This window comes from Haliotis cracherodii, unplaced genomic scaffold (assembly GCF_022045235.1).
Source record: "Haliotis cracherodii isolate W230 unplaced genomic scaffold, xgHalCrac1.p SCAF_15, whole genome shotgun sequence".
Taxonomy (NCBI): Eukaryota; Metazoa; Mollusca; class Gastropoda; order Lepetellida; family Haliotidae; genus Haliotis; species Haliotis cracherodii.
The window spans coordinates 22,685,425-22,829,603 of NW_027266270.1; the positions used below are offsets into that span (position 1 = coordinate 22,685,425).

General features: G+C 41.2%; 7 protein-coding genes across 10 annotated transcripts; 1 reads left to right on the plus strand and 6 right to left on the minus strand.

Moving 5' to 3' along the window:
* Window positions 1-860: 860 nt before the first annotated feature.
* LOC139461594 (putative per-hexamer repeat protein 5) lies at window positions 861-3,017 on the minus strand. Its single transcript, XM_071243069.1, has 2 exons — window positions 3,008-3,017; window positions 861-1,402 (listed from the first exon to the last, which is right to left on the minus strand). Exons 1-2 carry the CDS (start codon window positions 3,015-3,017, stop codon window positions 861-863), a joined length of 552 nt encoding a protein of 183 aa, XP_071099170.1.
* Window positions 3,018-3,368: 351 nt separating this feature from the next.
* LOC139462387 (uncharacterized) lies at window positions 3,369-42,601 on the minus strand. 3 transcript variants are annotated; one of them, XM_071244066.1, is made up of 14 exons: window positions 42,077-42,601; window positions 21,026-21,139; window positions 20,527-20,586; window positions 19,253-19,366; window positions 17,404-17,992; window positions 16,519-16,721; window positions 14,922-15,385; window positions 13,857-14,011; window positions 12,832-13,046; window positions 12,016-12,242; window positions 11,205-11,363; window positions 10,630-10,759; window positions 10,141-10,240; window positions 3,369-7,898 (listed from the first exon to the last, which is right to left on the minus strand). In XM_071244066.1, the coding sequence occupies exons 1-14, from the start codon at window positions 42,221-42,223 to the stop codon at window positions 4,312-4,314; spliced, it is 6,264 nt and encodes a 2,087-aa protein (XP_071100167.1). In that variant the 5' UTR covers window positions 42,224-42,601; the 3' UTR covers window positions 3,369-4,311. The 3 variants fall into 3 exon arrangements, with proteins under 3 accessions (XP_071100167.1, XP_071100165.1, XP_071100168.1); XM_071244064.1 differs by lacking the exon at window positions 42,077-42,601 and adding an exon at window positions 29,058-29,749; XM_071244067.1 differs by lacking the exon at window positions 42,077-42,601 and having other exon boundaries at window positions 21,019-21,095.
* Window positions 42,602-63,621: 21,020 nt separating this feature from the next.
* On the minus strand, window positions 63,622-83,125 carry LOC139462389 (myb-related protein A-like). Its single transcript, XM_071244070.1, has 18 exons — window positions 82,959-83,125; window positions 81,395-81,524; window positions 79,943-80,095; window positions 77,566-77,669; window positions 77,060-77,188; window positions 76,794-76,962; window positions 75,302-75,332; window positions 74,302-74,422; window positions 73,580-73,722; window positions 72,922-73,052; window positions 72,272-72,463; window positions 71,355-71,482; window positions 70,057-70,177; window positions 69,438-69,569; window positions 68,388-68,492; window positions 67,769-67,885; window positions 67,302-67,376; window positions 63,622-66,783 (listed from the first exon to the last, which is right to left on the minus strand). Exons 1-18 carry the CDS (start codon window positions 82,979-82,981, stop codon window positions 66,670-66,672), a joined length of 2,118 nt encoding a protein of 705 aa, XP_071100171.1. The 5' UTR covers window positions 82,982-83,125; the 3' UTR covers window positions 63,622-66,669.
* Window positions 83,126-90,755: 7,630 nt separating this feature from the next.
* LOC139462388 (uncharacterized) lies at window positions 90,756-99,327 on the plus strand. Of its 2 annotated transcripts, none has more exons than XM_071244068.1 (4): window positions 90,756-90,845; window positions 93,634-93,716; window positions 94,509-94,631; window positions 96,154-99,327. In XM_071244068.1, exons 2-4 carry the CDS (start codon window positions 93,683-93,685, stop codon window positions 98,172-98,174), a joined length of 2,178 nt encoding a protein of 725 aa, XP_071100169.1. In that variant the 5' UTR covers window positions 90,756-90,845; window positions 93,634-93,682; the 3' UTR covers window positions 98,175-99,327. The 2 variants fall into 2 exon arrangements, with proteins under 2 accessions (XP_071100169.1, XP_071100170.1); XM_071244069.1 differs by lacking the exon at window positions 90,756-90,845 and adding an exon at window positions 91,189-91,215.
* A 7,190-nt stretch (window positions 99,328-106,517) lies between these two features.
* LOC139461960 (uncharacterized) lies at window positions 106,518-107,498 on the minus strand. Its single transcript, XM_071243448.1, has one exon. The coding sequence runs from the start codon at window positions 107,496-107,498 to the stop codon at window positions 106,518-106,520; it is 981 nt and encodes a 326-aa protein (XP_071099549.1).
* A 2,633-nt stretch (window positions 107,499-110,131) lies between these two features.
* Window positions 110,132-111,025, minus strand: LOC139461961 (uncharacterized). Its single transcript, XM_071243449.1, has one exon. It carries the CDS (start codon window positions 110,993-110,995, stop codon window positions 110,132-110,134), a length of 864 nt encoding a protein of 287 aa, XP_071099550.1. The 5' UTR covers window positions 110,996-111,025.
* A 1,315-nt stretch (window positions 111,026-112,340) lies between these two features.
* Window positions 112,341-136,299, minus strand: LOC139462390 (CD151 antigen-like). Its single transcript, XM_071244071.1, has 8 exons — window positions 136,198-136,299; window positions 132,803-133,012; window positions 128,724-128,798; window positions 126,969-127,058; window positions 124,571-124,645; window positions 123,869-124,009; window positions 121,395-121,478; window positions 112,341-118,646 (listed from the first exon to the last, which is right to left on the minus strand). The coding sequence occupies exons 1-8, from the start codon at window positions 136,261-136,263 to the stop codon at window positions 118,587-118,589; spliced, it is 801 nt and encodes a 266-aa protein (XP_071100172.1). The 5' UTR covers window positions 136,264-136,299; the 3' UTR covers window positions 112,341-118,586.
* Window positions 136,300-144,179: the final 7,880 nt, after the last annotated feature.

Genomic DNA, 144,179 nt, shown 5'->3' on the forward strand with positions numbered 1-144,179 from the left:
CATATTCAACGACGACGTATGTGGGAGAGTAGGGCAAGACACGCGTTGCTCAAAGTGGTTTGCAGACAGTCGCGTATAACACATTCAACGACGACGTATGGGGGGAGAGTAGGGCAAGACACGCATTGCTCAAAGTGGTATGCAGACAGTCGCGTATAACACATTCAACGACGACTTATGTGGGAGAGTAGGGCAAGGCACGCTTTGCTCAAAGTGGTATGCAGACAGTCGCGTATAACATATTCAACGACGACGTATGTGGGAGAGTAGGGCAAGACACGCGTTGCTCAAAGTGGTATGCAGACAGTCGCGTATAACACATTCAACGACGACGTATGGGGGGAGAGTAGGGCAAGACACGCGTTGCTCAAAGTGGTATGCAGACAGTCGCGTATAACACATTCAACGACGACGTATGGGGGAGAGTCGGGCAAGACACGCGTTGCTCAAAGTGGTATGCAGACAGTCGCGTATGACACATTCAACAACGACGTATGGGGGGAGAGTCGGGCAAGACACGCGTTGCTCAAAGTGGTATGCAGACAGTCGCGTATGACACATTCAACAACGACGTATGGGGGAGAGTAGGGCAAGACACACGTTGCTCAAAGTGGTATGCAGACAGTCGCGTATAACACATTCAACGACGACGTATGGGGGGGAGAGTAGGGCAAGACACGCGTTGCTTAAAGTGGTATGCAGACAGTCGCGTATAACATATTCAACGACGACGTATGTGGGACATCTTCCCGAGGCAAGTGAGTTAACTAACTATAAAATCCAGTTTCCACCCTTGCCGAACTAGACTGGTATTATGGAGTTACATTTTGGCTGGACTAACGAGTCTATGCATAGTCCAATCAAAATCGCGAAACGAAAGGGTAATCCGGTTCGTAAACTGTCATTGCAGGATTTGGGGTGATGGGTTGGGCGATAGCCCCAGTCTTAGCCCCAGTCTCAGTTCCAGACATAGTCTTAGCCGCAGTCTTATCCCTAGTCTCAGTTCCAGACGTAGTCTTAGCCCCAATCTTAGCCCCAGTCTCAGTTCCAGACACAGTCTTAGCCCCAATCTTAGCCCCAGTCTCAGTTCCAGACACAGTCTTAGCCCCAATCTTAGCCCCAATCTTAGCCCCAATCTCAGTTCCTGACACAGTCTTAGCCCCAATCTTAGCCCCAGTCTTAGCCCCAGTCTCAGTTCCAGACACAGTCTTAGCCCCAATCTTAGCCCCAGTCTCAGTTCCAGACACAGTCTTAGCCCCAATCTTAGCCCCAGTCTCAGTTCCAGACACAGTCTTAGCCCCAATCTTAGCCCCAGTCTCAGTTCCAGACACAGTCTTAGCCCCAATCTTAGCCCCAGTCTCAGTTCCAGACACAGTCTTAGCCCCAATCTTAGCCCTAGTTTCTAGGAACGTTTGGAACGTTTGTCAGCTCTATTCAGGAAGGCGGTTGATCTTTAAAGGGCCTACTATGTAGTGACCTATTAAGGGTGCTCCCGGTCGAGGAGCGCCGATGTAATCACTCCCCTTTTCATTTAACCAATGCATACAAAGTCAAAAATTCTCGACAATCCGACATTCTGATGATGTCAAGTACGCGTCAAAACAAGGTGGCACTTTTGGTCTCCCCTGCCGTGATATTGCTGGAAAAGCCAGTCCATTCTTCTTCCTATGTATCAACCTATCATTTGTTTGTTTGTTGTTTAACGCCGAACTCAGTAATATTCCAGCTATATAAGGGTGGTCTGTAAAAAGACTTGAACAGACAAGCCAATGATGGACGTAATGAGCATCGATCCACGCCACACACAGCAATTTTCCAGATATTTGACGGCGGTCTGGAAATAATCGGATCTGGACAATCCAGTGACTGACATCATGAGCATCAATCTACGTAAGTGGAATACGATGACATGCATCAACCAATTGACGAGACAAGAACAAATGTTGCTTGTTTGTTTGTTTGTTGTTTAACGCCACACTCAGCAATATTCCAGCTATATGACCGCGGTCTGTAAATAATCGAGTCTGGACCAGACAATCCAGTGATTGATATCATGAGCATCGATCTACTCCATTTTGATACGATAACATGGATCAACCAAGTCAGCGAGCCCGACCACCCGATCCCGTTAGTCGCCTCTTACGACAATCATGGGTTGCTGTAGACCAAATCTAACCCGGATTGTATCCACATATGGTGATCAGAAGCAGTCAACAGTGTGAACTTTATTACAAATGTACAGGAGATAAAATAAAACGCACATACATTCTACAATACTACTACAACATGTCATACAGCTTCAGACATAAATACTTAAAGAAAGGTATATGTCGACAGTGAAAGGGTCTTGTATTTGGAGTTATCAATTACCCTCTCTACTGAAAGGATTTTCTCTACGAGGACGGAAAATGTTCATTTCACAGCTGTTCACAAAAACCGGATATAAGGTCACGGATAGAGGATGCGTATTACATGTCCACCATATCGGAGTGGGTGGATGAGTTGTTATCGCCGCTTTGAACAGCATCCTGCGATATCGCGGTTTGTCCGGCTAGAGCGTGAGAAGGCCATAAGTGATATATTGTTTGATAGTTTGCTATTTCGTAAAAGTTGACGGATAACGTTATATACGTTATATCGTTCTCAAGCAAAGTAGACACACTTTATGGCTAACAGTTGTATTAATTGAGGTTTCGGTGTACCTAAAACTTCGATTTTACATTAAAATAAAGTAGTTGGTATCCATAAATTGTGTCTACTTTGCTTGACAGCGGTAAAAGGATCAATACCGAAACGTCCCTCTTTAATACAGTAAATTAAAAAGTTATTATCCATAAATTGTGTCTACTTTGTCAGGTCACGAGCACGGGTATGGTGCTGACAAACCTAGAAACATAATCGGGGTGGACCGGGATTCAAACCCACAATCATGCGTTTCTGGCGTGCCCAAGGGACGCAACTCTGCACAGCGAATCGCGGCGCCTCAGACGAATGGACCAACCCTAACTTCCAGCCATATCAGAACGATATTTATATTCTTATCGTTATTAATTCATGTTCAATCATTGTCGTGGATATTTGTAATGCTGGGTAGCTATTTCACACGTCTTGGTCTGTGTACGACACTTAGAGGAACGTGTATACGTTGTTTCTGTGCTATTGAAACAAGTAATCCAACATCAATGGTGTTGACACCGCTTTGATGCATTGATCTCAGCACTGGTTCGTGATATGCTAAGTAGGGGTATGGGTGGCCCAGTCGTCTAAGGCGCCGCAATTCGCTGTGCGGAGTTGCGTCCCTTGGGCATGCCAGAAACCTATGGTTGTGGGTTCGAATTTCGGTTCGCCCCGATTATGTTTCTAGGATTGTCAGCACAATACCCGTGCTCGGGGATTTCACCGAAGTGGTAAACGTCTAAGACCCGCATCACTTCAGGATTTCCCTTCCACATTAAGCTGACACACCGTGAAATAAGTGGAATACTGTTAAAAGCGGCGTTAAACACAACTCACTCGCTCACTCACTGATATGTTGAACACTAATGGTTCTATAGAATATCATCAAAACACATATTCCGGGAGAAGATAATCCCTTCTACTTATGTTGTAGGCGAATTATGTGGTCACAAACCTGTGTACATTCACAAACCTGTGTACATTCACAAACCTGTGAAGACTTACTAGTTAATTATTGTTAAGCTTTTCATACAACTGCACAGTACGTCTGGCAAAACCCCTTGTCGGGAAAAGAAATTGACTCTCTATTGTGTCCGTTTTAATACACTTTCAGTTGAAGGTGTTGGTATACATGTATTCTTGAGTCTTATGCATCCTATAATAAAGGCAGATACATATATACCCTCGTTTTGGAACGTTTGAAGATCAAGAAGGAGTTATTTATCAAATCGTTGTCCACATAATTTGTGTTTTCTATTTTTGTTGTGTATGCTTTAAAGGACCACTGCTACACCTCTCCATTTCACCCACATTACTCTTACATCACAGTTATGTTTTCTAAACATTTAATAGGGACGGTCGGGTAGCTTTGTGATTAAAGCGTTCGCTCGTCACGCCGAAGACCCGGCTTCGATTCCCGATATGGGTACAATGTGTGAAGCCCATTTCTGGTGTCCCCCGCCGTGATATTACTGGAATATTGCTAAAAGCGACGTAAAACCGTATCCACTCACTCACTCACTACACATATAATACTTTTGAAACAGTCTGTATCACAGTTCTTATCAAAGTCATGTCTATGTTCATAGTTCACCGTGTGAAACATATGTTGAGGATATCACTGCATAGTTCCACTCAATCCTCTTCGTCTTCATCATCTGACGAGTCTGGTTTCTCCCCAAACATATCTTCGCCTTCCACTTCATCAATCTGAGGCTGGTGGTCCCTCGACATGAGTTTCAGGATTATGACATCACTTTTCTCATAAAGACCAAAGGCAATCAGCTCTCCACCCAGAGCCACATTGCAACACATGATACGGGTATCTGGTGTGAAGACTGCCATGACCGTGGCCTTCTCGATATCCCACACTGAGATGTCTCCTGCAAACACGATAGCCCTCTTCCCATCCCCGCAGGTGAAGATCTTGCTTCCAACACCAAATCTCAAACCAGAGTAGCCTTTTATTTTACGGAGGGAATTAGACTTCATAGGATCCCAAACATGGAGCTCATCTGGGCCTTTACCTATCACCACTCTTTCAGCATCGTCTGTTATACCAAGTGCACATACGTTAGTCTCACGTTTCAGTCTCCGCTTCACCTGTCCGCTTGCACAGTCCCATAGAGTCACATAACTGATCTTGTTCTCCTCATCGTAATTTGCATGGACAAGATGACTGCCGTCAAAAGTCAGTGACGAAACATGAAGAAACATCATCGAGTTCTCATTCTCAAGAGTCTGTGTGTGCGCCTGTTTCGGAATATCAAAGACACACAAGTGGTGAGCAAAGAATGAAGCAACGATGATCTTCTCGTCTCCACTTACAATGAACTGTTCGATGGCATTTTCTTTCTCCTTCTTCAGATCATCTTGTCTCTGACGTTCTTCCTCCAACTCAGCCTCATGACGTCTCTGTTTTGCCGAGTCGGTCTCTGCACGCCTGTCCCATGGACTCATCTTGGCCGTTGTTCCTCTTTTCACTTTTGTGACATCTACCATTGGGATTCCATCCATCAACTTTAATCTTTCTAGCTCTCTAAAGTTGGTTTTGATCCTGTACAGGACATGACCCGTCTTTAGGCTCCAGACCATAAAGTGAGTTCTGCTGTCTGATGGACCCATAAGATGATTTTCATCCAGCAGCATGTATTCATGCGTGGGGGCAGGGACAATGTAGCAACCGGTTAGCTTCTTGTCGTAGCGTTTTGTTTTGAGATTGTACCTCAGCACTGTTTGGAAGACTGGTTTAGCATCATCACTGACATTAGAAAAACCCCTGTCTGTGAGAATAACCAAGAAAGAATTTCTCACAATCACAACATCCGATGTTTCTGAAAGCCCTCTCTCTATCCTAACAGCCGTTTGCAAACACTTTGCCTTGGCAATATTCCAGACACTAATGGGCCCATTGTTGATAGTCCTAGCGACGACATATCTCGGGTTGTCCTGCATTGGAACAATCTCTGCAACACCTAGACTCTTCTTCAGCTTTGGAGCAGGCTGATTGATCTTGCTGGTTAGGTTCCAGATTCTCAGTGTTTTATCTCCCTTTGCTGCTGTAAGGCAAAACCTGAAGTCCAAACATGCTCCAAATGCAGACACACCAGCATGTCGTGCCAGATGTTTGTGGTCCTCAGTTTCCAGATTCCAAAGGGCAATGTCAGACATGTTGTTGTTCTCAGAGGCACAGATGGCAATAGCATGGCTACCCATCATATTGATGTACATATCTCTGACATTGTCATGAACGCATCCACGAACACTGCGCAGATAGTTGCCTTTCTTCAAATCAAAAATCTCAAGTTGGTGAATCTCATGAAGCTCCATATACTGTTGCCTACATGCCAATATGTAATAGTCCCTGGCAAAACCAAGTGAAACCACGGAAGACGATTTTTCAAAGCATTTCAAGTTGTGGTAAATCTTGCCTGTCTTTGCATTTTGTACAGTGGCTCTGTTGGATGATCTGAACGCATGCAGCACTTGATCCCCAACACATGTCTCAGCTACAACCAGAGATCTGTCTTTGTGAATCCCATCATCAGGGATTTGCTTTTCACATATCTGTGTGAACGATTGCAGGTCAAAGGATCTGAACATGTTAGACCCATCGAAGAGAGCAACAAGTACACGCCCATCACTTGCTACAGTGATGTTTGCAGGGTCCACAAATTCATCGAGGACATGGACACAGATTCCAGAATTAAGACTCCAGATTTTGATTACCGTCCCTTCTGTTGTAATGGCGAGGGCATTGTTCATTCCTGTCTTAATTGTTGATACATTAGGACTCATTCCTTCTAATGTTTTAGCAACTCTCCCAGTACGAATGTCCCATAGCTTCATCGTGCAGTCCTCAGAGGTTGTCAAAGCTCGCATACCATCTGATGTTAAAGCTAATGCAGTGATAGGATCAGTATGGCCTGAAAGAAGATCGAACAGGATGCCACCAGGCTCTGTTAAGCAATCAACGGATGGAATGAGACTCGGCAAAGTGGAAGACTGAGCTTGAGCAACAAATGTATGAAGGTATGGATATCGCTTACGATCTGCTGCCGTTCTTGGCAAATCTCGAGCAATGATGCCGTTTAAACGACCAATCATCTGTGAGGCCAACTGACGTGGTTCTTTCTGCAGAGCAACACCCGAAAGGTGCAATGTGTCTGAGAGAATCTTAAGTTCAGTATCATTTGGTTCTTGAAGCAAAACACTGGAGTATTCTTCGAGCACGGCACGGAGAGAGGTTCCACATAGTTTTGCTAACACCCATTCAAAATTGCACAAGGTTTCATTTTTGAGCAATTCCATCTGTTGAGATCTGACAAGGTGGTGTGGGAGTTCATTTATTTTCCGCAGGTTGTACACTCTATCGGACCCATCATGTAATGATTCCTCTGGTTCATAAAACAAAGGCTGATCTGATACAAATCTGAGCACTCCTCGATCACTACCAGAATAAGGTTTGGGTTTACCGACCCATATTCCCATGAAGTACTCAGCAAATGCTTTGTGGTAGGATGGTGCTTTGTCCTTTTGTTGTAGGTACCTGTCATCGGCTGCATCAGCGAACTGGACATGGGACCAACATAGTGTTTTCATGTTGTCTCCTAGGCACTCCATTACATATTCTGACAAGTCCATCTTTAATCTCGCCCAAACCAGAGGAGGCAATCTTCTTCTTGACAAATTGAACTGTCCAGCAACCTCGTCCATGACTGCATCGTCCAAAGACAGAACATCCTCCATCTCATTACTGGTAATTCCATTTCTGGCAGCCGTGATGTAACCCAGAGCCCTTTTCACCAAAGCCTCTCCGTGATCTCTCTCAAGTCTCCCAAACTTGATTGTTGCAATCTTCTTTACAGTTTCCGGTATTTTAACCATCTCGGAAATCATATATGAAGTCCATGTCTGTGATTCTCTGTAAGCCATTTTAAGAAATAGTGGTGTTGGGGCTTTAGCAAAGGCATCCAAGACGACATCCATCTGATGCTGTGTGAGATTCCTGTTGCCTTCATTCAGCCAGTATTCCAGGATAGCGATGGCATCGCCTGTCGGTAGATCACCGATTTCAAGCAAACAGTCCTCTTTACCATTCAGAGATTTCTTGAGAGACTGGAAACATTCGAACTTGTCATCGGGAAGAGTTGAGATGATTACATGGACGTTACTAGGCAACTCCTTCGGCAGCCAGGACATCTTCCTCCCATCATGCTCATCTAAAGGGTAAATAAGGACTTTAAGTACAAGATGATATATAGCAGTATTATTGTGAACATTTTGGCATCATTGCCGGGAACATTGCCAAGCCATATTAAAGGGGCACTGATCTAACGCCATTCCCCGGACTGGTTGTTGCCTTTGTTATTGTTTTTTCCCCCGTGAGTACCCGGATGATATGCAACGCAACTGAGCGTGACCAGAGACTGGGCTACAGTCTGCAAGGACAGCTAAATAAACTTGGAGGCTGGAGGCAATATTTGTTTTACGCATTTTTGCATAAACACTGATTGGTTAACTGTGATCTATAAAGATTCGACAAAGGGCGCATGTTAAATAATTTCTTCAGCCTAAACAAACAGACAAAAAGAACGGCGGAGCTCATCGGAAGTCGTCATTTGGAAATACCCCAGATGGTTATAGTTTAATACTAAAAAAAGTATCCATGCAGTGAAAGCATTTTCGGATTTCGGATTGTGTAATACGATTACTACTCCCTTGTTGTCATTCACGTTTTCTCGTATAACCCTACACTTGTGTATTTGTCGTCATTCACTTGATGCTCAGTTAATGAATTTATTACAGGTACAATTAGTGGTAGCACCACTTAGATTACCTGACAAAGGTTCTCATTTGGCATTTATTGTGTCTGGGGTAATTATTCAATCTAAATCCAGGTTTGAAGTGAGGTTATGTAATATGCACGTGGCAGCCCAGCAAGAGATGAATGATCAGTTGATTTACTTTTTTTTGTAAATCAACGGATCGTTCCTAGTCATCAAAGGATTAACAGAAAATACGTTGATTGATTAATCACTGTTATCTTGCACAGTGGATATGTCAAAAGTGAGTGTTTACATGTCTAGATTTACTAAAACAAAGGGAATACACTCATATCATGGCGTGAAGTGCCGATGTAAAAACAACATACAATTTGTTCAAAGGGTTAACTGATAATACGTTGATTGGTTGCTCATTGTTATCAAACTCAATGGATTTTTTAGGAACCGTCGACGTAATGAAAATAGTTGTCACGTGGCCTTTCTCAGCCGACCCTTGAGACTTGACACCCGAAACGATATATATCTTTTAGAATATTTGATAGTTACAGAGACACGTGACATCGAATAAGTTATTTTGTATAGCTGCAGACAAGTGGGATATTATTCCTTTGTGTGGATATTCACGGATACATTCCTCGAATAAGGAAGCTGCCTATTTATAAACATAAATTTGGTAAGTTGTAATTATGGTATTTGCATTTTGTTTTCCTTCATTTGAACCGATTCGTTCTTGTTTTTCTACGTCTTGGTTGGGAAATTCTTCAATGCGCGATAGACGTTGTTTTCACAGGTCATTTCCTTTGTAAGCGTGTATATATTACCGTCAATTTGTAAAATGTGATTCTCTCAGGCAATTATTAAAATGTGTAAATATTTCAGTCATTTTGACTAAAAAATCTGTCCAGATTGATTAAGACGATCAAAAGGGCCTACAAACATCACAACAGATTATTATGTAGGATTAGAAGCCAAACAACATAGAAATGTACTTTTCAACGTAACATTTTCAGTCTCTTGGTGATGACATTAAACATCAAAATGTTTGGAATTCGTTATCATAATAATACAGATGGAAATGTTTTTCAGTCACTTTGTAAAATAACTGAATATTTAGACGTTTAATAAATATGTTACACATTTTGACAGTAAAAAAATATACACACTATAAAAAAAGCAATGCTCAGGTGAAATATTTACTTTGTGTTGCAAGTCAAAATAGCGTTTAAACGAAAATCGCAAAATTACCAAGCAAGTGACTTATCAAAACTTCGTCACCATTACTGATGCTACCCACAAAGATGCCTACATTTCCTTATTATCTCGAAAACTGTATTTCATTTTGTTGATTAATGTGACCATACGCTCTTATTACTACCGGTATCCATAAAAGTGACTAATGCGCTTACGAATGGCGCAACAGAGGTCGCGAGCTAGTCTAGATTTCTGCTCTACATCCGGGTACTCACTGGGAAAAAACAATAACAAAGGCAACAACCAGTCCCGGGGAATTGCGTTAGATCAGTGCCCCTTTAACTCAAGGTGCAGAAAAAAAAAATAGATTGTAGTTTATAGTCAATAAATGCCAAACAATATGTTCAGCTTAACTAGTAAAACACTTGGGAGAGTATATTCGTCTTCTTTATATTGATTTGTTATAGTTGAGAAACAATTACTCCACCTAAAAGTCTGTCCACAGCATCTAGGAAGATTACAAGCGGTTTCTCTGTTGTGATTTGGCTGATTTTGTAAGCAAAGTCGTTCACAAGACCCTTGTACTCCTGAAACAGAACACAATTGATCAAAAGATGTTATACCTGTCCAAAGTCCAATAGTGAAATTATGTGACAGAAGTGCATATAGTAGCATATAGTAGTGCATATTAAGAAGGGACGTCATAGTCAATTCTATTATCTTTGAATCTTTGAAATAGGAACTCCTATCCAACCTCATCATGAAGGTGGCTACCTTTGAGACACATGACATCTGAACAAGCTGTATCAGTACCCCTTGTTCCCAAGCCGACATAGATGTGTTAGTCTGTGGTCTCAATGGCTTTCATTCATTGGATGAGATCTGCCTAATTTCTAGGCTGTTGACAGTCGATGGCTGCGTTTCAAAGGTACATTTCTTTCTATATGTATGAATGGAAATGAACTTATTTCTCTACCGTTGGCACATCCTTATAGTTGGCCCCTGTGATGTGACACAGCTGTAGACAGATGTCTCTGAGTAGCGTTCGGACATTGGTTGACCTTCGTGTTGCTCCCACCGATCTCACCAATACCCGGGTGTCGAACCTTTAACAAAATATATACGATCAAAATTTCTATTTACCCAGCTAATCACATTACATGCTGTAGCTAGCGCTACATTGTATTCCATCTCTTGAAATAAATATTTCATTAAGAAACTACAATTACAACACGATACTACATCACCACAGAGAGGCCTAGACGCTCCTGAAGATATGTTTATCCATACAACTGTATTTATTTCTAAACGGGGACATGGGTGGCCCGGTTGTCTTAGGTTCCACAATTCACTTTGTAGAGTTGCGTCCCTTGTCCAAGCCAGGAACCTATGACTTTGGGTTCGAAAGCCACTTTGCCCAAATTGTTTCTAGGTTTGTCAGCACCATAACGTGCTTGTGCGTTTCACCAAAGTTAACCAAATCAGCATTAACTCAACTTTAACTCACAAAAACAACCTTATCCTGATGTTATTTTAAATGAAGATTCTTACTCCTTCATCCACTTATGAACATCTTTGGCTGCTTTGGCCAAAATAGCTGACTTGCCAGATCCGGTTTTCCCGAAAATCACCAGGGGCGTATTTGTTTCTGACCGTACGTAGGATTTTATCAACTGGAGTATGTCTTTCCGGCCATGGAATTTTCGAACTCTGCAACATCACAATAATAGATGAGAATGAAAATGAGCTCATAATACTACACAATGACATTCTTCGTTCTCCGGGGGCAGCTGCAAAATAAAATATTTGCTGACGTGGCGTAAAAAGATAATCACTAACTCTATCACCGTGGAACCTAAATAGAAAGCATCATGGAGTATGCTCTTTCTAATAAGAGCGTTATACGATTCTTGCTCAAACGTTGATTGAGCAAGGTTACAACATTCCAGAGCTCAATAAAACATTGAATATGGAGGACATATGGGGACATTTCCACATTTGACACATCAGTGACCAAAATGAGGTCTGATAATAAATCCCTATTTTGACTTGTACCATATGTTCCCGTGGCTTTTCGGGTGAACAAATAACGTTCCATGTGTTTGTGACCGGCCCCAAGGGTGTCATCACTATTTGACAGTGATTCCTAAACAAATCTTTAGGATATGGTCGGAATCATACAACGAACTCTGCTTTAAGCTGAGATTTCTGATGAGAATACAAATGGTTCTGTCGCATTTATTTAAATAAAAAATAGGTGATACTTTAGAGAATGGAATATAATGTAGTATAGGACAGGTGTAAATGGCTTATAATCAAGACATCCAAAGTGTAATATCGGATGGTTGTTTAGATTCCTTGCCTCTTGTGACAGGTCATCACGTGCTGAGAGACTTCTTCAAACAGGTTCCTCAGAGCCTGGTCGGAATGGTCCTCTTCTTCAAATAAGGTGGTCAGTTGGCGCTTCACCATATCATAAGTCACCTTACAAACGCGCTCCAGATAATTCAAATGGTCTCTGTTATGGGTGGTGGCAATTCCTCCTGCTATCCAGTTCAACTCGAAAGAATGAATGCTGCCTTCGTTCACCTGTGCCCAAAAGAATTGATCATTCATTTAATAGGATTTCAAAGCTATTTTCCATTTCTGGTTGAATGATTGTATCATCTTAGGAAAGTAAAAATATCCAGCATTGTCTTTGTTTGTTTGTTTGTTGTTTAACGCCGCACTATGACGGCAGTTTGTAAATAATCGAGTCGGGACCAGGCAATCAAGTGATCAATATTATGATCATCAATCCACGCAATTGGAATACGATGACATGCATCAACCAAGTCAGCGAGCCTGATCGACCGATCCCGTTTAGTCGCCACTCATGACAATCATGGGTTGTTGAGATTTTACTCTATTGGCTTCGTATAACCTGTCCGTATCTATATTCACCTTTATCATTTAGACGTCATTAAATTTTAATCCCAGATTCGCCTTGATACTGTTTCCAGTTTATCAGCACCATACCGCACTCATGGGTTTCGCCTATACGGTAAACGCCTCCAATCTGCATTACCTCGGCTTTCCTCCCACATTAAGCGGACACATCATGATATAAGTGAAACACTGTCCAAAGCTGCCTTAAACCATCACACCTCACTCACGTGACGTTCTGCCCTGAACCTACCCTCTTGCCAACAAACTCCTCTCTTATGTTCAGCATCCTGCTTCTGGCTTTGGTGTCGATGGCGTCATTGTTCTTGGGGCTGACATCGATGTATTCCCCCACTTTAATGTCGGTGAGGTGGTTCTGGAGCCCCAGAAGTGTCCTCTTGTAGCACACGGTGTGTAAGGGGGAGTTGTCAAAGTCGGCGAGAATGTGTTCCAGCTCTTGTTCCAGCACTGAATCAAACAAAGTGTGAATAGAGGTCGCTACACTTACAAACTAACACTAACTTTTATGTGTCCAATGCTACCGGCATGGAAGGACATGCTTACCTTTTTCGCGAACACCTTGTGTCATCCCTGATTTTCAGTGATCCATTCATATAACTTTCACCACTACTTTGCCTTAACCGCCTGAGACTGATAATTCTCTGGGGTTAACGTTTTATTCCTATCATATATTGCGTAAGATTTTGAAGATTCAAGAAATCCATAGGTCCTTATTCTTTTCTGCGTCCAAATACCCCAAACCTATTTCATTATGCCCAATGATATGAACCGAGTAGGAACTGGCAATATACTACCCTTGAAAGCTGTCAATAACGAATGATTTTTAGGCAGATACAGTAAACTACGTTTATGACGAACACGCTTATAACGAACTGGTGGTTTAACGAACTGGTTTACTTTTGGCCCGGACATTTACTGTATATATGCTGTATAATAGTATATGCTTACTACGAACCACGGTTATAACGAACTAAAATTTGTGGTCCCTTTGAGTTCGTTATAACCGTAGTTTACTGTAGTAAGTAATAGTGAATTAAAATTAGTCTCGTTAGGTACGAAACACATTAGCTGAACTAGAACCTGCTTTATGGATCGGGTGGTCGGTGACTTGTGTGACTGCGAGTCATCGTAACGGACAGCATTGATCGTTGTTCATAATATAAATCACCAGGTGACAGGGTTATTTACAGGTGCCGGTCCTATAGCTTTGGATATTACTGAAAGTGGTGTTAAACAACAAACAAAGATTATACCAACATGAGGTAAAGTACTTCTCCCTGGCCTCCTCGCAGACCACGTCCTGTGAGAAGGTCTGCAGGACCTTGCTGAGCTTGTTGGCGGACGTGATCCAGTTGTTCCTCGCGGCCTGGCGCCTTGTTCCGTCTGTCTTTGTGATGTCCTTGTACACAGAGCTACAACACGTCCACCGGGGTTCGTATTAACAACTTGGCACTGAGTGTGTTTGGTCTAAATCACGATGTGTTACCCTTGTGTGATAGGACAGCCCCCAGTTATATAGGTCCTATACATTTACCAGTTTCGTGACACTGGTATGTTGCAAACGCAACGAGAAACAAAAGGAGGGCTTATCTGGGTTTCGAACCCACGATAATAGGATCCTGACACGCCTAAGGGAGGCAACTGTCTGCAGGTCTCGTGAAATGGCTCTGGTATCTCATTTCTGTACATGGTAATCATTTACACATAAATTGCAATCATTATTTGATGTTATTAGTTTTGTATATGTGCGTTAAATATCTTGTTTGTGTAGCAGCCATAAAATTTCCGAGTCCCGTGATGGGATTCGAACCACGGACCTTCTGATCCGAGGTCGGACGCCTTGTCCACATGACCAAAGAGGTTAACCCTGTCAGCAAGCTGACAAGATAAGGATAAGATCTGTAGGATGACTCCACGTCCTGCTACATTTGGTAATAGCAAGTGAGAGTAATACCTACGCCAACGTACATCCCGAGTGGATTCTGATGAGGTAGAATAATCCTCGAGGACCCTGTGCTTATAACATTTAAGATACAGATCGTGTGGAGCCAATATATAGTGCAAGGATCGGTGATCACATATATGGATCATTGCTGATACTGTGCGTGTCTTGTCCCAAAATTGTACCATTGCTTGCATGGTAAACAACTTTTAACAGTTTAGATGTTTAACAGTATCTGTGTCAATACAGATCGGGATTTTCATGCGATAATTTTCTTTTCAGTTTTACATGTCACAACAAAGACACAAAATAATACAACGTGACCACCGGAAAAAGTCAGCTAGAAGCGACGAGAACACACCAATACTCATGTCACCCACCTAATCCTCTGTAAGCGGTACACGGGTGGTTTTGCGTTTTCATCCAGTTTGTACCACTGTGTGAGACAGTCAACATCTTGAAGGTCTTCCTCTTCCTCCCTCAGTGCCTTCATAAGCAGGCCCTCTGCTCGGACGACACTCGCTTTTCTCTCGAATATCAAATCCCCAAATACATCGTCCTCATCCGCATCCATTTTCTTCCCACTCTCGCGCCTGTCAGCAGCATCTCTGCTCAGTGTCGTGTCTGGGCTCTTGACAGATACCCCGCTTGAATTGGCCTCGGCCTCGATCTGACGCTGTTTCTCTCGTTCAACACGCGCCGCTTCCACCTCCGCCATCTTGGCTCTGATAGCGATCACTTGACGGTCCTTGTACTCTGTGGCAGCTTCTAGAATCACCTGGAACTCATCCGCAGGAATCTCTGATGGCACGAGGCTCTGTCCATACTTCTCGCCCAGGAATATCTGTCATGGTAAACACGATTAGGTAAGTCAGTAAATTGTGCCCAACATAGCAACACGTTTTTCATTCTGATATGTTAACACTGTCATTCTGATTACACCACAACAGACCCATGAAGATCCGGGTTAGAATAGGTCTTCAGCAACCCATACTTGCCATAAAAGGTGACCATGCTTGTCGAAAGAGGCGACTAACGGGATCGGGTGGTGAGGCTCGCTGACTTGGTTGATGCATGTCGTCGTATCCCACCGTGGATCGACGCTCATGATGTCAATCACTGGTCCAGACTCGATTACTTACAGACCACCGCCATAAAGCTGGAATATTGCTGGGTGCGGCTTTAAACAACAAACAAACACACAAAATATCACAACACTCTTATTTCAATGTTCTTCCAATACATCTGAATTCAATGGCAGCATACACGAAAAGTACTATCGGAATATATTTCTCCACCCACCATCCCAATGCATGGATGAACTGTTACAAAAACAGCCTAAATATATGAGCTGCAGCTGGCTATATGTGGTGCACACTCAACTTTTTTAAAACAAAACTTTCGTTGACGAGTCGCTTTCGTAACTGTGGCGGTTGGGTAGCCTCGTGTTTAAAGCGTCTGCCCGTTACGCCGAAGGCCCGGGTTCGATTCCCCACAAGGATACAAAGCCCATTACTAGTGTTCCCTGCCCTGATATTGATGGAATATTGCTAAAAGCGGCGTAAAACCATACTCACCAACTCACTCACTAACTAATCACTTGCAATGTACTGCCTCTACAATCAACAAACATCATCACTCGGTCTTTCAACACCATACCCGTGTTCTTGGTTTTCGTGGTAAACACCTGTATCGTTTCAGACTTGCAACTACATGAGTGAGTGAGTATGGTTTTGCGCCGCTTTTAGCAATATTCCAGCAATATCACGGCGGGGGACACCAGAAATGGGCTTCACACATTGTACCCATGTCGGGAATTGAACACGGGTCTTCGGCGTGACGAGCGAACACTTTAACCACTAGGCTACCCGACCGCCCCTGCAACTACATGAAGCTGACACGCTGCGATATAACTGAAATATTGTTAAAAGCGACGTTAAAGCAAACTCACTCACTCACTCACTCACACATCCGTACCAGGAAGTTTATTCCCATTGCATTGTCTTTGCAGTCTTCAATGTAGTGGGAACAGACTCTGGGGATCTGATGGTCGTCTGCCGTGGCGTCTTTCAGGCTCCAATGTAGGTCAAGCACGTGAAGCTCGTGCGCGTGACGCTTGCAAAACTCTCTCAGGTCGGGCCATACCTGTTCCATCAGAACCGTCCGCTCAACCTCGCTGTCTGAAACACGTAAATCGATGTGTCTGATCATCAGCTGAATGTCAGAATAAAGTTCACTAATTCAAATACCTATGCTCCAATAATTCTCATCGTCCCGAGGACACGCCAGAAACCTGAGATCGTGGTTCGAATCCCGGTTGGCCCCGATTATGTTTCTAGGTTTGTCAGCACCATACTCGTGCTCGTGGGTTCACCAAAAGTGGTAAACGTCCGAGACCTGAGCTGCTCGGACTTTCCATCACATCAAGCTGATATGCTGTTCTGATAAATATATATCAAAGGTCATCCCTTGACACCGCCTCCGTGGTCTAGAGGTAGAGCGTCCGCCCGGAGACCGGAAAGTCCGGGGTTCGATCCCCGACCGCGTCATATCAAAAGACGTTAAAAGATGGTAACTTGTTGTAACCCTGTCTAGCGCTCGGCATTAAGGGGCTAAAACAAGGACTGGTCGGCTCGGAGTTAGTATAGTGTGTCTGAGTGGGGTATTCGTATTAAACTGCGGCATGGTATCTCAGTGAGCTAGCACCATTAATCGGCATCAGTCTGGACTAGAACAAGCAGCCACACACACACACACACACACACACACACACACACACGTGTATGCACGTCGCTATATAAGCCCAATAATCTTGGGCGCGACGTTAAACCCAAATTCACCTCACCCCACCTAGACACTAACCAGCGAAGCCTGAGCAGAGGTAAAGCTTCATGATTTTATCGTCTGGAGGACAGTCTCGGTGTACATATCCTTGAAGAATCTGCGTGCGTCTCTCAACAGAACTCAGTCGAGCAGTGTCTCGAGTCTCTGGTCGGTGAACCACAGGAGTCTGGATAGGACTTGTAATCATCCGCCGGAAGCTGATATCACCTTCTTCTCCTGCGTCACTTCCGGTTTGTCGTCCAGTATCTTCCTCAGATGCCTGGCCTTCTTCGTTGTCTGTCTGTCTTTCTGGTTCCTGTAAAGACACTTTCTTCATCTTGGAGGAGGAGGATGTGAGTGGACGGGCACCGTCATCGCTCTGGCCTATGTCCGGTAAGGGGGTTGTGGAGCTGAACTTCCTTGACCCATCACTCTGGCGGCGGGACCTGTCATCAAGGTCACTGGGGTCCGCAGCTGCCACGTGATCGTTTGTCAGAGGGTCAAGCACTTTTTGCGGAGAACCATGTTTGTGTCCATTCATGTGAGGCCGACTTCTGCTGCCAGACTTCCTCAACTTCTCTCCAACCTCAGAGTAGCTGTTGAACAGGCCCTTCCGTGCTTCAGCCGACTATAAAGACAGTTAACTTATTAATGTTATGTCGAATGTCATTTATAATTCCACTGATGCTAGAACAATGTAATAACTTTCCGACTATTGCAAATCACTCACTCACTCACCCCCACCCCACTAACACCACCACCAACCATTCACTCACCGACTTGGGGTCACGAGTGGCCAGTCGTCTAAGACGCCGCGATTCACTGTGCAGAGTCGCGTCCTTTGGGCACGCCAGAAACCTATGATTGTGGGTTCGAATCTCGGTTCGCCCCGATTAGGTTTTCTAGGTTTGTCAGCACCATACCCGTGCTCGTGGGTTTCACCGAAGTGGTAAACGTCGAAGACCCGCATCACTTCAGGCTTTCCTCCCACAATAAGCTGACATGCCGTGATATAACTTGAATACTGTTAAAAGCGGCGTTAAACCAAACTCACTCACTCACACACTCAACCTGCACTTTAGTATTACTCAAATTTGATTGTTCAGTGACAACATATGATATTAACAGTGAGAACAACAGAATAGTGGGAGGGAGGTCGAAAGTCATCTAAGACCAAGCAATTCGCTTGGCAGAGTTGCATCTTTTAAGTGTGCCAGACACCTATAATCCTGGGTTCGAATCCCGGTTGCTTTGCATCTCAGCATCATACCCGTGCTCGGGGCAGATAACATATAACAGAAATACTGTTCAAAGTGGTGTTAATTCCAACTCACTCACTCACTCACTGTATACAAGATGACTTCATACAATGTTCAAAGTACAAAATGCTACGTCACCTGAGCAATATATTTATTCCAATTACGTTTATACCTAGGTTCGACTTTTCAAACATCATTCTCCACCGCATATTTCCCTCAAAATGATTATATAGGGAGGAAAAGCTGATCCTATTGGGTCAGGATAATGACGGGTCTCGGGACTGAGGCCGCAATTCGCTGTGCAGAGTTGCGTCCCTTGGGGACGCCCGAAACATAGTGGTTTTGAATCCCTGTTCGCCCCTATTAAGTTTCTAGATTTGCCAACACCATTACCGTGCTCGTGGGTTTCATCCAACACCACGCTGACATGCCCTGGTATAAATGGAATACTGTTCAAAGCGGCGTTAAACCCAATCCATCCCTAGAGGAGTAACCATGTGGTATTATGAGGGAGTGATGAGACTTTATTAAACATGGTGATAAAAAATACGTCCGTCTTGGGTTTTTAACAAAACGTCTTAAATGTCTTTTGTATTTGTGAGTGAGCAACATTATAACTTAGTATGTACCTGTTTCTTGCCGCCACTGCGACGTCTGGCGTCGTCGGGGGAGGCTTCCTCATCCGAGACTTCATCATCAAAAGTTTCCCCCATGCGTCTCTCGATACGGCGGGTCATCTTCCGCTAAAGAAAGAAACAAACAATATGTTCGATTGATTGTGTGTTGTTTAAAGCAGCACTCGGCAATATTCTAGCTATATGACGGCGGTCTGTTAATAATCAAGTCTGGACCAGACAATCCAGTGATTGACATCTTGAGGATAAACATTTGGGTTAAGATGACATGCATCAACCAAATCAGTGAGCCTGGCCACTCCATCTCGTTAGTCGCCTGTTACAGCAAGCATGGGTTGCCAAAGAACAATTCAAATCCGGATCTTCACGGGACACAAGCAGTGACTAAAGCGACTAAACCCTTTCCATAGCCAACAGAAATCTCTGCATAAGAGTCGATTGCACGATTCCGACTACATCATAAGCGTGTGTTTATGAATCACTATCAAATAGTGATGATACCAGGCTTTCGCGAAAAAACATTTTTAAAAGGTAAGCGTATCCTGCCGATACGGGTGACACCCGTCACAAACACATGCAAAGTCAAGTCAATTGTTCACATGAAAAAACACGGGAACATATAGTACAAGTCAAAATAGGGAATTGCATCGGACATCATTTTGTCACTGATGTGTTAAATTTGGAAATGTCCTCCACATGTCTACCATAAAACGTTTTGAAAGTGGTACATATCCTTGTAGAATCTGCGTGCGTCTCTCGACAGAACTCAGCCGAGCAGTGTCTCGAGTCTCTGGTCGGTAAACCACAGGAGTCTGGATAGGACTTGTAATCATCCGTTGTAACCTTGATCAAACAATTTCTGAGCAAGAGTCGTATGACGCTCTTTGAAATCTTGTCAGAAAGAGCATGCTCGATTGTATCCCAAAAGTTGTTGAACGTAAACGCCAAAGGCTACTCAAATATTGCTTGACATGAAGTGTCGAGGATAAAAAGTGGACATGATTCTCGGAAACATAGAGTACAAGTCACATCGCATCCCGCGTCATCTGGAGTAGGCGCTGTTGTCCGTGCTTGACATCTGACATTGGATTAACGCGCTGAGTTCAATCTGTGCCCCACTGTGTTTGCTGGTATGCTTGGTGAGAAAAAGACAGTGTTCCTCACTCATCCTTTCTATTTTCAAAAACATTTTTTTTAGTCCACCCTTACATTTGCGAAAACTAATTTGTGTCAGGAAACACGCGATGTCAAAAATGAAAATTTCTTACCCGTAGATGGCTGACAATTTTCTTGTCAATTTCAAAACTGATCTTTTTACACTTGATGCCCTGTAAATGTAAGAATATTAAAAATCAACATTAAATGTAAAAAAAGATATAACGGGACAATTTGCGGAATACTAAAAGACAGCGCTTAGGGGCTAACCTTTCGGTACCCGAGGTGGGCCCAAAAAATAATTGTTCGTTGAACAATGGATATTGAACATGGATTCATGTCCATCAATAATTTTGAGTTAATTCAACATTCAACATAACTTAATCCTCTATTCTGAGTTGGAAGTTGATAATTATGTTCATTACCGTCAAGCTATTGTTTTGACGATGTCACACCAACAATATGCTTGACATCATTGTCAAAAGTGACGACAACATTTCAATTAATACAAGCAAACCACTGACGACAGGATCTCATCAGTGGCACAACAGGCGACTAATAATGGCATCAAATGAGCTCTTTACTTGGTCAGTAGCAATATATACCACTCACGTCGTCAGAAAATCCCTGTAGAAATGTGATGTGTTTCCGAGAGGGGCGCGAGAAGGAGAGATCAGCGTCAAGAGGCGGAAGCACCGTACTTCGGTGTCGGCCATTCTCTGCCAACTGTAAACAATTTAAACAATATAAACAATGTAGACAATTAGTGAATGAGTGAGTGAGTGGGTTTGGGTGGTTGGGTTTGTTTGTTTAACTTCGCATTCACAATATTCCAGCTAAATAATGGAATCTGGACCAGACAATCAATCCATGCAATTGGGACACGATGACATACATCAACCAAGTCACCGCGCTTGACCACCCGATCCCGTTAGTTAGGATGAGTTGCTGAAGAGTTCTAACCAGGACATGTACGGATGAAATGGTTGGGTAAGTGAATGAGATGGCTTGAACGATGCTTTGAACAATATACCAGTGTTTTGTTGTATGATAAGCAACTCTCACTCGTCGTTTATTTCTTAAATAGGAATTACATATATAGGTATAATGATATTCATCTCCTATCCTCAGATTACAAAGATGATATGAACGTTAAATCAATCCCCAAAAATCTCCAAGCGTTAACTTTCCATCTTCACAAACCCTCATCAACCAGTAAGGCTATGTATATCACGACGTGTCAGATTCCCCATACTCGGTCCTCCATCAACAACCCCCATCCCTACCCCCAACACACACACACACACACACACACACACACACTCACACACTCACTCACTCACTCACTCACTCACACACACACACTCACACACACACACACACACACACACACACACACACACACACACACACACACTCATTCACACTCACACAAACACTAACTCGCTCGCTTTCACACGGACATATACACACTGACTCACTCACACTCACGTACGACGTACGTATGTCTACACAGTGTCGGTATCCGGTGGTCGGTCTGAAAGTCCCCATGCTGATACAGGACGTAATTTTTTCTTCTTCTGCGAAATTCGATACATGTTGATACAAATTTTGTGACGCACGTTTGTCGACATAAACGGAACAGATTAACTTGGTGACTAGGGTCGCAGTCACGGATGTCCATCAGCACAGGGTGAAGGTCGTGCATTCGTGTGGTTTCATTGTGGTCGTATGTATATGACCTTGACCTTGAGTATGTCTAGGGTGACATAAATGGTTACCTATTTCTGGGATACCGTTCCATGGCAGTGAACGCTGTTGGCATCAAAGCAGTAACTACTACAGGCATCAACATGAACACAAACTTTCACACTCACACACATATACACACATACTCACACACATAGCCACACGCACGGGCGCGCACACTCGCACACACATACACACACTCACTCTAACACACACACATACTCCACACACGTTCACACACCCCTATATATACACACACATTCACATTCTCTCACAAACACACCACTCACTCACACACACACACACACACACATACTCACACGCACGCACACACAGTCACACTAACACCCACACATAAACACACATACTCACACAAGCACACACGTACACACACACTGATTTTTTCTGAGTGTGTGAAGTGAACCAACTTTTCATGATTAAATCTTGAATTAAATCATAAAGATCCAAACTAACCTGATGTCTCGCCCTCAGTCGTTTTCTATACATTCTTAGGCCTACAGTGATGACGTTGTTTAGTAACGTCCGTTTGCACCAGCGAAAAATAAAAGACACTTCTTTCCAATACCTGGGACTATAGCGGAAAAAAACACCGTCGTTATGTAGACGTGTGAGCTGGAGGCCATTCAACTCATTAACCCTCTCGACGACAGATCAAAGAAAACTTCAGACACTATAACAAGTAGCACTTAACATTTCAGCTGCGTTGAATAACAAACTCTATCACAGAGAATTGTCGTGTTAAACACCCCCAACACACGCACACCAAACATTGGGTTTAAGTCGACATGATACTTCTGACATAAAAAGAGTTAAACGGAGCATAAAATTAAACGTATGTAGAAGCTACGGCAATACAATAGCAGTAAGGCAATACAAGTTCGAATCCAATATCTACAATGGAGGGGCAACAATAGACGTGAAGAATATAATCACCATTTTCACGCGATCTCATACTTCCCTTGTCAATTAACACCATGGCTAGTACCGTTAGAGTCGAGGGGACTTGACACACAATGAATCCGATGGCAGTGTTTCTCTCTCTGTGTCTCTGACAGTATCGAGCGTAGTTATATTGTTACCGTGATTGAGGGTCCCTTTGGGAGTAATCTCAGCCACAGTGTCACGCGCATTCTTAGATGAAAATAGTTCTGCTAACAGCAGTCTAAGATATTGTTGTGTGCGACGTTAAACAACAAACAAATAAACACAAATATGCTAAATTACTTGAAGTATTGAAATTCCAGTATTTGCAAAACGTTGTTTCTTTTAATAACTTTGACATTTATGTAATTTCACGATATGACATTGTTATGTCATGGCGTCATATCTGGAGATTCGAACATGCGTTCGCCACTTGATAACGTCGTATATTGGACAGCGTTATTTTTGAGAGGGAAGTGTCTAGTGAGTTGTTCCCCATAGATGTAGCTGGCTTTTAAAAAAGATATTTGTATTTCTGGGACTAGATATTCTTTCATACGATACAGTCGTTGGCCTTCATGCAATACAATCTGTGTGCACGAATGTAATGACTTGCGTATAAAGGATATAACCACCCCCAATAGGTCTTCCAAATCAGTTATATATCCGCAGTTACCTTTTCTCCTTATCAGTAACATTTGACCGTTTCTCGCACAGACGCCGCGACAAAAATACCCGAAAAATCCTTTCTTCAGTTCTCAAAAGTATGAGATGATCTGGGCTCCTTTTTATTATAGTAAACTACGGTTATGGCGAACTCAAAGGGCGACTAATTTTATTTCGTAATAACCGTAGTTCGTTATAAGCATATATACAACAAATGGCCGTGACTAAAAAATAAGTTCGTTATATCGGTAAGTTCGTTATAAGCGTGTTCGTTATAAACGTAGTTTACTGTATATATTAAAAGACAAGTTATCAAAACAAACAGTGGTATTTCAGAGACTGAATATTTCGCCATAACCGATTATTCGCTACACCCGTTGTCATAGTCATCAGTTATATCAGTCCCGAACATTCGACACAGAGAAATACATGAGCTCGTCCAGAAGTCCGGTGTTGTAGGTGTAATGTCTTGTTTGTGAGGAGAGGGGACTTTTCGTTTGTCAAGCCCTGGAATAAGTGAGTTGGATTAAACGCCGCTTTAAAGAGTATTTCAATTATATTATGTTGTTTCAGCTTTATGGGGGAGGAAAACTGTTAATGTTTCACTTTGGTACCTGACGGGAGAGTGAGTGAGTTGGAACAGTATTCCAGGTATATCACGGCGTCTCAGCTTAATGTGGGAGGAAAGCCCGAAGTGATGGGTACCCTAATGAACCCCTCAAGCACGGACATGCCGCAACAAAAGGATCACAATGAGAAACCACGATCAGCGTACCCTGGTACATCTAAGGGAGACAACTTGCACTTCAAATCGCGTCACCGTAGTCACTGCGTCACTGAATGCCCCCGCCACAAGTATGTGATTACAAACTATACTGTGTGCTTGTCATACAAACATACTACTAACATACAAATAGAGAAGGTTTATATCGATGCTTTATATCAACTTTCAACAGTGATTAACATATCAATATTGGCCTGATATTGAGAGGCAAGTTTTTGTTGTATTGTTGAAACGTGTTTACACAGCAACGACTTGTTACATACCCATAGCGTTACGAACAACGAGTAATAGATCTGCATTCGATATGATTGGACATACATACCGATAACGCGTTATCTATTGATGCGTATGATCCGTTAGAGGTTATTATATTGTCATAATAACTTAAAGACCTGTTCTGAAGGAGAGTAGTTACGATGGCGCATTAAGCGACTGGGCACCGTCTCTACTTAGTTTTTCGTAAAGAACATTCCGACCTGTACGGGTGGTTGCTAAGGTGGTGTAAGTGTGTCGACCCTGTCACAGGCTGTCAAGTGTCTCGGGTAGCTATGGGGTTATATTATGCACCAGGGATTACCGTTAGCTGTTATCTCTAAGACACAGACAAACTTATCAATTATGATAATGCTGACAGATTAAGTGTGGATGATATGCGAGTGGATTTCAAAGGAACAAATCGTACACTTGTAAAACCATTTTAGTTGTATATGAGGTGAGGTGAAATGAGGTTTATCGTGGCGTTCAAAATTATTGCACGTATATAGCGACGTGCATGCACGTGTGTGTGTGTGTTTGTATAGCTGCTTGTACTGGTCCAGACTAATGCCAATTTTAGAGTGATAGCTCACTGAGATACCATACCGCAGTTAAATATGAATACCCCACTCAGACACAGGCTACTGACTCCGAGCCGACCAGTCCTTGTTTGAGCCTTTTAATGCCGAGCGCCAGGCAGGGTAACATCAAGTACCATCTGTTAACGTCCTTTGGTATGACACGGCCGGGGATCGAACCCCTGACTTTCCGCTCTTCGGACAGGCGCTCTATACTCGTCTATACATGTTGTATATGAACTTAAGGGGGTGATTTATTACTTTTTAAGTTTTTAATAAAAAAGTGTCTTGCCGATTCCATACTAACTGTTATCAAAAATGACAAAATTCAAATTTATGAGGGAAACAGAATATGTTCGTTAATACGTCAACACATACAATGATTTTCTCTGACACCTTCCTGCTTTACAAAATTTTGTCAGGACATTCAGAATGATCCACTTTTTATATAACCTGCGTCAAAATGTCTAGTATTCTTTTAAACAATTTGGTTTCTTAAATCCCATGTCCCTTAGTAAACATGTTCCCATGTTCTGGTTAAGTGAGTGAGTGAGTTGGGTTTAACTCCGCATTGAACAGTATTCCAGTTATATCATGACGTGTCAACTATATGTGGGAGGATATCCCGAAGTGATGCAGGTCTAAGACGTTTACCACGCAAATTGAATCTTGTGAAACCCATGATCAGGCCCTTGAACCCACGACCGCGATCAGCGGATCCTTGCATGACTACGGCACGCAACTCTGCACAGTGAACTCAACGAGTGGGCCACCCGAGCCCCCGGCACGTTTGTGACACAAAGCACTTTTACAGAGATGCAATGTTTAATTGCAATCAATGACATTAAACAATATATATAAAAAGAACGGGCCAAAATTGTACATGTGGAGTACATGAACATTTAGGCAAAAAAACTTTTTCGTCAGTGGAAAAATGTACTGCTTTCACTAAAACAACATAGTGAATACGTCCGTGTTTTGGGGAATCATCGTTCAACGAGTGGTCGACCATTGACAATAAACAAAAAACGCCGCTCCCGTCGTGTTAAATTGACCCGCCACAAACAAGTATTATGATTGTCGACCTATAGATAGACGAGAATGCTTCTCCAATACCCTTGTCTCGCAGCAGCATTGAAGCGCTACAATGGACACTCGGGACGAAAGATATAGACACATTCTCCAAACTGTCAGTTAAGCCACTAGCGGGAACGATATGACACATACACAGATGACATATACAATATCGCCTGGTGATATACTGCTACACATTCAGCATGCTCTGTCCAAACAACAATGCAGTCTATCAAACCACTAGTTCGATCTTGTCTGTAAGAGAACACCTGCAGGTGATTTCACTAGCTACCGCCATCTTGCAATACATGTCGGTAGCGACACAATGCAGAGCGGGGCAATTGACACACACCTATGGAATCCTGTGAGGGACATTATCGAAATCTCGCAATTGACTCACAAGAGATAGTTTTTCTTGAATTCTGTTACGACCTTTTCACAATATTGCATATGTGAGCATTTAACACACATAGGGACATCTTCCCGAGGCAAGTGTGTTAACTGACTATAAAAGTCCAGTTTCCACCCTTGACGAAATAGGCTGGTATTATGGAGTTACATTTTGGCTGGGACAATCCAGTGATTGACATCATGAGCATCAATCTACATAAGTGGAATACGATGACATGGATCAACCAAGTCAGCGAGCCTGGCCACCCGATCCCGTTAGTCGCCTCTAAAGGACAACCATAGGTTGCTAAAGATTAATTCTAACCTAGATCTTCACAGGTTTGTTTTTTTATTAAAGAATATGTATACGTCAGAAAAGTCCCAGCAATATTAATTGAGAACGTTAGGCAATAGTTTATTCAGCAAATGTGCATCGCATGATACTATTAATGTTTGGAGCTTATTTACAGTAGTTTCTGTAAGGTACCTCATTTGCAATGGGTATCGGCACGTGGTACCGACTTCTACAATGAAGCAAATGTTTACGGACAGCTAATACCAGTAATCTAAATTGAGAGAGTGAGTGAGTATGGTTTTACGCCGCTTTTAGCAACATTCCAGCAATATCACGGCGGGGGACGTCAGAAATGGGCTTCACACATTGTTCCCATGTCGGGAATCGAACCCGGGTCTTCGGCGTGAAGTGCGAACGCGTTAACCACTAGGCTACTCGACAATTGAAATCCGGAGTTGCGATGCCCCGTGACACTGCAGGAAGTCAGATGCTGTGGTTGTCTGTGTTGGTGATAAATCACTCACGATACCAGCGGGCGAGTCCATCCGTAGATTATGAAAAACATCCTGGTTCATAGAAACGAACTATGATTCATTTCCCGCATAAGAATATTCGCCGAAAGCTATTCTGCCGCTGCAGCTGATCCTTCCGTCCAACAGAATGTCACCTTGTATGCTTCGAAACTGTATACTGTTATTTCTTAACAGTGACATTAATTGTTTGTTTCGCGAACACCTGGTTTCATCACTGATTTTCAGTGATCCAATCATATACCATACACCGTAAGTTGGCCTTTTTCGCCCAATAGAATCAGTTTCGGCAGTCGTCTAAGGCGAAGCGATTCGCTGTGAAGAGTTGCGTCCCTTGGACACGCCAGAAACCTATGATTGTGGGTTCGAATCTCGGTTCACTCCGATTACATTTCTAGGTTTGTCAGCACCATTCCCGTGCTCGTGGGTTTCACCGAAGTGGTAAACGTCTGAGACCTGCATCACTTAGGGCTTTCCTCCCACATTAAGCTGACACGCCGTGATATAACTGGAATACTGTTAAAAGCGGCGTTAAACTCAACTCACTCACTCACTCAGTAAAACCCCTCCGAAATACCTTGATTACTTGATAAATCCACCCCTTATCCATCGAAGCCAACACATCACAGTGCGTGTCCAAAGACATTTTTAGCATATATAAAATAGAAATATAGTATAGAAGGTAAAAATGAAACAAACAACAAGTCGTTATTCAATTGTTTTGTACTGATATGGATATCATAGCTGTGTTGCGGATCTAAGTTTGTCGTGTTTCGGCGACTGCTTTCAGCCTAGGAACATTTTGATAACCAACAACCGTTTTGATGTCAAATCCAATTTCCAAGTGTATACTCTCTATATATAATTATGTATAGCCCTGTCACATTCTTTACTGATTTATTCATCAACCATGATGAACAATATGAGGAGAACAATCTTTGAGTTCATTATTCGTAGCTCAATGTTCAAAGGAATTCATCTTTCTTATGGTGGGTGAGAGAGTATGGTTTTACGCCGCTTTTAGCAATATTCCAGCAATATCACGGCGGGGGACACCAGAAATGTTTCTTTCTTATGACTGAGGTAAATTGATAAACTACTCGTTTAATAAACTAAAACCAAAATAATTTGCATTGCAAAGAGACAGCAACGCAGTAACTAGTAACGTTTTTAATTCAGTTACCTATACTACTACCTAAATACACAGTCATGTAACAAACTTTCAAATACATCAACATCGAATACCAATTTCTTGTTTGCTTCAGTTCTGCCCCCATCAAACATAGGTTTCTAGCGACTTTTGCCCAGCAGTTGTTAAATCTTAAAAATTACAGTTGTAATTTAAATTTTCATACACCTAATTTTAAATACGAAATCTCACCTCCAGAATACGTTTAATTTTCTTGTTGGGTTTCGGTAGAATAAGAACTCCCGCGGGTCTTTCCTTTCTTGCACGGGCAGGGCGTGCGCGTTTCCTAACACCTGCACCTGTTAACAACGTCTGTGTCTGACGTTGTATCGGGGGCAGGTGCACGTGCATCACAGAAGAAGGCATTCTGGGACGTCAAAATACAACGGTTCTGTTTGATCAATGTTCTCTGTTTTAGTATCCAACATTCGCAACAACTTATTTACCGCTGCCACCATTGACTATCCTTTTCAAATCGACTGTCTGAGTGGCTCGGCGTGATCAAGTTTATAAAGTTACCCACCAATCAATCAGTAGTCTTTTCTTCTTCAACTTTGCCCGGTGCAAACTTTGCCTATTACTGTGCTTATGTGAGGATTACATTCATTGATGTCTTTGTTAGGTTTGAATATTATTGAATAGTATCCACGAATAGAAATATTAATCCATGCTTGAAACACGCATTGATAGTTCTTCCCCTTGGTTTTTGCTGAGATACAAGCAACCCGTTCTGGAAATGAGTGTCACATAGTTCCTTTCAGCCAAGTCTCCATGGAATATACACACTAATCCTCTCAGGTCTATATAACCTTTGCATGTCTTGAGCTTTCTAAACGCGGTATAGAGCACTCAAAATCAACATGTATTCCGATTGATAGAGACGCCGTAGTCTATGCTGGAGAATATATTGAATTGCTTCCATGGACTCGATTACTTCAGTAGAAAGATAGCCAGTTTAGAAACCAACTGACCTCCAGTAAATGTAATCCGCCTTCTGGAGTTTGACAAACGATTTCACGTATGCCACTTAGACCAATCCGGAGAGCACCATTTACAAACACAAACACTATCCTTACAACTTCTTATCGCATACTTTCATAATGTGGGACACGCTTGTTAAGAAACATCAAAACGGCATTCATATACCGTATGTATTAATGTACACATGATAAACTTATACACGTTCCTCTAACGATTTCACCGATGTCAAAGGACAATCCTCAAGTCCTTCAAAACGTCACGAGTTCTTTGAATTGAATTCGTAACTATCATCAGTGTGTCCTGTAAGGTATTCTAACAACCATTATGGAAGTAATGTCCTTAGCGACTGACGAGACTTTCCTTCTGTACTAGGCATACAAAACAACAATACCAAATTGTGTGCGAGCAGTCCTTGCCGAAAGCCAACTCACGTTCAGTGGGCACGTTAATGCTGGACTAAACTCCCAGTTGAAAGTCATGAAGCCTAAAGGGTGGATTTTGCACATAGCAGAAACATATGCATGCATACGAGGTGAGGTGAGGTGAAATGGGGTTTAACGTCTTGCCAAGATTATTGCACTTATATAGCGACGTGGCATGCATACGAGAAAAAGTGTGGAATATCTTGTCGCTGCATAACATAGTGTCGGTTCTAGTGCCGATGGCCTCTGCTTGATAGGTCTGCTAACAATGTGAGAAAGTTTTTTTTAATGGATCGAACAATGAGGAATGTTTGACTCAGTACTTACTGAAAACCAGAGGGTTGCCTTTGAAATGGACATTTAATACTTTGACACGAAAAGTGTGTTAGATAGTCGGCATACAGTAAAACGATAGGGGGAAGAGACTCTCCTTGTTTAACTACAGTTTGCCTTTTCAAGAGCTCGTCATAAATTAATCTCACTCACGACAACAACGACGAGTAGGCGGACAACTGGTAATGGATTTGACCCATATTTTATGCAAGATAAATAATACATGCTTAAACGTTTCTATAATAAAGGAAAAGACTCACTGCTCCCGTGCACCTGATCCCGCAGGCGATCTGAGCGGGAGATATCGAGAATGTATACCGTATTTTGCCAGACGAATTTGTGTCTGTGTTGTATCAATTGGAGTGATAAAGAATAGCTTTGAGCATCAATATGCAATCTTTCACCAATTCAACAGTTTCGATGCCAAGATATAGTAATGTTAGTTCTGACGTCAATTACTATTGTACTTCTACCTCCAATATTGCTTCTACGATAGTACTACTAATAATGGAGACGCAAATTTCACTAAATGATAAACATAATATTATTCATTTTATTGAGCTCACACGTGGTGATGCAACTGAAATCAAAATGCACAAAGCGGGTACAGTACCAACTCACTCAACCCCGTCCGGTAAATATAGCTGTAGATGGATTTAATAGTCAACGGATGTAGCGTCAGCGAGATGTAGCTTTCTCTGAATTCCTTCGAACATGATGTTTGTTCACTGTCCACGTCATTTCATTGAAAGAGACCACAAAATAATCAGTCTTTAGTAATCGCTTGTGTGAAAACCATACTTATATATATATTAAACCTACTATTTATTGTCATGCACTCTTTCCACGTCTCCTTATGGGAGCGGGGAGCTGTGCAGAGCTGCGTCCCTTGGGCACGCCAGAAACCTATGATTGTTGGGTTCGAATCCCTGTTGGGGGCACGGGTGGCCCAGTCGCCTAAGGCTTGGTCGATTCGTTGTGCAGAGGTGCGTCCCTTGGGCACGCCAGAAACCTATGATTGTGGGTTCGAATCCCGATTCGCCCCGATTATGTTTCTGGGTTGGTCAGCACCATTCCCGTGCTCGTGGGTTTCACCGAAGTGGTAAACGTCTGCGACATACATCACTTCGGGCTTTCCTCCCACATCGAGCTGACACGCCGCGATATAACTGAAATACTGTTGGAAGCGGCGTCAAACCCAACTCACTCACACACTCACTCGAATCCCTGTTGGCCCTGATTATGTTTCTAGATTCGGCAGCACATGAAGCCTCATTACTTCGGACTGACAAGCTGTAATATAACTGGAAGACTGCTTAAAGCGGCGTAAATCAACTCACTCACTCACTCACCTTATGAGAGCGGATCACGATTTCTGTATGTAATCTGGCACTCGACGTGTCACCTGTCAACGCTACAAATCACACGACACTAGGATTGCGCGAGGCTGTCTATCTACTGTCTCAGAAACAACTCAAACTGTTTGAACAAATCTTGAAATTTGACATATCTCGCAGTGCAACAACATAAACCTTATTTTGAACTTTATCTGATAAGGACTGCGATTGTTCTGTAAATATGAAGCAGTAGCTGACGCACTTGAGGAGTCGGTTATACGTTTATTGCCAAAGTTGTAGATTATAGCTGATATAGTAACATGCTTGACACATCAACTCAACGAGAACTTGAGAAATTTATAGTGTTGGGACGACGTCACACACATTGGACAAAAACAAGGTACATTTATTCTTGAACCCGTGAAGGCCCGGGGTAGAATGGGTCTTCAGAAACCCATGCTTGCCGTAAAATCCGACTGTGCTTGTAGTAAGAGGCGACTAACGGGATCGGGTGGTCAGGCTCGCTGACTTGGTTGATGCATGTCATCGTATCATGATGGAGTGGATCGATGCTCATGATATCAATCACTGGATTGCCTGGTCCAAATTCGATTATTTACAGACCGTTGTCATATAGCTGGAATATTGCTGAGTGCGGCGTTAAACAACACAGAAACAAATAAACAAGCAACATTTGTTCTCGTCTCGTCAAATTTGGTTATGGCGAAGTTATGTCCAGCTGGAAGCTGACCCAGAGGTCGACCACCCTGTGGGAATTCCGGGTAGGAATAGGTGCCAGGTACCCAGGTACGTCGTATGAGTTGCCTGAAGAGGATCGGATGGTCAGGCCTGTGACGTGGCTGATTGCATGTCATCGCGCCTCGATAGCTCAGATCGTTGCGCGTGCTTTCTGTCACTAGTTTGTCTGGCGGAGACATGCCGTCTTGATATCGCAGGACATGTAGCTGACTCACTCACTCACTCACTCACTCACTCACCACCCACATAAACACTCACTCACTCACTCACTCACTCACCCTTACACCCACCCACCCACTTACTCACTCACCCACCCACTCACTCACTCACTCACTCACTCACTCACTCACTCACTCACCCACCCACTCACTCACTCACTCACTCACTCACTCACTCACTCACCCACCCACCCACCCACTCACTCACTCACTCACCCACCCACCCACTCACTCACTCACTCACTCACTCACTCAAACACCCATCCACCCACCCACTCACTCACTCACTCACTCACTCACCCACCCACTCATCCACTCACCCACTCACTCACTCACTCACTCACTCACACCGGTTTGTTTTGCCCGCACAAAATATTTCTCATTAATTTGTTTTGTTTATGTGTTTGTCAGCGAGCCTGACCACCCGATCCCGTTAGTCGCCTCTTAGTTGGTCGACAAGCATGGGTTATCAGTTCCAACCCGGGTTCTCCGCTGGTTTCACGATGCATGCTGTTATTTATTTGTACAAAATTAGGGGCAATGTGTCTCACCTTCTCCTTAATATGGTTCAATGTAAGTAGGTAGTACGTCTACATATACAGCGCTGTACAAATATATACAATAGTGATTTATATGTCCGGAATCCCACACATACAGCGAGATAGGTGTACAATGATACCGTTATGGGAAGTGTCAGTCGTGTAAAGGATCAGTGCCAGCTCCTAATCCCCTTGTCACTGATGTAGTGGTAAATAGGCTATATATTGTGGGTCCGCGCGTGTCACCACAAATCGTATTCAATAAGATACATTAAGTGGCGACCCATGAAGATTCCGGGGGACAAAAGGTCTTCAGCAACCAATGCTTGTCGTAAAAGGTGACTATGCTTGTCGTAAAAGGCGACTAACGGGATCCCAATTGCGTGGATTGATGCTCATGATATTAATCACTCGATTGTCTGGTCCAGACTCGATTATTTACAGACCGCCGTCATATAGCTGGAATATTGTTGAGTGCGGCGTTAAACAACAAACCAACCAACCATTAAGTAACATCCTCTATATGTAAGGGTCACTTTTGTTATGACTAACTGGGTATTAGCAACTCCTTATTCATGTCATAGGAAACTCCCCTACCGTAATCATAACTGGAGAAACAGACCCCGAGTTGGTTGTTGGGTGGAGAACTTACACCATATCATTCGTGATCGATATTTTCTTTCAAAATTATAAAATAAAAAATTATTCAAATAATCAAAACACTGTAGAGCTATATAGAAAACAAGTTATGATAGATGACAATACAAATATTTGATAACACAGCATCGATTTCCATTCTAAAATAAGATATAACTGTCTGTGTTAATCCTTTCAAATAATATCAATAAGATTAAATGTCTGTATATTTGACGCCAGTAAATGCACAGATTCTTGTGGAGAGATATATATACGCCCTATGTCCACAAGTTCTTATCAGGGCTTATCCAGACACATTCTACCAACCTGAGCTTATCCACTTCCAAGTGTGCTTATCGATTCCAAATCGCGATATGCGGATAAATGTAAATGTATATATTTGTATATACTTTGTCTGGTCTTATGTACATCAAACACTCTTCGGGTTATCAAGGACCTTGTGATTGTCTAGTAGTAGAAGTAGTAGTAGTAGTAGTAGTAGTAGTAGTAGTAGTAGTAGTAGTAGTAGCAGCATAAGTGGTAATAGCAATCGTTAGTTTCGCTGCAGTAGAAGTAGAAAAATTAGTAGTAGCAACAGTAGTTGTAGTAGTGCTATTGTAGTAGTCTTAGTAGTAAAAATTGTAGAAATAGTGGTGGTAGTAGTAGTAGAAGGAGCAGAGTAGTTGTAGAGTTGTAGTAGTAATAGTAGTAATAGTGGTAGTAGTAGTAGTAGTAGTAGTAGTAGAAGGAGCAGAGTAGTTGTAGAGTTGTAGTAGTAGTAGTAGTAGTAGTAGTAGTAGTAGTAGTAGAAGGAGCAGAGTAGTTGCAGAGTTGTAGTAGTAGTAGTGGTAGTAGTAGTAGTAGTAGTAGTAGTAGTAGTCATAGTAGTAGTAGTAGTAGAAGGAGCAGAGTAGTTGTAGAGTTGTAGTAGTAGTAGTAGAAGGAGCAGAGTAGTTGCAGAGTTGTAGTAGTAGTAGTGGTAGTAGTAGTAGTAGTAGAAGGAGCAGAGTAGTTGCAGAGTTGTAGTAGTAGTAGTAGTAGTAGTAGTAGTAGTAGTAGTAGAAGGAGCAGAGTAGTTGCAGAGTTGTAGTAGTAGTAGTAGTAGTAGTAGTAGTAGTCATAGTAGTAGTAGTAGAAGGAGCAGAGTAGTTGTAGAGTTGTAGTAGTAGTAGTAGTACTAGTAGTAGTAGTAGTAGTAGTAGTAGTTTGTTTGATCTTTGTTTAACACCGCATTCAGCATTATTCCAGCTATATGACGGCGGTCTGTTTTGGTTTGTTATGTTGTGATTTTTGTGTTTTTTGTTGCACTCTGCAATATTATAGACATCGGTTTGTATATAATCGAGACTGGTCCACACAATCCAGTGATTGAGCATCGATTCCCACAAATGGGATACGATGAAATGCATCAACCAAGTTAGCGAGCCTGACTACCCGGTCCATTTAGTCGCCTCTTACGACAAGCAGAGTCGCCTACTTCAGCAATAATTCTAAGCAGTCGTAGCAATAGAAGTAGTAAAAGTAGTAGTAGTAAACGCTGCAGTAGAAGTATAAATAGTAGCAGTGGTGGTGGTAGTACCTGTTGTAGTAGTCGTAGTACTAAGAGTAGTAGTAGTGAGTGAGTGAGTGAGTTTGGTTTAACGCAGCTTTTCACATTATTCCAGTTATATCGCGGCGTGTCAGCTTAATGTGGGAGGAAAGCCCGAAGTGATGCAGGACTCAGACGTTTACCACTTCGGTGAAACCCACGGGCACGGGCACGGGCTGACAAACCTAGAAACATAATCGGGGCAAACCGGGATTCGAACCCACAATCATAGGTTTCTGGAGTGCCCAAGGGACGCAACTCTGCACAGCGAATCGCGGCGCCTTAGACGACTGGGCCATCCGTGCCCCCAGTAGTAGTAGTAGTAGTAGTAGTAGTAGTAGTATAGTAGTAGTAGTAGTAGTAGTAGTAGTAGTAGTAGTAGTAGTAGTCATGAGTGTCACATTACACAAGAAAGGTACAACGATTTGTGCATAATAAATACTGACGTATCTGTATGTCTAACAAGTCCACCACACACTGACAATAATAGTGTAAGAGCAATGGGTTCCACTTGTGACAACATGAGTCCTCTGCTATATGGATGCCTGAGTCATGCCCCCTGTTGGATAGCATGAAGCACTCATAAATGACTGTCCATGGCGGGGGAACGCTATAGCCTGTGAAGACACAGTGTACCAGGTTTTCCAGTACAAGTTGTTTGTAAATACACTGTTTTGAATATATCTTTTGTTCTGTGTCGCCGGGGTAACAGGGTCAGGGATATGTTAGGAAGGGAGAGAACTCTTGCGATCTTGTTTCTGTTACCCGCTGCGGACCACCTGTTTTGTGTTGCTACTTCACCGGCGTGAAAGGGATTGCCAGTGGACCCAATCCCTAGATACGCGGTTGGTTTGTTTGTTGGTTGGTTGGTTTGTTCGTTGTTTTACGCCGCACTATATTCCAGCTATATGACGGCGGTCTGTATATAATCGAATCTGGACCAGACAATCCAGTGATTAATACCATGAGCATCGAACCACGCAATTGGGATCGATGACATGTATGAACCAAGTCAGCGAGCCTGACCACCCGATCCCGTTAGTCGCCTCTTACGACAAGCATGGGTTGCTGAAGACCTATTCTACCCAAGATACACATATGCGACTCAAGCCTGCAGGGGCGATTCCCCGAGTTTCACAGCAAATACTCTGCATATGTGAAAATGTTCGTCAAAGGTTGAATCTTTGTTGATAAAAAAAAACACAAAAAACCTACGGGCCTGTCCATTTTTTTCTGAAAAATCCACTACTTTTTAACATACCGCTGAATACCATCCTTCCCGTTCATCAAATCAACGTGTCCATACATGGTAAACGAAATTACCGACCACCGGGCTTGAAGAACGAGGTACATATGTATGAGGAACTTAACCAAATATTGAAATAGCTTTTTTAGTTCATTTGTTTACCGACAAGGAACTTTTGCACTAAAACAGCACATGTAAAATACTGGCCTAACTGTTTTTAAAATGTCGATGTCTTATTAAACGTTTTCACTGGGGATCTGTGAGGACATAGAGGACACTATCGAGCGACACCCAACGACATACAGTAACACGTGACCTTCATAAACTAACGGGCAAAAGAAACGCCACCAAACAATTTTCTGGTCTAAAAGAACACAGACGCAAAATTGAGAAACAGTTGATGTTTTGTTATAAAAATAACAATTATTCAAAAAACGGTATTTGAAAATGACAAGATCAAACACTATGAACTGAAGGTTCTGCAGACACGTTTATCATGCTGGGTGCACGGTCCAGTATTCGATCACACCTGCAGAATCGACGTCGACCTTTTTTTTAAAGTACCGTGCTACACGCTCACTCAGTATCCTGCGTTGTCCTGCTGAAACAGCACCCGTGGGTGTCGTTGCAGGAAAGGCAGTACCACAGGCCCCAAAACCTCATCAATGTAACGACGTGCAGTGAGATTTCCGTCGATGATGACCAGATCCATCTTCTGGACCCCGCAGATGCCACCCAAACCATGACACTACCACCTCCATAAGGCTCCACTTCTTGGACGCAACAACGTGCCGTCCGTTAACCATATCGTAGGTATATTCGAATCTGCCCAACAGACTTGAAGAGCTGGCACCTGCTCTGGTCGCTGAAGACCACTCTTCGCCAAATCCTCTGCTGCCACTGCTGTACAGTCCTGGCCCATCTCAGTCTGTGACGTAGGTGTAGAAACGTTAACGTCATGCCCTTGAAAGGTCGATAGGCACTGAGACCATATAGGCGCAGTCGTAATAACGGCCGTTCTGCTGACTCGATGTCCAAAGCTGTTTGCGGATAATGACGTCACAGTTAGGAATATGGACATTAGGTGAAGCACCCGTAAATGCCGGTCTTCATGTGGGGTCGTGACCTTGGGTCTTCCACTCCTCGGCCTGTCTGCAACACTGCCAGTTTGCCTGTGACGTGTGACAAGCCTGACGATGGTGCACTTGAAGCAGCCCATGATCCAGGCAACGTGCTCCTGCGCCGCTCCCATTTGCAACATACCCATGACTCTCTCCCTCTGCTCTGCAGTAAGTCGAGGCACGTTCGTTGTTTTAAACGATTTCATGTGATGGGAGAGTACAATCCTGCTCGTGTTTTATACCACAATTTCATAAGGGTAACTTTGAGCTCGCAAATCACGTGAAACACGTGCACAGGTTCAAAGGGGAAAGGTGTTCCCAACTGTTTTCGTGACGTTTGGCAAATTTGTTGAAAACTGACGACCAATATTTTTTGGGCGGCGTTTCTTTTGCCTCTCAGTTTATTAACAAAGGTCGCCGCTGTTATAACTACTACAAAAAGCACAGCCATGCCTTTGTGGGGATTAAAAGCCTTGGCATGAGCGCTTGGTGGATTTCTCCATCGTCGGAGAAAATTATTTGTGTAATACAGTTTGAGTTTGTGAATAGTCCTGCAAACCAGTGACTAAAAGCATGATGATACACGAACAATCTTAGCCTGACCACCCGATCCCCATTCAGTCAACTCGGCAAGCATGGCGTGCTTGGGTTTATTCTGACCCGGAAACCTCACAGGAAGACCCCTGTTGTATCCTTCAAATGTTAAAACACAATCTTCTTGTTTCCTTGATGTGTTTTTAGGACCCTAGAGACGTTCATTTGAAAAAAAGGAGTCCTACAAAAGGCAAGAATGAAATGGCAAGTCTAGCTTGACATTAAGGATCGTACTGGGCTCCATTTGGATTTTGGATTTATTTATTTCTTAGATATATATTTTTAAATAAGATAACTTTATTTCTGGACCTAAATGTCAGTCTCTTTGGGACTGAGCACTGTAAAATGCTAAAAGAAATTCAGAATGTTTTAAATATCGATATGTCCGTGATGGCGATGGTGTCCAATACAAAACATATGACGTGGCCCCTGTTAGTATTCCAGGTTAAATAGGTCTCGTAAAACACATGTGCTTGTTTAAGAGCCGACGAAATGTTTGGTTGGTTGGTTGTTTTACGCCGCACCCAGCAATATTCCAGCTATATGACGGCGGACTGTAAATAATCGAGTCTGGACCAGACAATTCAGTGATTGATATGATGAGCATCGATCCACGCAATTGGGATCGATGACATGCTTCAACCAAGTCAGCGAACCTGACCACCCGATCCCGTAAATCGCCTCTTACGACAAGCATACGCCTTTTACAGCAAGTATGGGTTGCGGCAGACCTATTCTACCCAGGATCTTCACGGGTCGCCGACTCTTTGGATCAGATGTCAGACTTTGTGACTTGGTTGATTACGTGTCATCGTAACCAGATGACATGGAACGTTGCTCATGATATCAGCCACTGGTTTGTCTTGCCTAGATTGGGTTATTTACAGGCAACCGCGATATATTGTGGACTATTACTTACTTCAACGTTGAATAACAAACAAACAAACAAACTTCGATATCACACTTTTATAGTATTAAAATACTGGCGTGGATAACTCTGAACCTCCCCCTCCCTCCACCCTAAGACCCCCAACCCCGCCACCAGCTGTGCTGCCACCTTCGGCTCTAGGGGGAGATCCCCTACCTAAACATGTCAATTTCACATGGCAGTTTCTTCAGGCAGTTAAGGAATTACGTCTAGTTTGCCTATCCATGGGTTAATGGTCATAGGTCAAGGATCAAGGATGTTCTCAAGCCTTAAGAACAACGTCATGTTGGAGTATACGCAGTCTCAACGTCAAGTTTATATTTGTATGTATTTATCTGCTCGTGTTGGTACATATATGATGACGATTACTCTCTCCTGTCGACTAGGATTTGTTTGTTGTTTAACGCCACAGACAGCATTCTTCCAACCAAATCGAATATGGACCAAATAAACTAATGGTCGGTGTTATGAGCACCGATAACAAGTTGTCAACCAAGTCACGGAGCCTTCTTACGTCTTACGATAAAAACACAGGTTCCTGATCATCTTTTCTTTTCTCCACACACGCCAACACCACCCTATCCCGCCACCCACCCCGTGGGATTGTTGGAATTGTTTCCAAAAGCGGCGTAAAACCTCACTCAGTCACTCACTCACTGATCTCGGTGTGTTGGTTGATGTTTCATACCGCAGTCACTTATGGCGGCTATATTACGACAGTAGGATAATAATCGAGTATAGACCAGTCCGACCAGTGGTTGCAAGTATAACTACCGAGGCTCTATTCTGCCTCGGTCACAAGCGACCTTAGAGATATCATTAATCGTCTGTTAAAACGTAATTCACGTCATCCATTATTCTACCATGAATTTAGAAATAACTCGATTCTGATTGGTCAATCAGAGGTTGTCAAATCACAATAAACCCCCCTTCAGATTGAAACAGCCGATTTTACGGCTTCACGTTCGGGCGATTATATCTGCAGGTGTCCGAGCTCTACATTGAAAACACAGTATGTTTATGTCCTTACTATGACTCTTGAAACTGCCCTGGATTAAAGAAGATGCAGCTGTCACTCAAACATTGATTTGTTCAGTAGTACTCGGAGGCCGCTTGCACTGTGTGGCGTTATCAGAGGACTGTTGTCAGGCGTAGGTCTGTGTTACGATGAAATACGGAACGGAACTTGTAGCACGTGAAACTGTATCCTAGCCCCTGCCCTACACGCCTAGCTTGCCCAGACGACGTTACGTCGCAGCACTACGTCGTTGGATGTCGCATGTAAAACAACGTGAGTGTGTGTCTCGACTGTCGTCATACCTGTAGCTGTACACCAATGGCTTACAACAAGCATGGAAATCTGTTCCACGTGCCACGGAAACCCCACAGGGGAGACAACTGAATGTATCTAGGATTCCAAGCAAAGTGCCCTTGGCCGACAAAGTGGAGAATTTTTAAAATTCATATTTTCTTAAGCTTCGAGGTACAGTAAACTACGGCTATAACGAACTCAAAGGGACCACTAATTTTCGTTCGTTATAACCGTAGTTGGTTACAAGCATATATACAGCATATGTACAACAAATGGCCGGAACTAAAAATAAGTTCGTTATATCGGTCAGTTCGTTATAAGCGTGTTCGTTATAACCGTAGTTTACTGTATTTGCATAAATGCAATAATGAAAAACTTATCAGTAAAGCCCCTTTCTCTGTATTGGCTACGCGTGATGTACAAGTCACCAATACAAAGTGAGTGAGTATGGTTTTACGCCGCTTTTAGCAATATTCCAGCAATATCACGGCGGGGGACACAAGAAAGGGGCTTCACACATTGTACCCATGTCGGGAATCGAACCCGGGTCTTTGGCGTGACGAGCGAACGCTTTAACCACCAGGCTACCCGACCGCCCCTTCACCACTACAAAGCTCTATTATTAGTTATACATGTAACTTTATAACATGAATAGGGAAATACGTTTTTCGAATTTGGTAACTAACGCTGACATTAGGTGACGATGTAGGGTCGAATATCGGCCTCTAAGAAGGTCTAGATAAATCCCTAAGACAGCCATGGGCCATTGAGAACCAGGAAGGTAGCGCTAAGAAGTTAAGTGAGTGAGTGAGTATGGTTTTACGCCGCTTTTAGCAATATTCCAGCAATATCACGGCGTGGGACACCAGAAATGGGCTTCACACATTGTACCCATGTCGGGAATCGAACCCGGGTCTTCGGCGTGACGACCGCCCCTAAGGTGTTAAGTATTCCTCTTAGAACTAACATATATTTGCGGAACGGGGCCCGACGAGCCCAAGGGAGAAAATAAGCACGTGTTACTTGGGACCTCTTCCGGCCCTGAAACCCCAACAAGCAGACACGCGTTATTTGGTAACTAATTTGGCCTTGGAACACCAAAGAAGTGAAACGCATTGACCGCGCTGCGTTTAATTTGGCCCGTCTTACTAAGATCACTTTACAGGATCTGGCTGTCATGGAAACATCTATGCCTACCTCTTGCCCATCGATCGTGTCCACCCGTCCAGTCTCTAGGGGAACATACGCCACGATCCTTGGCTTGGATCTGACTTTCAGGAACTCCGGGAAGTCATTGTCTTCTGTCCCCAAATCTTGTCCATCAGATAGTTGCATATTCTCCATAACTAAATGGCATGTGGTGCCCCTTTTGAAATCGTATACTACAACTGCACTCCTCTCCTGAACTCAAGCGGGTATTCACTACAACCCATTAAACGTGAATCATAAAACACTCGATCACACATCAAATAATACTGCCGCGTGTATACTATTTCTCATCAATTCTGACTCATAACCACTGCAGGCGTCTGAGGTCGCCCGTTACCCACTCCGTTACCATTGACGCCGATGGGACAAGTGTTCGTTCCGAAGTACACATTTCTTCAGCACATCACAATAGAGAATATACGTTTTTTTCCCAAATCCGAAATCAGGTCCACAAATATATGTACAATCCATTAGAACAGATTTGAAAGGTATGGGATCCCTTTCTGAGCAGTGTCATGGGTGACAGGCTTGGCATATCGCCCGCAGTTGTATTGCCTCAAACGGAACATATTGACCGATAGCAACGAATCCTGAATATATCAGAGCACAAGGTTCCACAGCTATATCGTATACCACTTCGGAACTATGTCTACAGACCCTCACAAACAAATCCTTTTCATGTTAAGAAATACCTTAACAAAATATTTAAAGGTGTTATTTCTGTGCCTGAATACATCGTCAACAATAGAAGGTAGATTTCTCTCAATGGCATGTCTGTGTCCGGCTTTGCTAACACAGTGGATCCCAATACAGCTCAACCAGATGTCTCTCAGCTCATCAAAAGAAATAACACCGCACGTGAATAGTCACGTTGTGTGTTGTGGTAGAGACTTGAGAAAGTCGCTAATACACAAGTATTGAATTTGTTAAGATGGCCGCGGTCTCTGGGGGACTAATCCTTCATTGTTAGATCCCATAGGGGGAAGTTTGCGCCGTTTTTATATGTTATCATTCATAAAAGTCATTGCACGATAAAGGCGTCCGGAGTGGAGAATATGTTTACTGCAGAGTTTGGTTTGCTCGGGATCACTTAATGTTCTCGATGTGGCGTGTAATCTTACCGCAATGGATATATAATACGGATATTCGGTTAATTTGATTACTATGATTGATCAAAGGTATTGAATACTAACAATAATTCGGCAACATTGACGAATCATTCAAAGAAGGACACGAAATAGGAATAGGAAGCACTTGAATCCAATTGTTCATCTTGTGATGTTTTATATATACTAAGGGAAATATAAAGGGAACGGCTACATGTACTTTTCTATGTATACCGTTAATAAATCAAAGGGTATTCACCAAATTAGAGAGCACATCAGCTCAACACTTCACTCAGTGACCTTTTTAATATTTAACTTCAATATTTATTTGGTTTGTACTTTTTTATTTTAGTAGTTTCTGTTATGCTAGAAAATAGAGGTGTGCAGATTGACGGAAGTAGATCTCATTTATTTAACAGCGAAAGCAACAGCAACATGTGCGCACAGCTAAATTTGAAATGTTTGATACCAAACACAAACACCTGAACTTAAGGGAGACCCTTTTTTGTTTTCATAAATCCAGAAATTCCATGTGTCTTTAAGAAATATAAACACATTACATAGAACCCATTTTAATAACTGTTTACAGTTACAAAACATGCCATTACATAATCGGCTTTTGTTTCCACATTTCAAAGTGTGTTTGTCATTTTCTTAAATAATCAAATGTATTTCGTCAGAAAACAGTATGCAGGGTGACGATTTCTGAAAATATCTATTTGATGACACACAGTGGAACATGTCACAGTTGTGATTGTTGTCACCGTAACCATGACATCCTGACACGGAAGCCCAACGGGTGATAATAAGGTACCTTAAGAACTCGACCGTCAGTAAAGTGAACAAGATAACAACGCTATCACGACCTTCGTAAGCTATGTAACAAGGCCTCCGTGAACAATATAACAAGCATATCACGACCTTTGTAAAAATTATAACGATATCACGACCTTTGTAAGCTATGTAACAAGGCCTCCGCGAACAATATAACAACGGTATCACGACCTTCGTTAACAATATAACGATATCATGACCTCTGTAAGCAATGTAACGGTGTCACGGCCTTTGTAAACAATATAACGATATCACGACCTTTGTAAACAGTATGACGATATCACGACCTTTGTAAACAATATGACGATATCACGACCTTTGTAAACAGTATGACGATATCACGACCTTTGTAAACAATATGATGATATCACGACCTTTGTAAGCAATATGACGATATCACGACCTTTGTGAACATTATGACGATATCACGACCTTTGTGATCACTATCACAACGATATCACGACCTTTGTGAACATTATGACGATATCACGACCTTTGTGAGCACTATAACAACGATATCACGACCTTTGTGAACATTATGACGATATCACGACCTTTGTGAGCACTATAACAACGATATCACGACCTTTGTGAACATTATGACGATATCACGACCTTTGTGAGCACTATAACAACGATATCACGACCTTTGTAAACACTATAACAACGATATCACGACCTTTGTGAACATTATGACGATATCACGACCTTTGTGAACACTATGACGATATCACGACCTGTGTAAACAATATGGCTATATTACGACCTTTGCAAACAGTATGACGATATCACGACCTTTGTAAACATTATGACGATATCACGACCTTTGTAAACAGTATGACGATATCACGACCTTTGTAAACAAAATAACAACGATATTATGGCCTTTGTTAACAATATGACAACAACTCTACGGCCTTCGTGAACAATATAACGATATCACGTCCTTAGTCAACAATATATAAAGTTATTAAAACACACTTTGGTGCAGACAAACCATTTGCTGAGCGCTGAATCCGATCTCAAGGTAAAAAAACACACTATTAGTCCCATATTGGTAGTTACAAGTTACATTGTAATTATTATTCAATTTATCAATAGCATTTTTAAGGAGCCACCGGGCGGTGTTTAACAAAGGGCTTGGTTCTAGGATTTCCGCAAAAATAACAAAGGACATTACAATATATATATATATATATATATATATATATATATATATATATATATATATATATATATATATATATATATATATATATGCAATTGTCGGTTTTTCGAGCTATGATTAATAAAGGCTGTACATGCTGACGTATACCGAATACTATTTCCATTGTGGGATGATTAGACCACACGTTCTTCTTGTTCTTCCAGTCGTTCGGTATGGCTCGATGATTACCTCTAACACTCTTAAGGTGGCACCGGTACACCCCTAATATCTGCAGTGAATATCAGTGAGACAAACTATATCATAAACGAGGCAATAACATATTAGTCAACAAGCGGTAGTGACATTTACTTGGAGTGTCCCCCACACTGTAATCAGCTGTAGTGTTGACATGGACGTGATGACGTGTTTACGACCCCCTCATATCATCACGCAGTGTATATCTCCGCCAGACAGTGTACATTGCACCAGTCAATCTTGATTTCAAACCAATCTTAGAAATAGATTAATGTGGTATGACTGTTTATTTGAAAACATATTACATGTGCATGTACAGTAAACTACCTTTATAACGAACACGCTTATAACGAACTTATTTTTAGTCCCGGACTATCTTTTGTATATATGCTGTATATATGCTTTTAACGAACTACGGTTATTACGAACTAAAATTAGTGGTCCCTTTGAGTTCGTTATAACCGTAGTTTACTGTACAGGCATAAATGTGAAAAAAAAAACTGGTTTAACCTCTCTGATACGTGGCGTCTACATAATGGTGAGTCGGTGATTTAGGTTTAACATCGGTTGCGCATTGTCAGTTGCGTATCAGCTTCACGTGGAGGGACCGCCTCCGTGGTCTAGTGGATAGAGCGTCTGCCCGGAGAGCGGACAGTCGATGGTTCGATCCTCTGCCACGTCATACCAAAAGACGATACTTGTTGTTACCCTGCCTAGCGCTCAGCATTAGGGGATAAGGACCGGGCGTTTCGTAGTCATTATACTGTGTCTGGGTGGGGTATCCACGTTAAGCTGCGGCATGGTATCTCTGTAGGCTAGCTTTATTAAACCGCCAATAGTTCGGACGCTATATAAGTGCAATAATCTTGAGCCTGGCGTTAAACCCCATTTCACCTCACCACATGCGGTACGGAACCTGGAAGTGAGTCAGATCACAGGTGTTTGCTGATATAGGGAAACCACAGTATGATTCGACAGACATACGAAGGATCTTAATCGGAACGAATCTCACAACCAACCAGTTATAATGCAAAGGGACGCAACTTTGCACAACGACCACTGTCTCTTTAAAAACAGATCGTAGTTCACTCAACCGCTTAAAAAATGTTTTTGAGGACATTACAGGTTACGTCACGAGCTTTCATCCGACCTTTCATCCGACCAATCAAAACGCCGCATTCCAGATCGGGAAAGTGACATTCGGAATGTGTTTTTCAATCGTGCAACATCTGAAAGGTTATCACGGGTGTCCGAACGACAATTATGGGTTGTACAACTGATTCCATCAAAACTATCTTGCCTCTCGCGTCAATAGGATAAGTATTTGAAACGGAAGAGACTTTCCATAGCCCGTGGGAAGTACCGCCATACAATCTCGGCCATCTAGTACATTCCAGAACTTTCTTTGTTCATTTTCCAATATGGAAAAAAATCTAAACAGGCTTATTCTAGCCGGACAACGGTATCTCCATAGTCGAACAATATATTCAATTTTATTTCAGAACCAAGCTGTTTATTCGCCTATTAAAGTGTAGTTGTCCAATATCGTTTGACATTATGATGACCGTTACTGAATAAAACCCGTTTAATAGAAGGAAAAGTTATTTGGGTAGTTACAAAACAATCATGTTAATTATATTCTTCCAACAAATGAAAGTCGACACTAATCGACTAAATTGTATTTCAATTAAATGCAGCTGCCTTAAGTGTTTTTTCATCCAGCTGGCAAACAGTTCCTATTCGTATTCTTTAACTTCACATGATCTTGTTAAATGGCTGGGTATCTAGCAGCTACTGATCGATCCCTGATTGAATGCTACCATTGCAAACACGAAAATAATCAATTAAATATATTTATTTTGCTCCATTAACATAATTATGTCGTAATTAAGTTAATGAACTCCTGCCAGTTAAAGAAACCTATGGATTTAATGACCTGATACTAAAGTTTAGTACAATATCTGATTAAAAATCGACGTTTTACGTTCTACAATTATTTTCTTGTTGTATATCCCCCAAACTGTCGTTTTAAAGCGTGTGAGTGAGTGGGTGTTTTGGGTGAGTGAATGGGTGGGTGGATGGGTACGTGGGTTGGTGGGTGTTTGGGTGGGTGGATGTGTACGTGGGTTGGTGGGTGAATGGGTACGTGGGTTGGTGGGTGTTTGGGTGGGTGGATGGGTACGTGGGTTGGTGGGTGTTTGGGTGGGTGAATAGGTACGTGGGTTGGTGGGTGTTTGGGTGGGTGAATGGGTACGTGGGTTGGTGGGTGTTTGGGTGGCTGGATGGGTACGTGGGTTGGTGATTGTATGGGTGGGTAGATGGGTACGTGGGTTGGTGGGTGTTTGGGTTGGTGAATGGGTACGTGGGTTGGTGGGTGTTTGGGTGGGTGGATTGGTACGTGGGTTGGTGATTGTATGGGTGGGTAGATGGGTACGTGGGTTGGTGGGTGTTTGGGTTGGTGAATGGGTACGTGGGTTGGTGGGTGTTTGGGTGGGTGGATGGGTTACGCGGGTTGGTGGGTGTTTAGGTGAGTGAGTGAGTGGGGGCCTGAATCAATAACAACAAAAACTGTTGTTTACCCATTGAGTTTTTGTCATAAGAAGCACCTCTTAGCAATATTGAACAAGTCCTTGAGGTAAATGTTCAGATTCAGTGAGAGACATGATTTTCGCGCCACTTTGAACAATATCTGAGTTACACCACGACGTGTCACCTTAATGTGGGAGGAAATCCCGAAATCTCAAACGTAAACTTCTTGCACACCTAAGGGAAGCAACTCTTCGGGGCGAATATACGGGGCCTCAGTAGACAAGACCACCCGTGCCTCCTTATCTGTACAAGAAGTCTTTTACGCTACAAACACGTTCAAATACGTTGACTTTGTTAGCTACAGTTTCAAATTACCATCAAAACCCCACACATGTGTGTGTCAGTACTTACACGCCTTCACACACAAACAGCCCAGTGTCTCAGCCAGACCGCCACACGGCCATGTATAGGAAAGTACATATTTACTTTGCAGGGATTAGCTGAATACACGGTATAACTTCCTTCATGTCGCTACTGACGACAAACAAACTGTGAGTGTTGATAGTGTAGTATTCTTGATATTGAAGTGTTGTTGTTAGGCCCGCGGATATGATTTATTGTACGAGTGAATAAACATTCCACTCAAAATTAGACAGTCTATACTTTACCTAAATGGAATATCAAATAACGTCTTCAGCCGCCATGATTTCCACATCCGGGGTCTACAGTTGTTGAAGCAATGTAATTGAATAAAGACTCAGAAACGGGTACTGAATGGTACTAAATATCGCTACCCTCATCAGGGAAGGAATTCTTCGCATTTTGACCCCGTGGTTCTTAGGTTTGACTGGGTCACCTTCTGGACCCACTTGCCCAAAGCTGTCATAGCGTTAAGATGATACTCCCATACTTGAACATAGGCTTACGATAGTCTTAAAGCTAAGATCACTTTGTGCAATTGGGCCCTGGTAGTACACAGTGACTGAATAGAACCGTTGCTTAGTTTCTGTGGTGCAGTGGTACCTCGTGGATCGATGGCGTGTATCTATGGCGTGTATCGATGGCGTGTATCGATGGCGCGTATCGATGGCGTGTATCGATGGCGTGTATCGATGGCACGTATCGATGGCGTGGATCGACGGCGTGTATCGATGGCGCGTATCGATGGCGTGGATCGATGGCGTGTAGCTATGGCGTGGATCGATGGCGCGGGTCGTTGCTCGCATTTTCTGTCACTGGTTTGCCTTGTCCAGACTCGATTATCCAAAGGTCCCCGTTATATAGCTGGAATATTGTTGCCTGCGGCGTTAACTAACATTCATATATTCTCTCCACATATAGTCTTAGTCTTTCCATTGTTGTATACAATCACACCCACACATATTAGTCTCACACATTACATTACTGCATACAATCAAATGCAATTGATACATTTTAGTGCGATTCACAGATTGTTTTGCATAACTGTAAAGATATTTTACAACAACTCCGATAGTGAAGAGTTTAACAACACCTTTGCACATCAAAGTGACCGTCTTGCTGGTTATACGCATTGGTTTTGTGCCTGCACGTGGAACGGACAACACTGGCAAACCAAGGAGTGAGTGAGTGGGTATTGTTTTACGCCGCTTTTAGCAATATTCCAGCAATATCACGGCGGGTATGCATCGAATGCATTGAGTATGGCCATTCACCGATATTACCATGGGGATTCCGGGTAAGAATATAGGTCCACAGCAACCCATGCTTGTCGTACGAGGCGACTAAATGAATAACGTGGTCAGGCTTGCTGATTATATAGATTTGCATGTCATCGTATCCCAATTGCGTGGACCGATGCTCATGAGGTCAATCACTGGACTGTCTGGTCCAGGCTCAATTATTTACAGACCGCCGTCATATAGCTGGAACATTGCTGGGTGCGGCGTAAAACAACAAACAAAACCTGTACTTCAAATTGTTCAGCTTGGCGCCGTTCCACAAAATGATCTTAGCGCTATGAGGATTGCATCTCCCGTACTTTAACATAGGCGTACGACAGTCGTAGCAATAACGTTGGCTATGTGCCACGGGGGAGTAAGTGACATAATGTCAGTTGTACGTGCCTACCCTGTGTCTGCGGAGTGTGACACTGTTGCTACGTGTTGCTGACACCGCCGTCACGGTGGCGGGAGGAGCTATCGTGTGTCTCATCGTCTAATTGACTACTGAAAACGCGCCTAAGCAGGATCAATCAACATTGTTATCGATTGTGTATCGACAAGCGCTGTAGGTCAGTTCTTGCCTACGCGTAATTCTCGTAAGATCTAATTTGGCTATATTTTTCGCAAAGGGTTGTTGTTTCTTTACAGAGTTATGTCGAATATTGAATTCTATCGTTTCTATGATTTTGTGAAGCTCAAATGCTCAAACAGCGAAACTCACTGTTAATTGGTTTTTTTATCTATATAGAAAGAAAGAAAAAAGCTAAACGCTTTCCCTTCATTATCTTCATGTATCCCAAACTTTCATGTTTCTTTTGGAAATACCTACAATAGATATTTATCTAGTAAGACACCTTGCCTTCGCGTAGGCTTTATCAACATAACGTCAGACTGTTTAAAGTGACGTCAGACTGGGTTACGATGACGTGAGACTGAGTAACGTTGACGTCAGACTGAGTTAAATTGATATCAGTCTGTTCTAATGACGTCAGACTGAGTTACGTTGACGTCAGATTTGTTTGGAGGGATATCAGACTGGTTAGAGTGACGTCAGTCTGGGTTACGATGAGTAACGTTGACGTCAGACTAAGTTGATGTCAGTCTGTTACAATGACGTCAGACTCAGTTACGTTAACATCAGATTGGTTTAGAGTGACGTCAGACTGGGTCACGTTGATGTCAGACTGGGTTACGTTGATGTCAGACTGGGATACGTTGACGTCAGATTGGTTTAGAGTGACGTCAGACTGAGTTAAATTGATATCAGTACGCTGACGTCAGATTGATTTAGAGCGACGTCAGACTGGGTAACGTTGATGCCAGTTTGAGTTACGCTGACGTCAGAATAAGGCAACTATTGGCAGTTACAGCGAAACTCCATAAGGCTTATCCCTAAACCCTATTTCCAGACAATATACTGCTGTACATGTACATCTGTACATGATTAAAGTGAGACGACTACGTACCACCGATTCAGTAATCCGGACGCTTTCAATGGGAACGGACAACGTCCGGTATAAGCGGGTTTCTCTGTATATTCGTCACTTTAATAATCTTACTAACAGACACCATACCCTATGTCAGTGACAATACTGCAAATGCTAAAATTTTGAAAATATAAAACACCACTATGCATTGCAGTCCAATCACAAGACCGCGGTTAGAATAAAGGTCAGAATACGAGGAGAGTAACTGCCTCCTGGAATACGTTCTTTATTCACTCTGTTTCAATGTTATGAGACACATGCAGATTCGTCGTGTACTTAGTGATGAAATTTGTGAAATTTAAGATTGATACACGGCTCGGGGGAATCTCGCTTAAGCCGGAATGACGCTATGGTCTCCTTTTGTTTGTTTGTTTGTTTGTTTGTTTGTTTGTTTGTTGTTTTACGCCGCATTCAGCAATATGACGGCGGTCTGTAATTAATCGAGTCTGACCTGACAATCCAGTAATTGACACCATGAGCATCGATCCACGCAATTGGGATACGATGACATGCATCATCCAAGTCAGCGAGCCTGACCACCCGATCCCGTTAGATGCCTTTTACGACAAGCATAGTCACCTTTTGCGGCAAGCATGGGTTGCTTAATACCTATTCTACCCCGGATCTTCGTGGGTCTATGGTTTCCTATTAAGATCCTGAAGATCAGTAAGAAATAGGATGTATTTCTTTAATACATGGAGCCTGACAGGAGAAAACTTGGAGTGACCTGACACGGTTAATCAACTTCCGTGAAAAAAAAAAGTATACACTTGAAAATTGGATTTGACCAAAATATTACAAACGTTATCAAAACATTACTAGTAGCCGAACACTGCAAACGTAAGTTCCAAAACACATCCATGATACTCGCATCATCACCATCGAATAACCATTCCTTGTTTGTTTATTTTTAACCACCATTAAACAAGGTTGTTTACTTTGCCTTGCAGTTTATTTTCACGAGTGGCGAGAAAATGTCATCTTTGTCAGTCATGGAGACAAGTTAATTGACGAGAAAAGCCAAACACCCTACGTTTTCATATGTGACAGCAGCAATAGACACAAAACCACGGTTATTATACCTATTCACTGACGCCATGTTCACAGAGTAACTCACACTACAGATAGTACTACAGAGAACATGATAGTTAATCAGCCATTACGCTTGACTTCATTGCACCGATATAGATCATTTTTAACACTGGTATTCGCAAAGAAATTGTTTTTATTCATAGACTAACATTTGTAGTGTTGGAATCGTAACCTCTGAACCGTTAAATCCTAGCCGAGCGATAAAGTATTTACAATAGTATTTATACACACTTACTACAAATCTGAAACAATATTTACGGGTAATGAGCAACGTAGTTCATGTTTACTTAATGTAAGCACCGGACAAGTTCACTTGTGGCTATGGAACACCTGCTCATTATAGCGGAGTTATAATACTTATATTATGTGCAGTATGTCATTCCGTATGTTTCTATGATAACCGTCCTTTATTTTTCTCTTACCTTTATATGTATAGCCTTACACGTTTTCAGTTGTCTGAAACAATTTACAGATCCCTATTTTGTCGCCTCAAGCCATATTAAATGTTTGCCGTATGGACTGACGATAAAACAAACCTGATGATAATAAATGGTTCAGAAATACACCCAATGAAAAACAAAGTTTGAGGTTATACACTGAAAAGCAATCGTTTCTTAAGGGGACTATTTTGACTGAAACTCATTGTTAATATGCATGAGATAATCAGCGATGACAGTACAGTAGATACTTAGATCACTTATATAAAAAGGCACGGACTGAGTACACAACCCTGTCTGAGTGACAATAAGCAAACGCCCTTCTGACAATAGTCCTACAGGGGGCCGACTAAACCTTGACTTGTAATGCAAATACATGTAGTTAGACTGGTTTTATCGTCCCAGCGTGAGTTGGCATATATTTAATGACAAGAATGAAAAGATAATAGGTTATGGTTTATCACCTGGTATGTTGATATAGAATGGTATTACAGTCATCGATCAGAAAAATAATCTCCGCTAAATGGATATGAACAGTGTAGGCTTTAAAGAATGGACCTGTTCATTACATCTTGAAGATTTATTGAAATCCTAAAGAATTCAAAATGTCATTCCTTTTAGGGAGGCGTTTGCATTTTAGTTAAAGAATAATATGCAACATATAACCCCTTTCAAATAAATTAAATGAAACATGCATGTTTGTGATTTAGTAGTTTATCATTCAAGGGAGGCAATAAAAATATTTAGTGCTGGGCGTTGGAGTTTCATTCGACTTATTTTGAGGAAGGAATCATTACATAGTTAATACAATAGTTTATATATTAATAGGTACACTGTGGCAGGATCTATCAGTAATAAGTAACAGTTTACGTATACCGAAAAAATAGCAAAATCCTTGTTAAAGATATTGTGATGTTTTATATGGATAACATGAATAAGCCAGGACGTCTCCGCATGGGTCACTGTGGGCATGAGGAGCCGGCATATCAACATCACAGAGGAGCACGTGGCTCCATACAAACCTGATTATGTAGACCATAACTCCTACAGACTCCATGCAATGATGGGTACATCTGAATAACAGAAATACCACAGCCTCGCGGCGTAACTAAGACCGGGCACGTTGTCTGGACTTTTCACACGGCTACTATCAACGTAAATCGAATACGCTTCCCGCAGTAATCTTGTAATATATGTGACCTATTGTCATAAGATATCTCAACACTCTTTCACAGATCTAAGAAAATATATTTATAAACCAATCAGCCTCATTGCCTTCTCATACCCCTCTCAGATCAAGCATCCTTACCTCATCCCCTTTTCAACTATTTGAGGAATCAATTGAACTCGAGGGATTTTAAATATAATTAGTTTTTTAATAAACAGTATACATAAGTTGTTTCAGGGACTATGTGTTCGTCTATCTCAAAATGTGCAAATGAATAGATAAATAAACACTTATATGTATTATTGAAAAACAGCAATCGAAAGTACATAGTTTTTAAACATATGGACAACAGGTGTATGTTCAACATGACAGGGAAGAGTGGCTGTTCATTAATTGCGTGCCTGTGAAACAATTCTTTAATCTAATCCTTACCTGACTACCAGCAATAGTATGACTCCGTACAAGCGTGGGTGCTTTCCTCCTCCTTGACACCTGTCTAGTGGAGACGGAGGGCCTCGGTGGGTTCCTGTCCCCCCTGCCAATGGAACCCATACTCAGACTCCAATGTTCCTCTCTTCCTCTGGTTTCTGGTCTGACTCTATGTACACCTTCAGTTCTTTTTCTCTAGAACCTGTTCGCTTGTACGTCAATGTCACAAGCATCTACCATGACCAGATAGAGATTCCTGGGGATGAGAGTCCAGTATTGATTTCTTCTCCGAGTCACTTCATTATCTCTGATTTACAGTCGTGTGAAGTATTTCTTACAAGGCAATGACACAATAATTACCAGGTTATGCGTCCACTATACCGTGTGTGACGTTGGAATCAATGTTTCAGAAACCGCCCAAGGTTTGGTCGGATTCAAAATAGGGATCCAATGTTCCAATGAATCTCCTGTTTGTGTTGTCAGGTGTGCGACGTCTGAGTCAATGTTTCAGAAACCGTCTAAGGTTTGGTCGGATTCAAAATAGGGATCCAATGTTCCAATGAATCTCCTGTTTGTGTTGTCAGGTGTGCGACGTCTGAGTCAATGTTTCAGAAACCGTCTAAGGTTTGGTCGGATTCAAAATAGAGATCCAATGTTCTTATGAAATCTCCTGTTCGTGTTGTCAGGTGTGTGACGTCTGAGTCAATGTTTCAGAAACCGTCTAAGGTTTGGTCGGATTCAAAATAGGGATCCAATGTTCTTATGAAATCTCCTGTTCGTGTTGTCAGGTGTGTGACGTCTGAGTCAATGTTTCAGAAACCGCCCAAGGTTTGGTCGGATTCAAAATAGGGATCCAATGTTCTAATGAAATCTCCAATTCGTGTTGTCAGGTGTGTGACGTCTGAGTCAATGTTTCAGAAACCGTCCAGATCATAATAGTGTGCATCCAAAGTTCCCATGAAGTCTCCAATTCGTGTTGCAGCCACATTTTCAGATAGCTTGTGCGGTTGATACATGGTGATACAGGTTATAGTTTAAGGTCGTCGTTGCCGTCGTCGTCCACGAAGAACATGAAGACCCAGTGATTAATTCCTCACAACAATATTTTCTATCCCAAAAGTCTCATAGGGTGTCCATTGTAGACAGGTGATCAGGTTAGCTTGTGGAAAAAGTTTCTTCAGGAACATTACATTGCAACGACTGACCTGTCTCGGAAACACGTGTGACAATGACCACATGAGTCGACTGTGCCTCCGAGTGGATATAGGTAAGCTAATACCTTCAAACAATACGAGATAAGTCAGCTGTAAGACCAGCCCGTACAAGACAGCGACTTGTCAATCGGCTCAGCAGTGCGTCTCATTGGGACGTGATCGAAAAACAAACACCGCTGACGCCTGCTCGCCTCCTCGTCAGGTATAGGCCTGACATGTACAGAGCCAGGTGGGGTGGTGGGAGGGGATGATTGTCTCCAGGTAGTGTGACCGCCGACGCTTTGAATGTGTGGATGGGTGGGTGGGGTGGGGGGCGGTGGGGGTGGCCCTTCTAATCAGTATTTACGTTAAAATATCAAGGCGCGTCAACTTAACAACTTAACGTCGACGGAAAGCTTGAAGTGATATACAGGTCTTCTGCTTTACAGGAACCCACGGTGCTGACAAACATTAACATGTCGAATCTGGGATCTGTCACGTCTAAGAGGTGCACAGTAAGGTTGTGTCGAGGCACTGTATGGAGTTCAGGTGTCGAGACACTGTATGGAGCTAACGTGTCGATGCACTGTATGAGCTAATGTAGGCAATGTAGCGAGCTAATGTGTCGAGGCACTGTAGCGAGTTAATGTGGCGAGGCACTGTATGGAGTTAAGGTGTCGAGACACTGTATGGAGTACTGAAGCGAGTTAATGTGTCGAGGGTCTGTATGGAACTAATGCGTCGAGGCAATGTATGGAAGTAATATGTCGAGGCACGGTATGCAGCTAATGTGTCAAGGCACTGTAGCGAGCTAATGTAGGGACTGTAGCTAGTTAATGTGTCGAAGCACTGTATGGAGCTTATGTGTCGAGGCACTGTATGGATCTAATGTGTCAAGGCACTGTATGCAGCTAATGTGTCAAGGCACTGTATGGAGCTAATGTAGGGACTGTAGCTAACTAATATGTCGAGACACTGTATGGAGCTAATGTGCCGAAGCAATGTATGGAGCTAATGTGTCGAGGCACTGTATGGAGCTAATGTGTCGAGGCAATGTATCGAGCTAATGTGTCGAGGCACTGTATCGACCTAATGTGTCGAGACAATGTATCGAGCTAATGTGTCGAGGCACTGTACCTCCCCATATTCTTTGACATCTAAAGAGTGGAAACATCGCCCTTTTCCGTGACGCAGGCATGTAAAGTGTGGACACCTCTTCCTTGACTTGTAAAGTGTGGACGCCTAACCCTATTCCTTGACGTAGGCATGTGCAGTGTGGACACCTCGCCCTATTCCTTGATGTAGATGTCAAAAGTGTGGACTCCTCGCCCTATTTCTTGGCGTAGGTATGTAAAGTGTGGACACCTCGTCCTATTCCTTGACGTAGGTATGTAAAGTGTGGACACCTCGTCCTATTCCTTGACGTAGGTATGTAAAGTATGGACACCTCGTCCTATTCCTTGACGTAGGTATGTAAAGTGTGGACACCTCGTCCTATTCCTTGACGTAGGTATGTAAAGTGTGGACACCTCGTCCTATTCCTTGACGTAGGTATGTAAAGTATGGACACCTTGCATTATTCCTTGACGTAGGTATGTAGTGTGTGGACACCTCGCCCTATTCCTTGATGTAGATGTCAAAAGTGTGGACACCTCGTCCTATTCCTTGACGTAGGTATGTAAAGTATGGACACCTCGCATTATTCCTTGATGTAGGTATGTAATGTGTGGACACCTCGCCCTATTCCTTGATGTAGATGTCAAAAGTGTGGACACCTCGTCCTATTCCTTGACGTAGGTATGTAAAGTGTGGACACCTCGTCCTATTCCTTGACGTAGGTATGTAAAGTGTGGACACCTCGTCCTATTCCTTGACGTAGGCATGTAAAGTATGGACACCTCGTCCTATTCCTTGACGTAGGTATGTAAAGTATGGACACCTCGCATTATTCCTTGATGTAGGTATGTAATGTGTGGACACCTCGTCCTATTCCTTGATGTAGATGTCAAAAGTGTGGACACCTCGTCCTATTCCTTGACGTAGGTATGTTAAGTGTGGACACCTCGTCCTATTCCTTGACGTAGGCATGTAAAGTATGGACACCTCGTCCTATTCCTTGACGTAGGTATGTAAAGTATGGACACCTCGTCCTATTCCTTGATGTAGATGTCAAAAGTGTGGACACCTCGTCCTATTCCTTGACGTAGGTATGTAAAGTATGGACACCTCGTCCTATTTCTTGATGTAGATGTCAAAAGTGTGGACAATTCACCATATTATACAAAATATACATGTACATAGGATTTTCTTGTCCACCATTGCTAGCATGCGTTCTCGATGAATTACCAAGATATTTGTTACATAAAATTCTGGTTGAAGTAAAGAGCTAATACCAGAGTAATGCATTAGGTATTTTGAAGGAGGGGTAGAATTGTAAATTCTCCTTCAGACGGTGTTTTACTTGATATACAAACGTGTTCATCTCCAAACGGCTGCGTTAACCATGCACAGGAAAACCCAGCAGTAAATAGCATATACACCTTGCATTCACAGTGAGCGGGGGCGGTCGGGTAGTCTAGTGGTTAAAGCGTTCGCTCGTCACGCCGAAGACCCGGGTTCGATTCCCGACATGGGTACAATGTGTGAAGCCCATTTTCTGGTGTCCCCTGCCTTGAAATTGCTGGAATATTGCTAAAAGCGGCGTAAAACCATACTCACTTCACCCCACCCCACCCCACCCCACCCCACCCCACCTCACCTTACCTCACCTCACTCACAGTGTGCGAGTTCCATGTGATGCTATAGTACCGTCACCTGTCACGACGCAAGGTTGAATGTCGCCCCGAACGCGCAGCGGGAGCTTTCCAGTGTTAAATTTAGAAATGTCAAATTTGCAGTTAAAAATGGTTTTACTTCTACAATTTCATAATTTTCGAATTAATATAAATTAAGTTTAGCTCACTTTTTAAACTCATCTATATCAGTTCCCATATATTATAGTTAGACGTTCGTATGAAACGTGAATGAAGAGGTTAAGCATAGGACGCTTCATCTCGTCTCTGCTGGACGGACGACATGGTCCATGTGTATGGTAATGTGATCACTATCCTGATCAACAGGTTGTTTATATACTACACATATCACCCCTAACTATCCCACATTGTGTATTGGTATTTTAACCTGTTTGAACATACCAGCGGGGGATCTCAGATCTCTGCAACCCAACACCCGTTTTTTAATGACCACGTGCAATGAATATTAAACTGTCTACAGTAAACATCATGAAATGTTATGTATATCTCTACGTGGTCAATAACTCAAGCACACTAGTAACCATATATGTGAAATATGCACTCCTATACCCCTTGTTCAATTCGAACAAACCGAAATTATACGTCTGTATAAACATGTGTATTTCTGACACGTCAGTTCAGAATACACTGGGCTGTGTCATGCGTGACCAAGCATTGATAGAAGAGCGAGGTGGCCGGTAATAAACGTTTCTGAAATAGAACCATTATATACACGTGCAAAGTACTCGGTCTCGCCTCGTCACCGCCAGGTTGTTTATGGGATAACAGAGCGATATATGGGAGAAATTACGACACGGTACTAAGAAAATAGTGACATTAGGGAATTAAACACTATTGAATTTCAGATAGGTTTCAGCATGTCCGTTTCAGAGGTGTGTCAGCTAGTTCGAGGTGTATGTGTTAGGGACGTTTTATCTGATCGCTTGAGAGATTGTCTTATGGAAGCTTTGCATGAAATAAATCATACTTTAAAAATATATTTGTACAGAGGACATATGCGTTTTGTTATCCAGTTGTGTTGGGTTACATGTCTTTATGGCATAAATAGAACAAGATATGGGGTAGGATATGCCTTTCATGAAGCTTAGATTTCATTAGTAATCAAATTTTTTGTGCCATCCATCAACTTTTGTCTACACTGTGTATGGGGTGAGACGTATATAAGCTGTCTGGATATCTGTCTGGGCGTATGGGTGCATGTCTGAATGACTGGGTGGATGTCGAAATGTCTGTAGGAATGTCTGAATGTGTATGGCTGGATGTGTGTTTTGGTGTCTGAATGCCTGTATGAATGCCTTGGTGTCTGTGTGAATGGTTACCCAGTAAAATGGGTTGGTCAGTATGCCAAGTTTGTCTAATTAGGGTTAAGTTTATTTTTCCACATGATCACGTTGCTTTTCAATACACTTCTCATATCGATAGTGAAGTTTTTTCAATTCAAGTCAGGAAGAAGAGTTTTTTTAAGACACTCTGAAAAACGCATTCACGGCAGCTTTGAGATCATCGTTGTTGTCATAGCGCTTCCCACGAATGTGTTCTGTCAGTTTAGGAAACAGGTGGAAATCACTTGGTGCCAGGTCTGGCGAGTATGGAGGGCGAGGAAGCTCTTCGAACCAGTCTGCATTCCTTGCCGCTTTTCTTTGATTGAATCTCTCAGGCGATGAGGCAAAGCAGCATAGAAGGCACCGGTAATCGTGTTTTGACTTTCTAAGTAATCAGCAAAGATTACACCCCTTGCATCCCAGAATGCAGTTGCCATAACTTTCTTCACTGATCTTGAAGACTTGAATTTCTTTGGTGCCGGAGAAGTGGAATGGTGCCAATCCATGGATTGACGTTTTGACTCGGGATTATGTTTTATCACCAGACGAAATCCTGCTCAATTAGCTCTAAATTTTTCTCTGGCAATGTCAGTTCTTTTTCCTTAAGATCAGAATTGAGAAACTTTGGCACCCAACAAGCAGATATCTTATTCATCTGCAAATGTTCATGAATAATAGTTTCAGTGGATCCATGGCTAAGACCTGTATCTTCTTCAAGTTCTGCAATGGCAATACGTCTATCTGACAGCATAGGTTTTTTCTGTCTCCTTGTTTGAATCATCATTGATGGAAGTTGAGGGACATCCAGACCAAGGGTCATCATCAAGGCTTGTTCTCACAGCCTTAAACATAGCTGCCCAACGTTTAACAGTGGAATAGTTAGGGCACTTATCCCCATATGAATGTCTTGGGGAGTACTTTTATCCAGAGTAAAAATCTTGATGACTGCTCGGTACTCGTTCTTTCGCATGTTTGTCCATTTGGACCCCTATCACGCTCCACTGGCTGTCACTAATATACAAACGGCCTCAACAGACCAAATACACTTGCAATGAACTACTCAAACAATGTACTACATTGACTAGTTCACTTTGTTATGGCCCATATTTGAAAGTTATTCAGGCTTGGAACCTTTTGACCAGCCCGCGTAAGTTTAACATATTGGTAAAACATGAGCATGGTTGTGGTGCTGAAAAATCGAACCACCGATCAGCCGATCCTGTCAAACCTGGGTGGTGAGACCACTGGGCCACCCGTTCTCCACGATACTGAAAAGATACCAAAGGTCTAAGAGCAAGACAGTGAGTGAGTGAGTGAGTATGGTTTTACGCTTCTTTTAGCAATATTCCAGCAATATCATGTCGGGGGACACCAGAAATGGGCTTCACACAATTCACCCATGTCGGGAATCGAACCCGGGTCTTCGGCGTGACGAGCTAACGCTTTAACCACTAGGCTACCTGACCGCCCAAACAGCAAGACAGACCAGGAGTCGCCAACTTGTGAATACATCATGTCTTCCCTCTATGTGGGTGATTGAGTGAGTCGAGGGGAGGGAGGGAGGGTTTCAGCTTTTAGCAAAATTCCAGCAATATAACAGCAGAGGACGATAGACATGGGCTTTTAACACTGCACCCATGTGGAAAATCAAACGGGGGCCTTCAGCGTGACGAGCGAAATAGTTCACCCCTGGGGTACTCCATTGTCCCTACCGTGAAACCCCATTTAATTTTTGGGTTAGTTTGTGTTAATGTAACTGTTATGGTTGTGGAAAATAACGGGAGAAACAATCAACCACGTGCTAAACGTCAATTGAAGCTCTCCGGTATCACGGAGACGGATAAGTAAATGGTCTTCCTTGAGATTAGAAGTACTTATATGTTCTTGTTTACATGACATAAGTAAATACACACAGAAATATGACCCTACGTATATGTTTAGTTTGCCCCTTGGCAGCTTGACAATGTGGAGTATTGTTGTAGTAGTCCCTAGATTTATTCCGTCACACTCGAAATGTATATAATACTTATGTCAGCAACACATGACAATTAGTTTCCTTGTGTGATGTCAGCATTATTCCAGCATATATCGTATTACCTTGAAATAATCAGCCAAACCAGTGATTGATATTATGAGCACTGATCCGCGCTGTCGGGTACGATAACTCGCATCAACCAAGTCACAGAGACTGACAAGAACATTTGTTTGTGGATAGGGGGCCAGGGTGCTGTTGTACAAAGCGATCTTAGCGCTAAGGTTGTCCTGGTGTTCCCCGGCGTGATATTGCTGGAATATTGCTAACAACGGCGTAAAACCATACTCACTCACTCACTCACTCATTGTACAACGGCACCCGGTACTGGATATCATTCTATTTGCACTCCTTCGGGGTTGTTGCTACCTCTTTGAAGGTTTCGACCTTTTTCTCCTGCACGGGTAAGTGTGTGGTTTTAAACAGGGAAGCGGTCACATCCGACAGTCAGCTTTAGATTGGATGAAAGCCCGGAATGAAGCTGAGCGTGGACGTTTACAACTTTGGTGAAACCGACGAGCACGTGTTTGTGGCTGACAGACCTGGGATCACCATGAAACTATGATTCGAAAACACGCAAAGCGGATCCTGGTAATTAAGGGAGACAACTCAACATAGTCTTCGTGTCTGAACACCAAATATCTGCAGTGTACAGTCGTTGTGATGCTATGTCTGCACAAACTGTGTTGGAGTGGTGTTCTGTACTTGTAATCCATTAAAAAGTACTCTTCAAAGTCCACAGAGATAGAAATCAAGACTTAGGGACAAAGTCATTCTGTTTCATCTGATCCGAGTGTCCACACATACCAGTTGGCACGGGCAGTCACTCCTGTCTCCTGTAAGGACAGGTATAATCACTGACACCATGCTACTTGAGTCACCGTTAGAGTATACTTATATTGATTTGTGTCTTACATATGTGTCAACTGGGAGCGGGGAGGCAAACACTATCAGTACTTCAGGTTCCTGCAATGAAGTATGTAGCTGGAAGATTACGTCTCAGTAGATATGTAGATCTCTAGGATCATTATATACCTGCAGCACGTTTAATGTATGTCACCTATCTTTGCCCTGTCTCACTTACCATACTGAGTGAGTAAGTGAGTGAGTGAGTGAGTGAGTGAGTGAACCTGGCCTATCTTACCGTACTATGTGAGTGAGTGAGTGAGTGAACCTGGCCTATCTTACCGTACTGTGTGAGTGAGTGAGTGAACCTGGCCTATCTTACCGTACTGAGTGAGTGAGTGAACCTGGCCTCTCTTACCGTACTGAGTGAGTGAGTGAACCTGGCCTATCTTACCGTACTGAGTGAGTGATTGAGTGAGTGAGTGAACCTGGCCTATCTTACCATACTGAGTGAGTGAGTGAGTGAGTGAGTGAACCTGGCCTATCTTACCGTACTGAGTGAGTGAGTGAGTGAACCTGGCCTATCTTACCATACTGAGTGAGTGAGTGAACCTGGCCTATCTTACCATACTGAGTGAGTGAGTGAGTGAGTGAGTGAACCTGGCCTATCTTACAATACTGAGTGAGTGAGTGAACCTGGCCTATCTTACCGTACTGAGTGAGTGAGTGAGTGAACCTGGTCTATCTTACCATACTGAGTGAGTGAGTGAGTGAACCTAGCCTATCTTACTGTACTGAGGGAGTGAGTGAGTGAGTGAACCTGGCCACTTTAACACAAGGCTTACTACAGTCGTAGCCCTAAGATCACTTTGGGAACGACACCAAGGTTTCCATTGCACAAATAAACCTTTGCACTACGACTGTCTTAAATCTATGTTAGGGTATGGGAGTTTCAATCACCGTAGCGCTAAGACGGCTTTGTACAACGGCACCCTGGTCAGATGGTCATCATCCAATTCAGTCCATAATCACCAACATAGGGGACACTGAACCCCCCCTTCAGAATGAGGCTGACACTTTCATGAAAAACAAATAGCGATATTAGTATGAAATCTTTATTCATGCAGAACACAACCACTAGTCCACAATCATCCCTTCAAGTAAGCAGTCTTACAAACTTCCGTTGTCATTACAACACGGAACACAAACTCAACTGCAGTTCAGACTGTAGCATCATGAGGTGACAACCATGTTGGATGCAGCATATTATGAAAACATCCTCAAGCTGCATTACATCTCACAATACACATCCACCAAAACCTCATCAACTCCAACTCCTGTGGACTATTGAAAACATCAAGGATTTCATGTCAGCCAGGTTACTTATCATACAGCTTTAAGCCAAACATGAGTTAATAAAATACAAATTATTGGTCAGCAGGTTAGATCAGAAGGCACTTTATCAACTTCTCATTTCTCTTTAACACAAAAATTTACAATTGCACGGACGGTTTAGAAAAATATCTGCCATTATAATCAACAATGAATGTTTTAAAGCCATGGAAATGTGATATTGCTGAGTCTTCCAAAGGCTATCAGACCTGCGACATAGTGCTCACATACATCAAAAACCAACAATAATTTATTTGCAGTTCTGAAGAAACACTGTTTATTCCGATTAAGAAACAGTGAAAACTATGAACAGTAAGGCACTTTATACACTGCAGACAATAAAGTTTTAGTTAACTAGGCCATTTTGCATATCAGATTAATATTGAGGAATGAGGACCTCTGGCACTTGGTTTGTTGCGGTATGAAGAGACAATGGACGACTGGCAGTGACATAAGTGACTTCAGTTTACAGTTACACACAAATGATTGATAGCATTCAACATGCAATAAACAGTTTAGCACCAGCAGCAGGAAAATCAGCAAACAGTTATCAAAACTGAACATAATTCAAACAACTTCCTCTACATGTCTATTCGGTGGGATATGTTTAATCAAATCTAGCAGACTTCATCCATGCCTGTGTGTGCAATTGAGAATTAATCTTATATTAACGTGACATCTGTACATTGAAATCAAGACAACCTCATTCAATCAGTTGATTAAAACAGAAGATCCGTAATCATTTCACAAACCAGTGAATAGGTCATTCAAACTCCATTTGAGATTGGTATTGCTAAATATCAACATAAATACCTTTAAAATACAGTAGGCGATTGTGTTGACTGTGTGGCAATCCCACATGCATAACTCTACTTTCTTATCAAAACCTTCCCATACCAATTGTTTCTGCAGCAACATTTTGTTTTAAATACTAACTACTAACAAATCAAACATCACATTCACAATAAACAAATCAGTTTACAGATTTAAATGATTAGATGCAAACTTAACTTCCGTTTTTAGCACTTCATGTAATGATTTAGAAATGTTCCAAAACATGAAAACAAAATTCATTCAAAGACAAGCAAATGGAATGCTACACTAAGCTTTCTTCTTAAGGAGAGGAGACATTCACGGTAGATTAAACCAACACAACTTTCTCAGACCTTAAGACTTTTAAACCCCTTAAAAGTTTAAGAGGTTATACTTAGAAAGGAGTGCATCCCATGTTCACTAGGACTCAATTCAATACAATTGTCTAATAGTCTGATCAGGTCTTTACAAGCTGTTTCAAACATGCACTGCTATTATTTAGACTAGAAATGGATTTTCTTTAATGTTTTGTGTATGATATAACCATCTACACTTTCAAGCAATTCATTTTAATAGGTTTGACGAGTTTTACATAATAATAAATGCTCAACTTCAACTGAGATTCACTTAACAAAATATAATTGTTATTTCCTTGGCATGCCAGTGAAACATTGCTGAAGATTCAGTCTACACAAAATGTTTGTATTTACACTGTAATAAAAACATATGATACATAACTTGTGACAAGGTCAAAAGTTCAGTAGGTCATATGCTGACCTTGACCTTTATCTAACATACAAGTAACAAGTCATCAGTCTGTAGGATAGGTCACTACATTATGACACATAAAATAGGTCACATACATGAAATAATTGGTATGGACTGAATATTTTTCAAATTTTACAACCATGTTATACTTCTACTAGTCTATTACACAAGTACAAACAACAACAAGTAAATATAGTGAGGATGTAACAAGCAAATTTACAGAAGTTCACACTCGGTGAATGTGAAAAAAGTGTTTGTCGAATTTTTTTAAAATAATGTAATTGAAGGCTTGTGTCAACATGGTCAAGTCTACTTGTGTATTCAGGCAAATACAGGTTGTAAGATTTATTCTTAATTTCTGTACTTTCATAATGCCTAAGAGATATAGTCATGTCAATTCTTTTACTTTTTGCGTCAAATTTCAAGTCCCTCGCACAATGAGGCGAGTCAGTTTTCGCCCATAACTGATCTTTATGAAAGTGATGACACTGACTAGAAACATAACTGAACAAACATCTAAATAATTAAATCTAATCATTTTCAAAGCAAACATGTATTGCCTTTGTGTTGAGTGTAAATAATTAGTATTCTGATTTTAATTCAAATGAAATTCTTAATTGACTTATTTTTATCAATTTCATAGCAGCTGTCAACGTCACAGCATTTATCATTTCAATAAAAATTCCAAAATAACGGCTTGCTTGTTATCCTCGCACAGTTGACGATACATCCATAAAAATATAAATAATAACAAAGCTGGTGGTATAGAGAAGTAATGGACTCATGCGTATCACAGGTGAACTTTGAAAATTAAAACTTTTAAAATTCTTGTTTATGTCTCCAAAATGAACCAGTTGTCTTCAGGTGTGTTTTTCCTTCAGGACAGAAGAATGGCACTACACAATGAGAGGACTATGTATTTACATAAACGCGACAACCAATAAAGACTATCAAGTCACTTCTAGAGTTCTGGCCAAAGCAAATACATAAGGCGGTTATCGTCCTTTGTTCAGATTCAGCCTTCAAATGAATACATTCCCTTCTTTTTGACTTCAATGACACACAAGAACTTTGTACAGCTAATCGCGATAACGTCCACAGATGAATTCCCTGGGAATCGAACTATGCCGACACAATCACAACATCTGTAGATTCAACCTGTTCCTGTCATCTCCGCCATCACAAGGTAACTGACAGACACCCACATAGCACTATCTAGAGAATCAGTGTCCGTGGCTTCAGAGACGTCACATACGACCTAGCTAGTTCCGTCATTTCTAACTGGTCTGTAGTCATACCACAAGCCACTCGTTCAAAGTTAACATCCAGCTGGAAGAAAAAACAAACAATATGAATTAATAAGACTACTTGAAAGAAAGACGCAATGCTAAAACTAATAAACCTTCATATGTGACTAAAATGTGAAACATTTCGTTTTGCCAGACCGATACCAATTTTTATATTTTATGAATGTGAAAATCATTTCCTATTAACCTGGCTTTTCTTCTGTCATTTTAACTTCAGTTACATATAAAGTTCTTGAAATGAAATATAAACTAAAATACAAAGACACAGTTATAAACATAAATGTTTTTTTCATTCGTTTTATTTCATTATTTTGTTTTGCTTTCAACCTTTAGGGCTGATTTCTGAAAGAAGATCAAGTATTAAGTTTGCCTTATTAAAGACTTGAGTTGTTATTTTATGCCCTTAAGCTACAATAGACATGCTGTTCCAAAACTTGTAAACAAACTTTTTTAAGAATCAATTAATCTCAAAGCTTCAGAGTGGAGTTGATACATGGTCAAATGATGATATTGTGGGATTATCAGTAGATTTATATTTACCTTGACCAGAGCTTTACTTGGAATATCGGTGAACTGTATTCTCTTGCTTGACTTCTTAGCTTTCTTTACCTGGAACTACAAATACAAGAAATAAGTTCACAGTCTTCAAAATAGGAAGGCAATAATAATAGTCAAGATATCTATGATCAAGAAGCTATTTGAGAGGAATGTGAATGAGTTGGGGTTAACATCGCTTTTAACAGTATTCCAGTTATATCCCAGAGTGTCAGCTTAATGTGGGGGGAAAGCACGAAGTGATGCAGGTATCAGATGTTTGCCACTTCGGTGAAACCCACGAGCACGGGTATGGTGCTGACAAACCTAGAAACATAATCAGGGCGAACTGGGATTCGAACCCACAATCATAGGTTTCTGGCGTGCCCAAGGGACGCAACTCTGCACAGCAAATCATGGCGCCTTAGACATCTGGGCCACCTGTGCCCCCACTTAAATGAAAAGGTACATACCGAAGATCCAGGAGATTTAGGCAGAGCGAAGACATCAAGAACCTCCTCTGGGAGAGTGTCCTTTATAATGGACGGCGGAGAGAAGAGCAGGCTTGTGTCACCAAGCAAGGATTTGCTCTGAAAGAGTGAGTGAGTGAGTGAGTGAGTGAGTGAGTGAGTGAGTGAGTGAGTGAGTTGGGTTTAATGCTGATTTGAACAGTATTTTAGTTACATCATGGAGTGTCAATTTGATAGGGAGGAAAGTCAGAAGTTTTGTCTTAGATGTTGACCACCCATAAACACGAGTATGATGCAGACAAACTTAGAAACCAGGATTCAAACCCAAAATTATAGGTTCCTGACACGTCTAAGGGACGCAACTCAGCACAGTAAATGCAGTGTTTTAAGACGACTGGGCCAACCATAGCCCCTCTCAGGAAGAAGACAAACAGTAACATACACATTTTCCCCAAATACATGTAAATGTGCCAGTATGTAGCTGATGAAACGATATGAAGAGATTATTTTTGCTATTTTTCATATCTTGTTTGGTATCTTTCTGCGACTCTAATAACTGGGCAAGGCATGAGACACTGGGTTTGAGACACCTGAGGGCGAGACACTGCTGAGAACAACTTACAGGAGTCTCTGGAGACATCAACAGCGACTGTGACACACTGAACTTGTCCCTGTCTGTTGACCACTTCTCCTCCAGTGACTGACGAACACGGTTGTGCTGTATATGCTGTGGATGTGACATCATAGAAATCAAAGTATTTCATGGCATACTGGTTCAACGAATTAGCCTAAAAGTTGGCATAAAAGTTAAATATTTAAAAACAATGTCTATGTTTATAACCTCTAACCTAAAACCTCAAAAGTACGAGAATTTGTACTTTATTCAGAAAGTGTTATCCCAAACATAACATTTGTAAAACCTCATAGGATATAAGGAGTGAGTGAGTGAGTTTGGTTTTACGCCGCTTTTAGCAATATTCCAGCAATATCACGACGGGGGACACCAGAAATGGGCTTCACACATTGTACCCATGTCGGGAATCAAACCCGGGTCTTCAGCATGACGAGCAAACGCTTTAACCACTAGGCTACCCGACTGAAGATAAGATATGATCCAAGCTCCTTCCCAGCGTGTGACACCTTTGTTACACCCTTGATACATCAATACAGTCAGCGTGGAAGCGACCATTACAAAAATCTTGAAATTTGCCTTCTTACCCCAAATGCACTCACATTCCTATGTTTGTTTATGTCTCTGGGAATGTCATAACAGAGAATTTTTAAAAGGTTTAAAACTGACCAGATTTCCCAGTTGAATTTACCTTTTGTTTGTTTTATCAGATTGGTTCGGGATTGCAGACATAAAGAAAATCACCCAAAGTCCCCACCTTACATTCTTACTATACCAATTCCATGACAGTTGAGATAAAAATAGAAATTCAAATTGACAAGGAAAATAATTTAGCTGGGGTAAGATTATTCGGCATCAGGACAGTCATCACTTGTTTGTAAACATAACGGTCAGTCGGTTGCAAGTTCAACTCCAAGCATGGTTGGGGTCATTCATCACAATGGGGAGCTCTGACTGGTGGTAGTATAGAGAGCTCCGCGAGTGGGCTATTGCTTTAAAGTGCTTGGATATGATCTATGCAAGGGCAGTAACTCTTCCTACCTCTTTGTTTGGCTTCCTCTTTGAGTGTCTGGAGTGGGTCAATGGAGTCATCCCAGCTGACAAGTCCCCTTCGTAACCAGTATCACATTCTGCTTTCAGGATCTCCCCCAGGTCCACCAACTGACCCGGGCTCTGGACAGAAAGTACAAATATAATGACATACATGACATAGGTACACCTTGTGAAAAATAACTGGACAAAACTGATGCTGAAAATAGTCTGTGATTTTACCAACTAGAACAAAGTCTGAGTCTAGGAATTTTGTTCAATCTTGTAAGCCAAGCTAGTAATAATACATAAATTTGGGCATTGGAGCAGCCTAGTGACGAAGGCATCCCTCGTCATGCCAAAGAGATGAGGTGAAATATGATTTAACATCACGCTCAAGATTATTGCACTTATATAGCAACGTGCGTGCACATGTGGCTGCTTGCACTAATCCTAACTAATGCCAATCATAAAGTGCTAACCCACTGAGATACCATGCCACAGTTTAATATGAACACCCCAGTCAGACACAGTATAACTGACTCCGAGCCGACCAGTCCTTGTTTTAGCCCCTTAATGCCAATCACTTTCTATGATGAAATAATACCCAATTTAATGAAAAATAACCAACCCATTGTCTGTGTGCTCCAGCTTTCTTCTCTATCTCCGCCAGAGCGTTCTTGAAGGGTGTAGGCGTCCGGGGAGTGGCATCAAGAAGAGACGGATTCAGATGTGGCGTGTTCAGTTTAGAGCTGAAACACAGGAGTCACCAATGAAAACATAAATTCAGTGATAGACATGGGCTCTAGTCTGAGACTGGTGAACATCTAGAGGGATTAGTTTATTGACAGATTCCACCTCTCATATCCCTTGCATTTGCTTCAAACAAAATGGCGATGCCCAGTCAAGACAATCTGATTGATAATCAAGATCTATATAGTAAAAAACGGGTCTTACTTCATGAAAAGCATCAAATCACATGAGCACATTGACTAAAAACATGAAAAGATTTGGAAAATATCTGTTGACGCTAAGTTGCAAAGTTGCAAATTCTGCAATCGACTGAAATCTGCAGGACAGTTTACAAACTGGATGTTGATTTCATTTTGCGATTTTGATTGGATTATGCAGACTCGTTAGTCCAGCTAAAACGTAACTCAGGAATTCCAGCCTAATTCGGCAAGCGTGGAAACTGGACTTTTATCGTCAGTTATCTCCCTTGCCTCGAGAAGATGTGAGCTGTGGACTAGTTCGATATGACCACAGGTGTCTACATCTCAAATTGCACATAAATCTAACAGTACAGTGGATGGAAAGGATACCATTATACTGCATGTTCCTAGATACTATATAGCCAATAATCAATGTGCATTCAACACATTCAAAATACAGGTTCAGTGACGACGTTGATTCTCACTGATTCCATCACTGTTTCCGAAAGAATCCAAGTCATACATCGCTACTGAGTCAAGAAAACAAAGACTAACGATTCTGATTGAAATTCTTACAAAAAGTAAATTGGTTATTACGAACCGATTTTCAAACACATTTTGAACAGCCACTGTAACAAGGATGTGCACTGGGATTGACAAAAAACATTTCCTTCATATTTCTAAAATGTTTTAAATTATTCTTTGAATGAAAAAAACATGCTGGTGCATTGTAAAAAGATATCACTGCGGAGTGACCAAGCATAGATAGCCAACCTAAAAAGTCAATCCAGTGATTGATATTGTGAGCAACAACCAAGTCACCAAGCAAACAACCCAATCCATTTGGTGGTCTCTCAAGACCAGTCTAGGTTGCTGGGGACCTATTCTAAGCTGGAATCCAACAGGGTTAGACTTGTTTGGTATGGAACTTTGACGATACCTCTATCACTAATCTTAACTTGTATATAAGCAGAGTTGACTATGAAGTTGGACTCACTTGTCAGCATCCTTCATCACAGGCGTCCTCAGTGTATCTATACCAGAGGTACAACTCCGACTCTGATGGCCAACAGGGGTGGACGTCAATTTGCCATTGCCATATGGGATTTCAGGACTGTTCAAAAACTGCAACAAAAATTTGAAAATCAGAATATATTCTTTATCTGATACTTAGCCTACATTACATCATGCACAGTGCTGCTTGCTGGTCAAGAGTATGCATGGAAAGAAGACTTCAGAAGATTGTATTCTTGATATAACATATTAAAGCTGTTGAACCAGTAGTTGGAGTTACCTCCCATGCCCCTGTGTGATCATTGTTGTTTACGTTTGTTTATGTTTGTTTGTTGTTAAACGCCGCACACAGCAATATTCCAGCTATATGACAGGGGCTGTAAATAATTGAGTCTGGACTAGACAATCTTGTGATTGATATCATGAGCATCAATCCACGCAATCGGGAAACGATGACATGCATCAACCAAGTCAGCGAGCCTGACCACCTGATCCAGTTAGTCGCCTTTTATGACAAGCATGGGTTGCTGAAGACCTAGTCTACCCCAGATCTTGACGGGTTTGTTGTTTACACAATGTAATGCAGGCTAAGTTAAAAATACAGACTGTAGCAGTCATCAAGAAGACTGGATCATCTTCATGCTAGGCTCCATGTTATGGTATTCAAGTAATAACTTTTGAGGTCAATGCAAATATTGGCAAATAAAGTAAATAGAGAAGTTGACATCCATACTATTTTATAGTGGCTTATGTTCATTTCAAGAAGGCTCATCAATGACTTTGCCACAATAGCTGGAAGATTGCTGATAATTACTCACTCATTAAGGACTAGTGTTATGCTCTGAGCTACTTATATAATAAAGGTACCACTTGTCAAGGGCAGTTTTGATCGTAACACACCTGTGAGGGAGAGAACGGCAGATTTTTTATTGGTGTGCCTGTCGGTGTCTCTGGCTCTGATTTGATGCCGCTCAGGCCGAAGGGTTCCTCATTCTCATTGGTGTCATGGTCATCATCCGCAACAAGAAATGTTGGCATCACTTGACTGTATCCCTTGTCGCTAGCATAGCTGTCACGGGGACGAATGTTGCGCTGGAAACAAACATCAGCCAATCATAACATTGATAAACACAGAAAGGCCACGACAATCCATGCGATTGAATATACTTGCAAAGGCTCGGAATATACAAAATTAAAACACACAGTACAGCTGAAAAAATGAAAAGGCAAAAATTACAAATACTAAAATAATTTAAAAAATAATCCCAAATCATCAAATGAAACCTGATCTGCATAGCAAGTTTCATCTTGAAATATTCAACGGTTTGGGAGTTCTGCTCCAAAAACGAGCACTACCCTCATTTTCAGTATAAGTGCACTACACTGACTTCATGAAAAAAACAAATTAGAAAAATCAAAATCACAAATGATCAAAAGGAACTGTCTAGCAAGATTCAAAAAGAAATATTAAATGTTTTATGAGTTCTGCTGCGGAAACGGAAAACAGACAGCAGTCTGATGGACATGCTGATCGATTTGCCGAAACTAACCTGTTTCCTGCGCTTACTCTTGCGCAAGATGGCTGGAGGTGTTGTGAGCTTGTGAGCTACAGGGGAGGTAATCGGTATCAGACCACCAGGGCTCTTCAGCTTGCCTAGAGAGTGGCCATCAAACCTCAAACCTGAGGACAAAACATGTAACAACGGTAACATTATTACTTCTGAAACAGTAGATTATCTGTAGTGGATTATAAGACTTCATATCTGCATGCAAGGCTAGAAACTGGGTTAACTTAGAAATACGAGGCTGAGAATACATCACTCAAAAGAAAGTTCTTTGGCTCAAAACTCAACCACAAACTCATACCAGTCCACGTAAATCTTTTTCATGACAGTAACCCCAGTTTGGAAGTCCATAAATTTAAAGTAAAATCTGAAAATGAATGTGGAATACAAGTTTCTTCTAGAAGACTTGAATTTATTTTTGAAGTACATCTTTCAAAACCAACAACTAATTCTCGTGAATATCCATTTGGGGAGCAGACAGAAAAAACAGAGAAAATCCTAGGCAGAAGCAGGCAGAGTTGGCATCAGCCCAATCATGACCGTTGGAATTGAGCAGTGCGTCAAACACCAGGAATTAAGTATGACAAAGATGCTTCCATTCAAAGTATACCTCGTCCCAGGCCTGTTTGACCCTCACACGTACCTGTTGACCCTTTCTTCTGCAGGCTTGTGAACTTGATGGGAGTCACTCCTGTATGGGATTCAAGGCCACTGATGAGGTCCAAAGAAGACAGACCTCCAAATGTATTAACTTCCATCATGGCATCTGCCATATTGGCAAAGTTTCTATAAAGAGAGAAAAATAGAATCTTAGAAAGTGAGGGTTACAATGGATACTGTAAAAACATTATTCAAATAAATCACTAAGTGAGTACACGAACAGCCTTAAAAGGTCACTCCAGACAACTAAATTGTGCTTAAGACAACTACAAATTCAGTGATTGTAGTCCTCAATGGCTAGTAACAGCAACTCTATACCAATCAAGGGAGGTAACTCTGCAGTAACATTCAAGGGTTTGAGAGAGAGAGAGAGAGAGAGAGAGAGAGAGAGAGAGAGAGAGAGAGAGAGAGAGAGAGAGAGAGAGAGAGGGATGGAGGGAGGGATAGATAGACATACATACACACACACACTTCTACTCATTTTACTGTAATGGTAGTGATCCTTATAGTGTTGTGAAGCAAGGCTGAATTATGCGTAGGTGGGGTGATTAATAGCCTTGACCACTATTTTTCTTTCAGTGAAGTCACGGAGGTTGTTGGAACCTTTGGTTTGCTTCAAATACTTTCAGACTTTGGAGGTTGTCTGATAGCAATACCCATCTTATACATGTGATATATAGTGTACATGGTGGAAGCATGACTTACTTGAGAGGAGTAGCAATATTGTCTGAGGGTTGCAGCGAGATCACCTGCAAGTTCTGACTGGATGCAGAAGGTGCAGTATTGTGCACCCAACCTTGACCTCCAGTCACAGACGACACATAACCTGCAGGCAAATTAAGAAACTTAAACATAGTCAGCGTTACTCAACCCCTCACCAACCCCTAACCCACTGCTGTGGTCACCAGACCCATCACTAATCCATAACCCACTGCTGGGGTCACCCAACCCCTCAGTAACCCCTAAACCTCTGTTGGGGTCACACAATCCCTCAGTAACCCCTAACCCTGCTGGGGTCACCAAACCCATCACTAATCCCTAACCCTGCTGGGGTCATCCAACCCCTCATTAACCCCTAACCCTCTATCAACCCCTCACTAACCCCTAACCCACTGCTGGGGTCACTCAACCCATCACTAACCCCTAACCCTCTATCAACCCCTCACTAACCCCTAACCCACTGCTGGGGTCACCCAACCCATCACTAACCCCTAACCCACTGCTGGGGTCACCCAACCCATCACTAACCCCTAACCCACTGCTGGGGTCACCCAACCCATCACTAACCCCTAACCCTCTATCAACCCCTCACTAACCCCTAACCCACTGCTGGGGTCACCCAACCCATCACTAACCCCTAACCCTCCATCAACCCCTCACTAACCCCTAACCCACTGCTGGGGTCACCCAACCCATCACTATCCCCTAACCCACTGCTGGGGTCACCCAACCCATCACTAACCCCTAACCCTCCATCAACCCCTCACTAACCCCTAACCCACTGCTGGGGTCAGCCAACCCCTCAGTAACCCCTAACCCTCTGTTGTGGTCACCCAACCCCTCAGTAACCCCTAACCCTCTGTTGTGGTCACCCAACCCCTCAGTAACCCCTAACCCTCTGTTGTGGTCACCCAACCCCTCAGTAACCCCTAACACACTACCTCAACAAGTGATGGTGCTACATGCATTGATCAGCTATGCTTACCTCCATTCAAGGGAACATTTTTCCGGCCAACCTGCAAATAGAAAAGATTGAGTACTTCCACAGCATGTTGCTGCCTTTTCAACACAGTAGTGCATGCTGAAGTTATCCCCAAAGGTAGATTAAACCTTGTGTTACATAACTGGAGAATGTTTAGACATGTTCTACCACTGATCAAACAGATATGATCAAACAAATGACAGTACAGAAACATAACTGATGTTCCATTTAGATTTTGTTTGTTTGTTGTTTAACACCACACTCAGCAATATTCCAGCTACATGACGACAGTCTGTAAATAATCGAGTAGGACCAGGCAATCCAGTGATTGACGTCATGAGCATCGATCCACGCAATTGGGATACGATGACATGCATCAACCAAGTAAGCGAGCCTGACCACCCGATCCTGTTAGTCACCTCTCAAGACAAGCATAGTTGCCTTTTACGGCAAGCATGGGTTGCTGAAGACCTATTCTACGCCAGGTCTTCACAGGTATTTAGAAAGGAGCAAGGTTACCATATATGGTTACCATGAATACAGACCAAGAACACAATTCCACCTTCAATGTACAGTGGTGCTAGCTATGAATATTCATATCAAGAATCTGCATTCTCAGACCAATCATTCAGAGCTCCAGATAAGCTGCGTATCTGCGTAAAATACGCATCAGAAATGCAGACATACACAGTAAAATAAAATCCAAGGGTATCAAAAACGCAACGAACATTACAGATACGCTACCAAAGTAAAACTTGTGCGTATCATCAAAATATTGTGAAGTAAACATGCGTATTTAATTAGCAAATCAACAACTTATTTTGAAATTATAAACGGACATTCCGTCAACCTTGCCAAACTCCACGATGACAGTTACATCATGATCATTTGCCCATGTTTGCCATCACACTTTCTTGGGGAAGTATCGTGGTATCGTCCTATAAAGCTCTCGAACCCACACGACACCAGTTTGCAGGGACTACCGGTAGATGAATAGTGTTTTTAAATATTTAACTTAAATACCCACATGTGTAAAAACTAGTGGGTAACAGAAATTTGAATACCCAAATAGAATTACTGATACCCAATGATTTTAAAATGCATGGGTAAAATACCCACAACACCAAAACCTTATCTGGAGCTCTGATCATTAATCCATTGTAACGTTTTATTACTTTTAATCACCAACAGAGGTTTGAAATCGGTTCATATGTAAACAACTTTAGGCTAACATGAGGAAATATTTGCATCAAATGGAACCACCATCCACATCCTTATCAAAGAAGTAATTGCTTTACCATGATGTTTATACAAATTACAATACAAAGGAAATTTTACCAAGATTTTTCAATGTTTTAAACATTTTGTTAATCAGACATGACAGTGGATCAATTGTTTAGACTGTCAAGATGGAACCGTTGATGGATCATTCCATCAAAGACTCAAAAACTAATGTGTATCATCTTGCTTCCTTTGATCCAGAGTCAACACTTACGTCATTAGGGAAAAGCTGGACAGGAGTAATTCCTTGAAGGTTGTTGGAGGTACTTGGGGTGTAGGGGTGTGTGAAAATCTGAACCGGACTACTTATCCGTCTTGCTTCTTCGTGTTCATACTTTCTCTTCATCGTAGAATTCCAGTGGTTTTTTATTGCATTATCAGTCCTGAAAAACAAAAGAGTTATTTGTGTCATGCTTCACACTAGTGGCAAGTGCTACTTCTTTGGAGATGAATGCAGAATGCAAATGTGAAGATATTTACCGTCCAGGAAGATATTTAGCTATCTCTGCCCAGCGGTTGCCAAGTTTACGATGAAGTTGGTAAATAAGTCGGTCTTCTTCTTCTGTCCACGCAGTTTTCTTGATGTCAGGGTTGAGATGGTTGTGCCACCTGCCGGGAGAGAAACCAAATGATGTCACCATGATTCCTCACAGACTAAAATACTTCAGCTGAGGTCACCCATCATACATTCATACCCTAATCTCATTTTATACAGTTGTTTCTTCATTGGAGGACTCATAAGGTGAACTTTCATTTCAGCTGATAAGCACAAAGGGGTATTCATTCCTGGTACCATGATCAAATTGTTCATACCAGCACATCAAATTTCTGCATCTCGAAAATGAAGTTAATAATGAAGTTCCGAATGTAAATGATTTAGTCTGCATCTTTATATGTCATCTACAACCTTCCACAAGCTCAAAAGCCAATTTGGGAATGGCATGTATGCAGTTGTCCCATGAATACAGTCAACATGCCTAGGTTACCTTTCACGACACTGTTTTCCAGTTCTGCCTTTGAGATGCTTAGAAATTAGTGTCCAACGTTTAGGTCCATACTCTCCAACCAGCTGAATAACCTTGTCATCCTCCTGTGAACACAAGGCAAGCCAGGTCAACACAAAGCATTCAATACCTGTTACACAACATGGCTTCCAACCCGTGAAGATTCAAGGTAGAATGGGTCTTCAGCAACTCAAGCTTGCCGTAAAAAGCGACTATGCTTGTCGTAAGAGAAGACTAACGGGATTGGGTGGTCAGGCTCACTGACTTGGTTGATGCATGTTATCCTATCCCAAATCAGACTCGATTATTTACAGACCACCGGCATATAGCTGAAATATTGATGAGTACGGCGTTAAACAACAAACAAATAAACATGGCTTCCACTCATATGGAGGATTTTACAGGGACTTCCAATTACACATGGAGCTCTCACAAAGTGAACAAACTCCCAAACCTATCTGTGGACAACATCAGCGTTTGGTTTTTTCATCTTTGTGCCAAGATGCTTAAAAAATTAAATATTTATTATTTATACTATTTCTACGCTACTAGACAAAATGATAATCATTTGATGAAGAGAGACCATATCCATAATAGCTGCTAAATCTATAGTCTGTCTTACAGACCCTGATACAAATATATCAACTACAGCCCATGCAAGTCTATAATGTTTGGCAAGTCTAGATTACTGCAGTATCATCACTGGGCTCCCTTTTTATTATATTTTTTATTAAGATAACTGAACAACTATTTTTTCTGTACGATATGTTCATTTCAGAGACTAAATGTTAGTCTACTAAATCTATAGCAACACATCATTGAAAATTACATAAAATGTCTCCACATGAGAACAACAAAGAATTAAGAGAATTCGCACTTATACTACTCAACCTTTGCTAAGCACCACATGTGACTAAATATGACTTGGTCCTTAGTAAATGTTGAGTAGCATAGATTTAGACAGGCAAGACGGGTTAACTAAAAAAATAGACATATATTAGACAAGACCGAAGCCTTGAAGACTTCATGAATCTATTTACCATGGTCCCTGCAACCTGAAATTATGCACATAACGAAGTTGGCTTTAGTGATGACCTCACTCTAGAGATGTTAATAAAGCAAACAGCAATCCCTCAGCTGTGGTAATTAACACTGCTATTCAAGTAACGAAGTGCTTATTGAGATCAATCAGACCTGTGTCAGCTGCCAGTGTCAGTCGGAGAACAATGGATAGGAACATTATTGTTTGAGCTACAAAAAGAAAGAAACCTAATTTGTTTACTGTGGTCTCAGGTCATAAATATATCAAAAGTAACTTTGGACTGGCTGTGTAACATTTTTTTTTAGTTTTGAAAGATGCGCTACCTGAGCATCAAAATTTCATATTTAATTTCCATTAACAAATATGTATGATTTTATCATGTTCATGTTGCATATTTGTATTGATGACCAGTTGAACAAAAGCAAATAATTCCAAACAAAGTGAGCATCGCTGGCAAATTGGGAAAACGGTTTTGTTCAAACTTGAAACTATTTTCACGTTCATATTTCCTTAACTTCAGACATGGGAGTTTAACAATGCATGAAATGCAAGAATGTTAAAGTAAGCATTAAAGCTGTTTTCTCTTAGTGGTCCTCGTAATGACATGGATGACATATTGCCGATGTGTCATTAAATTCCAACTCATTCACTCACTCTTATTGGTCCTGTTATCAATGAAATCCAAGTCAGCTCTACAAAGTCATAACATTAGTAACAGCTAAAATAACATGAATTGGGAAATTATTAAATCAAATTTGGTCATTTTTCATGAACATTTGCTGTAGACTTGGGGTCGACTATCAGTCTGACAGGAGGCGAGACACACTTCTGTGATTGGATGAATAGTTAGATCTAAGATGGGATGTTGTTGTTATTGTTTTTATCACCAAAGACAAGTTAAAGACAAAGAAAGTGATTCATTTCCCAACAGCTAAGTACAGAAGCAATAAAATCTTTTGGGCCATAGAAACCATAGTCCCATAGGTTTATGAAAACCAGGGGTAGACTTAACTGGCCCTTTTTCAAACTAACTTGCCTACAACTAAATGATGGAGGCCGCAAAGCAGCCGAAACCCAAGGTCACATAGCAACTGAGTTGCCCAGAAGGACTCCCAAAATTTTAGAACTAACCACGGGTGAACGGGCCAGCAGTTAAATCGACCCCTGGAAACACATTTAAAGTTTGTCTATGAACATTGATGAACAGAATAGAACTGAACATCTAATACAACTTCCACAAATATGAGTCAGTCTTTGAATGATAGTAACCAATTTAGTCCCAAACCATAAGTGTTGCAGTTACAAATCACATCTTACCTCCTTTGTCCAAGGTCCTTTGATGAGATCAGGGTTGAGTACCTTATACCATCGATACTGACACTGGATGTCTGTGCGATCAGTGAAATACTCCGATATAGCTTTCCAATCACTGATGCCTCGCACTTCCACAAGTTTACGTAGCTTTTCGTCCTTAAAAACATCAATTGTTTCATTAAATAAAAAAGTCTTCATAAAAATATTTGGCAATAGACTAATCATGCTAATGTACACAGTAACATGACTGTGATCCTGACAGGGTTTGGTCATAACCATATAAAAATGCTTAGTTTCTAGTAAATAATACTATTATATTATGCGTTACCATGGTTACATGGCCAAGAACAGCTCCGAATAAATGTACAAATGTATTGGTCCATCCGTCACTTCTATTGCAGTATTTATACTTAGGATTCCAAACTAAGTGCCCCTGGCAAGCAAATTGGGAAATGATTTCTGATTTTCCTGATTTCAGAAGTATTATCATGATCATAACCTTGCGTTCAATGTCATTATGAAAACATAACACCCTTCCTCTTTATCATATTCATTGATCCTGATATCACTGAAAATATTACCTTGACCAAGCCATCACATTAGTAATAACTACAACAAGGGTTGGAATAGGATATTTTTCATTCCACTTAGGGAATTTTTGCTGACATTTGCTGCAGACTACGGGCCAAATATTTACTCCAAGCAGGTCTAGATATGTCTTTGTACCAGGTTTGTCAAGATGGTCAAGGTAGTTCTCCATCCCTGGCAGTTAGTATTGGTCATAAATGTCATTGTTAGGAAGATAATTAATATAGAAGACATTACAAGTCCAACTACTTGTTTTAATCATCATATAAATTTTTCTTAAACTTTTCCGTTGTTGAATGAAAAGCATAAACATAAAAAAAAACTTAAGTGGTGAAATTTAATTTTTAGCATGTTTATGAATGGTTGACATTCAAACAAACAAGATACCTACAGGGTCAAATAGCATCTTTCATGACATCAGTTACAATCATTACATCAGTACAAAGTAACCTATCATTTGTCCCGGTGCAGTCATATAGCTGGAATAGTGCGGCTTTAAACAAAAAACAAAAAACTTGTCCAGTTGTCATTGATTAGAAAGTTTTGCATTAATATATCGACTTAATAGTGTCATGATATATTTATAAATATCAACTAAAATATTCTATATTTGTATAGATATTAAATTTAAGAAATTCAGATCTCGCCCTGCAAAACCTTGACAAATATAAACGTTCCTCAGGCAATGACTTATTAATTTAAAATCAATGTTTATGCATTTGTATTGATAGTCGACATTAAACATGTGTCAGTACATCGGTATTGTGATATGCCATGACCTCATGAATCACTCTACAATTAGATTTAGGTGGAACTTCTTTAATTGTAACCATGGAATGACCACGGTAATACAATGGATGTACTCACCTCTTCTTTAGTCCACCTGCCTTTATTAATGGCTTTCTTCCACCTCACATGAGGTAGATCGTAGTCATGGTCGAGTGGCTCTGCATCATCTGTGTCCTCGTCACTGCTCAGGGACTGTCGGCTGTTCGACCTGGAAATTAGGAACATCATGAACATAGAAATCTTGATTTTAATTCAGTTATGAGGCAAGAAATAGCTCCTACATGTGGCTGTTGTGCACATGGCCTCCAATACAAAGACATCTGATATGGTATTTTGATTGGGAAGTTATCACAGTTGGCATGTCAAATTGACATAAAAATATGAAGGGTTGTAATAATTTTTTATGCATGAAGATGGATCAAGTCCAAAGGGACTCATCTTTTTTCAAGCTAGTGTATACAGGCAAACATTTGGTGAATAATTAAAATCTTGATTCTAAACATTACAATACTAATATAAACATACAAAACTTAACACAAACAGACCAGTTCAAGAGCATTTCTGGCTACAAAATCTGAAAATTGTACCTCTAAGGCCATGAAGGCTGATCAAGGAATTATGGTACATATATCATTGTGATTAGAAACAGATGTGTCACGATCCATATGGTATCAGAATCATAAAGAAAGCTTACTTCAGCAGTCCTACATGCACAACTAATTTAGGAAATCCCTTTCTAAACAAAAAATTATTTGGGCCCAGTCTTCATTAGATACAGCATTTTAATCAATAATAAGCACAGAAAATATCCCTTCAATAGATAAGGCAAAGTAAAACTAAGAACCATTCTACCAATCTACACAAAGATGAAGGGTTAGTTTCCATCCAACATGATTAGCTCCTAACATGTTATTGAACATCAACAATAATTTGGACCACAAGGCAATAGAAAATGATGAAGTTATTGTCAATAAACAAACCACGGCCTCCTGTTGAAATATTGTGCATAATTCAACATGGTCCATGAAATCGTGGCCGTAAATTCAATAAGTACACATGGATATCGTCTTAGGATACTTCAAATATGATCCTGAACTATATGACGTCATCATTACGTCAAAATATTTATTCTAAAACAATACATTAGAATGTTTACACGTGCCGAATGTTACACGTAGCAAACATGCATTGTGACGTTTCAAGGTTACGTCAGGACTTCAAAGAGATTGCCGCCACAATGACAGGTACAAGAAAGTCAATTTCGTCAACATGAAACTGCAAAATACCAATATATACAGTTACCACAATCAAGCTGTTGATGCATGTGGCAGTAATAATGTTCAAAGGAGGGGAAGGTATGGCCAAGAAATGAAAACAAAGAGGCAACACCCCGCAGAGCAGGTCGTGCAATGTGTACCCGGTCCACGCACCTGGCATGGTCGAGGCCAAGGTCAGCTTGGCTTATAACATGCATACAACACAACCAAGCCCTCGTTTTAAAAACCTTTCATTTGAGACATGGACGATGTATTCTTCGCCGGTGGTAGTCCATGTTATCCTAGAAATGCACTGACAACACTCCACTTGCAACAAAATTTGAGAAACTGACCCACATCGTTCGCCGCAAGAAGGACACACAAACCTTTCAAACTGCGCTTCAGACATTCCGATCGTCAATTTTCAGCTTCACTGGACCTTCCATAACCTTGCAGTAGCAATCGAACTTAATAATTACTTTTCAATATGTGAGCTGACAAAAAAAATCTAGTAAAACACGACAACAAATTTCCATACGAAAATGGCGGACTGTTGTCGAATTTGCGCGCTCCAGTTAATGAGATGCAGAAACTCCGCAGCCGATTGGTCAAATAAATAAAGCATCATATTTATTTTTAGAAATACGGGAAATACGGAAGTAAATTTTGCCGATATCCAGTGGTTCTTTGTTTTGAAACCAAGAACTTAGAGTGAATGTAGGATGCCAGGAAGATCAAATTCAACACAACTAGCTATAATAATTAAGAAAACACGGTATCATAGGCTGAATGCGATGTAGTGTCACTCTCTGCTCTTTGAGATATATATATGTTATAGAGATCTACAAGTTTTATGTTATGAACACAAGAAAATACGTTGCCTTGATTATGAAAAAATATCATCTTTTGGATCCCTTTCCCCAAAATATAAGCAATATTATACACTAAGCGCGCGTTAATCAAGTTTAAGTAGTGAGTGATTAAGGTTTTACGCCGCTTTTACCAATAGTCCAGTAATATCACGACGGGGAACACAGAATTCTTGACTCATTTTACCCATATTTGGAATCGAACATTGTCCTTCGGTGTGACGAGCCAACACGTTAACAACAAGGCTACACCACCGCCATCGTTGTTCACAAGTGTATGTAATCGTGATCCCCATTTCACCTCACCACAAATAGGCGGACCATCCACCCCTTTTGAAAACAAAATGTACATGTAGTATGTTATAGGAGGTAAAATTATCTGAGACAGGATTTCGATATTTTGGATCCTTCCCTTTAAAAAATGCTGGATCCTTCCCTTTAAAAAATGCTGGATCCTTCCCTTTAAAAAATGCTGGATCCTTCCCTTTAAAAAATGCTGGATCCGTCCTTGCCTGACTTAAACATCTGCGCACATACACACACTTTCGTATTCCATACTTATTTCTACTATACACTCATGATATATTAGTGATGTGGTCAGCATTCAATCCTGTTTTGTAGATTGTCAATGTCTCACATCTTCGCACTGTCGTCATGGTCCGTGTGTTCTGCTTCTGCGTCTCCGCTTCCAAGCACTGTCTGTGTGGCCAGTCTCTCTACACTGACCTCAATGACAGAATGGCCTCCTGTTCGCGACTTGCTCGGGTACTCCTCCTGGCCCGGGGCTTGTTTTCACGGACATACAGCAGCTGCACTGACAATAGCCTCGCCTCCCTGTGCGACACCTTCACCAGTTTGTATAGGCCCAACTGCTGTCCTGCGACCTTACAATTAAGCAGTCTGTGCCAACCCGGAAATATGCTTGGGAACATTAATCTACTCGTATCAAATTGGTAGTACTACTACATATTTATTTAATGTTAAGCCTCGCGTCCATATAGAAAATGACGTGCGAGAAGCCAGTAAATGATATTGCAATTGAATACCATGTCAAGCATAGAATGTAAACCAGTCTACTGAATTGATTAATCAATGAGGTACGGTCTACTATTTCATCGTCTATATCGGCCAAAGTCGACAATGACTGACATGTTTTATGTATCCGGGGCACTGATGTCAGATTCCTTTGGTGATCCCCGACGGCGTCATACCACGAGACGTTGAAAGATGGCACTTCTTGTTGCCCTGCCTTGCGCTCGGTATAAAGGGGTAAAACAAGGACTGGGCGGCTGGGGGTCAGTATAATGTGTCTGAGTGGGTAAATCATGTTAAACTGCGGCATGGTATCTCAGTGGGCTGGCACTATTAAAGACTAACATATAGTCCCGGAAATAAGGTTGCCTTATTTAAAAAGTATATCTACAAAATATAATATAGAACCCAAATAGAGCCAAGAACTATACTGAATTTCTGAGCTGAGGTAATCTAGACTTGCCATGCCATTACCACTGCACGTCTCTGTGTAAGTTCAATAACCTTGAACGCGCAAGCTTTCTCTTCAATTAGCCTCTATCTAATACAAAATATTGAAGCCAGTTTACTCTGCTCTACTACCCAGCTTAGTCTGTCATACAGACCCTAAAAAAATATTTTCAAATAAAGTCCATGCAACTCTATAATATTTGGCAAGTCAAGATTTCTGCAGTATCAGGAAAATCTGAAATTGAAGATAGCCTCTGGGCTCCTTTTTATTATATAACTATAATTTAATAACTGTTTCTTTCTGTAAAAAGTTCATTTTAGAGACTAGTTGTAAGTCTATGCGGATCACTTTGGTTTGGTATGAGAACGGAATCTGGTATGTTTCGTCACACTCGGAAATTATTTGATGTAGGATTTAAAAACACAGAACCGCCGACGAACTGTCCCTTTAAACCCCTACCTCACACTTACTCATCTCCACGATCGCGATGGTAATGCGAATTGACTAAAGGGACAGGTCGGCTTATTAGTGTATCTTATTAAGATTTGGAGACAAGATTAGTTATCCTAAAACATCCCCTATGCATAAGATGTCCGTATTGGTTAGACGTCTTGATCATTAAGTCGGTATAGAAGCTTTTCTAATTACCTTTGAGATCGGCGAATCTGTCTGTTCGGCGGTCTCACGCAATTTGCCAAACACTTTAAAATCACAAATGTCACGGTTGAGTTCTCCCACTACTCAATACCTGTTATCCAAGTGGTAAAATTACTTACTCCCTATTATACCCCATTTATCAGACACCTTACAAAAATGTAAAACATAATAAACAAATAGGCATTAATAGTCATAAGATTTAATAGTCACTCAAATAATTGAAATAATTGAACAAAAGTAAACCCAATTTCAGACTTTTTTTGTGTCTCATAGGCTTTAATCGCCACATACATTATTTTTTTAAAGGGTCAAGAGTCAACCCAATTTCGGCAGTCTGCTCACAACATTAAATACTGCGTTGGGGTCTGTAAGGGCGCTATCTAGAGAGAAATATGATGGACGTGAAGGCGCTAGACTTGCATCTAGTATTTTACAGAAAAAAACAGTTGTTAAACTATAGTTATGAAATATAATATTAATGACCCCATAGACTCTCTTCAATTTGAGATGCTGCAGTAATATAGACTTGCCAAACACTATAGACTTGCATGGGCTGTATTGGATATATTTGTTTCAGGGTCTGTATCACAGACTATGTAGGTACGTCGTGTCGCTCGAACTTGATCGCTTAGTCCCGGTAGAGGACTGGGTATGGGGTATGACCTGTTCGGCGTACGTGCCCCTTGTGGAAAAACAGTGTTGTAAAGGACGAATACCCTGTCCAGATTTCCTCAGGCCGAAAATTAAGCTTTGTTCGAGGCCCCATTTGGATTATACTATATATTTTGTTGATGTCTGAGACCGTAAAATATATATTATTTTAAGGCCTCTGTAGATATATATTTTTTAAAAAGATAACTTTATTTCTGGGACTAAATGTTGTTTAACGGACAAAGCGCATGTTTTAATGGATTGTTAAATTCATGAAGAGTTACGTTTCAAATTTTTTTTTATATGCATCGTTCATAAACGCATCATTTTAATAGTTTATGACTTTTAGAACAATTTATATGGTTGATGTCCAGTGTCAGTCTGTGAATATATTTTGCCAAAACGTGTTATCATGTTTTACAACGGTGTAGAAACGAGTTATAGCGTAAATGCATTTGCTTACAGACGTACATAATTTTATACATAATATTCGTTCTTAATTCCATTTGATCGATGCTCATGTTGTCAATCACTGGATTGTCTGGTCCAGACTCAATTATTTACAGACCGCCGTTTTATAGCTGGAATATTGCTGAGTGCGGCGTTAAACATAAAAAAAACACAAAACACCAAATAATTCCATTTGTCATGGCGTATGTATATTAAAAAATAGTGCGTTGTATGTATTGTGAATTCAAGTGTTTACATAGGGTGAGACTCAGGTTAAAATATTTGCTTGCCTGTCTGTCTGAGTCGTTTTTAAGACAGATTAGTGATGCTGTAAAAACATCCCGTATCGGTGAGATCGACGTTTTAATGATCAAACCGGGAGAGGATTCTGTTTGTTTTCATCTTTTATCAATAAATATTACAAATTAAGTATAAACACCACTAACTAGCCGACTGTCTTCCAAAGTGAGTGAATATTGCTTTATGCCGCTTTAAGCCATATTCCAGCAATATCTCGGCGTGGGACACCAGAAATGAGCTTCACACATTGTGCCCATGTCGGGAATCGACCCCAAGCCTTTGGCGTGACGAGCGAACGCTTTAACCACTAGGCTACCCTACCGCCCTCAAACTGGAAGAGGTGTCATGTATTGTTCAAATATGTAACCGCAGTTCTAACTGATGAATGGAGTATTTTGTGTCAACTTCATACCCGCTTTGTAACATGATTCAAGATATGGCCTTTGTTTTCAATCTTGTAAACCACAGGTCTGTTTTGTCTAGCAAAGGACCGCTTTGACCAAAGAAATGGTCCCTTATCACCAAATCAGTTGGTCCGTTTTGACTGGCCTCCCTTTAGCTCAAGCCCAGATACAGCTTTTTGAAAAGTAGGGTGCATTTGTGACACACAACATATTCTAAGCAATCTGTGTTTGGTACTCGTGTTATTTTTGTTGAAACATACACATCACAATATAAGTTAGTTCTGTCGAGTTATGCGTTTACCTGTATATAAAATGATCAGTTTTTTGTTGTGTGTGTGTTGGGTGGGTGGGCGGGGTATGTTTTACGAAGCGCTCCTAAAATATTCAGCAGCATCGCCATCTTGTATCTGAGTGAGTGAGTATGGTTTTACGCCGCCTTATGCAATATTACTGCAATGTCACGACGGGGGACACCAGAAATGGTTTTCACACATAGAGGAATCAAATCCCGGTCATCGGCGTGACGAGTGAACGCTTGAACCTCTAAGCTAAGCTTCCTCCACTTGCCGGATCTGCGTTCCTCCACTTGCCGTGTCTGCGTTGAGGAGGGGGCACGGGTGGCCAAGTCGTCTAAGGCGCCGCGATTAGCTGTGCAGAGTTGCGTCCCTTGGGCACGCCAGACACCTATGATAAGGGACGCGTGGAGGCTGTGAAGGATTGATATCCAGTTTGAGATGGAGTGGCAGTCCGATGCTTCCACAGCTACCGAAGATGTCCCCATGGCATTGTGACAGGGACCATATGACACAACGTCCAGTGTAGGCTAGCCTAACAAGAAATAACATCTTGACAACAAAATACACTAAATCACTACAGATTTGGGCTAGTTTTGTTTCTTCAAAATTTGGGCCGTTTTCTCCATAATTTAAGGCAATTTTCACTCAAATTTGGGGCCATTTTAGCAAGGGGACACTTCCCCCTTCACCCCCTCCATGATACCTTGAAGAACCCAGACCCGTGAAGATCCAGGGTAGAATAGGTCTTCACCAACCCATGCTTACCGTAAAAGGCAACTATGCTTGTCGTAAGAGGCGACTAACGGGATCGGGTAGTCAGGCGCGCTGACTTGGTTGATGTATGTCATCGTATCCCAATTGCGTGGATCGATGCTCATGGTATCTATCACTGGATTGTCTAGTCCAGACTCGATCATTTACAGACCGCCGTCATATAGCTGGAATATTGCTGAGTGCGGCGTACAACAACAAATAAACAAACAAACAAACAAACAAAACTTGAAGAACCTGCATGAGTGAGTGAGTTGGATTTAACACCGCTAACAGTATTCCAGTTATATCACGGCGTTTAAAGAACCCGAAACTAGTTATATGACTATGCATACACAAAGTCAGCTTTGGATATGATCAGTGAGTAGAAAATATGTTCCTATCTGTGTTTCTTTAATTCATAAATTGAGAAAGGAATTTTCCATATAATAGCATTGTTCCCATGTTCTTCAGGTGAACACTTGACTTGCCTTTGCATGTATTTGTGACGGACGCCAACGGTGGGGCAGGATACGCTTACATTTTCGCGAACACCTGGTATCATTACTACTTGATGGTGATTCATATACAACGGACAAATGTATCAGAGAAGGTAATTTTTAATCATTAATTTCCAAAGAAGGATTTTAATTAACGGTGGTAACCATAATTTGTTCCAAGCACCTACGGTATTCGGTAATAACATCAACAGTTTAAATCATAAGTCCCAAGCACGAGAATTTGATGGCACACAACATGCCGATGGCACGTTCACGTTGCACATTTGAAAGGCGTGGCATGACAAATGGCCGTAAAGACTTTTGTTTTCTTGTGTTTTTCTTTTTTTGTTAATGACTGCTAACAAGTATGGCCGAAAACACGTGCGGTATTATGGCCACGTGACCAGTTGCACGTGAAAAAACACTTTTGCCACTATAGTGCTGGGCACATGATTTTGATCTATTCACCTGCACAAAAACGGGTGTTATCTGAAGACAATACGTGGCCATTACTGTTTAAATACACAATAAGGGCCCACAATGATAACTGGTCAAAATGTTAAAATTTTAGGATTGTGAAGTTTTTAATTTGGTTCAGTATAGTTGGAATCGTACAATCGACTCTGCTTTATGCAGAGATGTCTATTGGATATGGAAAGAGTTTTGTCACTTTATTTGAAAAAACGCAAATCTCTTATTAACAAAAATGAGAATCGGTCAAGCAGCTCTGCAAAAGGAATGGAAAATGCGAAGAGTTTACAGAAAACCCGCCATTGCGTTGTCTCAAATGACAGATAAGTGTAACTTCGTTTACGTTTTCTTTCATCATATATTGAAAAGCCAAGATGCACACTCAGTATTGTAGTAGGTGTATGCTACTCTCCGTAGTATATATAGCATCTGCAGGTACCTCGCCTCTAACCAACCAAATACCCTTAAATCAAGCGTCACATCACACGAAATTAACTAAAGTTTCCTACAAAATGCCTTTGTGTCTTGGGGCTCTGCTCTGTTAGAACTGTAGGCATGGTGAGCTGTGCCCAAGGGCGCTCTGCTTTGTTTAAATCGTAGGCACGATGAGTTGTGACTGAGGGCTCTGCTCTGTTTAAACTGTAGGCATGGTGAGCTGTGTCCAAGGGCGCTCTGCTTTGTTTAAATCGTAGGCACGATGAGTTGTGACTGAGGGCTCTGCTCTGTTTAAACTGTAGGCATGGTGAGCTGTGCCCAAGGGCGCTCTGCTTTGTTTAAATCGTAGGCACGATGAGTTGTGACTGAGGGCTCTGCTCTGTTTAAACTGTAGGCATGGTGAGCTGTGCCCAAGGGCGCTCTGCTTTGTTTAAATCGTAGGCACGATGAGTTGTGACTGAGGGCTCTGCTCTGTTTAAACTGTAGGCATGGTGAGCTGTGCCCAAGGGCGCTCTGCTTTGTTTAAATCGTAGGCACGATTAGTTGTGACCGAGGGCTCTGTTCTGTTAGAACTGTAGGCATGGTGAGCTGTGTCTGAAGCCTCTATTGTATTTTAACCGTAGGCATGACGAGTTGTGTGTGAGGGTTCCAGCATTTGCTTAAACCGGTGACATGAAAAGCTGTGTCTGAGGACTCGGAGCACTGTTTTAAAGGACGAACCTGAGGGTACCTGTTTTGTGTGCAGGCGGGAAGACCCGTTTGTTAGGGTACGTGCTATTTTTTAGTGTGACAAATTCAAACGTTATTTTCCAGGATCGATTGCGAGACACGAGACACCCAGTTATGACTTAACGCTTGGCTGACGCAAAGAAGGGAGGTAACCATTAACCTCTTTCAACCACTCGTGTCATGGAGTTTGTGTGCACAGTCCCATAGCCGGAAGTAAATAAGTTCAACTCGGGGAAAACCTACACGTACTCATTAATGGCGCAGTACCTTCGTAGCAGGTAATAATTGTCATAATTTTGCATAGTGATACTTACACGAGATTCATTATAGAATACTGAATAGGACTTCAGCAACCCACGCTTGCCGTAAATGGCGACTATTCTTGTCCTTAGAGGCAACTAACTGGATTGTCTGGTCCAGATTATTTATAGACCGCCGTCACATAGCTGGAATATTGCTGAGTGCGGCGTTAAACAAGAAACAAACATTGTCCATTTGGTAATACTGACGAACGTACTTACTTGAGGAGCAGGGGAATTGTAACCACTTCGGTGGTAACATCAGTGTAGATGTGACAGAGAGGGGTTAACAGTTTTTATATATCGTCAGCTGTAACAGGGAACGAAAACCAAGTGAGGCAGGAAGCAGGTGGGTTGTCTGTTGATTGTCTGTTTTGAAACTGACACTGGTATGGTGCTGACACATCTGGCTAAGATAATAATCTGGTCGAATCTGGCACTGGAAACATTGACCAGTCATCCGTGTCCAGCTAAGGGACGCAACTCTGCACAGCGAGCTACAGAGGCACGAGCCCTGCTCACTTGCCGTGGTCGAAAAGTTTGCAAGTTTGTTATTTTTGTGTTGTTATTTAAGAAATAAACGACCCGTGGTCGTTGTTTATCGTACAAAAAAAACACTGCTGCGTCCCTCGTGGTTTATTCTCCCTGCTGTGTTTTATCGTACGATAAACAACTCCCACTCGTCGCATATGTTTGAAATAAACCACGCTTCGTTCTTCTTTGCTCTTTGCGATTTATCGCGAAGCTGTCTTACATATCTTAATAGATGCATCATTGATATTTCATTGCCTTTCCTTTTAACCCCCAGGATGCCGAAGGTTTTTTTTCTGACGCACATTTTCCTAAGATCTGAAAAGTGAAGGTTGTGCGAGAATTGCGCTCACTCGGCACTGGATTTACCTCCGGCTATAAAATAACGCAGAGGTGGAGAATATTAAATTTCCTATTAAATTTAACTGAAAATACTAAATCGGTTTGAAAAAAGACACTGCTAAGTGTTGTCCGAGAATATATTCTGCTTTAAAAAACATCAAATTTCGCCGCTTTTTATCGTACATAGATAAAAGTACTGTGCGACGATTTTTTTAATTTAGCAGTTTTACAGAAACTGTGAGTGAACAAAATACTACCTTATCTCTGAACGACATAAATATATATCAAATGGATTTATATCCTTATGTATAACGTAATACATTCAATACCAAAAATAGCCTGTCGTAAATGGCGAAAACTGATTTTCCTCTATGACGTCAAAAGACGACAGAGAGGTTACACACGTACAAAGACAAGGGGGCATAACTCTGCTATACTTCGCACAAGTGACAACATTCTGTGTTCTGTTATTTGTTATATTTAACATTGAAACCAAGAGAAATCGTCAGAAATTCCGATAAATACCGTTGTCGTTGAGTGTGATTTTGCGTCAGTCAAAACTTTGACTATTTTTGTTGAATTTATCAATTCATTCCAATGTTTCGATTTTTAATTCCCTAATTCTTCCTAGGATTCTCTTCCCATGCATATTCTGAAAATGTTGAGTCAATGTATGAAACGAACAAAGGGACATCTCAAAATAGGAGAAAATGCTACACTGTGTAAAATATGAATTTTGCTTTGTTTACATTTCAAACAAGTGCAGTTTTCAGAGCACATCGTTCGTTTTCACACCTAATTTATTTTGCTTGATTTCATTTTGACACTTTGTATTGGTGACAAAGACCATTTGTCATTTGATTCTAAAATGTATGAGGAATTCACGGATGTATTTACCGCAGCTGAGTTTGACGGAATGTTACAGGCGTCTCATAACCGTATGCGGAAACGTGATTTTGTAAACACTATCTAATATCGCAGAAAGTTCACTTCGGCGTTCGTGTTTGCATATTTTCCTCAAAGTTCTAAACGATTCTAGGGTTATCGGCGACGTTTTGGAATGATCATTGATGATTTCATAAAAGACAGATATCCGTGATCACTAATATTCTATTTTTGAAATTCATTTCTCCGAGTAAATATCCGAACTTTAGATTTCAAAACATGCTGTTAATAACGCCATGAGTGGTGATTTAGTAATGTGTAAAAATAGCGACATATACGATGTACCAAATTTCCAGAGGTCATTTTCAGTAATGTTGCTTGGCCTAAAATGCCAGTGGATGATATCACAGATCAGGGAATTTCCTACTTTATTCAAAGTGTATTTGTGTGCGTGATGTATTTTGAATGTTATTTGACATCAAAGTGAGGGTTAAACTGGAGGGACATATATGTCCCTCTGGCATCCAGGGGGTTAACTGTGGACATGTAATATTGATATATGGTTGGGGCAGGGGTGGGCTGTGTGGGTGTAGGGTTTGAGGGTTGTAGGTGTTATAGTAAAAAATTAATTGTCTCCGATTTTTTTTGAAAAAAAACTGCTTTTGTAGCTGTAGCTATAACATATCTCATCTCGAAACCAAATTATGTAATTCAAAGGTTTTTTTATTGCATGATTCATATTTTGTATCCTTGAATCGCAAATGAAATGTTTAGACATCATTCGAGGGCAAAATTCTATTAGAAAAGCTTGAAAATAATGAAAATTTGTGTGTTGACTGATAAAAAGGGCAACTTTGGCGAATTTTCCGCAATTCTGCGGTGAGTCATATATTTTCAGCAAATCTTTTCACGATGGCGGAATTCGCCTGGGACTGCGTAACACTCTACATAAGAAAGGTATCCATGGTGTGGTTGTTTCATCCGTTCTCATATTCATTGTATTCTGTAGGAAATACCTCTGACAGGAACGTACAGTTCACAAAGAACAAGAAATCAAAATGGCAGACGATCCCCACAGTGCTTCTGAAACTGGTACGTGTTCGTTAATGCATAAGCGGAACCAGTGGGGCGTCCAGCGGCGCCCCTCCCAAACTTTTGAAAAACAAATGTAGTATGTTTTAGGCAGTATAATTATCTGAGAGAGGACTTTGATATTTCGGACCCCTCCCTTTTACAAGTGAGTGTGTATGGTTTTACGCAGCTTTTAGCACCAGCAATATCACACATTGTACCCATGTCGGGAATCGAACCCGGGTCTCTGGCGTGGCGTGCGAACGCTTTAACTACTAGGCTACCCGACCGCCCCTCCCTTTTACAAATGCTGGACCTGCCCTTGTAGTGTATAATACATAAAATGCAACACATTATTCAGTTGTTCGTCCATTCACCGTTCGATCCTTGTTCGTGCGTTTGTGGACTGCCTCCGGGGTCTAGCGGATAGAGCGTCCGCCCGAAGAGTGGAAGGTCGGTGGTTCGATCCCCGGTCGCGTCATACCTAAAGACGTTAAAAGATCCGGGGTAGAATTTGTCTTCAGCAACCCATGCTTGCCGTTAAAGGCAACTATGCTTGTCGTAAAAGGCGACTAACGGGGTAGGGTGGTCAGGTTCGCTGACTTGGTTGATGCATGTCAGCAATCCCATTTGCGTGGATCGATGCTCATGATGTCAATCACTGGATTGTCTGGTCCAGACTCGATTATTTACAGACCGCCGTCATATAAGTGCAAAAATCTTGAACATGATGTTAAACCCCATTTCATCCCATCCTATCCATTCGTTTGTTTGTTTGTTTGTTTGTTCTTTTCTTTTTGTTTGTATTTTCAGATCTTGTATATGTGCGTTCAGTGCAGTCTCCCACCGACCAACAGCAGTTTTTCTTCCCATCAGAGATGCCCCACATCATCAGTGTTGGAGGAAACGTGAATGTTGGGGTGGGGAATATACTTGGTAATTCAACTTTACTCCATACTGGCTTATAACTGAATTTGGGGGCTTAAAGTTAAACATATTATAAACTAAAAAGGAATAAATTCACATGCCACTGAATTGCGAGTATTAGCCTCAGTTCCAATGTCATCACCAAAGGTATCTATTACCTGAGACAAAAGAAAATAATATATTTTATGGTCTCTGTAATTACTGAAAGATTATTCCCTTCAAAGGTGGCACTAGTGAGTTTGAAAATGTTTGGAAAAAAACAACAATTATGATTCAGACTGTTGAAAAAAAGAAATTGTCCACCAAAAATACATTGTTGCAATGCATGTTTACAACAATTAAAATTTTAAATATCTGTGTTCTCCAATTATCAAGACCTGGGTTCGATTCACCCCATGGGTACAATGTGGGAAGCCCAGTTCTGGTGATCCCCGTCGTGATATTGTTGGAATATTGCTAAAAGGGGCGTAAAGTCTCACTCACTCACTCACTCACTAACTCAAGCCCGCCGATTTGGTTGATGCATGTCATCGTATCTCATTTGCGTGGATCCATGCTCATGATGTTGTCGTAACTGCTTTCGGGCGTCCAGTGCGACCCTAATACAGTTACTCAATGTATTGCCGTTCCTGGTCCTTGTGGTCAATTACGCCCTGGCATTGCCACTCGCCTTGTCCGCCGCGGCTCGGCTCCGTCAAGGAGTGATTGGTCTAACGACACTTACTCCATGTTGTCTCTATCAGCATTCACACACGCATTATAAAGAAACGCAACACCAGCTTGATTCTCACATAGTTTTACTTACTCTCAGCCCATCTATCAATAGAGGACAGGATCAGACTGGCCAGACTCGTCACTAGCTTAGGGAAACTTAGAACGATCGGGATTCGACTCGATCGATTGCAAACCGCACTCTCCTCTCCTTATGTTGAAGGTATCATTTTATAGTGATCGAGCCTGGCCTGTCCTTGTCACATGTCACAATACCTCATTTTGATTCGTTAAAAGTTAGATCTGACCATGAACTCATGTGTGTCGTAATCGGAAAAATACAGAAGCCGACGTGCCATATTGCACGTCTCTCTATTGATTTTGTGACACGCACCCGGAAGCTCCAAATGAAATATACCTTGAAACTCTCTATTTGTTTCATTAACTAATGGACGATAGCCAGGAACCAATCCAATGATAATTATAAAATGTCCAGAATACACTTGTGATAAATGTGAAATGTCTTTTATCTATTGATTCCTTTCAAACTAAAAGTTTTGTCACAAACTATATCTAATGCAACTCCTCATTGCAGCTATAATGGTTTTATTTGTTATCATTTTCTAATGTTTTTGAGATGCATTTTTAACCTTATAACAATGTCAATCACTGGATTGTCTGGTCCAGACATGATTATTTACAGACCGCCGTCATATAGATGGAATATAGCTGAGTGTGGCGTCAAACAAACAAACACACACACACACACACACTCACACTCACACTCACACTCACTCACTCACTCACTCGTCTGTTACAGCTCGGTCCCGGAGTCAGATTGATCAAGCTATTAGGTATATGGTAAGAACCAAGGCCTATCTCAAGTTGATTGAGAACCTACACAAGGGACACTCATGGACTATCATAACAGGGTGTCCAGGAGAAGGCAAAACTATCCTAGCTTATTTCATTATGAACTATTTTCAAGAGAAAGACTACGACGCTATCGTCATCAAAACACCAGAACAATATTATAGCTTTAACGAATTTGGATCCAAGACAGTGTTGATGCTGAATGATATTTTTGGAGTTTTAGCCCTTGATGTGAGTTCTGTGGAAAACTGGCTGTTTGTCCTCGATGATATTGACAAAAGAATCGAAAGTAATAGAAGTTCACAGGAGGATAATCGGTTTCACGTTGTCATAACGGGAAGAAACTATGTATTCAAAGCTGCGATTCCACATCTTGGGAAGTTTTCATATCAGTTCCAAGAAAAAGACGTCACAGTAGACATTTCGGAACATTTCCCCTTGAGTGATGTAGAGAAGAAAGCCATTTTGAGATGCCATTTGATCAGACGATCCATTCAACTTAACAACGAAGAGACAATGGTAGAAAGAATTTGCCAAATGCCCACTGTGCATGGATTTCCTCACTGCTGTCGTCTGTTTGTGGACATCAAAGGTGCCCACAGCGACCCAATCAAGTTTTTCTCAAATCCACTTGTGTTTCTCAACTTCACCACACAGAAACTAATCCAAGATGAAAACACCAGGAAATTGTTTTATGTTCTTCTGCACAATGGCGGCTTAGTGTCAAAAACATCATTGAAAGAAAGAAAGCTTGTGGAGGCTGCAGATGCATTAGTTGATAGCTACCTTGTTGATCGCAATAATACATTGCAGATCAGTCATCCGTCTATACACTGGAGCATAGTCTATGTCATGGGATGCAGGGATACACAGTTTCTCATCAAGGAGTGTCCTCTCACCTTTGTGAATAAATTCGTCACCATTTGTACCAACCAACCATCAGATGAACAGGACTCCCCACAATTCATCCCTAAAATAGAAATACAGGGTGACCAGGTAGACCTGTTGCTTGACAGATTTGTTAAAGAAACAGAGGCAAATAATGTTTGGATGGTTCTCTCGCACCAAGTCTTTTCGTGTGACAAATTTGTTGCAGAGTATATCTCATGCTTGTCTCAGAAGCTAGGTTTACCGAAACTGATCTCGTGGATAGATAACAGAACAAGAAAGGCTTTTATATATCTGTCGACGAGCAGCAAGTCCTCCAAACTGTTAAAGTTCATTTCAAGCAAACATGAATTTACTCCTGATGACCTGAAGCATGCTTTTCTTGGGTGTTGTGAGTTTGGGTCGATTGAAGCATTCCACTTTCTCGCTGACCGATATCCGGAACTGAAGATGGACGCTATGGATGAGAACAGAAAAACAGCCTTGTCTCTTGCAGCAGGGAATGGACACAAGGCCATTGTTGAGCTGCTCCTTCATCATGTTGACATCCACACCAAGGATACTCTCGGTATGACAGCCTTACACTATGCCGCGGAAAAAGGTCAGATAGATGTGATTCGTGTCTTTGTTCAAAAAGGCGTCAAACTAAACGAAACAGACGAGACTGGCAGGACAGCCCTTCATCACGCTGCATGGGCTGGTCACGAAGATGTCGTCTGCTGCTTGGTACAGGATGGTGCAGACGTTAATGTGAGGGACGTGGATAAGGCCACAGCTTTGCACGATGCTTGTGACAGAGGATATGCACAGGTTGCTGCGCTTCTGATTGAGAAAGGAGCTTGCGTGGACATCCAAAACGATTGGGATGACACACCCTTGAACATTGCAGCTTCTCGTGGAAGTGTGAGTGTGGTGAGACGATTGCTTAACTACAGATGTGATGTCAGCCTCAAGAACAGTAAAGGTCGGACAGCAGAAGACATTGCCAGAAGGTTGGGATATGAGGAAGTCCTTGGGGCAATCCTCAGGTACAAATCAAGGCAGGATTGCAGAAGTCCCGACGAGAGTGGCAAAGGATAAATCCAAGTCCACAGGTCCATACGAGATGGACATGAGAACACTAGCATTTGTTTGGAATCCATCATTATTGTCGTCTTAGTCATTTGAACTGAAATATTGTTATGGTAATGTACATGGCAGTCTGCATATTTTCAGATTTTCATTAAAATCAGGGGGCGGTCGGGTAGCCTTGTGGTTAAAGCGTTCGCTCATCACGCCGAAGACCCGGGTTCGATTCCCGACATGGGTTCAATGTGTGAAGCCCAATTCTGGTGTCCCCCGCCGTGATATTGCTGGAATATTGCTAAAAGTGGCGTAAAACCATACTCACTCACTCACTCACTCACTCATTAAAATCAGATGTTAGTGCTTGCTACCACTTCACTTTACCACCAAGTGAGAACTAAGATATGACTTTATTGAGACTAAGGCATTAGTTACATCTTCATTGCAATTAGTGAATGGGTTTTTGTATGGCAAATATATATCAGGAATTAAAACTGCATTATACATAATTTAATGACCCGTGAAGATCGGGGGTACAATAGGTTTTCACCAACCCATGCTTGCCGTAAAAGGCGACTATGCTTGTCGTAAGAGGCGACTAATGGGATCAGGTGGTCAGGGTCGCTCACTTGGTTGATGCATGTCATCGATCCCAGTTGCGTGATCAATGCTCATGATATTAATCACTGGATTGTCTGGTCCAGACTGGATTATTTACAGACCGCCGTCATATAGCTGGAATATTGCTGAGTGTGGCGTTAAACAACAAACCAACCAACCAACATAATTTAATACATATTTTTATTCCTAATATATGATGATATTTATAAGGAAACACATGAAGGTCAAAATCTCTTTATCATATAATGCCATTCTTAAAACTGTTGGAAGTTCACCACATATTTTCATTCACTGAAGTAACTTTAGAAACAGTGTAGGAATACACAGGATGAGTGCACCGGCCCATTTATTATATAGTGCCATATGATTTCAGCCATATTGGTTTACATGACCACACCCACATCGGGAAACCTCTATCTTGCTTTTGGGGTAAGCCAATTGTTGTCTTGAGCAAATATGTGTTCCATGGATGTAGTCCGGTGGATGTAGAGAGCTCACAAAAAGTAGTTCCCTGCTTGGGAACTTCATTTGCATGTTTATTGTATAGGTTCATAATATCACTGTCATTTGATAGAGAACACTGCACTTCACAGGCCAGTAAAGTAGCTAATGGTGTAGAATTAATGTTTCCTGTTTGTCAGTTAGTAGCTGCTCACCTGAACTGAAGGCTTTACTCTGTGTGTGTGCGTGTGTAGCAGGGCGTGGAGTCATCCCACAGATGACATCCTTACCTTGTCAGCTTGCTGACGGGGTTAACCTCTTTGGTCATGTGGACAAGGCGTCCGACCTCGGATCAGAAGGTCTGTGGTTCAAATTCCATCACGGGACTCGGAAATTTTATGGCCGCTGCACGTACGTGAGTGTGTGTGTGTGTGTGTGTGTGTGTGTGTGTGTGTGTGTGTGTGTGTGTGTGTGTGTGTGTGTGTGTGTGTGTGGTCTGTGGTGTGTGTCTGTGTGTGGAAGTATATTATGTGTGTGTGTGTGTGTGTGGTCTGTGTGGTGTGTGCCTGTGCTGTGTGGTCTGTGTGTGTCCGACCTCGGATCAGAAGGTCTCTGGTTCAAATCCAATCACGGGACTCGGAAATTTTATGGCCGCTACAAATTTGGCGCCCAACGTGGGGCCTTTGGCTGTCACTCTGGACACAAGATTCATCAACTTCATCGTGTTCTGGGGGTAATCCTTCTTCATCATCTTGAATTCAGGATGTTTCTTCCATATGGCGACTTGTTGAAGCTATGTTTGTAGCGGTGAGCTATAACTTTGACAATAATTTAATCTTGTGATCTGCAAACGTCATTGACACACACCTATAGTTACGACGTTGAACTTTTCGTCTGCATCGATGTTTATACCGATGTGCTTCCTCAGATTCATGGAAGTGTGACTTTCATTTTAACTGTGATATACATGTATTTGACGTTTTGTTCACAAATGAACTTTTGATCAGTGAACAGTGACCATTGAGTGAATTTTGTGCACATTCTGAACCATATTTTTATCAGAATGTCATTTGTTGACGGATGTTTACTTGTATATACATGTATGTTTGATATGTTCATCAACATTACTTGAACATTTTGAAAGTTCCTATTTTGTCACCTTTGTGATCATTAGTCTTTCCACTCAGGAAGCATTTTGACAATTTTTCGAAAAAAAATCTTTATTTCTGTTTAAATTACCACCAAAGACAATTAATAGATCTTAATTGTGCACCCCCCTTTTCAAAAAAGCTGTATCCGCCTATTCTGTGTATCAACAATCCACTTGTTACCATTCCAAGGTACCATTGCTGAATACTCCCTTAATTAAATTCTTATTTACATCATCCTATATCTCTCCAGAATTTTGATAAATTCTATTTATACTCAGCTTTAACTGTGATCAGCTACTTGTAATGTATTATAATTTTCATCCTCATTTAATGAATTTTATTAAAGAAATTTGCAGTTTACTGGTTTAAGTTAAGCCATTTAATTTGTAAATTCACTTGGATACCTTTTGGCAAAGTAAGTACCCTAAAATAGTTATTTCCTATTTCTTACTTTAAATTTCTCACTCTTCTTTCCTGTCTGAAATATTTTTTCACTGTTGGGAAATTCCTTATCTGCTCCACTAACATTTGCCATAGCATGTCTTGTCCTGGTGCCATCATGTTCATTCACTTCATTCATACCATTTCATCATCTTACTTCATCATTCAATCAAAACAAATTCATTACATCTGTGTTGTTGATTACTTCTAGTTAGCAACTTAAGGATATTGCTTCATACTTAGTTCTTCCTAAATACATATTCCTGCTTGCAACATTGTTTATCTTACACATCTGCTTGGTAACCAGGGTAACCAGATGGTGGTAGCTTAGTCACGTACATTTTTCTTGTTACAACAAGTGGTCAGTTGTGCTTACACCCACATGTTCAGATGTTGTTGGATCTTAACTTGTGAGATTCTTGTCGCCTTTTAGGAGGTACTTCAGTTTTGATGGTTGTCATTTAGTTCATATTCCTCTCATTTCAAACATCCTTGCACTTTAGTTTGTATCACCATGGCTGAATCTAATGTAAGTGGGAATCCGGAGGTCGATGTGGTACTTAGCTGCCTTCAGCATCTGCATCCTTCGGTCCGCACTGGTGTGCTAAATAGACTAGCAGATGATATTGCAAATCAGCTGCAGCATCCCAATACGACATGTCGTGTTACTGGTACTGGTGCACCAGGTCTTGGGTTGTCCAATACTTATACTATTCCACCTACAATATATACCAGTCCTAGGGTGGCATTACCTGCTCACTCCCCTAGGCCAGTACCTCATCTGCTTAGTCATATGCCACCATCAAGGTCACCTATGCCCACTGGTTCTGAGAATCTGTTTCAGATTTCTCTGACGACAGTGAATCTTAGCCCTATGATCATGGGTCAATTTACAACTTTGTTGAGCCTAGGGCAACTTCTACACCTTACCTGAATAGTTACCTATCACAACCTTCACACACACCGCATGAGTCTTGGCCTAGCCGCACTATTCCAACACCATATCCAGGCCATAATTCAACTACCTTTTATAGCCATAGTGTAGGTGCTGCTCCTAGACTTGTCACACCCTTTCAGTCTACTTATATGCCCCTCATCAATTCTCCCAGTCCACAGTTGTCATCATTTTCTGGGGATGGGACTAAGGGTGAGGTCAAGTATAAGCAATGACATTTAGAGATTGTTGGGTGTCGTAGGGAGAATGCATTCTCGGACACTTCAATTCTAAATGCCATGCGGAGGTCCGCCAAGGGTTCAGCTGCTGACCTACTTAGTGGGCTTTCAGAAACTGTTGCCCTTGACACTGCTATTGAGCAGTTGGACTTAGTGTTTGGCAGTGTGATGCCTGGCAAGACGCTTATTGAGCGTTTTTACACTGCCCGCCAGGAAAAGAATGAGTCTGTCGCTGCGTGATGTTGTAGCCTCTGGGATTTGATCTCAAAGATAGCGGCATCTGGCACTTTACCACACAATGCTGTGCCTAGCTTGCTTCGAAGCCGGTTTTGGATGGCTCTCACTCGTGATGACCTGAAGCAAGCGACGCGCCATGACTTTGATTCAGGCATGGACTATAACAAGCTGCTGCTTGCTGTTTGAGGAGGAGTTAGCCACCCCTGGGGATGCACAATCATGCCAACTAACTACCAGTACAACAAGCAATAGACAACTGGATGATGTGCTATCCCACCTAAAGGAGATTGATAAGAACTTGAGGTCTGTAGGGGATAGGGTTAACACCCTGGAGTATAAATCTCATAGGCCCTCAAATACAGCCCAGAATCAAGCCAATAAGGCCCAAACTCAGGCACAGACTCTACCCCCTAAGTCTCCCACTACAAATGTAGTTACACAAGGTAGCACACCACGTACACCATATGCTCCTCAATCACAGTTAGCCTCGAAAACTGAGGTACACTGTTATGATTGCGGGAAGATAGGGGTTAGGCAGCGTCACCCACAGTGCCCCGCTTTAAACTCCTACGAGTCAATGTTATGGGGTGAACATTGGACTCCGACATTAGCTCCAATTCTGGGTTGCCATCAAATTTGATTGGTCCCACAAATGTCACATCTGTGAGGGTAGAAGGCCACTTATGTAATGTTCTTGTAGACACAGGGTCCCAGGTTATCACTATGTCCGAGACATTTCACACAAATAACCTTCCTCAACATACACTCCATAGCATAGGTTCACTCTTGAAGTTAAAAGGAGCCGCGGAAGCTAAGCTACCCTACTTGGGGTATGTTGAAGCTGTAATCCTTGTCCCTAGTGACTTTTTAGGTCAGGAAGTTGAGGTTACTACACCACTTCATGGTGCTTTTACTATTGGGAACAAATGTCATGACTGCAGCTGAAAGCCTGCATGGTGCACCAATAACTGCCACCGCATCTCCTTGGAGTCAGGCTCAGCAATAGCTCATTAGGCGTCGGGAAGACCTTGACCTGACTGAGTGTGTGAGGACAACCAAGCCAATTATTATCCTGGCTTCATGTAATCAGATAATTGCAGGTATAAGCAGGGGTACACCACCTCAGATTGGCATGCAGTTTTGTGCTACAGCTGCCCCCACACTACCTGGTTCACTTAACCTTGTTAATGGGGTTGTGAATTTTATACCAGGACAGTCTACAAATAGGATTAAGGTTGAGGTTGCCAATCCATCTACCAAGTCTGTCATTATTCCAGCCAAGACAGTACTTTGTTGTTTAGAGCAAGTTGATGTCTTAGATGGTCTCTCCTCTACGGATGAGCTGTCTTTCACATCTGACACCGAGCCTAAAGACATTTCTAATTTAGAAACCCTGGGTTAGACCCATACTCCAGAGGAAATAGCCAAGCTTTGCGCTCTTCTTAGTGAGTTTGATGACATCTTCAGCAAGTCTGATATGGATATGGGCCACACAGACTTAGTCACTCACAGGATTGAGCTAACCGATGAACGTCCGACCATCTGAAGAACATGTTGGATGCTAAATTTATTCGTCCTTCTTCTAGTCCTTATGCCTCTCCCATGGTTCTTGTTCGCAAAAGGGACTCATCTTTACGTTTCTGTATAGACTATCGCCAATAGTCGTACAGTTCCAGACTCTTATGCTTTATCACGGATTGAGGAGACCCTTGATGCACTTCATGGCGCCAAATACTTTACTTGTCTTGACCTGAAGTCCGGCTATTGGCAGGTCGAAGTTGCTGAGGAACATATAGCCCATACTGTTTTTACGGTTGGTTCATTAGGATTTTACGAGTGTAACTCGATGCCTCCCGCAACTTTTCAACGTCTTATGAAGAGATGTATGGGTGACATCCATCTCCTACAGTGTCTCATTTACCTCGATGACATCATTGTGTACTCAAAGACCTTTGATGAGCATCTGGAGAGATTACGTGCAATCTTTCTTCGATTGCGCAAGAATGGCCTCAAACTGAAGCCCTCTAAGTACCAGTTCTTGCAGACCTCCGGGCCATGTAATCTCTGAGGAGCGTATCACGACAGACCCTGAGAAGATTGAGGCACTGGAGACCTGGCCAGTTTCACAAAATGTGGATGTCGTTCGTCGATTCCTTGGCTTCTCTGGATATTATCGTCGCTTTGTGCCAAATGTGCTCCTTTCCTTGGCTGGTCGTCTGTTTTCAGCTGTGTAGGTGAGGGCACCATTTCCCAAAAGGGGTGTGCACGTAGCAGGGTATTCTTCCTAGTGACATCAATATTCATACATTAGTCTGTCTTACAGACCCTGATACATTTATATCAACTACAGCCCATGCAAGTCTATAATGTTTGGCAAATCTAGATTACTGCAGTATCAGAAAATGAAGAGAATCACTGGGCTCCCTTTTTATTAGATTTTTATTAAGATAACTGAACAACTGTTTTTTTCGGTACGATATGTTCATTTCAGAGACTATATGTTAGTCTATTCATACATCATCATCATAATCATCTATATGGTCAATGTTTGTCTTGTCTACAGTTGAATGTCAGTATATAACTCTTTAAACAACTCAACACCCTTATTTTCTCTGGGAAACTCTCACCAGATCTTCCCCTTCAAGGGGCGGTCGGGTAGCCTGGTGGTTAAAGCGTTTGCTCGTCACGCCGAAGACCCGGGTTCGATTCCCGACATGGGTACAATGTGTGAAGCCCATTTCTGGTGTCCCCCGCCGTGATATTGCTGGAATATTGCTAAAAGCGGCGTAAAACCATACTCACTCACTCTTCCCCTTCAACCTTCTGTCCATCTTTAGACATGTTTTCACACCTGTAAGGTTTCCCTCAATCTATTTATATATTGCATTAAGCACTGCCTTTGATGCTTCATGCAATCTGTCTTCTAATTGGCCACCCTGGTCCTCTACAGGTAGCCTTCCATACCTGACTTCCTCCTCACTTCATGTGCTGCTGTTGAGGAGGAAGGATATTTTCTTTTCTTCAGGTGTGGAATGGCCTTTTTTCAATCTGTTTTCATCTGCTTCTGTCAGAGATTAATATCTATATTAGGGTGCTGAATTAAACTCAATAACATATATAATATCATATAAAGTAATATTGAATTAGTAAATGGAATATTAATATTATAAAACTAGTTTGTAAAATAATTAACCACATGGTCCATTTTGGCCCATGTGCTTTTCAAGTGTCCTATAGTCTGATAGTAGTAATTAAACATTAAAGTTAGTTTGATCATAGTTATAAAATGGCTTTTGTACTTTTATATTTACGATAAATAATACCTGTAAATTTGCAAATATATGACTTCATGTGGTGCTGTTGAGGAGGAAGGATATTTTCTTTTCTTCAGAAAGTTCTTCAACAGCAGCCACCCCCATTGTAATAAACATATTATCATCATCTGCTTGTGTCTATGTTTCCCAACGGCCCCAGCCAGATCATAACCACTACCCCGGCTACAAATTTGGTGCCCAACATGGGGCTGAGCACGTTCATATTACATTTGAGCAAAATAAGCCTCAGTACAATACTATGCGGCCCTGGATGTGCCTTCTGTTGACGAGGGAGTATGTAGCAGGGCGTGGAGTCATCCCACAGATGACATCCTTACCTTGTCAGTTTGCTGATGGGGTTAACCTCTTTGGTCATGTGGACAAGGCGTCCGACCTCGGATCAGAAGGTCCGTGGTTCAAATCCCATCATGGGACTCGGAAATTTTATGGCCGCTACACGTGCGTGAGGTGTGTGTGTGTGTGTCTGTGTGTGTGTCTGTGTGTGTAAGTCTGTGTGTGTCTGTGCATGTGTGTGTTTGTGTGGTGTGTGGTCTGTGTGTGTCTCTCTCTGTGTAAGTCTGTGTGGTCTGTGGTGTGTGTGTGTGTGTGTGTCTCTGTGTGTAAGTCTGTGTGTGTCTGTCTGTCAACATACCGATTTCCTGTTATTATAGATGCAGTACCAGTAATTAGTGCCTGTTGGGCAACTGAGACATTGAAACTTTGTAATTAGGGTGAATATTAACTGAGAGATTGAACGATAACAGTGGCAAATTGGAGACATAAAAGACTTTCAAGAATGAGCACACTGCTCAACACTAAGTGGTCTTGCTAAATTTAGGTGTGGGAGACAGGATGATAGGAGTGAATGAATGATGTTTATTCTCGTAAATCACGGCAGTGATACAGAGAAGTAATTGGACACAGGAATAAGATACAATGAAGAAAACATGTCAGTGGAACATTTCCATACATGATCTTATTTAACTTGCCAGTTTTAATAGAATTGACTTATAAGTAATGGACATCAAATGAGAGAATTTTACGGCAGAAGGATACATACAGTAGTATTGAGGCAAAAACTTGTTTCTAATTTCTGAGTGTTTTGGACATTCTAATAAAAAGTGCATTTCATCACATATAAAATTTTTACACAATGTACATTTTCTTTCCTCTCTCACAATATTATACCATCTTCCTGTTTCAATGGGTAATCTATGATTTGCTGTTCTAAAACGAGCAAGAGAGATGCGTAAGGTGATTGGTAGTTCTTGTAAATAGGGTTCTAGAGATGGTAACTCTTTAAACATGTTATAATAGTAACCTTTAGATGAATTTTCCTTTGATTCTCGACATCTTTGCAGAAAATTATCAATGAGAACATGTTTCACATTTTGTTTCAACCATGCGGCACTAATAGTTTGAGACAGCCAAATGTAATTAAAGCCTATATTTTGAAGAATGCATTTTACTTCTTTTAATAGTGGGAAATGGTAATCTGGATTTGCAATGGACATTTGGAACATAAGTTTATATACTATACTAGAAAGGCTAGTTTGTGATGATGTTAGCTTGCACCAATATGAAATCATTCTTATCTTAATGAAAATGCTGAGAGGATACCTCCCTAGTTCACCATATACCATGTAATCGGGTGTTGACTGTTTTAACTTGAGAATATATTTACAAAATTTAAGATGTACACGTTCAATGACAACAGTATTTTCAAAACCCCACACCTCAGATCCATATAACAATACTGGCTGAACAAGTTGATCAAATAATTTCAGTTGACAGTCAATAGGAATTTCTAATATTCTAATTTTACGAAATACAGCGTACATTGCTCTAGATGCCTGATCTGTCAGTCTCTTTAGTGCCTTACAGAATCTACCAGTGTTTGTAAATAAAATACCAAGGTAAACATATTCTTTAACAACATGAAGAAACAAGCCATTTAACATAAACTTGAAGACTCTATTTGTGGAGCGCTTGGCAAAAATAACAACTTTCGTTTTGTCAACATTGACTTTAAGTTTCCAGATAGTACAATATTCTTCAAATATAGTGAGACACTTTCTTAAATCTTCTGGGCTTTCGGCCATTAAAACGGTATCGTCGGCATACAAAATGAGAAAAAGTTTTATGTACAGTTCAAGTGAATCTATTAAAAGGTTATTTACATTATGCAGTCCTTCAAAGTCATTTTCAGATAAAAATTGTTCAACGTCATTAGGGTACAAAGCAAACAGGAAAGGTGACAAATTTTCACCTTGTCTTACACCAATTTGACATGGGAAGAAACCTGACACCTTGTTATTATGTGAAACACAAGATTTGATATTTTGATACATATTATATATGACATTAAAACATTTTCCTTTGATATTAGACTTTATCATTTTTGACCACAGACCACACCTCCATACTGTATCGAAAGCTTTGCTAAAATCGACGAAAACACAATACAACTTCCTATTAAGGTTTCTATAGATATCAATGAGAGCTTTAAGAATAAATATATTGTCAATTGTTGAGTATTTTTTTCTAAATCCTGCTTGCGCTTCGCTTATCAGATTAGTCTGAACTGAATAAGCTTGTAAACGATTATTCAATAGTGTAGTGAACAATTTACCTAAACAGCTTAGGATAGAAATACCTCTGTAATTGTCTGGGTCAGCTTGGTTTCCTTTGTTTTTGTAGATTGGTTTTATTTTGCCAACAAGCCAAGCTTCAGGTAAAACTCCAGTGTCAAAAACGAGGTTAAAAAGCCTATGTAAATCGGCATCATAACATGAATAGAGCTTTTAATGTACTCATTGTAAATACCATCCAACCCACAAGCCTTATTGTTCTTCAATGCACGGACAGCTGACATAATTTCTTCTTCTGTAATCCTACAATCTAAGATATCATCATGATTATCGTAATTTGTGTTATTGGCAAAAACATCATCATTATCATCAGAACTTTGATTAAGATCTTTAAAAAATTGGAAAAAATTGTCAATACTGATTTTTTTCTGCTGTTTTCTTTGGTTCAAATGATTTTAAAATTTCCCAAAAATTCTTAGGGTTACTATCCTTACATTCCCTCAGTTGTTGGACACATTTGTTTTGATATGTCTTAAATGCCTTCTTTAGGGTTTTACTATAAGCTCTACTAGCTGAAATGTACATAGCTTTGCTATTACTGTCTTTAGTCCTTCCATATATACGTTTACGCTTGTGGTAAAATCAACGTGATGATTTACATTTTTCATCAAACCAGGGTTTATGCTTGTGCTTATGTACAGAATGTCTAGAACTTTTTACAGTACCTAGAGTAGTTTCAGCCGCAGTAACCAGCGTCTGAGAGAGTTTATTTACAATTTGGTTAATGTCATTTCGCTCTATTTGGTCTTTACATGCATCTAATTCTGTACACTGATGGGTAATGGCAACCTTATCGATATTGCATAAAAATGTTTCACTTTCATCAGGAACCCATCTTTTTACAACTTTATGTACATGTACAACCTTGTCATCATCTATAACTGGAGATAGTTGTTGTGCTGTACAATCTAACGTTAACGATAAGCCACAGTGTACATCGGACGAGATCGGGTCAAACTCCTGTACAAATTGTTTGATAGGCATTACTGAGAAGTTGACGGATGACAAGATAGACACAATTTTTTTATGGATAACAACTTCTTTAATACTGTAAAAGGCAACGTTTCGGTATAGATCCTTATTGTGTCTATCTTGAAACTCCTGTACCTCAAAATCTATTAATAATGGGAATGTTTCTACTGATGCAATACAATAATCGACAACACTGGCATTTCTGCATGTCAGTTTACCAATACCCTTGTCTTTGCCTAATCTTCCATTCACAATATATACAGCCCGTTATTTTTACATAAATCCAGGAGTCTATACCCGTTACAGTTTGTTTCAGTATCCATTGATATTCTATCTAACTTTACACCGGTGTCAACTAGAAGTTGTACATTTGAAAACAATAATTCCTCGTCAATAATATCATTGTCACATAAATATTGGTCAAAAATGATAAAATCCGGAAGATTTTTAGTACGACAATTCATATCACCAACAATACACATGTACTGTGAGCAGTTTGACATACGAATGATATCATTTTCTAGTGTTGTAAATATTTCCGGTGAATGAAATCTACTTTGCTCTGGTGGTATATACACAGTTCCTAGGATAAGGTCATCGTTAACATGCAGGAAATCACTTGGTATCTTACACCATAAAACAATATCATGCATCTTTTCGATGACGCTGACCTTGTCAAATAGTGTCTCTTTGATGGCTACAATGATCCCGCCAGATACACGTGTGTTCAGTGCGTTAGTTCTGTTATTCATATGAACTGAGAATCCTGGGATTTTCACAGCATCTAAATCACACGTTTTAGTTTCAGTCAGACACAGTATATCGTATCTGGACACATCGTTCACAAAATCGGGGTTCAACAGCTTTGTCCTAATCCCACACACATTAAGAGCCAGTATCTTAAGTTTCTCGTGGGAAGTTACGTTTTCACTGTTAGGCGACTCACGGGTTTGCTGACCTCCGTTATTCTCCTACCGCGGCCTGTTTTCTCCCGTGTCCTCGGTCCTGGCCATCTTGTTGGGTTGTCTGTTGTCTGACCGACCGACGGCACTCGCGTATGATCTCCTGCTGGTGGGAGGGCCTCGTGGGGTGAGATCTATAAACGGGTCGTCTCCTGGGTACACACGTCTCCCGTCTATATACAGTCTGTCTACTGTGAGGTTAGACTTCAAACCACGCCTCCTTGCTTCCTTGAAAATGGGGAGTAGATCTCTTCGTCTCTGCACAATCTCTTGAGGAAACTGTTCACTAACACCGAATTGCGTTTCTCTCAGCTGTCTTGTGTTAGTCAGGATTTCCCACCGTTCGTCTGGATTTGCAAATTTTGCCACTATAGTACGTGGTCTGTTAGATAAGTGAGGGCCAATCCTATGTACACGTAAGAGGTGAATGTCTGTGTCACACTTCATTTCTTTCTTTAAGAAACCTTTAATTACCTCTTTAGGTTCTTCTCCAGGCATTTCCGGGATCCCGTGAAAGAGTAAATTATCTGTCATAGAGCGTGTTTTCAGGTCAATGACAGATTCTTTCAGTTCTCGCTGTTCCTGGTATATGGAGTCTATGTCATAAAACACGTCTTCTACATCTCTCGACAACCTGTCCCGATCATCGGTACTCTGTTCTGTAAGCTCCCGTACCTGTTGTTTCAGCTTTTTGTTTTCTGATGCAGTCTCTCTCACACAGGCTTCAAGCTTATCAACGCGAAGTGTTGTCTCTATCATTGTAATGTCGAGAGATGTCAGCTTATTGTCAATCATAGTTAATTTACTGTCAATGCTATCAACACACTGCATCCTCTGGTTTATGGAATGAACCATGGTAGTCAAGTGCCTCATTTGATCAAATAAGGTTTTAATCCATTCTGCGTTGTCAACACTGGCCTGTGGCCGGACAACATGGCCTGGCTGAAAATCCGTGTTGGCATTCTGATGTTGTGAATGATTTTGGACGAAATGCGCCTCCATCACTGCACATCAATAATAAGATTTTCACATATATTTATACAATGTCTGAATGTAGACTTACAGTTTGTACATGTCAATCTTGTTCGTGTCTCAATTTCTTGGTTAGCTATCAGGGCTATCAGAGCTCTCGAATAAACACGTCCTCACGCTACGAACCCAAGCTGTCTGTCCAAGGAGAATGTAACGGTGAAGGCTGGCCTTTGCACTAAGGCACTTTTGTCAGACACTTTCATGAATATTTGCCTGTTAGACCTTGTCACATGACTTCCTGTAGGTCGGGGGGGTGGGGGGGGGGGGGGGGGGGTGGGGGGGGGGGGGGGGGTGGGGGGGGGTTCCACATATAGATTAAAAGTCATGTGACTTTGGTTGGCAAGTGTTAGGCTGTCCTATGTGTCAAATAATAGCATTGAAAGTGAATTACATGTTGTTTGTGAACTGTCTGGTAATTGACAACTTGAGAAGAACTCTTTTTATAGAAGCTGAGAATGTGTGGGTCAATTGCTATCTCTTCTCAGATGCAGGAAAGTTCTGAGTACTTTTTAATCAAAATGAGTTTACCATCTGCCCAAACCTGTTTTAACATGTTTAGCATTCCCCTAAGGAGATGGTGTTTATACAAATGATATACTTTTCTGTATAATGCAATAGTGAGATATGTTTGTTTTTTTATCACCTAATTCCAAAAGAATGGCATGAACATAATTTAGTCATTTCTTTTTAAATGCTGTCTGTCATACATGTCCAAGGTGAGACCTATATAAAGTATCTGTCTGTCTGTTTGCCATACAACTTGAGCTGACCTAGTGGGTTTTGAACATGTATGAAACTTACCAGACTGCCAATAGTTTCAGATCCTAGTAATAATTTCATTGTCAGTCCCAATGAGTGAGTGAGTCAGTGAGTTGGGTTTAACGCCGCTTTTAACAGTATTCCAGTTATATCACGGCGTGTCAGCTTAATGTGTGAGGAAAGTCCGAAGTGATGCAGGTCTTAGATGTTTACCACTTCGGTGAAACCCACGATCATGGGTATGGTGCTGACAAACCTAGAAGCATAATCGGGGCGAACCGGGATTCGAACCCACAATCATAGGTTTCTGGCGTGCCCAAGGGACGCAACTCTGCACAGTGAATCGCGGCACCTTAGACGACTTGGCCACCCGTGCCCCCCAATCCCAATGAACATACCCCCTCACAAACAATGTAATAACAAGGTGTTAATTTCAAATGGTTTTATTTCAGGCAGGTGTTAACAGAAAATACAGCACAAGTATTGACGCCTAGAACAGTTTCACAATCAGTCACTGCTATCATGACAATCTCTGTTCAAATGTTCATAGGTAACTTGTACAATGGCTGATAAAACATTTAACAGAAACTACCATCATAAGTCAAACAGGGAGACAGTTGTTTACACAATTCCTTAAAATGAAACCTGCAGAGGTGCCAGCCCACTGAACCAAACAATGATGGATCATGAATATTTTGGGGTATAAAAAGATTTAATAAAAATCTGCAAAAATATTCAGGATCCTTAACCTTTTTGTTCAGTATAATATGCACATGTGTTTTGTTTTAAGGAGTTGGGGTACAATGTTAATTTAATAGCACCACCTTAATATACATACACTCTTTGAGATTAAAGTAACAAGCAATAGCTATCTGTATGCTCTATAGTCATTCAAATTATCACCCGGACGTTAAAACTTCTGTAACATTATTTATTTAATGTTAATATTTGTTTGTTTTTACACAGGGATGACCTGTAATTAGAGACATATCAAATCTTAGATCTTTAGTGATGATGTCTACACAATCCAGTCTCATGTGCCTGTATAATAAAAACGAAATAAATGTGACAAAATTTGGTAAAGACACATTTTTTTTATCCATCTTCCCATTTTGTAATGTCATGCAATGTGGAGACAAAAAAAGTTGTTGCCCTTAATGCCCCTTACAAGGAAGCCCAACTACAGACGTTTATTTTGTTTGAGCAACAGGTTTCTTTATGACAGAAGTACTTGAAATGTGTTCGAGTTACCCACCCTTGCCATATAGGAACATCTTCATTTGTAAAAAATATGTAAAACAAAACAAAAACTGATCTTACATGGAAAAAGTCATTAAAAAAATTCAAACTGCAATCATATTACCAAGCAGGAAATGATAAAATGTATTTTTTTAACTTTCATCATGTTTATTACAGAAATAAGTACAAAACAGATTTGTATGTATCAGATATTATATAGTCCCCAATGAAATCAAACTGACAAGATAAGGCTGGAATATTGCTAAATGTGGCATGAAAACTTTATTCCACTCACTGATGACCCATGCTTGCCGTAAAAGGCGACTATGCTTGTCGTAAAAGGCGACTAACGGGATCGGGTGGTGAGGCTCACTGACTTGGTTGATGCATGTCATCGATCCCAATTGTGTGGATCGATGCTCATGATATTAATCACTGGATTGTCTGGTCCAGACTCGATTATTTACAGACCGCCGTCATATAGCTAGAATATTGCTGAGTGCAGCGTTAAACAACAAACCAACCAATTGACCAACCAACCAACCACTCACTGCTGAAGTCAAAATGACATGAAGCAAGCTAAACAGTCCTTCATCTAAATCTACCTGTGCATTTACCTGTGAAAGTGAGAACCCTCTCCCTCTTCAGTCATGCTACAAACAAGTCTGTCTGAACGGTGAACTGGACACACCAGGAAACACTCACCCAAGAGGATCAGGGACAGTAGCTTTCAATGGGGGTTACATTTATGCTTGAATTTGATTGGTTGGTGCTTGATTTGGAGCTTTTTGATTGGTTCATTTACCCTGACAGGAAGTATCTGAACTCTAATTTCATCCCAATTACCATGATTACGATTCTGACACAAATGTTGTGAGTGCCACAATTGATGTCGACATGTGAAAATCACATGTCTGTAACTTCTGGGTGTTTTTATTGTTATGAATTTGTGCACTTTCCAATTTAAAATTGGTCAAATGCACTTGACCTCGATAGATCTTATTGGTACCCAGATCACTAGATCAGTGTGCACTTGATTTTCATTCTCTGCTCTCTCGGGAGTATACCCCCAAGCAGCCTTGGGCACTAGAAAGTTAACAGTCACATTTCCATCTCCTCCTACCGGGTACCCATTTTAGTGATGATTAATGTCTAAGTTGTGCACACACACACACACACACACACACACACACACACACACACACACACACACACACACACACTGCCACCTCCCCTCTTTTATTAAAAAATACCTTGTTAACTTTGTGACAAGTAGCATAAAACTGGCATTTTGTGAAATTTCTCAAAAAGTATGTTGGCACTCATCAAAATAGATGGCATAGATGAGGGGACATATATATATATATACCATAGTACATGTTGGAATGGGTTTCACACAATGTAACAATAGTATCATATAACAAAGGTGCAAAGCTCAACAACATTTACGCTGAACATTTGTTAGTGACACCCCCATCCTCAACTGGGCCACTATTTTGAGACAGCTGATATATAGTGGATAAATTCATAGTTTTAAAAATTGACACGCGCCCAAAAATTTGAAATAAAACAAAAATAATGCCAGTTTGATTACTCCGTCGTCTGTGCAAGGTGCTCTGCTTGAACTATGTTTATTTTCAAGGCAATCAGGTGATGGCAATTTCTTTATATACAAAACACAATCAACTGACATAGGAGAAAAAATTGCATATTTAGTATTATTTGTTTACCTATAGATTTTCTAGCAAGAAAAGTAAGCAAGCTTGGGAGATGTATAGGAACTGCTGGAGTTGGTATATGCAGTATACTTGATGCTTCCTGAATCCCATAGCACTCCTCTCCCCAAGGCAAGAGTGTCAACTGGCCTATATGAAAGTCTAGTTTTCACCCTTGCCCTGTCTTGGTATATCTGTCAGGTATGAAATCTCAAATTTAGTCATTATCTGATCGACCAGTTTTTTTTCTATGGTAGTCGCCATCTTGTGTTCAAACCTTGATTGGGGTGGGGCCACAATCAAGCCCCCCAAAATAGGCTTGACAGGGAAAAAATAGTTTAGCAGACACCCTTGGCTCGAGAGACGCATAGAATTAATACAGCAAGACTATGTACACATTGAATAAAGAACAAACAATACAAAAGGTCAACAGCAAATCATTTCATTCAATAAATCTAACTTAATAAAATGTTCTTGTTATAACATACATGACTACATCTCCAATCTGTGCTATATACACAAATATCAGCCATTTCAGTTCTGTCCATCTGGCATAACTGAATAGACAAAAACAAATACACAAATATATATCTACAAAAACAAACATATAAAAAATGTACAATTGACTATCACAAAAAAATTCTTTTACCAATGAAACGATGAAATTTGCCCAAAGGAAAAACATAGTGAATAACTGTACTTGGTAATACAGAGTCTTAAGCAGTAAACTTCTATCCACAACAATACTATATTCCTATGTCCTCTTATTTTTCCTCCTGAGCATATCTTTCTTGGAGAAGTGTCAAATTAGGCCAGATTACTTTATAAGTAGTTGGTCTTTAGTATATTAAAGTTAATCAATATACCGTATTCAACATAATAAGCGCCCAGGATGCTCTCAAAATTAGAAATAGGGGGCTCTTATTAGAATATTATTTTGGTGAAAAACGAAAAGATCGTAAATTTTGTGGTTTATGCTGACAGCCTGAAATGTTTATACATGACATATATATTTTTCTAGAATTTAATTTCCCATAATTAAGGATGCATATAATACACGTATTATACACAAATAAACAAGTCTTGTGTACATTGATCAATCGGAAGAGATGCTGATTGGGATTGTTCACTAGCCAATACATTGGCAAATATCGGCGTGGCGCTTATTACAGTGGGGTGCTTATTACATCGAATATGGTAAGCCTAAGCTCAAAAACATTTTTCCATTTATACATGACAATATATCCTAGCCTGCATGAGAAATAAATTATCAGTTTTTAGTATCAGGTGGATATCATCCATTCCACATTCACAAAACAATAACACATCAATAGAGATCTAATCTTCAACTGGGATTAAACCATTAAAACAAAGTTATATTTTAAGCCTTCTCCATAGTCGATATAATCCATTATGAAGGATAGAACTCAAATTCATTTTTCAAAAGTATTTACAATCACAAAATAACAAAAAAAATAAAAACTGATATAAATGTGGAAAAACGTATTCTATTAACTTTTTAAGTTAGCATGAATATAATTAACATGGGAATAACCATCATAAAAAGCAAACTCAACACCACCAATATGTACAGTGTGACTAGTAGGGCTGACTAATGGAGATATTATGACTATTGCAATATATATCGTCAGTATCAAGACACTATTGCAATAATGGACTAACGCTTTGTCTCAGAACATATAGATATAATGTTGAAAGAAACAAACAACTTGACTTAAATTGAAAAGGAGCTCCAGTGAGATGGGAGATACAGTGCTGAACCTGTGGAAAATCTAGACTTGCTTCAGTTAGAATTACAGCATTAAAGTAAGGACTGTGGAAGGGAAAATGATATGGTTCAGAGACTGCCTTCCCATAAATAGACATCGTGGCAGTATTCAACATGATGCTATGTCAACCATGGCCTAGATTTCTATATTGCCTAGGTTTCTATATTGCCTAGGTTTCTATATTGCCTAGGTTTCTTTATTGCCTAGGTTTCTATATTGCCTAGGTTTCTATATTGCCTAGGTTTCTATATTGCCTAGGTTTCTTTATTGCCTAGGTTTCTATATTGCCTAGGTTTCTATATTGCCTAGGTTTCTATATTGCCTAGGTTTCTTTATTGCCTAGGTTTCTATATTACCTAGGTTTCTATATTGCCTAGGTTTCTTTATTGCCTAGGTTTCTATATTGCCTAGGTTTCTATAGGTAAGGTAAGGTAAGGTAAGTTGTTGAGACCAGGAACCTGTCATTTATAACAGGGTGGGTGGTCAAAGTGGATCAGGGAGGGTCACCAGAAATATGACAGTCTCTAGCGGAGGGTCATTAAAAATAAAACACATTTTTGTGGTGGGTCAAGAAGAAATGGTCATTTTTTTATAAAAGATACAACACTTTTGTCTTTTCAGGGTGGGTCGCGAAGAAAATCTACAAGGACATGGAAAGGGGAAACAAAGCTATAACAAGCCTTATGGGAGGGTCATCAAAACCCTCTGACCACCCCTGTGTAGAAAATGGCTGGTCACTTATTTGACAAGAATTGTCTGACATCCTCTACTTTGTTCCAGTTTATGTTCATGCATGCATCCAATAACAAAACAACATTTTAAAACAGTTTATGTTTGAAACCTCTGATGAGCTGTAGGAATCTGTGATGTCTGTGTCCCCTGCATGTTCAACAGTGTGCCGGGATGGGGCGGCAGTGCTCTGGGATGGGGTGACAGTGTTCTGTGGGTGAGCGACAGTGTTCCGGGGGTGGGGTGACAGTGTTCTGTGGGTGAGCGACAGTGTTCTGGGGGTGGGGTGACAGTGTTCTGGGATGGGGTGACAGTGTTCTGGGATGGGGTGACAGTGTTCTGGGATGGAGAGACAGTGTTCTGGGGGTGGGGCAATAGTGTTCCGGTATGGGGCAACAGTGTTCCAGGGGTGGAGCTACAGTGTTCCGGGGGTGGAGCTACAGTGTTCCGGGGGTGGAGCTACAGTGTTCCGGGGGTGGGGCTACAGTGTTCCAGGGGTGGAGCTACAGTGTTCCGGGGGTGGAGCTACAGTGTTCCGGGGGTGGGGCTACAGTGTTCAGGGATGGGGCTACAGTGTTCTGGGGGTGGGGCTATCGTGTTCTGTGGGTGGGGCTACTGTGTACTGTGGGTTACCATGTTCTGTGGGTGGGGCGACAGTGTTCAGGGGGTGGAGCTACAGTGTTCTGTGGCTGGAGCTACAGTGTTGCGGGGATGGGTAGACAGTGTTCTGGGGATTGGGCTACAGTGTTCCTGGGGTGGGGCTACCGTGTTCTGTGGGTGGGGCGACAGGGTTCAGGGGATGGAGCTACAGTGTTGCGGGGATGGGGCTACAGTGTTGCGGGGATTGGGCTATAGTGTTGCGGGGCTGGGGCTACAGTGTTGCGGGGTTTGGGCTACAGTGTTGCGTGGGTGGGGCTACAGTGTTGCGGGGATTGGGCTATAGTGTTGCAGGGCTGGGGCTACAGTGTTGCGGGGATTGGGCTACAGTGTTGCGGGGGTGGGGCTACAGTGTTGCGGGGGTGGGGCTACAGTGTTGTGGGGTGGGGTGGGGTGTGGAGTGGGAGCCACATTCTAGTGACTCCTACACAGGTTGTGCCAGAAGTCTGGTCATGTTGTCAGTCCTAGTCTAATGTTTGGAACGGTGTAATTCTACAGATCATCCTGGAATTTCATGTGGTTTAGTGTCGTTTTCTAGTTTTGCTAATCATAGTACTCCGATCGGTTCCGACACAAACACACTGCAAATATTATTCCCAGGACCTAAAAAAAAAAAGAAGACAAAATTACACTTTCATCATTTTAACAGTTTGTCGATGAAGGATTGAGCACTCAGCTGTCACAAAATACATTACCGTATTCGACGTAATAAGCGCCCAGGGCGCTCTCAAAATTAGAAATAGGGGGCTCTTATTAGAATATTAATTTGGTGGAAAAAACAGAGTTTATGTTGACAGCCTGAAATGTTTCTGTACGACAGATATATTTTTCCAGAATTTCATTGCCCATAATAAAGGGTGCATATAACACACGAGTGTGTATTATACGCGAATAAATAAGTCTTGTGTACATTGATGAATCGGAAGGGGTGCTAATTGGTATTGTTCACTAGTCAATATGTTAGGAATTATCGCCGTGGGCGCTTATTAAAGCGGGGCGCTTATTACATCGAATACGGTATAGTGTGACACATGCAGTGTGAGTTTGGATTTGGATAAACCAGGGCTGGTATTCAAAAAGATTCTCAGATTTTTCTTAAGCCTTAAGAACTCTTAAATCCACAATAAATCTTAGTTTCCCTAACGACCAACTTACATTTTAAGTTATCTATTAATTCATATACACATAGGTTCTTGGTGCTTTGTCCTTTGCTGAAGTTTAAGATACCTTATAAGCATAATTCCTTAAGAATTTTATTAAGACATTTAATATGGCTGCTATAGATAATCTACAAACCACCACTAGACGTGAAAGTCATGTTTCCTTGCTATTTAAAGATAGCGGATATCCAAAACATTGCTTGATAGGGGTTTAGAAGATTTTTAGTCCAAATTGTATATCACAAGATGCAATGGGTTCCCATTTAGTTATACTAAGGAAAATTGTAAATATTACACTAATACTTTGCTAATAATATTGATTTGATTCTATGTGAATTGACACTTAAGATTTTTCTCAGCTAAGAATTTTTTAAGAAAAACGAAGTCAATATCCATTAAAATTCTTAGAATCTTTGTTATTACAGCCCCAGTGGTTGACTATGCATATATTCAAGTCACTGGTGCAGTTGGGATTCGATGACATGCATCAACCAAGTCAGCATGCCTGACCACCTGATCCCGTTAGTCGTTACAACTGTAATAGGTGTGCCTTGCCTGAGGCGGCCCAGTGACAGCAGAGTTCACTGGCTTGACAGAGTGTTCTAGTTCGAATCCCACCCAACAATTTCTAAATTATGATTTTTTTGTTAATCGGTAAAACATGACCTCACTTATTATGCTGCACCAGCTCGACAGCATTGCTCCTAACATAAACTGTTGTGTTTGAAAATCATATATTTGAGTTTTTACAAAATAATCAACAGTATCAGTATCACAGTGACCAAATAAAACTTCATAAAACTACTTAGACAGCTGTTAAACTAGCAATGGTTGAAGAGTTACTTCCCCTTCCCTATCTGTTCTCAAGATTGTTATGAAACATTAGTTTCTGTGACAGTTCTGAGAGACAAATAATTATGTTTTGTGCAGTTACAAGATATCCTGACAGCCACATAATTATGTTTTGTGGAGTTACAAGATCCATATAATTATGTTTTGTGTATTTACTGCGATCCTGCGATCCATATAATTATGTTTTGTGCAGTTACTGCGATCCTGAGAGCCACATAATTATTTTTTGTGGAGTTACAAGATCAATATAATTATGTTTTTTGTATTTACTGCGATCCTGCGATCCATATAATTATGTTTTGTGCATTTACTGCGATCCTGAGTGCCACATAATTATGTTTTGAGCAGTTACAAGATATCCTGAGTGCCACATAATTATGTTTTGTGCAGTTACAAGATATCCTGAGAGCCACATAATTATGTTTTGTGGAGTTACAAGATCAATATAATTATGTTTTGTGTATTTACTGCGATCCTGCGATCCATATAATTATGTTTTGTGCAGTTACTGCGATCCTGAGAGCCACATAATTATGTTTTGAGCAGTTACAAGATATCCTGAGTGCCACATAATTATGTTTTGTGCAGTTACAAGATATCCTGAGAGCCACATAATTATGTTTTGTGGAGTTACAAGATCAATATAATTATGTTTTGTGTATTTATTGCGATCCTGCGATCCATATAATTATGTTTTGTGCATTTACTGCGATCCTGAGTGCCACATAATTATGTTTTGAGCAGCTACAAGATATCCTGAGTGCCACATATTTATGTTTTGTGCAGCTACAAGATATCCTGAGTGCCACATAATTATGTTTTGTGCAGTTACAAGATCAATATAATTATGTTTTGTGTATTTATTGCGATCCTGCGATCCATATAATTATGTTTTGTGCATTTACTGCGATCCTGAGTGCCACATAATTATGTTTTGAGCAGCTACAAGATATCCTGAGTGCCACATATTTATGTTTTGTGCAGCTACAAGATATCCTGAGTGCCACATAATTATGTTTTGTGCAGTTACAAGCGATCCTGAGTGCCACATCATTATGTTTTGTGCAGTTACAAGATATCCTGAGTGCCACATATTTATGTTTTGTGCAGCTACAAGATATCCTGAGTGCCACATAATTATGTTTTGAGCAGTTACAAGATCAATATAATTATGTTTTGTGCATTTACTGCGATCCACATAATTATGTTTTGTGCATTTACTGCGATCCTGAGAGCCACATAGTTATGTTTTGTGCAGCTACAAGTGTTCCATTGCATCACTGCACTGATGATAGTTGTGGAACATACACCTTGCATTCCAAGTAAACCTGATTATTACCTGTATCAATGCGATTCCAATTCCAACACATATGAGAATGATGCTTTGACCGCCAATCCAATCACGGATAGCTGGAAAACAGCCCTGAAAACAAGGAAGTACCATATCACACCACTGGGAGTACATATTGTATCAGCAAGTCATGATGCTTCATAAAAGAGGATTGTGCACCCACCATAGGGGGCCCCATAGTCATACTTAACATTTATATATTGTAAGTTTTATTGAGACATATTTTGCAAAAACTAGCACAACTACCAAACACAATGAATACACAATGTCATTCAGAAAGTGGTCAAATGTAACAAAATGTAAATTTGGGATAACACCTTTTAGTAAAGAACAAATTCTAGTACGTTTTGGGTTGAGTCCCATCCAGGATTCAAACCCACACTGCCAGAGTGAGGCACCTAATCGCCAGCACACAAAGTCAGCGATCTCACCCACTCAGCCACTGAGGCTTCCACAAAAATGAAAGTCCCACAACTGGTAGTCTAGATCACGTACTTTGAGTACCCTTCTCACAAGTCTAAATGTATACTAAGCACAATATTTCAAGAACTTTTTGGATTTATATATATATATATGTAGCACTTAAATATTAAACGCAGTATCACTAAAAACACCACTCTTTTCGAAAAAAACTTATCTGTGCTTGTACCATGTCATGTTTAATCCACTAATACCAACACATACAGTTAGAACATCTTCCAGGTGTCTGTGAGATTACCACTTATGCCATTTGGCAGCCCTAAATATCATGCTATCACTCACTTATATCAATGACATTTAGAACAAGAGTGATCTGAGAGCACAACATCCTCCACATGAATTTTTTTAACGAGTCAAATGAAGCTCCGTAAAACAGGGGCAGTAACTCTGTCAAAATTAGTCGAAATGAAACGAGACTGTGATATGCGTTTCATCAACATGTCGACATCTTGTGTGTAGAGTGTCAGGGATATTCTCTGGAAACTGTAGGAGGAGTTGATTTCACAAGCTTAGTAACCTCTGTGGGATGGACAGACGGATGGACAATGTGGGATGGACAACATAATCCCCCTTCGGCCATTTCTGGCCCGGCGGGGGATAACAAGGTTAAAAAAAAGGTCCTAGTTCCTCAAATCGCAAGTTCATGCCCTACTGATGGCAAATAGTAACTGTATTCAACAAATATCCACGTAAATAATGCAGCCATGTCGTAAAGAGGACAATTATTATTAAAGGTGACCGCTGTTCTTATAAAATGCATCAGTTTGTCTTGAAATGACGAAGAAGTCACACATTGACTGCCCTGTGTTTACCGGGCAACCATGAATTGTGAATGAATGAATGAATGCTTTATTTCTGGTAATTTCATCATATAGCATGAATTCTGAATAGTCAACTACAATTGGTGAGGGTGTCTACGAGAAGTCCACCTTGATGATTCAGAGTATTTTATCTCCATTCTATCATGATATATACACCGGACCCATTTGCCACCGTCGCCTTGTATTAATTCAGACTCGGATGACAGAACACTGAAAATAGCCTTTCAATCAAATCACTCTGTCCTTTCATTATCCAAAAACTAGGCGATATCATACTCATCCAGTACTCAACATGCGATATTGTGTACCGTCTTAAGGACTTCCATCACCCTAACCTTATATCCATGTTAGTGTTTGGGGTAGCCTAGTGGTTAAAGCGTTTGCTTGTCATGCCAAAGACCTGGGTTCAGTTCAGATGTGGGTAGAATGCGTGAAGCCAATTTCGGGTGTTTTCCGCCTTGATATTGCTGGAATATTGCTAAAAGCGGCGTAAAACGGTACTGACTCACTCCTAATATCCAAGAAAACAATCTTTCCAGGTAAAAGTGTCGCTTGATTCATTTATATTGAGGGGTCACTCATATGGGTCTTCAATGCCTCTTCAATCTTGAGTGTAGATCTATACCAAACTCTCTCAGCAGAGTCATGTTGCAATTGGCCTTGTGAGTATTGACTGACTGACCGACTGACTGATTGTTAATTTTCAGCTCGTGAGTGAGTAAAATACTGAGCTTAGCTGTCGATTAGTGAGTGAGTGAGTTGGGTTTAACGCCACTTTTAACAGTAATCCAGTTATATTGCCGTGTGTCAGCTTAATGTGGGGGGAAAGCCCAAAGTGATGCAGGTCTCAGATGTTACCATTTCAGTGAAACCCACGAGCACGGGTATGGTGCTGACAGACCTAGAAACATAATCTGGGTGACTCGGGATTCGAACACACAATCATAGGTTTCTGGCATGCCCACGGGACGCAACTCTGCACAGCGAATAGCGGCGCCTTAGACGACTGGGCCACCCATGCCCCCCAACTGGCGATTAGGACCTTTGAGATGGTGCGTCATTTCCGTAACTTAAGGGGCCAATGGATTCATGGTATTTATCATAATATCATGAAGATATGATACACAGGTAATCAAGGATGACAGATGTCAATCAACGCACCCTCTGCTGCAGCTGGGTCCTGTCCTCTGGTTGGATGGGGCTGCCAGGCTCCGCCTCTTCCCGACAAATAGTCGCGTTAGCTGGCCTGTGAGTCTTGACATCCTTCCCCTTTCCACGGCAGCATGTGTCCGGGACATACCGCTGAAGGAAACAACACATGACAAGTATTGTCACAAAGTCTGACCAATAACACTGTTCAAAGTACCAGCCTTCCTGACAGTCATGGACTGCAACTTAAAACATGCAGTTCCGGGGGTCTGGTTGCTTATTTTGAAGATTTAGTAAGCAAAATAAAGGATAAGAGCTTATAAGGCTTATCATCTGTATTTATTTTCTTTAATGTCCAGTCCAAAGAAAAGAAATCAGGACTGGCAACTAAGTGGACTGACAATTTATAAGGCTTGCCAGTCAAGCTGTCCGGGTGGAATTTATCTGAATTTTGAACACTGCCAGTAATAGACTACTTAACAGCTTAGAACAAACCACACGAGGGTATAATGTAATTTTTTAAATAATCCAGGATTAAGATATATTTTCACTCAATGCTGTCTCTTTAGAAAGCCATATGAATACAATGTTTGAGTACACCACCCAATTTAGTATATGGTTTATCAGATCGGATTATTACATCAATACCACTGTCCATTATATGATAAATAATTTATTTCTTGAAATCATAAAGAAATTGACAAGAAGAAGTACCTTTGGTGCCATCTGATTCAACACCCACTCGCTGTTCCTATAGTCTGTGTAGTTGTCAGCTCCGCAGCAGTTGAACTGAAACAGTCGGACACTATAAGTTGCAGCATGATCACGAGGGGTACATGGGGATTTATGTGTCGCCAGAGGCGAGTGGTATAAAACCTAATACAACCTAACGAGGAACGCATAAAACCCCATGTGACCCTTGTGATCATGCTACAATGAATTTATCCAGAGACTATATATCGGTATGTGGTCTCTGATTTATCTTACTGACATGTTTTAATATGACATTGTAAAAGAACTAAAACAAATTCCATATTGATAGAAAACAGCTGTTCAATTGAGCTGAGGTTAACTTTTGCTATGTCACGTGACTTTCATTGACTCAGAAAAAGCGTGCAGCTTTTTGTTTCAATGGGGGATTTATTCTGCCTCTCAGAAATCCATGTGAAGCCTGACTTGCTCGTGGTGGGGTATAAGGGATTTATTCCCCCACTGAGAAATTATTTCCCTCCAAGGCTGGACATATAGTATTGTATCAAGATCACGTGGACCAACATTCAATATTCTGACTTGGAGGTATGATAACAGCTTATATATATACAGGTTCCTTACGTTATTTTATTAAGTTTGTCATACAGTCATCCCTCGCAATAATGCCCTTCACGATACCACAGATTCCGTTAAACAACAGGATTTTCAATGGCTCCTATAAATTATAAAATTGTCCCCACGAACACACATCTTCATGTCATTGGAAATAGCATATCATCAAATCTGTACTGAATAACACAAGTTAACCTTACAACAGGATCATCTTGTGTAGTTCAGTGCGGATGGTAATAAAAAGTCTTCATTGTAGATACCCGGACTTGGGACTTGGGGTTGTGAACTGTTTGATTAAATGAGTATGAGTATGTTTATGTGAGAAACTCAGGGAATATAAAGCCTACGACAACCATTATTCTGTTACTCGATTCGTTTTCAAAAGATGACGACATTCGTAATTCAGTCAGTTAGATTAACACTTAGAATATGAAAACATTTCTTTAAAATAATTGTAATTTTTCAAAAGAACCTTTTCTTTTCTGCTGTTTTCACTATTCTTTATATATTCCAGTCATAGTGCAGCACTATCAGTCAGTTAGACTAACATCTAGTCTCTGAAATGAACATATTTTACAGAAAAAAAAGTAGTTAAATTTCTCCATTTCTCCATTTTCATACTGCAGTAATCTAGACTTGCCAAACATTATAGACTTGCATGGGCTGTATTGGATATATTTGTTTCAGGGTCTGTATGACAGACTATTAGTCAGCGTAGAGCTGAGTGGCTGTGTTGACTACTTAAGGGTGACAGGTGCAGGTACTCCACAGTGTCCACCTAAGCTATGTGATGTGATGTGAGTGATAAGGCTGGCTGTCATATTACCTGATTTGGCCAGAATCTCAAGTAGGAATGTGGGCTCGATCCTGATAACTTGTGAGTAAAAACTCAATGGCTCAAGAAATTATTATTCACATAGGGTATTGACAGTTTTCTTCAGGTATTCAATATATTTTAACTCTCTTGGATCCAGTCTATTGGGTATTTTTAGACCAATGAGTACACATTTAAAAAAAATAATTCTACTTAAAATTCTGTTTCAGGTGACTTCCAATTTGTATCTGTGTGTGTGCTGCCAAGAGTGTAATATGTTGCATAAACTCATAACAGTGATATACATGTCTTATTAACAATAATTGAGATGTGGAGCCCTTTTTATGCCTTATTCACTGCAGTAGAGTTCATGTATGTGTGATGTCTGCATTCAACAGAAAATAAATATATTTATTACCTATGAGGGTAACATATCGGGGTTCATAAAAATCATATGTGGCCTGAGGTCATATCACAGGGTATTGTTGCCATCATCCGGACGGCATTATAGATGTCATTCAAATCTTATTGTGACGTGATATCGGAATGATGTCACACTAGAAATGATGTCCTAGCCGAAGATTGTTGACATCATTTGTCAAATTGTGGTTCCGAGAGTGTTGCGACTTGCTGTCCTTATAGATAAACACTTAAATTTGTCTCTGTATGTAGACATCCTCTCTGGTAATAAATAGAACATTATTTTTGTGTTCATGTCATACCATGTTTATGAAACTCCTGCCTAAATTCTGGTAAATCTGAATTTAGACACTCATGTCATAAACTTAGTATGACATGAACACGAATATTATATCCTCTATGTATGCAAGATGAAAAGGATACTCTGTGTTATGAGGCAGAGTGTTGTTATGCTATCAGATTTTATAAATTGTTCAGGCATATTTGTACACAAGCAGCGAAATTAATTGGGCAATGGTGATTTATGTTGTGTTTTCTAGCCTGAGTAACACTCACCTCAATCTGTAGGAAGTCAATGGTAGAGTTGCCTGCCCCTGTGTAGTTCTTCACTGTGTCTATCAGCACCCCGTGACCTTCACTTTCCAACTGAAATATGTGAAACATGACATGTGAAACACATCGACTTGTGAAACAAGCAAAGCATCATGATACATGAAGTGCATGAATCATGATTAGTATTAACCTGAGTCTGCTCTAAGCCTTGATAGTTTGTTTATTGTTTAACGCCTCACCCAGCAGTATTCCAGCTATATGACAGCGGTCTGTAAATAATCGAGTCTGGACCAGACAATCCAGTGATTGACATCAGGAGCAGCGTTCCATACTGGTCATACTGATAATTTGTTGTCCCGAAACATTGAGCTAAAACCTTCAGTAACTGTCTTGTAAAACAACCGACCATGATGCCCATATCATGTCAAACCTGTTGTCAGGTCGAGAACCATCTTCAAGGCCATGATTGCATGTGGTATCACGTGACAAATGTGATACCTATCGCGAGAAAGAAAACATACTTTTATATAAGTTTACAATAATGCATGGTGTTTCAGCTATATCTCGCACACAACATACATATGCTACAATATATTCGTGTTTAGGTAATGTATATGAATGTAAGATGCAACTTTATAATAGTCATCTATGAATTATAGATACCAGGTACTTGTATATATGTATATTGATATAACTGCCATATGACCAACACCATAATGCTTTTATTTTGGCTCGACCGTACCCAATCTTTGAAATTTGCACAACCCACTGGGCTAGTTAATCCTCTTTATCTCTTTGATATTCCATTGGCACTTTTTGTTTTATTTTATCACAGAGTGTAGCTTGGGGAATAACGTAAGATACATTAGCTTTTCTTGCGGACATTCCGCGAGCGGTGACTGCTTCAACTGCCGTTTTTAGATTTCAAGGTCATACAAAGGTTTACACTCATGTTGGTTCACTTCCTACATGTTAATGTAAAACATGTCAGTAGATCTAAATAAATAGAATAGATTTTACAGATATTACAAAAAATCCGAAAAACAAAAATGCAATAATAGATAATTACACTAGAACATTTTTAAGAAAATCTACCTTAATATATGAATAGGTTGTACATAGACATCTAAATAGAATTATTTGTTATCATGATGAATATTTCATTTCCATCTTATTTTAATGATGAAGCTTTAAGTTATATTAACTTAAATATTGCTATGAACAATAAAAAAAGGCTTATATGTTGAAATGTGAAGATATTTTATTGTTTATCTAAAAAATAAATTTCTGCTTACTCCCTTACCACTTTTTTCATCAAGGTAGTATTCGGACATCGCTTTAATAGTAGGACCCATAGTCTTTCATGGAATGCCGTGACATTCACTTAAAGTTCTATCGTACACCCCAGTTCATTTAAAATGAGTCATGTGAAAACCCTAGCTTAAACAAGAAACAACATTGCTTAGCGATAATGTAAGACAATGTAGGGGCGTGGCAATCACGTTGAAAAGGTGATCCTGGACGGTTTGTAGAGAGTTATCTCTAGCAGACAAACTTTTAAATGGCATTGGGGGAAAGAGCTTGCCTGTTAATTTTGGGTATTACCAGTTTGCTTAATTTGCTATGATTTAATGTTTGGTGAGTGTTTGGCTACTACCAGGGCAAAGATTATATTTATGCCCCAAATCCAAGATGGCTGCCAAAGTCAATGAAAATGTCTGTTAGAGCAAGAATGCAAGACACAGCATCCATACTTACATATCCCTTCTCCACCGCCACGTAGATGCCCGCTCCCAGTTCACCACACATCACTACCGCCATACAGAAGATGTACTGCAACAACAACGTCCACCTTAGCACGATGAATCATGGGAAGGGTTCTCAGTCAGTTCAAAGAGAGTGAGAAGGGGAGTGGCCAAATTTCAACAATATAACATCCAGTGATACCCTGATTCAGTCTCACCCATTATTTTGAGTAATATTAAAATTATACTACTCAAAAGAAGTTAAAGAGCATTTGATTTTGTCAATGACTATTGTTAATCGTTCATGACTTGACAATAATAAAATTGAGTGTTCTTTTAACTTCTTTTGAATAGTATATATGGGTGAAAATCTCAACACCGTAACAATTTCCCACTTGACCTGTACATCAGTAGTTTGTTTGCAGAAATGTATTTTAAAATATTTGATTTCCTTTTCAAGACTATTCACAAGTAGATTACCTTTCTTCAAATGTAAAATGCTAAAAAAATGTACTTTCAAGTTAATATTTGTTTGTTTATAAGCAAATATTTTCTGGATTTACTAAAAACAGGGCTGTCCCTCAGCTGGACCAGAATAAAAAATAATACCTTATCTATATCTAAATATTCTAAAAATGTAACAAATTTTGTTTTTCACACTCTCAAATGAACATTAATTACACGTATCCTATCATTATTATCTAAAACCTAATTGAAAAAAAATAAATTAGGAAAAGAAAGATGTCTCTCAAAAGGCACTCAACTCCGTTACAACGTACCAGTACTAAAAAAATAACAGTGCTATGGGAGATAACTCTCATACGCTTCCTCTTTTGGCAACATGTGTATGAAGATCACCTGCTGGTGATAGATAGATGCCACATTTAGGTACAATGTTCAAGCCAATGACATCAAGATATGTCTGTTAAGTACAGTATGTTTTCTGAGCCTCAACTCTGTTACACTGTCTATAGATCTATATCTCATTCTAATTTCCTTCACTTTTCCAAGAGAAATTGGTTAGCAAGACCATGTTAGCTGTGAGTATTTTAATTTCCATAAAAAGCAAAGCATGCTGGGATATGAGCCATTTATAGTAAGGTTTCTCAACTCCGTTACACTCAACTCTGTAATGCTGTACAGCGTAACGGAGAGGAAAGATTTGTGCATCTGCACAATTTCGATAGTTATTGTCAGTACATAGCTTTGTTCTTCAAGAATATTTTATTTTATTTTAACCCTATACCTGGCAAATAATTTTCCCACTGTCTGTAGTAAGAACTTTTTTTAAAAATAGTCACTCAGACTGCTCTGATGTTTCGGATGAACAAGACGTTAGGACCTGTGCAAAATGTGGATTTGATACTATTGATAACACTCTTTCAGACAGTGGACTAATTATTGAAGACAGAACTGTTGTCTTTTACATTGATGGGAGTGCCTGGCTATTGTGTTTTGGCTGCAGAAAGCAATTTCATTATGCATGTATAAACAACATATTTTCTGACAGTGTTGATGATATGATTGATCTGAGATTTGATCTTGAAGTTTTGTAACTATATTATAGTGATCTAAAATAGCATTTTAAGCAACTTTGTGCTTATTTATTTCAACGTCTATACAAAGGGTTGAACATTAGTAATTTAGTAGACCCATTTTTGTATGCCATTACTGCAGAAACTGGCTCATAAACCATGAGTACCAAAGTCCTGACAAGTAACACAACACAGTGCATGTATTTTCACATTTCATCTCAAAAGGGATGAAAAGGTTGTTATTTTATGCTAGAGAGCAATAACAAAATATATGAGTTACAACTCTGTTACAACAAACTCAACTCTGTTACGTCAGAATCTTTTTAATAGATGACTTCTTTTGACAACTGACGAAAAACTTTGTTGTTTTTATGAGTTTTAACTTTAGATTAGGATTAATGATAATATATGTTGTGACAAAAGATGAAAAATACTATATTTTGGATACCGTCTTTCATGTAAATGACTTTGTTGTCTAGGCAAACTTTTGAAATATGGAGCGAGCACTTACAAATGTCCAATCATACATTTTATTTAGCCAGTTTCCATTTGTTTAACACTGAATTGTATTCACACTTAATGTTAATTGCTGAATATGATTTTATATTTCAAAGCAACCTAGCGCTATTAAAATTACTTTCCATTTTGTGATCCGTAACGGAGTTGAATGTCCTAGCAGATTAGGCTAATTCATTAATTATTTTCTAATTAATTAAACACATCACTGCACTGCATTGAACTAGAAAGTACTTCTGAAGTATCATATTCTCTAATATCAAGAGAAAAATTATATTAGGGACACTTTTATTTTTGCAAGTTGATATCAGAAAATTTGTCGGTTTTGAGATTTTTACCCATATACGACAGTATGTCATCTCAATATGGGGTCCAAAGTTGCGTTTTCCTAAATGTTAACCACTTTGGTGAATCCCACGCTGACTGGCCTGATCACAAAACTGAAACTGGGACCCTTAACCTAGGACAACACATCCTAGCACAGCCAAGGGACACAACTCTGCATTGACCATTGTGGCACCTCATATAATACCTTCATGTGGCTACCATGCCCCATACAAAAGAGAAAGCCTGGTAAAAGTTTTGTTTTGTTTGTTTGTTGTTTAACGCCACACTTGGCAATATTAGAGTCTGAATCAGACAAAACAGTGGTTGATATCACGCAACCAACCAAGTCATTGAGTCTGACCACCTGATCCATATTGCCAGCTTGATAAGCATGTGTTGCTGGGGACCAATTCTAACCAAGAATACCCTGGTTAGCAACAAACTGTAGGTGCCTACTAGATTTGAATAATGGCGTAATAATCTGCTGGAGCCCCATGATGGTGCCTGGGTTTTGAATTAGTCAATAATCAGATCTTAATCAGTTATTTTAGCACTTTTGTTCAGACTAATAAATAATAATTTGAATGCAGGTCATCCCTGAGCTCACTGAGCAGTTATTATCAGTAGTCATGGTTCCATTTCAGGAAGCAATCTTAGTGCAATAATGGTGTAATTACCATACTCCAGCATAGACTTGTGACTTGTGACTGTCGTAGAGCCACGATGATCCTAACTTCCACACTCATAACATGGACTTATGACAGTTATAGAGCTACGTAACTCACACACTCTAACATAGACTTACAACAGTCATCGTGCCACGATGATCGTAACTCACACACTCTAACATAGACTTACAACAGTAGTAGCGCTACGATGATCGTAACTCACACACTCTAACATAGACTTACAACAGTAGTAGCACTACGATGATCGTAACTCACACACTCTAACATAGACTTACAACAGTAGTAACGCTACGATGATCGTAACTCACACACTCTAACATAGACTTACAACAGTCATAGCAACACGATGATCGTAACTCACACACTCTAACATAGACTTACAACAGTAGTAGCGCTACGATGATCGTAACTCACACACACTAACATAGACTTACAACAGTCATCATGCCACGATGATCGTAACTCACACACTCTAACATAGACTTACAACAGTAGTAGCGCTACGATGATCGTAACTCACACACTCTAACATAGACTTACAACAGTAGTAGCGCTACGATGATCGTAACTCACACACTCTAACATAGACTTACAAAAGTAGTAGCGCTACGATGATCGTAACTCACACACTCTAACATAGACTTACAATAGTAGTAACGCTACGATGATCGTAACTCACACACTCTAACATAGACTTACAACAGTCATCGCGCCACGATGATCGTAACTCACACACTCTAACATAGACTTACAACAGTAGTAGCGCCATGATGATCGTAACTCACACACTCTAACATAGACTTACAGCACTAGTAGCGCTACGATGATCGTAACTCACACACTCTAACATAGATTTAAAACAGATGTAGTGCTACAATGATGATCATAAGTCCCACACTTTAACAATCGTATCTCTAATACTGCCTTGTGAAACAGGCCGCTGATCAGTTCAGTGAGGGGGGTCAGATACATGTAATAATTATTTTTTTCTCCAAACAAGTAACCAAACCGTTTGATAAACTTACAATTCCCAACATGAATGCACTTTCCCGCACAGCACCACAGCAGCCACAGAATCCCACGAAGAACACAAACGCTCCCACGGCTATCATAATATAGGCTGCCGTGTACAGGAATCCTACGGGCAGACCGATATCAATGGATTTGAGGAACTTATCCACTTCATCTGACACCAACACAAATATTCCTGTTCCAAGGATAGCACCTCCAGAGATCTGCAACACACAAATCAGACATTGATATCATCCTGCTGTATCTGCCGTTACAATGTAAATACAGCAGTAAATGTTAGTATGTTTACAATGTGGACAATTCACAGTTTCTATTATCCTTCATATACCAGACATTCACCAGTCCAAAAGGCTTGTTGTTTAACGCCACAATCAGCAATATTCTGAAAATAATATGGACCAGACAATCCAGTGATTGACATCATGTGCACAGATCCATGAAATTGGGATACAATGACATGGTTGGTTGGTTGGTTTGTTGTTTACGCCGCACTCAGCAATATTCCAGCTATATGACGGCCGTCTGTAAATAATCGAGTCTGGACCAGACAATCCAGTGATTAATATCATGAGCATCAATCCACACAATTGGGATCGATGACATGCATCAACCAAGTCAGCGACCCTGACCACCCGATCACGTTAGTCGCCTTTTACGACAAGCATAGTCACCTTTTGCGGCAAGCATGGGTTGCTGAAGACCTATTCTACCCCGGAATCTTCACGGGTCCACAATGACAGTGACTAACCAAGTCAGCGAGCCTGACCACTTGATCCATTCAGTCACCTCTTACGACAAGCATATGTTTCCAAAGGCCAATTCTAACCCAGAATCTTCACAGGGCTAATCCAAATCCCACCCTGTTGCCACTCTTCATATTAATTTTCCGTAGACCCAGAAGATTGTTAGAGAACTGCTACTTCTACAATGGTGGCAAATAAAATTCCTCAGTTTAATGTATCAGACATGATAGTGAATGAGTGAGTGAGTTACGTTAGTACACAGGTCGCAGGTAAACAAATAACCAGTTGTCTCTGGTTTCTTTCTGTCCATTGTAGCCCTGCTTGCAGACAGCAGAGGTAATGCTTGAAACTTATGACTACTTCAAAGGGTGGAATCCATAAAAGTGTTCTGTCATTGGCATTTCGAAGTTGGTAGAACAAGAGTGAAAGAATGAGTTGGTTTTAACACCACTTGAACAGTATTTCAGTTGTATCACAGGATGTAAGCTTAATGTGGGAAGAAAGCCAAAGTGATGCAGGTCTTAGACATTCAGTTTGGTGAAACCTATGAGCACAGGTATGGTGCTGACAAACCTGGAAACATAATCAGGACAAATCTGGGATTTAAACCCAAAATATGATAGAGCCACAGCATTACACCTGGGGCAGTGTGCTATGGAGGATGTAAAATTAAGTGGAATGAATGGGTCTAAGTGAAGACGGTGATACTATAAGCATTGTCTGTATCCTGGCATTGTAAAGGGACATAACTCTGTACAGAGAACTGCAGCAACCTTGACCACTGATCCACTTGTGTCCCAGAACAACCTGGCACAGTAAAGGGACACAACTCTGCAGTGTCAGACACAGCTGTGCCCAAGAAAAACGTTGAATGTATAGGCCTGATCAATGACCATGTGTCCTGCTTCCTGCACATCCTGAAACAAAGTGCAGCTGTACACATGCAGCTAGCTGGCGCTGTCTGCAGCTGACATGCACTGGTCCTCCAGCCATCCTCAGTGGTATCATCCATCCAGTGTATCACATCTCCAGGGTATTACAATAAATACCCCCAAGACCTAGCTGCTTCCCTCAAAGTGTAATTTGATTGGACAACCATTCAAATCAGACTGAAAGTGAAGTTATGGTAGCAAATAGGTCCAGGGTATTTATCTCTATGAAAACCTGTGAAGATCCACGTTAGAGCAGGTCTTCGGCAACCAATGCTTGCCATAAGGGGATGACTATGGTTATCGTAAGAGGCGACTATACTTGTCGTAAGATGCAACTAACGGGATCAGGTGGTCAGGCTCACCGACTTGTCATGTTGTTGTATCCCAATTGCGTAGATCAATGCTCATGATGTCAATCACTGGATTGTCTGGTCCAGACTCGATGATTTACAGACCGCCATCATATGGCAAGAATATTGCTGAGTGTGGCGTAAAAAAACAAACAAACAACAACAAACAAACACATATCATATTGGAATGGAGACATAATTCATTCACCCATCCATGTAACCAAGACCTGGAGTGTGTTCAGGGTGCTACACAGTGATTACCACTGATTTTGGATCAGTGTGCACTCAAGTTACATTCTCAGCTCCCTGGGAAGTATATTACCTGCCTTTCAGAGGCTAGATGTTTTTGCATTCACATTACCATCTCCCACCAGGTACCCAGTTGCTGATGGGTGAACTGAGGCTTATTTGGAACAGTCACCTTTGTCAGGAGATGACACACGTTTCAGTAACTTGCCATTCAGTGGGGGGTAGGACAGAAGAGCTAGAAACTCTCAAGAGTCATGCAAGACCTCTGAGCGTGGTCACCAATCTACCTCCTCTCAGTCCCAAGCCTTGCTTAACTTCACCATATTTCTGCACTGTGCACAGGATCACATACCACTTGGAATGCCAAAAAGAATTATTCCTGTCCCTTAGCTTGCTGACAGGGTTAACCTCTTTGGTCATGAGGACAAGGCGTCCGACCTCTGATCAGAAGGTCTGTGGTTCGAATCCCATCACAGGACTCTGAAATTTAATGGCCACTTCATTGGCGCCCAACATGGGGCTGAGCATGTTCATATTAAATTTGAGCAAAATAAGTCTCAGTACAATACTATGCGGCCCAGGACGTGCCTTCTGTTGATGGGGAAGTATGTAGCAGGGCGTGGAGTCATCCCACAGATGACATCCTTACGTTGTCAGCTTGCTGACGGGGTTAACCTCTTTGGTTATATGGACAAGGCGTCCGACTTCTGATCAGAAGGTCCGTGGTTCGAATCCCATCACAGGACTTGGAAATGTGATGGCTCCTACACTAATATAGCGATGATGCTTACCTATTGGCTATCTTGTTGTAAAAAGAAAATCGGAGCCCCGAAGCAGTTTGTTTGTGAAACTAAATTTGCACTTGCAATGATAAAAGCTGAGTCGTTTTTTTTACAATTGATATCACCCAAAACAAATCGTGTGCATCCGCAGTGCTTTGGCTGGGGACACACTTGCATTACTGGACAGCAATATGCATGCGCATGTAAGATAAGAAACAGTATGGATTTGTACCACATATTGTGGTCGCTGGTTGGTTAAAAGCGCCAAGCTTGCAGTGCGACTCAACAGTGGACACAGTTAATCTGGGCTGCCGACTCATCGACAGACTTACCCAGAAGATGAAGTTGAAGATAATGAGCATATATCTGGAGCATGTTGCACAGCCTCCCTCCGCCATCTTGAGATGTTGTGTATCACTCGGCTGTAGTCACTGGGGCTGAAACATAACGAGGACAGGGTCAGAATTACTTCTTGAGATGTTGTGTATCACCCGGCTGTAGTCACTGGGGCTGAAACATAACGAGGACAGGGTCAGAATTACTTCTTGAGATGTTGTGTATACTCGGCTGTAGTCACTGGGGCTGAAACATAAGGAGGACAGGGTCAGAATTACTTCTTGAGATGTTGTGTATCACCCGGCTGTAGTCACTGGGGCTGAAACATAACGAGGACAGGGTCAGAATTACTTCTTGAGATGTTGTGTATCACGCGGCTGTAGTCACTGGGGCTGAAACATAACGAGGACAGGGTCAGAATTACTTCTTGAGATGTTGTGTATCACTCGGCTGTAGTCACTGGGGCTGAAACATAACGAGGAAAGGGTCAGGATTACTTCTTGAGATGTTGTGTATCACCCGGCTGTAGTCACTGGGGCTGAAACATAACGAGGACAGGGTCAGAATTACTTCTTGAGATGTTGTGTATCACCCGGCTGTAGTCACTGGGGCTGAAACATAACGAGGAAAGGGTCAGGATTACTTCTTGAGACGTTGTGTATACTCGGCTGTAGTCACTGGGGCTGAAACATAACGAGGACAGGGTCAGAATTACTTCTTGAGATGTTGTGTATACTCGGCTGTAGTCACTGGGGCTGAAACATAACGAGGACAGGGTCAGAATTACTTCTTGAGATGTTGTGTATCACTCGGCTGTAGTCACTGGGGCTGAAACATAACGAGGACAGGGTCAGAATTACTTCTTGAGATGTTGTGTATCACCCGGCTGTAGTCACTGGGGCTGAAACATAACGAGGAAAGGGTCAGGATTACTTCTTGAGACGTTGTGTATACTCGGCTGTAGTCACTGGGGCTGAAACATAAGGAGGACAGGGTCAGAATTACTTCTTGAGATGTTGTGTATCACCCGGCTGTAGTCACTGGGGCTGAAACATAACGAGGACAGGGTCAGAATTACTTCTTGAGATGTTGTGTATCACCCGGCTGTAGTCACTGGGGCTGAAACATAACGAGGACAGGGTCAGGATTACTTCTTGAGATGTTGTGTATCACCCGGCTGTAGTCACTGGGGCTGAAACATAACGAGGACAGGGTCAGAATTACTTCTTGAGATGTTGTGTATACTCGGCTGTAGTCACTGGGGCTGAAACATAACGAGGACAGGGTCAGAATTACTTCTTGAGACGTTGTGTATCACTCGGCTGTAGTCACTGGGGCTGAAACATAACGAGGACAGGGTCAGAATTACTTCTTGAGATGTTGTGTATACTCGGCTGTAGTCACTGGGGCTGAAACATAACGAGGACAGGGTCAGAATTACTTCTTGAGACGTTGTGTATACCCGGCTGTAGTCACTGGGGCTGAAACATAAGGAGGACAGGGTCAGAATTACTTCTTGAGATGTTGTGTATCACCCGGCTGTAGTCACTGGGGCTGAAACATAACGAGGACAGGGTCAGAATTACTTCTTGAGATGTTGTGTATACTCGGCTGTAGTCACTGGGGCTGAAACATAAGGAGGACAGGGTCAGAATTACTTCTTGAGATGTTGTGTATCACCCGGCTGTAGTCACTGGGGCTGAAACATAACGAGAACAGGGTCAGAATTACTTCTTGAGATGTTGTGTTTCACTCGGCTATAGTCACTCGTGCCGAAACAATGTATTATCACCCATATACATTCAGTGTAATGTCTCCATTCTATTGTGATAAATACCCTGGACCCATTTGCTACAATAGGTTTGTTTTTAGCCTGATGAATAAAGCACAACATTAAGATACTGCTGTCCAATCAAATTACTCTCTCAAGCAAAAGAAATTCTGTGCTAAGTTAGCAATAGGAGTGATGGATTTGGTGACGTCACTTCAGAAATGAAACTATGGTAGAGAACAGATCTGTGAAATTTATCTTGATAGAATGGAGACAATATACTCTCCATACTTGAGGATAACATATAACATGTGTTGACTTAAATGAATATTGTACAGAACTTTCCTTATTGGACAGTATACAGTAGGGTTAAAACACTACATGAACAATAATACAATACGTATTGCAATCATTTGCTCATTATACACTATTTGGGAACAACAGCATCATTTTGGGGGTGTAAATAGCCTGGCTGGCTGGTTAATAGTCTTTTTAACAGATTTCCTTGGTCAGTATGAACATGGACCCTAACTATAGATCGTATTAAGTGCCCATGGTATGAAGTAGCAAGAGGCAAAGTAATCTAATCAGTTGCAGATTGTTGATCTCAGGATAATCTCTTTGAATAAAAAACTTACCAAAACTACAAACAAAAAGATGCTGAAGTTGTTTTTTCTGGAAAACACTTCACTTCACTTTTGTTATACTTAGGGTAGGATTATTTGTAAAACTATAATTAAATTGGTAAATTGTGACAAGGAATAACAAATGCTGAAGGTTTTATTTTTCAATTTGGCAATTTGTTGCCCGGACCGATGCACAAAAAAACTGGACTAGATCCAGTTTGTCATTAAATTATGAGTGTGTATATATTGCTCCATGACAAACAGATCTATGTTTAAGCCAGACAACACTTTGGAATATGCTACTGAACCAATGACAACAATGATTTCCACAGATATCGCATCCCTATATTCTAGTCCAATCGCTTTACACATAGGTCTGAGCTACCGAAAAAAAAAATATGTACAATTGCCAAATAACTTATCCCAAATGAGTCAATGATTGGAAATGTGTGGCGTTATATGTTAATAAACTCATGAGTGCATAAATTTTTTTTGTGTATTTTATGTCATGATTGGTTCCTTTAAATATGTTGTGGGTTTGAAACAGAACCACTGCCTCGCACATGTCTGGTCACAAAACTGAGACCATAAGGTCTGGTTTATCCAGTGAGGTAGAAGGCTTACACTTGTGTTATTGACTTGACAATTACATGATCAGAGTCACTGGCAGAGATCCAGAGAAGGAGTGTGCACATTCATCCTCCCACCTTCTTATTCCTTCAGTTTGTTTTGTTTGTTACGCTGCACTCCGCAATATTCCAGCTGTATGACAGCGGTCTGTAAATAATCGAGTTTGGACCAGTGATTGACATCATGAGCATCGATCTACACAATTGGGATCGATGACATGCATCAACCAAGTCTGCTAGTCTGACCACCCGATCCTGTTAGTCGCCTCTCACGACAAGCATAGTCGCCTTTTACGGTAAGCATGGGTTGCTGACGACCTATTCTAACACGGATCTTCAGACACTTTATAGGTCAACCCGAATCAGTTCTACGTTGTGTTCATCACTTACACAACGTGCACCCCAAATACCTTCAAAATCATAGATCTGCCTCTGAGAATGTTAAACCTACTGGTGTGGAGATAATGGACGGAATTGGCAAACTATAGGTAGCGTTACAGAATGAGTTGCTAAGTCAGGACCTTAGCACATAGTGTGCTCCAAGTTAATAGGGCTGGGACGGGTAACTAGGGTACCCGGGTCAGGTGGGTCCTGAGTAGGAACCGGGTACCCAGAGGACCACCTGGTCCCGTGGTTAGTCACGTGATATATTGTTTCATGACAAAAAGTCACAATAGCTCAGTGGTTACTACAAGTCGCTAATGTTCATATTTCTTTCTGGCGATGCACACATTCCTTTTGACTAGTATATGTTTGAGTAAAAATAAAGCTTCAGTCAGCTTCAGTGAACGCATGATTTGATCATTTGATACATGTATCTAAATAGTTTTTGCCAGGGCTGCGTAAAACAATTCCCAATCAGACATCTTGTTCCCAACTCTTGAGACCTGCAGTGGGTACCCGGGTAGGGTCGGGTAATAGGGGGTCAGCTACCCAGGTAGTAGATTTGGACTTGTCCCAGCCCTACAAGTCACTCAAGGTCACCATGTTGCAAAGGCAGACTATTGTAGATGAGATATCCACAATGGCTGGAGTGTTGACAGTACTTTGATGTGTTGCAGTAACAGGACCTCCCTAGCTACGCCATGGTATGCATCACCATCTACACAAACCTCTTGTTTTGTCTGACCGAGACCCATCACTCTGCCCCACACTCACTTACCCCAGATGAACGCCCAATTTAACTGGTTGGCTGGTTATTGTTTAACGCTGAACTTAGCAATATTCCAGCTATATGATAACGGTCTGTAAATATTCCAGTCTGGTCCAGTGAATCCAGTGATTAGCATCATGAACATCGATCAACGCAATTGGTATACAATGACATGCATCAACCATGTCAGCGAGCCTGACCACCCGATTCTGTTAGTTGTCACTTACGAAAAGATGTAAATAATCAAGTCTGGACCAGACAATCCAGTGATTGACATCATGAACATCGATCCACGCAATTGGGATACAACGACATGCATCAACCAAGTCAGCGAGCCTGACCACCTGATTCTGTTAGTTGCCATACGACAAGCATAGTCGCCTTTTACCAAGCATGGGTTGCTGAAGACCTATTCCAACCTGGATCTTCATGGCCCCAATTTAACTGAACATTGTGTATTATCCATCACCCTATAGTGATTACAGGTTAGAATAGATACCTAGCGACCTATGCTGTTGTAAGAGGTAATCAAATGGATTGGGTGGTCAGGCTCAGTGACTTGTTGGATGTAGTGTCTTCATACCCCTTGGCGTGGTTCATTGTCCACAGAATCAATCACTCGATTGTCTGGTCCAGACTCAAGTTTTTTGCTGGCCACGCACACAGGCACATGCACGCAGGCGATTTTTCTCTCTTACAATAGCTGAGCTGTACCTTGGTTTCCCTCCTCCTTTGACTAAAATACACACCACATTATCTAAGCATGTTCTTCCTGTGTAACATTTATCTTGCTGAACAGTCTGAAGATACCTTGTCTGTCTTGGGTGGACCCTAAACAATCTAGCTGTAATACCTGTCACTCCACAGACTGGATATTTCTGTTCAAATTGGCTACTTTTTAACTTGAAGAACATTTCCTTACAGTGTGTGTATAACTTCATGTGAGCCGGCATTTGTCAAAATAGCCATCGTCATGTGACACTCAAAGCAGACTAAACACAACCTATTTTAAAACGAGAAACTAGAAAAATAACTTTCTCCATGAAAATAAATATATGTGTGTTCATAAATCTAATTTCGATTTTCTTTGAATGCAGTGAAATAGCGTAGTGGGCAGGGTGTTTGCCAAGAGCAGCAGTAGTCTCAGTTGCCAATGCAAATGGATTCAGTTCATGGATGGTTCAAACTTGTCAAATTCAGTCGTCTCAACTTGTAGGTTAATGGGGGCCTGGTATGTTTCTAACTTGCTTGATCATACATTTATGTGCATAGTAAAAATATCCTTCAGCAAAAGTAACAATTGATCTAACAACTGTTGGATCACAAGTGTCCATGGCCAAATGGCAATACATCAAGGTCAAGTCTGATATGAAAAGTAAATATTAATGACATGCTACACTGTCAATATTATCGATGTAATATCATGAAAATGATATTAACATAAAATCATGTACTTATGTTTGGTCCTCCTAAAAGTTGGTTGGCTCTTGAGACCACCCATGTCAGTCCGGGACAGGTAAGTAACAGAAAGGGTGAGTAGGGACAACGGTTGGACCATCCATAGGGTGAGTAGGGACAACTGTTGTACCATCCATAGGGTGAGTTGGGACAACGGTTGGACCATCCATAGGGTGAGTAGGGACAACTGTTGGACCATCCATAGGGTGAGTAGGGACAACTGTTGTACCATCCATAGGGTGAGTTGGGACAACGGTTGGACCATTCATAGGGTGAGTGGGGACAACTGTTGGACCATCCATAGGGTGAGTAGGGACAACTGTTGGACCATCCATAGGGTGAGTAGGGACAACTGTTGGACCATCCATAGGGTGAGTAGGGACAACTGTTGGACCATCCATAGGGTGAGTAGGGACAACGGTTGGACCATCCATAGGGTGAGTAGGGACAACGGTTGGACCATCCATAGGGTGAGTAGGGACAACGGTTGGACCATCCATAGGGTGAGTAGAGACAACGGTTGGACCATCCATAGGGTGAGTAGGGACAACTGTTGGACCATCCATAGGGTGAGTAGGGACAACTGTTGGACCATCCATAGGGTGAGTAGGGACAACGGTTGGACCATCCATAGGGTGAGTAGGGACAACGGTTGGACCATCCATAGGGTGAGTAGAGACAACGGTTGGACCATTCATAGGGTGAGTAGGGACAACTGTTGGACCATCCATAGGGTGAGTAGGGACAACTGTTGGACCATCCATAGGGTGAGTAGAGACAACGGTTGGACCATCCATAGGGTGAGTAGGGACAACGGATGGACCATCCATAGGGTGAGTAGAGACAACGGTTGGACCATTCATAGGGTGAGTAGGGACAACTGTTGGACCATCCATAGGGTGAGTAGGGACAACGGTTGGACCATCCATAGGGTGAGTATGGACAACTGTTGGACCATCCATAGGGTGAGTAGGGACAACGGTTGGACCATCCATAGGGTGAGTAGAGACAACGGTTGGACCATCCATAGGGTGAGTAGGGACAACGGTTGGACCATCCATAGGGTGAGTAGGGACAACGGTTGGACCATCCATAGGGTGAGTAGGGACAACGGTTGGACCATCCATAGGGTGAGTAGGGACAACGGTTGGACCATCCATAGGGTGAGTAGGGACAACGGTTGGACCATCCATAGGGTGAGTAGGGACAACTGTTGGACCATCCATAGGGTGAGTAGGGACAACTGTTGGACCATCCATAGGACATTCTGTCCATTTTACAGAAGAAAATTGTTACGTCTTGAATCAGCAACAAAACCATATTCTGTCTCTAACAAATATCCCCTCCCTCTCCACAACACACACGAATATTAATGATGCATCCCTAAACAAATGTTTTTGCTGTGCACAAAAATACACCATTGACTCCTTGGCAAGACACACATGACAGAAACACAAACATGACTCTTGTTGTACTTCCAGGAGCCAGCCCGAACTGGTTGCTCCGTGTCTGGCAGCCAGCACCTCTCCCCCCCCCCCCCCCCCACCAAAGTAACAGTTAATCCCAAGTAGGCAGAGTAGTGTGTCTATAATTACAACACAATGTCGTCAACAGGTACACTGTGTAAACACACACCATGGCAGTCCCAACCAGCCAGCTTCTGGAGTGGAGTATCAAGCTAGCCAAGTGTAATTAAGACCTGCCACACCAAGATCGCCAGATTGCCACCAACACAAACCAGAGACATGCACATGTATAGGGAGTTCACAACTGATGCAACTGGTGCTTCATAAGTATCACCCAGAGCATCTGTTCTGTCCCAGCTTCCTGTGGCCCTGTGGTATCTCACCTGGCCTCACCTGGCCTTACCTGGCCTTACCCACCTTCATTTGCCCCCAAAGTGATACAGGTCTTAGACATCTACCACTTTGGTGAAACCCACAAGCACGGGTATGGTGCTGACAAACCTAGAAACATAATCAGGGCGATCTGGGATTGAAACCCATATTCAAGGTTTATGGTGTGTTTAAGTGACTCAACTCTGCACAGCAAACTGGGTGCCTTAGACGACTGGGCCAACTGTTACCCTGGGAAAAACTAAAGCAAAATGTACACCTGTTGATGAAATTGAATGTACTATAAAACTTTATCAGTGGTGGAGTGTGCCCCTTGGTGGCACTGAATATTGTTGATGTTGTGTGAATGCTTGAAGTTCGGATCCAAGTGCATTATGGGAGCATGCACTAAACATGAACACCTAGGGAAGAGCAATAGTGTTTACAACCGACAGGAAAGATGAAAATAACAATACATACTTTGTTATTGATGGCACAACAAATGG

Excerpts from the sequence above, each read along its gene's own strand:
- LOC139462387 (XM_071244064.1), bottom strand. The coding sequence starts at position 29,231 with ATGCCTTCTTCTGTGATGCACGTGCACCTGCCCCCGATACAACGTCAG. Across the intron at positions 14,012-14,921 it reads TACCGCTTACAGAGGATTAG|CTCTGTGTACAAGGACATCA; the intron begins GTGGGTGACATG and ends GACGTGTTGTAG. Across the intron at positions 10,760-11,204 it reads GTTCATAAGTGGATGAAGGA|GTTCGACACCCGGGTATTGG; the intron begins GTAAGAATCTTC and ends ATTTTGTTAAAG.
- LOC139462389 (XM_071244070.1), bottom strand. The coding sequence starts at position 82,981 with ATGTCTGAAGCGCAGTTTGAAAG. Across the intron at positions 73,723-74,301 it reads AATATTGCTACTCCTCTCAA|AAACTTTGCCAATATGGCAG; the intron begins GTAAGTCATGCT and ends CTCTCTTTATAG. Across the intron at positions 67,886-68,387 it reads TGATGTCTCCAGAGACTCCT|AGCAAATCCTTGCTTGGTGA; the intron begins GTAAGTTGTTCT and ends TCACTCTTTCAG.
- LOC139462388 (XM_071244068.1), top strand. The coding sequence starts at position 93,683 with ATGGCAGACGATCCCCACAGTGCTTCTGAAACTG. Across the intron at positions 93,717-94,508 it reads CCACAGTGCTTCTGAAACTG|ATCTTGTATATGTGCGTTCA; the intron begins GTACGTGTTCGT and ends TTGTATTTTCAG. Across the intron at positions 94,632-96,153 it reads TGGGGTGGGGAATATACTTG|CTCGGTCCCGGAGTCAGATT; the intron begins GTAATTCAACTT and ends CGTCTGTTACAG.
- LOC139461960 (XM_071243448.1), bottom strand. The coding sequence starts at position 107,498 with ATGTTAAATGGCTTGTTTCTTCATGTTGTTAAAGAATATGTTTACCTT.
- LOC139461961 (XM_071243449.1), bottom strand. The coding sequence starts at position 110,995 with ATGAGGCACTTGACTACCATGGTTCATTCCATAAACCAGAGGATGCAG.
- LOC139462390 (XM_071244071.1), bottom strand. The coding sequence starts at position 136,263 with ATGGCGGAGGGAGGCTGTGCAACATGCTCCAGATATATGCTCATTATC. Across the intron at positions 121,479-123,868 it reads GGACCCAGCTGCAGCAGAGG|GGCTGTTTTCCAGCTATCCG; the intron begins GTGCGTTGATTG and ends CCTTGTTTTCAG. Across the intron at positions 118,647-121,394 it reads TTGGAATCGCATTGATACAG|GTCCTGGGAATAATATTTGC; the intron begins GTAATAATCAGG and ends TTTTTTTTTTAG.